A 120,938-nucleotide genomic window follows, 5' to 3' on the forward strand; every position below is an offset into this window, starting at 1 on the left:
GAATGAGGGAGACACCCCAAGACTGAGGGACACCCCATCCCCCCCGTGAAACAGGTAGCCTCGGCAACGAAGGAGAATACCAGGAACACCCACACCCAAGGGAAACTGCCCCCCTTCCCGAATAAAGTACCTCTCCCATGGCAAAGCCGGACCACTCCATGAAACAGGGATCCCCGGGAATGAAGGACACTCCTCCCACAAAAGAGGGACCCACAATTAACAATGAGCATGAATTCAATACTATTTGCACTACATATGCAGCAAGAGCTTTCTGCATGGGCCCCTTTGGTCTGGGAGGAATCTTCATCTGTATTGAATTTTGGCAGTCACACGGCCCATTGCAGTGCAGAGCGCCTGCAAGCGAACAACTGCCCTTCCACCCAGGAAAAAAAGCCCTGACCCTCCGTCTCTCGTGTGCAGTTGGTGCGTCACTCTTGGCACCATAATGCCATTTTTCTTAGCCTAGAATGCTCTAAAAAATAAGTAATAGTATATTTAAATGATAAATAAAATACAACCCTGTTGGTAGATGATGATAATAAAACACGGGGCTGGGGAGGGACTGCCTTCTCCTTCTCCTCCTCCTTCTCCTTCTCACAGCAGGTTTGTGTGTGGACAAGGAGACTCCAACCTGAGATCTCTAGTTCCAGCACAGCCAAAGTCTTCTGGTGAGGGGAATTAAGCATTTATTTAAATTAATCTGAATATTTATTTCATGTTTAAATGAATAAATATATTATTATATGACAGCAGAGTCTCCAGCAAAATGAAAGACCCTGCATGGTGGCTGAGGAACCAGAAACCCACAGGAAATCCACACCTCCAGAAACCCACTCCTGTCCCAGAGCAGAAACCAGGAACCCACAGGAAACCCACACTTCCAGAAACCCATCTCTGGTCCAGAGGCTGAGGAGGAAAGTCCTTCCTCATGTACAGAACAGAGAAACACCTGCCACAATCACACCTCACTGACAGTCTCCAGAGCCCTGAAAATCCCAAGGAATTATTGCAGCCAAGGTTAACAGGCAGAAAGGAGGAAGAGGAGGGATCTGCCCCCAGCCAATACTGCCGAACCACAGGCAGTTGTTCTCTTCTCAGTGCCTCAGTTTTCCTATCTCTGAAATGGGGCTAATCCCAAGTAAATCTGTTTATGGGAGGTGTGTCTGCAAGGAAACATTAAATTGGGAAGCATGAGACCATCAGCCTCTGGGACTTCCCACATTCACCTTTATTTTTACCCTAATTAATGTCTCAGATTTGGTCTTGGCTGCCTGCCCTGTTTCCTCGTGTTTTGCTCCTGTGTTCAGCATCCTCCTGCGATGTGTTGCCATGGAAAAAATAAGCCATGACATCACCTCCACAAGTAAAGCTGCAAAACCCCAAAGTTCACCTGTGGGGCTGGGAGGGGCTCCCACCTCTGAGCAGGAAACTTAATTAGATGGGAAAGCATCAGATGACAATATTTGATAATTATGGGGTTTACTTTTAAGGTAAAAACAAACCACAGACAGGTGTGTAAAGAGCAATAGTGAAGTGTCTGGCCCTGCTTGGGACAAGATTTCTCAGCACAGAAGGAAATAACAATTCAGATGAAAGTTTCAGGCTGTGGGAACAAAGGGGCTCCATGTCTCCAGTAAAAGGGAGAGGGAATATTGAGACAAGGAAATAACCCTCAGCTTGGGAACTTCTAGCTGGTGCCTGTGGGCTTGGCCATTTTACTGGCCCTGCTGCATGTAACAAAACACAAATTCAGACCCTCATCAAAGGCTGCTCCTTCAAACAAGGTTCAAGGAAGGGAAGAGCAGCCCAGTGAGGAAATCCCACAGGCTCCTCCCACACTTTTTTCCTTTCTACTTTCCCTTTTACTCCCCTTTATTCCAGGAGCTTTAAAGAACAGGTTTGATACTAGGTCTAAGCCAGATCCTGCCCTACAGTAAGAGACAGGACAGAAGTGACTTGTCCAGCTTCTGCCACTTCTACACCTCTGTGACTCATCCTACAACTTCATTTTCATCTACACCTCTGTTCCAGAGACAGAGCTGCTGTTCCCTCCCAAATGTCACAGCGTCTGTGTGATTTCCTTCAGCCTCACCTCCCAAAGGCACTCCATTCCACGGGAAACAGAAGCCCCAGCCCCACACCAAAGAGGGGGGCAGAGCCTACATCAGACAGCATGGCAGAGTCTGACCCCAAAAACCCCACACCACATGGGGGACTGAGCCCCACATCGTGCAAGGCACAGTCTGACCCTCAGACCTTTCCAAGACACATGGGGAAAGAGCCCACACCAGACAGCAGAGCCTGACCCACCCCCACACTGTATTGGGATCCCAGCCCCACATCACACATCCCAGCCTCCCACCACACAGGGGTCACAGGCCCCACAAGATAGCATGGCACAGCCTGACCTCCCAGCCCTAGACCATACAAGGGTCCAAGCCCCAGCACTAGATCATACCGGGATCACAGCCCCAGCCCCACCCCACACTGCCCAGACCCTTCAAGCCCACTGCCCCCGCCACACCCGGAACGCGCCGCCCCCGGAACGCGGGTGCGCGGCCGCGGTTGCCCTGGCGCGGGCGGTGCCGCGCGCGCGCAGGCGCCGCTCCCGCCCGGCGCCATCGCGGCTGAGCGGCCACCCCGGGCCGGCCATGGCCACCGACTCATGGGCCCTGGCCGTGGACGAGCAGGAGGCGGCGGCAGAGTCGGTAAGTGCCCGCCGAGGGCTGCAGGAGCTCGGGATGATCAGGCCCAGATCAGCGGCGCGGAGCTCCCGGGGCCGCGGGGCCGCCTTCTCACAAGAAAACAGCGATCGCAGAAAACCCTTTTTTCGCCCCATTTTCTGCCGCGGGGGCAGGGAGGACCTCGTGCCGTCACGGGGATGTCCCTGGGCTTGGGCTCTTCCTTTAGAAGCAAAAAAAAAAAAATCCCCCTTTTTATTTTTTTTTTTCATTTCTTTTCCTTCATCTGTTTTTCGCGTATCCAAAGGGCAAAGACGTCCCTGCCCTCCCCCTCCCCCTCTATCCATATACAGCACCGATTCAGGCACCCACTGAGCCTCAGTTATGTCTTCCAGCATCCAAAAAAAAAAAAATCCCTTTTTCCTCTTATTTTCTTAGGATCTACAGTTGTTCTAACCATACTGTGTTTTCTGTTTTCCCCCTCACCCTCCATCCAGACACAGCACCGTTTCAGGCAGCCACCCAGCCTCAGCTCTTGTTTTCCAGCTTCCAAAAAAATCCCTTTTTGTCTCCCTTTTTTTTTTATGATAAGATGGTGTTTTCCTGAGCCTCCAAGTGCTGTATTGGGCATGGAGAGCGTTCACTGAGCCCCTGGATGTGGGGAGCACCCTCGGCGGGCTGCTCTCCCTGGCATATCGCAAAGTGGTGAAACAAACTCATCCTGGCAGACCTTGTGCCACCCGGGAGTGTGCTTGAATCCTGTCTCCGTCTTGGGATGTTGATTTTTTTTCTCCCATTTTCCATCAGCAGAGCTATTGGTGGAGACTGAAGATTCTGGAGAGAAAACACCTCCTTCTTTGTATTGTCATTACAGATTAGAAAACCTTGTATTTCTGTTAAAACTTTTGCTTAGAAATAGTTGTATTTGCCTTAAAACTCTTGAAATCAAGTTAATCTCATACTTTCATCCCTTCCCATCGAGCAGGGTTTGGGCTGGGGCTTGTGCAATACTTAATAAATCCAAAGCTCAGGTTTTCCCTTCTGGAATTAGAATGTAGGAAGCCTTTGAATTTCTCTGATTTTGTGTTTTTCCTCATTTCTAGCTGAGCACTTTACACCTGAAGGATGAAAAAACCAAACCAGATGCCAATGGTGAGTTCCAGCTGCTCAAGTAGGCTTGAAATGGAACATTTTCCCGTGGGGTTCCAAGCGCTGCTGCCAAAGTAAATTCCTGATAAATAATGAAATTCCAGAAGAGGGGAAGACAAAGCTGAGGTTAGACAGCAGCAAAGACTAAATATTTTGCTGTCTTCAGGGAGCTCTGTGAGCAGAATCTGTTGGTGTGGTTGATAAACTCCACTTTGAGCTTGAACTTGGGTTTTCTCTGCACAGCAATGGAGCAGGGCAGTTGTCATCAGGAAAAGGAGCTGTTTTGTAGCTTTTCCCACAATATTCCCAAGCTCCATGGGTGTGGGCTGTCTCTGAGGCCTGACCTCATGTGTGCCCCCCAAAACTGTTTTAATTTAGGTGCCGTTGTCAAGGCTGACGACAACGTGGAGAAGACAGAGGATGAGGAGAAGGGTAAGTGCCTCCTTGAAAAATGCTTTGTCAAGGAAATTAATATAATTATTAATTATAGTTATATTAATCTAATATATACTTAAAGTAAGTCTGCCTTATGTCCCAGGACGGCTGATCTTGTATCCTGCCCCCAAGGACTTAATTGTAAGGCATGTCCTTCCTCCATAATACTTTCAAAGCCATTGTGTTCTGTAATAACTTGGGAGACTCCTGGATTAGTGTGGAGAGAAATAAGGGTGTAGCAGTATCCTCAAGGCAGGACTGGATACAGGAGCAGTTGGATGACCTGGAGCTGGGATTGCTGTAGCAACCAGCATGCTGCATTTATGCAGTGGCTGTTCAGAGGTGGGTAATGGCTCGGAATCTCAGAAGGTGGTTTTAGGAAACAGATTTAGTAGCAAAACCCCAAAGTGCAGTGGTTTAACCTCATTTTGGTCTCACTTATCCTCAGCCCTTGCAGTGTTTCAGTCCTGGAGTCTTTTAAAGTACCATTTATCCTCAAACTTCCCTTAGAAATAAAAATAAAGCCCTAAAAGGTATCTGCCCATGTGTCACAGTGAGGCTTGAAGGGGCCCTTTACCCTGTCCCAGATAGAAACTAAGCTAAAATGTCTTAGATAAGCAGAGTTCTGGATCTGTTAAAGTCCTCTCTAAAACAGTGCTCTCTTGCTTCATCTTCCTGGATGTTAAATGTGAATCCCTGGGATCTCATGATGTCTCATCCAGGAAGTTAGGGCTCTTTAAGCCATTACCCTCTAATGAAGAATTTTGTCCCTTTTAACTGGCTCGGCATTTCAGTGGGAGCAACACCTGGAACAGGCTGGGATTGATGGATCTATGTTTTCTACCTCCTTTCCCAGAGGACAGAGCTGCCCAGTCCTTGCTGAACAAGCTGATCCGCAGTAACCTGGTTGACACCACAAATCAGGTGGAGGTGCTGCAGAGGGACCCCACATCACCCCTCTACTCCGTCAAGTCTTTCGAGGAGCTGCGCCTGTAAGTGCCTGCTGGGATGAGCCAGAGCCTTCTCCGCGTGGAGCTGTTGAATCCTGGGACCAGAAATATTAAACAGGCTCCCTTCTGGCTGTATTTTTCAGTCAATTTTAGGAAGCCTCAAACTTAGGGAGAGCAGCTATGACTCAGTTTTGTGAGACTGACAGCAGATGTGAGTTTGGAGCCCATCAGGTAGCTGGAACCTCTCCTTGTGTCCTGAAAAATTCCCTGGTTGCACAGGAGATACCACTTAAATGTGCATGGATCTGTGTTTCAGGTTACTGCCAATTTGTCATTAATAAATGAGCATATCATTTGTATTTAAATGCAAGGAGAGTTGTTTTATCTGGGTGCCTTGTGAAGGTGTCCAGCTGAAACAAGCAGTGAATAGCACAAAGAGAAAAGCTTTTCTCTCCCAGCAATACTGGGTTTATGTACTGGAGAGACCAGTAACATTAGTATTTTCTGACGCTTCCCATTGAAAACCTTTAGCAGTGCAGCTTTCAAGTGATATCTGTATTTAAGGCATGTATATAAAATAATGTGCTAAAGAGTCTGTCCCATTAGATTGTTGTGGTTACTCTGATCTCAGGTTTGTTGCTCTACAAGTTCCACAGAGAAATGGGAACTGAGGAGCCTTCTCCCAGTGAAATGTCAGGATGCTGTTTTGCTTTGTTAATGTTAGTGGTTGAATGTGGACAAAAAAAAAAGGCTGACGTCCTGCAGTGCCTGTTAGACTAATTCCTGTATTTCAAAAGGCAAACAATCCCAGAGAGTTAATGACGGGGGCAGCCAGACTAATTGAGTCTTCATTTTGTTATGACTCGGTGTATCCTTGGCAACTGGTGCGGAATTGGGCTTTGTCTGTCCTTGCTTGGAGCAGCACAAGGTTACATTTTCAAAGAGCTTTTGTTCCAGCCATCGGTGGAAAGTAATACAGCATTTTTGCAAAAGCATGTTGTGCTGAGTAGGAAGTTATTGTAGTGGGAAATGTGGGCAGGAAACCTGTAACCTGCTTTGAAAGGAGAGCACTGGCAGCATCCAGGAAGCACTTGGGGATCGTCAGCTGAGACTTTCCAGCACCATAACCTGGACTGAGGTTGTTCAGGGATCTCCTTGTCTACACAAGTGTCTGATGAGAGTAGAAAGGTCCCTTGAGAAAAAGCAATAGGTGAGAATTTGTTGACCAGCAGTGTCACCACACAGTTTTGGGTGTGAGGGCTGAGTTGTACCCATGGATCACAAGGTGTAGTCACAGCAAACTAATTATCAGTCGTTTCCCTCAGCCAGCATCGCTCTGATGTTCCACCGTCAGTTGTATTACCGAATCCACATGACCTAAAGTCCTTGCAATGATCTCATGATGTTTCTCTTCATCCAGTTCCTCACGTACTGAGGTCACTTTGTCCTGTGTTTGAGTCGTCAAGGAGTGATAATTTTGGCACCAAGATTAGGCATGGCTGAGGAAATGGGATTGGCCTGAAGGACAGGATTAATGCTTTCTGCTCTGGGATTCCTGGATAGTCTGAAAAGCTGCTTTGGAACAAGCAGTTCTGGCCTTAGACACAGGGTTTGCCCTGGAGCTGTGACAGGCAGGCTGAGTGGTAGATCCAGGGGTTCTTGCAAAACTTCCTTTCCAGATTTCCTGTGGTCACTTGTAACTTCCAGATGCTGATCATAGTTGCTTCACTGGTGGGACTGTAGCAGGGACAGCCCTAGGTCATCTTGTCGGGCTTTTTTCTCACCTTTTTCAACACAAATGAAAACCAAATGTACTTTAAAGGTCACGATATAAAAATTCCTATTTTCAGGAAACCACAGCTCCTGCAAGGAGTCTATGCCATGGGCTTCAACAGACCATCTAAGATCCAAGAGAATGCCCTGCCCATGATGCTTGCTGAACCGTACGTGCACATTCTTCCCGCTGTCTTCCAGTATGGAAGGATTTGAAAGGCTTAGCGTGCTTTTCCTGGACTTTGGATGGGAGGTGGTGATGGGGAAGCTGTCAGGATATGGACTAAGGGTTCCCATGCCACATGTGGTCATGAACTATGTGACACCAGCCCTGGATTTGTCATTTTCCTAGGGCCGGTACCAAACGCTCAGTGCTGTGGTGTTTGGCTGTGGTCAATCCCATTTTCCTCATCATTGGGGAGAAATAATGTGAAATAGCTCAGAAATCCTGGGTGGGTGGGAATAGCTGAGGTTCTGCACTGCCTGCGTGGCTGGTTTTCCTTTCTACAGCCCTGAGCTGGAACATGTAAGGTACTGAGACACTGGGGGAGACATGAAATGGAAAAGTACTGACAGATAATCACAGTTCTCCTTGCAAATCTCCATAATCGAGAGATGTTGACAGAGACAGTTGGGCAGGAAGTAATTTCTACCCCATGGAGTGTAGCTGGCCAAATTAGCTGCCAGTCCAGAGCAAGGGGAAGCCTAACAGGTACCAAAATGCCACACACTGTGTTTTCTGTCTCGCCCAACCCTGGGATTGTGTTGTTTGTGGGGTTCACCCTCTGAGCCTGTGTCTGCTGTGCCCTGCAGCCCTCAGAACCTGATCGCACAATCGCAGTCCGGTACTGGCAAGACAGCTGCCTTTGTCCTGGCCATGCTTAGCCGTGTTGAACCCGGAAACAAGTATCCCCAGGTGAAGTTTCTAGGATGTGGCTGTTCCATGATGGATATCCTGTGGATGGGGCGTTCCGTGGTGGTGCAATGCCATCTAGTGAAGAGCCTGAAATGTAAATTCATGGCTTGATGGAGCCATTATCTTGTTTCTTCTGTAAACTGCTTAACGGGGATGGACATTTGGGGATCTGTTAAAATGCCTTTAGTGCAAAAGGCGTGGATTTTGCTCAAAACTTATTCCTTTCAGTCCTTCCCGTGCATCACACAGGATGCCATTGGTCTCTGAGGAGTTAAATCATTCTGGGAGGAATTAAATCAGAGAAGTATTGCAGGCTCAAGGGAAAGTGGATTTGGGATGGAAAGAAAATATCTGACAACAGAGCCTGGAAAGGGACTTTTTTAACCCAGTTTCCTTATGGGATAGTCGAGAAACTGTTCAGCTACTTGCATGTTTTCTTGAGAAGAACTTCAGCAAAGATTTTAAAAAGCAAGTGTGACAGTGTTGCCCTGGATGTTGATGATCTCAAACTTGTTATCCTGTCCCTGCAGTGTTTGTGCCTTTCCCCAACATACGAGCTGGCACTTCAAACAGGAAAAGTGATTGAACAGATGGGAAACTTTTATCCAGAGCTGAAACTTGCGTATGCTGTCCGAGGCAACAAATGTGAGTAGGGGGAAGTGCCACCAGCAGGAATGAGAAAATAATGTTTCTTAGGTGCACCAGGAGATGAAATAGGCTGGATCAGAGAGGGGCAGAGCATTTCCCTATGTGCACAGCCATCCTACAACAGCCTTCCTTTCTGTCTTGGCAGTGGAGAGAGGGCAGAAGATCTCGGAGCAGATTGTAATTGGCACACCCGGCACCGTGCTGGACTGGTGTTCCAAACTGAAATTCATAGATCCCAAGAAGATCAAAGTGTTTGTCTTGGATGAGGCCGATGTGATGATCGCGACCCAGGGCCACCAGGACCAGAGCATCCGCATTCAGAGGTAGGGACTTGGACCATAGGGACAGCAGGGCTGGAGTCTTGACTGGTGTCTTCACTGATGATGCAAAAAGATTAAAATTATAGATTTAACACTAATTCATATTAGAGGCATAATGTCAGGGGATGACAAGCAGTTCCATTTCCTTATAGAATAAAAAGATTGTCCCTGGAGCAGGGCTTATTCCTTTTAAGAAGGCAAGTCTGGGTGCCTCTGGTCTGTGAGGGAGTGATCAGGGGTGGGTAAGATTAGTGTTAGTCTTTCCAGCCTCTGAAATACCTGGTTCCAAGGTTATGGTTCTGCTTTCCCTGCAGCATTAATCCCATCAGGATATCAGGAGATGATGGTGGTATGTGGGAACTCTGCCCATTTTCCTCTCTTGCAGAATGCTCCCTAGGGACTGCCAGATGCTGCTGTTTTCAGCCACCTTTGAGGATTCTGTGTGGAAGTTTGCTCAAAAAGTTGTTCCTGACCCAAACATTATCAAACTGAAGCGCGAGGAGGAGACCCTGGATACCATCAAGCAGTATTATGTCCTGTGCAACAACAGAGATGAGAAGTTCAGAGCTCTCTGCAATATCTATGGTGCGATCACCATCGCCCAGGCCATGATCTTCTGCCATGTGAGTGCTTCCAGGGAATGTTAGTCCCAGTGACCCCTGCCCAAACCATTCTACGATTCTGTAGTGGTTGCTCGTGTCAAAAAACTGGCCAGACATGGTTTTCAGAAAGAAACCGAGAACATAAATTGCCCTTTTCGCATCTCTGGCTTCCTCTAAGAGTGAAATCTTGAGAGCCAGGTTAGCACTGGCTGGTTTGTTTCCCTGGGATTGTCCATCCAGGAGACCACACTGGTCACTTTTACTCCTGAATAGTCATTTTATTTCCCGAAGTCCTCTGAAACAGAGTAACACACAGTTTTCCAAACCAAAGTATACTTGGAATTACTGCAGGGAAAAAACCAGTGAGGTTGGAAAATGGGTGAAAATCAGGAAGAATGAGGGATGGGGAATTTTTTTGCTTCTGTGGCTGATACAGAGCTGTCCCCTCATGTAATTGGGGATACATCTCTGGAGTCCCCCTGTGGATCATACTGAGACTTTGTTTTCTTTTTTTGGAAGCCACCATAACAACTTTTAGGGAAGAACCCGTGCTGACAGCACAGAACAGCCAGGTAAAATGAGCTCAGGGTAAAACTGGAGTCTGCTATAGCAGTTTGCTTTTAGGCTGTCTCAGGACATAATTGGAGCTCAAAAAACTGCATCATAACTGGATTTAATTCAAGGCTGCGTAGAGCCTTCGTGGGATTTCACAACTACATTGAGCTCTAACTCTGCCATTTGCCAAGCTGAGTAGTTGTGTTTTTGTGACCATTTACGTGAGTTTTCAGTGTACATGTGTCATACCAGTCTCCAGCAGATTGAAATTCAAGGAGGAGAGGACAAAGAAAAGGTGTCCTTTTCTTAATCAAGGGCTCCTGTAGGGGCAGAGGCCCATTTTCCCCATTGTGATACAGTTAGTAACAGGGAGGGAGTGGGCACAGCACTTAATAGCCGTTTCCTTTTGAGACACAAACACAGCTGCTGAGCTTCCAGTGTCCCCCAGAGAGGTTTATTCCTGCTTTCCAGCATTAAAACTCCCTCTCAACTTTGGGCTGTGTGTTCCAGACTCGGAAGACAGCGGGGTGGCTGGCAGCAGAGCTGTCCAGGGAAGGCCATCAGGTGGCCTTGCTTAGCGGGGAGATGATGGTGGAGCAAAGAGCTGCTGTGATCGAGCGCTTCCGAGAGGGCAAGGAGAAGGTGCTGGTGACCACAAACGTCTGTGCCAGAGGTAGGACATGGTAGAGCGGGACCAGGGCAGGCTGGAAGGCAGTGCTTCCTAACACAACACACCCCTGGCCAGCTCGCAGGGAGAATTTCCCTCCTCAGATATTCCAGTCGGGACAAATTAGTGTCCTTACAGTAAAGATACCTGTGGGCAAACACAGGATTCCTTGTTGGCTTCCTGCAGCTTGAGATGGAAAAGTCCATCCTGTGAGAATTTCCTGCTTCTGGCACCAAGCCTGGCTTGTGCTGCTGACCCTCAGGGTTTGCAATAAACATGCTGAAGTATAGAAAGCTGAAAAATAGTGAAATCCAGTTCACTATTCCAGTAGGAATTTGTGTTGCAATTTGACATCCTAGAATAGTTAAGACAGGATAGTCTTTGGAAAAAAAACAAGTAGTCCTTGGAGCTTCACAGAGGAGCAGAGAATTTCCAAAATATTTAAGTGCTGGTTAAAGCATCTCCAGTTGCTTTTCCTTTGGCTGTTTCAGTGGGATTTTCTGCACTAACTAGATGGTTTTTTTATTTCCAAGTACCCTGTGAGGATATTGCGGAAAAGCTCCATTACAGAGATTGAGGAGGCTGTTCCCGCTCTAAAAGGATTTAAATGTAGTTGTATAACATGATTTCTTTTTGTCAGGGATCGATGTAGAACAGGTCTCTGTTGTTATCAATTTTGACCTTCCTGTGGATAAAGATGGGAATCCAGATAACGAGACCTACCTGCACCGGATCGGCCGCACCGGTCGCTTTGGCAAGCGAGGACTGGCCATTAACATGGTGGACAGCAAGCACAGCATGAACATTCTCAACAGAATCCAGGAACATTTCAGTACGTACCCCCAGGCTTTCTCCTCTCTCTAAAATCGTGGGATTCCTGCAGAATTCTCAGTAGCTGGATGCTGAGCAGATCTAATGGGCGTTTGTTGAGCCTTAAACTGGTGGCAGAGGAGCACAGCAGGTGTTTGGTGTAGTGTCACTTGGGGTTGTGGCCTGCTGCCTGTGACATAAGTCAAGTGGTGTTTGCACATTCCAGAGGTGGGTAACACTGGAGTACCCAGATGGGCCTCTGATAAAAGGAAAAAGTTTTAATTTATACTTTTAAAACCCAACTGAACATTCCCTGATAAACTAAAACTCCTCAAGTCCAGCTAAGGAGAGCAGCGTTCCCTTCTCTGTGATGTGTTATGAAATCTAACTTATTTCTCATCTTTCCTAGACAAAAAGATAAACAAATTGGATACTGATGACTTGGATGAAATTGAGAAAATAAATAACTGAAATAGCTGCTGGAACTGGTGTGTGCCCTGCTGTGGAAGCTCTCCCACTACAATTGGATCAGCGTTTGGATTGGCACAGCCTCTCGGCTCGTCCCGAAAAGGACTCTTCAAGATATGAGTACACAAAAATTACCTCATTTTCAAAATTGCAGTTGGACTTCAAATTGTGCAACTATGGGGAGGAAGAGGAAATGTTTACAGAAGCTTTTAACATTTCTTAGTTTAGCCTTAAAATGAGATGATCTTTGGAATTCTGAGAAATACACTTGCCAAAAGAGGGGCAATATGGAATTATCTAAAATTTAAAAAGGAAAAAAGAAACATTATTGCCTTTAATTGGAATAATGTGCAGCATTAACCTGATCAGTTTAAATTCAACAGCTGAATATATAATTGATATAAGTAAAGAAAAAACAAAAATCCAAACAAGGCAGCTGGTTTTTGGCTAAATACTCAACTTATACAAACTAGGATGTCATTCTCTTGGCACTCCCCTGAGCTCTTTAAGTCTCATTTCTGGCTTCCTGATGGATTTGCCCTGCTTTTCCTTACGTATATTGTCCTGAGGATGTTTCCAGTAGCTCCTACTTGCAAACACAGGTGCCGTGTTGCTTTTGCTGGGCAGTATTTTCTTTTCCCTTGTCCTGGATTTGTTGGAATGGCCGCTCCCTGTGACAAGGGGTGGTGGTGACATGTTTAACATGGCTAAGGTGTGGGTGGGTGGGGTGGGAGGGGCAATATGAAGGGAACTGTACTAATTAATTGTCTGCTTAAAATCCTCTCTGTGAATTAAATTCCCCCATGTGATTCAGTTCCCTATGCTGTGAAACTCAGCATGGATAATGTACACAGCTGCTGGGCTTCACCCATCAGTTATATAGGAATAAAAGAAACAAAAGATCACGATAGCCTGTATTGACCAAGAAACTTACCTTTAGAACACCAAGTTTACCTGTTACAGTACCAGAGTTTTGAGTTAAATTGCTCAGCCAAATTGCAGGTGGGAAGTGCTCCATAGTGCAAAATAGGTCATTGGTCCCTGCCTTGGGGTGTTCTATGGATGAGGTAGGAGTCACAATTCCTGGAGAAGAAAGGATTTACACCTCCTGTGTGTTGGGACCATTCTCATGTGCACAGCTGGAAGCCTGTGGGCTGTTGCCCAGCCCAGTTTCCAGGAGAAGGAGGCTCCTGAACTAGAATTTAGGGTGCACAGCTCACGGCCCTGCTACTCAGTGTGGGAATCATGTCAAAACAAATGTATAAATTGTAAATTTAAACTATGACTTGTTTTCTTTGCAATTCTGGCCACCATATTCTGTTCAAAGACAGGAACATGGATCCTTTTACCAAGTAAAAAAAGGCTCATTTAAAATGTACCTAAAATTTTAGGAAATTGTGCACCCTTTTATCAATTTGTATAAAAGCTTTAGTGAAGAAAAAAAAAACGCTTAAAATTAAACTTTTTGTATTCTGGGGTGTATCTATTTTTATTCTGTTGGAATCCTATTTAAAGTGGCAGGTGAGTGAGTGCTTGCCTGTCGAGTGGAAGACTTGATTTTATCACCTACTTTCCCAGTACAGCTGAATGACCTGGTGACAGCAGAGTATTGGGCTGAATTGTCATGGAAGCTGCTGCTGGTCCTGTGTGCTGTTTCTAATGTACTTTTAATTGGAATAAAGAACACATACTGAATGATCCCTTTGCTGATTTCTTGCTTGAATGCTCTGTTGGTGTTTAAAAGCCTCGGGTAAGGACATTCCCAGGAGTCATGGTAAGTTTTCTATTTATGACCACCTCATTCTGTGACAGACTGAATTTCAATGCTGAAATCCTTAAAAGATTCCCACAAGGAACTTTGTTAAGTGATGTCAGACAATAAATGAGGTCAGATAAGTATTGTTATTCCTCCCAGTGCTTCTTGTGCTGGACTTTTTGCTTCTAAAACCTCCCCAGAAGAGTTTTGAAGGGAAGAGAAGGAGGACTGAGGAAGAAAATAGTTGTTTTCCCTGCACTGTGCTTGCCTAGGTAAAGACTTCATGTGGGTTTTGGACAAAGAAATCATTAAAATGCTCATCTTTGGAGATGCTGTAATCTGGGTGAGGTGGTTAGAACCAAACTCATCCAGCTTTATCTTAGATATGCAGGAGGAACATCCTCCAGCATGAGAAGTCCACTGTGATCCAGGTTATTATGTTATCTTACTCTTCTGTTCTTGCTTAGAGCATCAGCCCCTGCACTTTCACATCTCTGTGGTGGTCCCTGTGTCTGATAACAGCTTGTCACTGATCCAAAGTGCTTCCTCCCTCACTGCTGTGTTGTATCCAACACAGGATGGAGATCCAAACTCCAGGAAGGCCAGTGCAAGGTGGTGTGTAGGGCAGCTGACTGTCCAATGGCTGATCTGGGCAATCCCTGATCTATCTGCCATCAAATTAAGGGCATTTCTTAAGAGGAGATGTGACGGATAAACCTCCAGCTCACATAAATCATTTGAAGTTCAAGTTTCAGCCTGAAAGGTTTTATTGGCTGTACTATCACAGGATGGAAACACTCTGAAATGGTGAAGTAACACAGTACACAGCAGTCAGAACAAGGGATTTAGCCACCTAATGCTGAAGGGAATATAGAAAATCATTCCTTTTCCTGAACTACTTTGCTCCCCGCTATGGTTTAGTTGAAGGCATCTGTGTGTTTCAATATCTGGGATTGCTGCTGTGCAATTCCATCACCCACAGCAGCAGGTAACTGTTTCATCAGGTACTGGTTCTATAAAGCCATGGACCCTGAACGCTTATTTAACATCAGATACTACACTTGTGATCAGCACCAGCATCAGCTTTCTGCTCCTGTTGTGTTTCTGCTCCTGAGCTGGGCTGGTTTGGCAGTTACACTGAGGTTTGAAATAATAAACTGGGTTTGCCTCAAACCATTTAAAGTCGCTCATCTCTGTAGTAAGTGATCCATTTTTGAATTATTTGAATTTCCATTAGATACTAGAAGATATTTTTTTTAGCACAAGCACATTGTAGTTACCTAAACCTGCCAAACAGCCTTTTAATAATGGTTTAGTAAAAGATGGTGTGAGCCAATTCCTCAGTCACATCCCATTAATACATTTTTATTTTAAAATTCCCAAAACAACACTTTGCTTCTTGGACTAACTCACTTCAGTGTTAAGGTGTTAAATGGAGTTATTTGTAACATCCCTTCTTAATTATTCATCTGTTCTTACCTACAGACCACACAAGCTGAATGAGAGAAGATTTTTTAAGAATGTTCTTAAAAAAGTGATTTAGTCACAGTAAAGAGCTGGACTGAGGTTACCCAGAAAGAGCTGAGCCCTCACAGGTATTTTACAATCAGTCTTGCAATTTAATACTTCCTAATAACCCATTAATGTGTTAATACTCTTATTTCCAGATGGTTTAGGGGTTTAAGCTCCTTTTCAGTCTCTGGATGTTTAGGATGATGATCAGCTACTGAGTCCTGCAGGTAAAACAGTTCTGTTTCTACCTTCCCAAATAGGTGCATCCAGATCCACTCTGGGAAGTAGTACCTTCCAAAAACAGAGAAAAGGACAAGAGGAGAGGTCTTGGAAACTTGAGTTTTCAAAAAAGAACATCAGCAACTTCAACAAACCAAAAAGGCTGAAGGTTGGTGGCACTCAGGAAGCAATTTGTGATGGCACAGGTGAAACAAGCTGCTCTTTATGATGCAGGTTTATACACCTGAAATACTATTTCTCAACATCCATAACTGCTTCATGGGAATTTGTGAAAGATGGCAAGAGTAGGCCCAGGAAACATCGGACTCAGTTTTTTTTGGAAGAAGCAACACATCCCACTCAGCAGAACGACCCATCTCCGTGTGCCTAAAGATCTGCTGCATCGTGCTGCTTGTCCTGTCGAATGCACAGCACAGACTTGTGGAGGATCCCACATTCGTGGAGGGACTTTGTAAGGTCAGAGAAGCTCCTCCGGGGCACTTCCATCGTTTCAATGCTGCAGTGTTGGTAGTTGGCCAACAATTTCTGTCCTGCCATGGCAAGGACTGTCAGGAGACTGTCAGAGGGTTTGAAGTGGTGCTCAAACCTCTGGCCAGAGGGAGACCGGACCGCGAGCAGCATGTGGGGCTCTTCTAAGCTTAGAGGGGACATGGAAGGGCTCTCCTGCCTCATTTTCCTTCCCCGCTTCTCAGGGGGACAGTGCATGTGGGAGCTCTCCTCAGCGGGAACATCGCTTCCTGACAATGTACTGCCAGATCCCTGTTCTCCAGACAGAGTTTTGCTGAATTTCAGAGTGTTCTTCTGCCCCTCACTCACTTCCAGCCGGTCGGTCTGTTGAGCCAGCGCTTCCATGGCATTGCTCCCTACGCCCTTCCAGCCGATGGAGGGGAGCACCCGGTACTTGTTCAGGGAAGAGGAGGTCTTCAGAGGCACTTGCTGCAGGAGCTCCGGGATTTCCTCAGGAGACACCTGAGTGGGTGGGAACGCCAGTTTTGTGAGTGGTGCTCTCTGGCTGCTCGCTAATCCCCGAGGAGAGGCTGCCGGTGGGGAAGAAGGCACTTGGCATGGACAGGCTTCCACGTCCTGAGGGTGGCTGAAGCTTGGCCTTCTGCGTCCCTTGGCAGATTTGGGCCTGGTGACGTGCATGGTGACAGTGTTGGCCCACAGGAGAGTGGCTGTGCTCGGAGGGAAGCAGAGCTGAGCTAGTGCTGCGTCCAGGAAAGCCACTGTGGCCATTGCACCTGCAGGCTGCGAGCAGAGGGAAAAGTTACAGGAACTGGCCAGGAAGCTTCTAGAGGGTTTAATCTCCCTATGGCTCCCACACTGTGCTGTGTGTCAGCTAAAAAGAGAATAAATGTAGTGGGTCACTGTGTGGGCAGTCCTGCGGTGCAGTAAGGGCAGTGGGAGACGTGTTATTTATAGGGGCTAGATTTGTCAGGAGTTGTGTAAACTTGACCCAGAGCATCAGGAAGTTGTGCCCTTCCCCACTGAAAGTAAGTTTTTTGATGGAAAGGACAATTTTTTTGTTTAATTCTGAAGCTGGAAACTCAGTGCAAATGGGAGATGAGTAAACTTCAAAGCACAGCCCTGGCCTTTTCTCTGTTCCTGCAGTGGCAGACTGAGTTCCCATTGTGGATTTTGGGGTAAGATTGACTACACTTTGCTTTTTAAACATCTCTGAAGATCCTTGAGGTTGAAAACCCCTGATTCAATACAGAGAAACTCATTCTAACCCTTCTGTGACCAAAAGCTGCTTAACAGAATGATTTACCCAAGGGAATGGCTGGAGCTGTGTCAGGGGAGGGTTAGCTTGGATCTCAGGAAAAGGTTCTTCCTCCAGAGGGTGGTTGTGCACTGAACAGGCTCCCCAGGGCAGTGGGCACAGCCCCAAGGCTGCCAGAGCTCCAGCAGCGTTTGTACCACACTCTCAGGGACATGGAGGGATTGTTGGAGTGTCCTGTGCAGGGCCAGGGGTTGGACTGGATGGTCCTTGTGGGTCCCTTCCAGCTCAGGATATTCTGTGACTGTGATGCAACCTCCACTAAAGATAAAGCCATGTTCTGCTGCATGTTCCCCAAGTTAAGCTGCACTCAGAGCGCTTGGCTGTACCAGGACAGGCCTTGTGACAGCCCAGCCAGCCGGGTCGCAACTTCACAACAACCCTTTGAGAAGTGCCACAGGGTCATACACCCCCCTTCCATTCCTGTGGTTTGCATGGCAGCATTTATCAAGGGAAAAAGAAAATCAACTTGGATTGCTTGGCATTCTCCAGAAATGACAGTGGGACTCAGCTGCTGTTTGTCACCCCAGCACAGGGCAGGGTCTGTGCAAACCTCACAATGTTCAACAAAGCCAAGTGCAAAATCTTACAGCTGGGTCAGGGCAATCCCAAGGCACACTTGGGTGGAGAAGGGATGGAGAGCAGCCCTGCAGGGAAGGACCTGGGGGTGCTGGGGGATGAAAAGCTGAATATGCTCTGTCCATGTGTGCTCACAGTCCAGAAACCCTCTGTGCCCTGGGCTGATCCCCCAGTGTGGGCAGCAAGGGAGGGGGGGATTCTGCCCCTCTGCCTCCTCAGGTGAGACCCCCCTGCAGAGCTGCCTCCAGCCCTGGGGGCCCAGCACAGGAAGGACGTGGAGCTGCTGGAGCCAGTCCAGAGGAGGCACCAAGAGGATCAGAGGGATGGAGCAGCTCTGATATGGGGGAAGGCTGAGAGAATTGGGATTGTTCAGCCTGGAGAAGAAAAGGCTTCAGGGTGACCTGATTGTGGCCTTTCATTAGCTGAAGGAGCTGACAAGAAACACAGAGAGAGTATTTACAAGGTCCTGGAGTGACAGGACAAGGGGAAATGGCTTCCCGCTGCCAGAGGGCAGGGTTAGATGGGTTATTGGGAAGAAATTCTTCCCTGTGAGGGTGGTGAGACCCTGGCACAGCTTGCCGAGAGAAGCTGTGGCTGCTCCATCCCTGGAAGTGTCCAAGGCCAGGTTGGACAGAGCTTGGAGTAACTTGGGCTAGTGGAAGGTGTCCCTGCCCATGGTAGGGGGTAGGACTGGAGGAGCTTTAAGGTCCCTTCCAACCCAAAGCATCTGGGGATTCTATTCTAAATCAAATAGAGGGAACAGCCCTGGTGGTGCTTTGCCAGCAGTGTGTTATTTACCACTCGATTTCTCCTCCAGCTCCGTGAAATGGAAACGCTCAGCAAGACAGAGTCCTAGCACACCCTTGCCCAGCCCCAGCGGACAGACCTGTCCCTCCTTAGCCTCCAGCAGAGCCAGACAGGGACACCCACCCGGGTGACTCATCCCAGTTTCCCAGGAGCTTGTGGGAGGGAGGGGAGTGTGTGCCTTCCCCTTAGTGCTCCTAACAAATAAACTCCAAGGCAACAAGGCACTGAGGAAGGACTCCCAAGCCCAGGGGAGCACTTACAGATATCACCAGTAACACTGCCAGTTCCAAGAACTAAAACCTCAAACAACTAACCTGTGAGAAACCATAGTGGGACCCTCCTGTGAGGGCCTGTACCACTGCAGCACAGTATATGTCAAAGATTTACCAAGGGGAGACACTTAAAATACAGTGCCTGGGGAGGAGTTGGGATGGGAACCTGCAGCCGGGTGCCCCCAAAATAGTGACACCAGGGCCTGGGAGGGTGACAACTCCAAATCCCAGCCCTACATCACAGAACAACAGAATGGGTGAGGCTGGAAGGGACCACAGTGGCTCATCTAGTCCCATCTCCCTGCTCCAGCAGGGTCATCCCAGAGCACATGGCACTGGATTGTGTCCAGACGGTTCTGGAAGTCTCCAGTGAGGGAGACTCCAAACCCTCTCTGGGCAACCTGTGCCATGCAAAAACGTTCTTCCTCATGTTCAGGTGGAACTTCCTGGGCATCAGTTCCTGCCCGTTCTGTCTTGTCCTGGTGAGGGCTGGCCCAGCCCAGCCCAGCCCAGCCCCACAGCAGAGCCCTCGGTGCCACAGCCAGGCCTGGGCCACACAGCTGGGCTTAAGGCTGAGCCCAGCACCAGGAGTAGGCCTGAGCCCACAGCCCGGTTCCACTGCCGGCCCCCACGGCAAGAGAGCAGACAGACCCGGGCACTATAACGCGGCTCCACCGCCCCCCAGCCAACCCCGATCCCTCACCCTGATCCCAATCCCGGCCCCGAACCCCGAACTCGGTCCCTTTATCCCGGTCTCTTTATCCTAGTCCCAATCCCGGTCCCGTTATCCCGATCCCGTCTCTCACCTGTTCCGACCCGCCCGCGCCCGCCGGCCGACGCCGTTGCCATGGAGACCGCGCCACTTCCTGTCACGCGCAAGGCCCCGCCCACCGCAACGCGCCGATCCCAGCACCGCCCCCCGGGAATAGAATAGGGATGGGACAGGGATGGGAACAGGAATGGGACAGGGATAGGACAGGGATGGGACAGGGATCGGATGGGGTGGGACAGGGATGAGAACAGGGATGGGGAAAGGGATTGGATGGGGTGGGACAGGGATGAGGACAAGGATGGGGAAAGGGATTGGATGGGGTGAGATGGGGATGGGATAGGAATGGGGTAGGGTAAGTAACTTTTTTTGCCGAAGACTTTGTTACCCAGGAGTCAGTTATTTCGCTTTAGGAAAAGGTTCCCTTGCCACTTCTCAAAACAGTGCTGTTCTCTCCCCCCACGCTGCATTCCAGAAGCTTGCTCTCCGACATGTGAGGAGAGAGCAGATGCCGTAGGCCTTGGCATTCCAGCAGGGAGAGAGGGGGGAGTGGAGATAATAAAAACTCGAAGGGGAAAACAGGAGGTGCCTTTTTCCCCTGGGGGCCCAATGCACCGCATCGTAAAAAAAGGAATCCTTTTCTTTTAAACCTTCCACTGCCTTGGCGTTCTTGGGAAGAATACCTGTGTATGTTTTACCTTACAGATGGGATACAGATGGGATAGGGATGAGAACAGGAATGGGAACAGGGACGGGACAGGGATGGGATAGGAATGGGGATAGGGATGGGGACAGGGATGGGATAGGGATGGAAACAAGGATGGGAAAGTGATGGGATAGAGCTGAGGACAGGGATGGGATAGGGATGGAATAGGGGTGAGAACAGGGATGGGAGAGGGATGGGGACAGGGGTGGAACAGAGATGGAACCATGGCTTGGGATAGCTGGGATTCCCTGGATTCAGGGATGGGACAGCCAGAATGCCCCAGGGCAGACCCAGGGGACATCACCAGGCTCAGGGACAGCCATGACACGCTGGTGCAGATGGCAGGGACATACCTGTGCAAACTGTGCAGGGATGTGTTGAGGCTTCAGGCCTCATCAGTGGCACAGGAACAGCCTCACCACCTTGAGAAGGTTCCGCAGGCCTCATCCTGTGGGACACAAGGCAGGATGAGCAGGGTGGGTGACAGCTGGGTCCCTCCCAAACAGCTGCTCCACACCCGTAGGTGAGTATGGCACCAAGGTTGTCCCTCTACCTCACATAGGAGGTCTCATTCCCCCATCCCACCCTAGTCAAAACCACAATGTTGCCACCCCACTTAAATACTCAAATCTTCGGGGTTTAACTCTAAAATTTTAAAAATGAAGTGTTACAGCCTGTCCTGAGCAAAGGCAGTGGGGGGGGGGGGGGGGGAGGAGAGGTGGAGCACAAGACAGAGTTTAACCCCCTGTGACATTATTCAGTGACCGCAGAATAAACCCAGACAAATAAACCCCAAAATTTATTATGAAAACACCATTAAAAAATTAGACTTTACACACAAGATCTTCCTGGGACCTAAAACTGTGCTTTTGGGGAGTTTTAAGCTTTCTTTATCCTGGGAGGGAGGGGGAGTCGTCCTGATTCCCCTGGCTACAAATGATCCCTGAGTCAGTTTCCCTTCTGGGAACACCCCACATAACACTGATATTTCCCTCTCTCCCCATTAATCCCTTTTTAAACCCTTTTTAAACCCACTCCCAGTTAACCACCTTCTTCTCCCACCAACAGATGGCCATCAATGGCACCAAAGAAACAAGCAATAAATATCCATCATAAACTTGGGTTCTCCACCCTGTGAGGGGGGAAGATCAAGGCAAACCCAAGCACTAAAAAGAAACAAAATAAGTAAAGAAATAGTTTCCTATCAGCTCATCTCAGCCCAGGATATTTGGCAATATTGCTGGGAAAACTGGAGCATTGCAGATCAAAGCACCCAGCACATTTACACTTCAGTAAGGCCCTGAACAAACAGATGTGTGGGTGATACCCAACTCTCTTTGTTCCCTAAGAAGGCTGAAAAGTTCCACGGATCCAAGGGGATGATAACTTCTATGGGTGGTTTTTTAAGCCCTTGAGTCTGTGGGTTAATTAAACAGAGGGTTTAGCTTCATTTGGTCACTCTCCTGAGACCCCCTGCAGAGAGAGAGGGCTTAAAATGAGGGATTTGGTTAAAACCATGTGTGGATCCCAAATCCACAGGATTCCTGCTCTCAATTAGGCCCTCAGATTATGCTTTTCATGCAGGTTTATCCAAACTCTACAGCAAAAACTCAGGTCTTTCCCCCAAAACCGAGGACTTGCAATGCTAAAACACAAATAGCACAGCCAATGAACACCACCTGGGGAATCCTTCTGTAATGGAAGCGTTTGTGGAGGAGGTGGGAAAGGGATCAATTAATTACTAGAGAGTGCCTTGGTTTTAGAAGTGAGGTAAGGAAAGCAGGGGTTTGGCTGTCGGATTGTCACTGTGGCATTTTGGGATGGTTTCTTGTGCAGATGCCGAGTAAGGAGGTGGGTGAGGTGTTGCTCCCCATTCTTAATGGGCTTGGACAGGTTTTTATTCCACTTGCAGCAGAAAATTAAGGGTTAGAGGGAAGCAAAGCCCCAAGACAGACATCTCTGCCCCCTTGGAGAACAGTCAGGAGGTGACGTCCCTTCCAGCGACAGCTTTGGTGGCTTCTCAAGAAATTCCACAGAGTTTTTTCTTCTTGACTCCAGACCCCTAAGTCATTTCCTTACAATTCTCAACCCCGAATTCCCCTCCCCAGGTTAATCCCTGAGGGTGGAGCCCTGCATATCACCAGATACCTGTATTTGTGTCTGTGTTTGCACTTGGCCCCACGGTTTCAGGGGAAAACCAGCAGCTTTTGTTCCTTATCTCCTCTGGTTTTCTGCCTCCCCCCTCTCTCTGTATCATGTTTGAGTTATGGTTATTAAATAAACTGTATACCCCAAGCATTCCAAGTCAGGTTTCCATGGCTTTTCCAGCCTTTGCTGCTCGTGATTTAATTTCTCAGACCCCTTGCCCACACACTCTGGGCAGACAGGAAAACCACAGAGGGCAGGACAGGAAAACTGCAGACCCAGGAATTGCACTTGTGGTGTTGGCTGTCTTCCCTTCGCCTCCCCTTGTGATTCAGTGAGGCTGGATTTGGATGCAGCCATGGATCTGAGGGGACAATTGCAAGGAAGGAGCCAAGAGAAACCACCTCTGAAGCTTCAAGGTGTGAATTGGCAAAACTTCACTTGAGACAACACTGAGCCCAAAGTGCCATCTCTGCAGCTGGAACAAGGATTCAGCAACCTCTAAGGTGCCAGCCCCGATGTAAATCACTTTTATCCCATCACTCCAGCCACTAGATCCCACAGATTTTAAAACCATGGCGAAGGCCTTGACTGGCTTCATGCAGGTATGGAGATGGCCTCACACCCAGTGATGAGCAGATGGAGGGAATGTTGGTGCTCACCGCTTGGGGCAACTAATGATTTTTGGGAAAGAGAAGGATGGGAACATGCTCCCTGCTCCGGGTGAGCCCAGCTTGGGATGACAGCGCAGATAGAGGAGGGGGTGGGCCTGGCCAGCTATAAAAACCAAACCCTCTGAGCCAGTGGCATCAGAGCTGCAGGTCCAGGAGGGGTAAGGAGAGTGGGAATTTATTGCCCTATTACTCATCTGGCAGCTCAGGGGGTGGTGGGGGGAGGCTGTGAATAGAGAGCTGCCTCATCAGCCCCAGGCAGGATCAGCCACCATGTCCGTGACAAGGGCTGCATCCCAAATCCAGGCTAAAGGCCCCATGAGGAGTCATAGGGACATGGTGATGCCTTCACAAGGCTGTGAATCCATAGTGACACGAATGTCACCACGAGGCATTGCCAACCAACCGGTTCCATGCCCTTGGTGTGGGCACTGGGGGAGTTCCTGTCCTGCCCCTGGTTCATCGCCCATCTTTGCTGTTCCCTCTCCAGAGCAGCCCCAGGATGAGGAATCTCCTTCTTGCTGTGCTCCTGGCTTGTGGTAAGTGCCCCGCTGTCCCCAGGACACACCGGGATCCACCTGCCAACCTCAAGATTTGGGAACAATTCAGGTTTTTGTTTAAATTTTGTGGTTTCACTCCAACACTTCGTGTAGCACTGCAGGAGTCATGGAGGGCTTTGTGACAGGGAGGCTTTGGGATGCCCAGATCCATATTTATTTTATGGCGCCCTGGAGATTGCTGGAACATTTCCTGCCTGTGCCAAGCCCATGGCTGATCCTGGTGATGGGGGATTGTTGTTTGCAGCATGGCTTGCGGGTTTGCCTGACCAGAGAGCAATACCTTCTGCCCGACTGAATCAAGGGGGTGCAGAAGCCAGACATTTTCCCTGTTTAGGTGGTGAGGCCCTGGCACAGGTTGCCCAGAGAAGCTGTGGCTGCCTCATCCCTGGAAGTGTTCAAGGCCAGGCTGGATGAGGCTTGGAGCAACCTGGTCTAGTGGAAGGTGTCCCTGCCCATGGCAGGGGGTGGAATGAGATGGGCTTTAAGGTCCCTTCACTCCCAAACCATTCTGGAATTCTATGATTCTATAATCCTTGGGGGGTGTTAGGGCTCCTCATGGTTCAAATTCCTGAATGTGTGTTTCTAGCAATGCCAGACTTATTTAATTCCCTGCCTGGCGTGAGGTGTCGGGAACACCACCAGCTTCCCCACGCTGCACCGGCACAAGCCCCATCCCTCTGCCTCTCCACAGGGCTGCTCCCAGCTGGCACCAGCATCCTGGAGCTGGAGCGGATGATCAGGTCGACCACAGGGAAGAGTGCCCTGCTCTCCTACAGCTGGTACGGGTGTTTCTGCGGCATCGGGGGCAGAGGGACCCCCGTGGATCCCACCGACCGGTGAGTATCTGGAACAGCATCACCACTCACCACCCCCAGTGAAGGGCAGTCCCTAAAAAGCCCCTCCCTTGCAGCTCCTGTGCTCTGGGGAGTTCGCCCCATTCCCCAGCCATGTCTTGCTGCTGCCTGACCATCCCCTCCTCCTGGTCACCTTAAATTTGAGGCTGGACCTTCCTTTACCCTCCAGGTGTGGTGAGGGAGGGTTGGGGGGCCGCAGTTTGACGTGGTGTCCCCACAGGTGCTGCCAAGCCCACGACTGCTGCTACAGGAGGGTGAGGGAGGGCAAGTGCAGCCCCTTGATCACCCCGTACACCTTCGCCACTGATGACGGACACATCACCTGCAGTGAGTATAGAACAGGGGTTCCATGGAGGTGGGGGACCAGCACTGCTCCCCATGACACCCCATCCCCGGAGCAGGGCACTCGGGAGGGCAACCCCTGGGGTGAAACCAGCCTGATTCCTGTCCAAGTTTGATAATTAAATGGGCATTGCAAGGAATGCAACAGGTCAGAGAGAGCAAGCACTGGGACACATTGTTTCATCCACTTCCCTCAGGAAGCTCCAGGCACTGGAGGCATCCTGAGGGGACCCCACCAGAAAAGCCACTACAGGACACTGTATTTCCACCCCTCAGGTAACAAGCAGAGCTGGTGTGAGAGGGAGACTTGCCTGTGTGACAAGGCAGTGGCCTTGTGCTTCGCAAGCACTCTGCCTTCGTACAGTCATTCCTACCGCTTCTACTTCAAGCTGAAATGCCAAGGAGACAAGCTCCAGTGCTGAGGAAGGGGAATATGCACACAGAGCTCCAGATTTTGTCTGGTTTCCCCCACTGCTGTGGCAAGAAAAGCCTGGGGTGGGGGCTGAGCAGAAGCAGAGCCCATGAGGCTCCCTGCGAGGTGCTCAGCGTGAGGAAGGGCACACGTCTTGAATGGAGACCCCCCAGTTCTCAGAAAGACCCACCAACGTCCTCTTTTTTGTCCCTTCCTCCTCCCTTGATTTCACTTCCCAGCAAAGATAATAAAGACCTACAATAAAAGGAATGCAAACTGATTCTGTGGTGTTTTTCTGTAAGGGCCACTGAGACTGAGGCACTACAATGGTGGCTGCCGAGTTTGGGGAGCACTTTTGCATCCCACACCTCAGCCACACCCTCTGCCCAACATCCCAATACTTCCATGGTCCCAATAGGGCTGTAATTCACAGGCCTACCCCAACGTGGAGCAACTTAGGATAGTGGAAGGTGTCCCTGCCCATGGAACGAGATAAGCTTTAAGGTCCCTTCCAACCCAAACCATTATGGGATTCTACGAAAATTAAGGCTAAAGAATAGCCATCCACAGAGGAGGGAAGATTTCAAAACCATGACCAGATAAATTAGGTGGATGCTAATTTAGGAGGGCAGTTGGTGACTGAATAGTTTCTGCAGAAGAGCTGTAATGAGAGTGTGGGAAGATCATCCAGAATAAAATAAGGGAAGTTGCATTTGCTCACCACAAAACATTCATTTTGATTCATTTTTTTCTCACAGTGAGGGAGGGTTTAATCATCCAGTGTCTGCCTGACCTCATGTCTCCAGGAACTGCACATTTAGAGATACTTTCAGTTTGCCCACAGACTTTCCCCAAACAACTGACAACTTACCCTGAACCAGTTTTGCAGAGAGTCAGTTCCCAAACTGAAAACCCCCTTGAAAATCCCAAACCTGCTTCATTCCTGCCTTGGCTGAACCAGGGTTGTTCTTTCCCAGCTCCGTGGTGCTGGGAAAGACAAAGTAAAAGATCTTCAGGCATTTCTGACCAGGATTAGGGCGTGTTAGCTTCCTCCTCAGGCTGGAAGTGACGATGCTTTGCCACCTCATCCCACCCAGCACCAGCCCCCGTGTGTGAGGTACAGAGCTGGGGCACTGGGGGGATTTCTGACACTCCTGTGAAGGGGAAGGATGGTACCTTCTCCTTTGCAGAAAAGCCCAATCAGCAACATTTGAGTCAAAGGAGCCCCAAACAGATGGGAGCAAACCCTATATAAAGCAAGCCCAGCTGGCTGCAGGGCATTGCAAGGCAGCAGCAGCTTTCCCAAGGTAAGTGGGGATGGAGGAATGCTTTCTCTCCCTTTTCTACTTTAACCAGAAGTAAGATGGGAGCAAAATCCATGCTGTGAAAGCAGGAGCAAAGGAGATGCTACCTGAGATGCCGGCCTGGAGGAAGAGCAGTGGGTGCAGCCCTCGAGGGCTGATAATTCCTCCAACTTTTCTCCCTTTCTCTTCATTTTGCTTTTTTCCAACACTGCACCATCCGATCCCCATGACTTTCCCTCCCCAGTGCTTTGTGCTGAAGCAATGGGTGCATCTTCACTGCCCTCATTTTCTCTAGTCCATAGAGAGGGGGAGAATCTCTGTTCCCAGATGAGGAGAGAAAGAAAGAAGGGTAGCAGGGAATGGTTTGGTTTTGGTATAACAGGGAATGGTTTGGTTTCCTCTCCCAGGGCTGTCAGAAGGATGAATTGTCTCCTGGGCCTCTCTGTGCTGTTTGCTTGGCGTAAGTGTCCTCAGTCCCACCAGTCCCACGGCTCCCTGGGCAGTTACATCTGTGGAAATTAGAACCAGGCTGGTGATTTCTTCACCTTTTCCCATCGCCACCCCTCCCAAATATGCAACAACTCTCCTGCACCAAGCTGGGAACAAATTCCCTCTCCACTGTCTTATAATTTCTAAGACATCACCACCCTGGTGCCAGTTCAGGGGCTGGAGGGATGGAGATGCTGCGAGGGGGTTGGGAATCATCATGAACCCCCTGATTTTCCCTCCCCAGGCTTGTCCCCAGCCCACGGGAGCCTCTTGCAGCTGCACAACATGATCACGGAGGCGACAGGGAAAAACGCTTTGCTGCACTATGCCTTCTACGGCTGCTACTGCGGCCTGGGGGGCAAGGGGCAGCCCAAGGACGCCTCAGACAGGTGAGAACCCACCTAACCCCCCCCTGTCTGAACACATCCTTGAATATTTTCAAATGTGAGGAGTGAGGGAGGGAAAAGCCCAATCCCTAAAGTTTTGATCTCCCCTGCAGGTGCTGCCAGCTACACGATACCTGCTACCTCGGCCTCCTGAGCCATGACTGTGACGCCAAGAAGCAGAGCTACCACTACAAGGGGCACCACGGCAGCCCCTCCTGCAGTGAGTAGGACCCGGGAAAAGGGGGTGTTAGCCCATCGTAAAGCCAGGTCTGACCCTGGGCTCTCCTCTTCCCACAGGAAAGGACTCCTGGTGTGCTCAGCTCTCCTGTGAGTGTGACCGCAGCCTGGCACTGTGCCTGAAGAGAAACGTCAGGAGCTACAGGAAACGCTACCAGTTCTATCCCAATTACCTGTGCAGGTGATAGGAGTCGAAATTTGGAGCTCCCTGCATTCCTGCCTGTACTGCTGTAAATTTAAGTAACGTGAAAATAAACAACGTCCTCTGAGAGCTGCTGCTGGGTAGGGAGAGAAATCCCTGTAAATAATCAACATCTTCCCAAAACTTTCCAAGAACTCGGTCTCTGCGTCACTCCGGGTTGCAGCCCACAGGGCGAGGGGGGTTGGCCGGTGAGGGAAGGGGCGTAGCACTTGGTGTTTTTCGGACAGAGTAATTTCGGCGCTTTCAGTTCAGAGCCCGCAGGCCAGATACGGAGGGCAGGCTTTCCTCGGGAGGACGGACTGACAGCGAGGGAGATCCCCCGGTGAGCAAGTCCCCCCTCCCTACCCCCCTGCCATGGAAACAAAAATAGGGGGGGATGTCGGGAGGACATCGGGAACGCTGCCTTCTGCTGGGAGGGAAGAAAAGTGTAGGAAAAGGGTCATTGTTCCCAGATAAAAATGCAGTTGGGACGTTGGACCACGGGGGAGAAGTGTCAAAAGCGGTGGGACAGGAGGTGGGGAATGTTGGAATGGTGGGACAGGTGGTGGGACATGCTTAGGTGGTGGGATAGGGGGTGGGAACTGCTGGGGTAGTGGACATGAGGACTATGCTTCAGTGGTGGGACAGGAGGTTGGGGATGCTCAGGTGGTGGAACAGCCTCAGAAACCACTTGCTGTCAGCCAAGAGGCAGCAAAACAGAGGTGAGGAGCCCCAGCTGCTTTCTTCATTCCAAATTTTAGGGTGATTTGACCCAATTTCAGAGAGGAAGGTATGCATGGCAGCACCAGCCAAGCTGCCTGGCTGAGCCTGTCCTCTGTTTTTCCTCCCAGGCCCAGGTGAGAGGAAAATGAAGGTCCTGCTGGTGCTGACAATGCTGTTTGCCTGCAGTAAGTGCATCCCCGACCCACACAGACAGGAGCCAGGCCCCATCCCTGTGCCAATGTGCATCCCCAAACTCCTGTGCACTCCTCAAGGGGACTCCCTCCTCTCCTCCCTCGTTCCCCAGGCCTCATTTCTGCATATAACTTACAAAAAAAATCACTTTTTCTGGCCACTCCAGGTGTGTTCACAGCTCATGGGAAGCACCCACGTACCTTCATACCGGGACTCGAGGGAAGCACTGTAGGAAATCTGACTGCCCACGGATGCTACTCGGGATGGGGCACCTCAAGGGCTTCATTGGACCGGTACAGGCAACGCTGCCCCAGAGGGCTAGCACTGACCTCAGAGGGCTAATGCTGGCCCTGGGGTAACCCCAGGGCTGTGCACAACCCCCTCAGCCCACCCCGAAGCTTTGCAAAGCGCAGACCAAGTACTGGGCAGCAGCAGGAAGGGAACAGGTTTTTGGGAAGCAGGGAAAGCTCAGTGCTCACCCCTAATTCCAGCCCCGCAGTCAGTAGGGTGGTGCCAGCGACAACTGCCTGGTTCATGGGATAGCACCAGTGGAGAGGGATGGTCCTGAAGCCAGGATGCTGGGCAGGGCTTGCACAGGGAAGAAGAGGCATGGGAACGGGCTGGAAAGAGCAGTTGCTGGGCAATTCAGAGCAGAGGATGCAAAGCTGGTGGCTCTTCCTGCCCAGCTCGCAGAGCCTATGTCAGGTAGGTCAGAAGCAGCCAGTGCCACATTCCTTCTCCCTGCAGGTGCTGCCGGCTCCGTGCCTGTTGCTATGCCAAGCTGGCGGCTCGGCGGTGCCCCGTGGGACCCTTCCAGCCCCTCTCAGCACCCCAGGCAGGAATCTCCACCTGCAGTGAGTCCTCACCCCCTTGCCTTGGGATACCCCTTTCCAGACCATCTCCCTCTCTTGCGGTGTCCTTTTTTGGGCAGCCCCCGGGAGATACGCCCAAATGAAGGTCTCAGATGTACTGTGCGGTCCCTGCAGGGTCGGGGACGTGGTGCCAGAGAAGTGCCTGCAGGTGCGAGCGGGCGGCCCTGCTGTGCCGGATGCGCGGCCAGAGGCTGCTCCGGCGCCGCATCAAGTGCCGGGGACGAGCCGGGAGGTGTTGAAGCAAAAAATTCCCTTTGCAAAACCACCTCCGGGCTGATCCACGAAGGGACGGGGTCGGCAGCGCTTCCCAGCCCTGGCGAGTCTCCTCCTCGGGGCTTTTTGGCTTTGGCACGAGGACAACAACCCTCCGGTGAAGTTGCGTCAGTGTCCACTGGATCTGAGGAGGGGGAGCAGCGCTGACGCGATGTTTCAGCACAGCAAAAAAAGGGAGGAGTGGACACCTGCCCCTCGTCCCTGTGAGGGGCACAGGGAACCAGCGGGAGTGTCTCCCCTTGGCTCCGGCTCCCCCACAGCCTGTCTGCTCTCTCCGCTTCTTGCTTCACCTTCTGTTGCTCCAAATAAAAACAGAGAGCCCAAGGCAGCAGTTCTCAGTGTGCCATGACTCAGCTGAGCCCAGAGACCACCCCTCGCCTCTCAGACAGGTTTCCTGTTGAAATACCTGGAAAAAATTACACCTGAGAGGTGACACAATTCCCACCGAAGTGCAGCCGCACCTCTGAACTGCCCCACTTAGCCCCGAGCCTTCAGACTCTGAAAATGTCCAGTTTTTTTCTGAGATGGAGAAGTGGAAGTGGGTGGAAGGGCTTGGCGTTCAATGATCCTTGTGAGTCCCTTCCAACTCAGGATATTCTAAGATTCCCTGAACACCCTGTGCCGGGGTGGCCGGGAGCTTGCCTGACACCAGCGATGAGCAAAACAGACTTCTCACCAGAAAAGAATGTTTTGGCCCGATTCTGCAACAACTCTGAGCGCATCCCTTAGGAAAAAACCTCCCCACTGCGCATGTTTTGTGCCCTGCAGGGTTGACCCCAGGAGGTCTCGGTGCTCCAAACCCCCTTGGGGCTCTGCAATGAAATAAAGCCACAGAAACAGCAACAAAACACAATTTCCCCAGGGGCTGATGTCCAGCTGGAATTCCCTCCCTGGCTTGCCCCAAAGCTGAAGTCAATGGGGCCAGGCAATATCCCTTACATCAGTGATGCTTCCCACCAGCTGTCACCCAGGAATCAGGCCCCTCCACCCTCCTTTTCCTCCTCCAGCACCACGTAATCCTGGGGAGATGAGGAAGGAGTGGGCGGCCCTTCACCCAGCAGCTGCTGTTTGCAAGGCACAAATCAAGGATCAAATCCTCACCTACAGGACATCCCAGACAGATTTCAGGCCAAGATAAACTCTCCCTTTGTAAACTCTGGGTGAATTTTAACTATCCATGTATTTTCCTGCTTGGAGGTCTGGCTGTACAAATCCATTCATACGGAGCTCCAAGTGCTGATGTGTGGGGTCAGACACATGGCAATAAATTGGGTTGGAAAAGTTGTGGGTTTGTACTGTGAAACAAAATCCACATCCTTCCAGGAGGCATTTGACCCTGTTGGGGCTTATTTCCCATTTGGAGAAGGGATACTGCAAACCTGGCACAGGTAGAGGGGCTGGGGTGAAGAGGCTTTCACGTGGGGCTCAGCCAGTTTGATAAGAAAATACCTTATTTCTCAGTGATAAAACTGGTTGTAGACTCGGAAAATCCTGAATTATGGCAACCCCTGGTTCAGGTCATTAACTCAATGGTGTCCAAGGGGTCTGCTTAAATTAGCCCGGAGAGCTGATGAGACAAACATCTCATGCCAGAAGGGGGAACAGATGGTGCTGAGCCGAGTTCCCTTTTCTCACCACCTCTCTGATTCCCACACAAGTCCCTGTTCCCTGCCTCAGTTTCCCTACCAGCCACGGGGGGATTTCCTCCCCTGCCTCAGTTGCCTGCCCATGCTGGGGTTCTCCAAAAAGCAGCACAGAGCACTGGGCACCTGCAATATCTGACAGAAGTCTGCTAAATGATTGTTCAGCATCATCTATTTAATTAGAGATTCTCTCAGAGCAAACGACAACCAGCCTCTCTCTTTCCCCCTTCCCTTAAACTTGCATTTTTTCCCCTTATGCTGCCACTTGCCTTCTTTTGCTTCTAAACAAAGGTGAGCCAGACACCTCATGCCATGGGCTCATCTTTTTGAGAGCAAAACACAGTGCCCAGCATACACAGGGAGAGGGACAGAGCACCCCCATGTGCAAGGGGCATTTGGGACCTCAGAAGTCCCCACTACCAAAAACCCCCACCGTATGTGGCTCAGCCCTATCTCCAGCCACAGCCATTCTGGAGGACCACAGGATCTTCCTTTGCTCCCACTGTTGCATCTCACCCACTCTGGTAAGTCAGAAGTGGAGGATGCTTTGCACTGGCTGCCTTTTTTCCCTGCCCAGTTAAGTCAGGATGGAAACACTAAGACATAGAATGGTGTTTTCTAGCCAAGACATCAAAAAACTAATATAGGCATCCAGGAAGAAAGTGAATCATGGGATCACAGAATGGTTTGAATTGGAAGGGACTTTAAAGCTCATCTCATTCCACCCCCTGCCATGGGCAGGGACATCTTCCACTAAGTGGTTCCTGTTCTCCCTCAGGTTCTCCCATTTTGCTCGGGGAGGCACTGAGATGCTGAGATACCCAGAGCCATGCATGGAGCTGACCCCAGTCTACCCTACTCATGCCAGTCCACCAAACCCTCCCCTGCCAAGGGCTCCAGCAGTATAAGGCACCCCACAGCTAGGACCTCCAGCAGTGCCAAGGGACTTGCACACGTAGCAAGAGCAATATGGTGAAGATTGTCAATATTTGCCCTCCAAAGGAGGGGCCTTGCCAAAGGTACACAGTGACTATAAAAGGTGTGACCGGCAGCACGTCAGGTTCACCAAACCCTGGAGCTGCCACTACCAGACATGAAGCTCTTCTTACTTTTCCTCTTCTGTGAGTAACCCCCTGCCAGCTCCCATCCTCCAGGAAAGTCTGGTGCTCACGGGTTCTGTCCATGGAGATGGGAAGGGTGAAAATGCTCATTTTTGCTGTGGAAGGGTAGGATGGGAGGTTGCTTTTTCCAGTGCTCCTAAACAACTTCTCCAGCTGTAGGACTGGCCCTCGCCAGCTGCAACGTGCTCCAGTTTGGAGCAATGATTAAGCACAAGACCGGGAAATCTCTGCTGTCTTACAATGGTTACGGCTGTTATTGCGGCTTGGGGGGGATCCAAAAAGCCCCTGGATGCCACCGACAGGTAAGCTGGGACCTGGTAAAGGCAGAGCAGGTGTCCCAGCCCTCCCCACCTCCCTGAGTACAGCGAGGGGAATCTTGCCCTGCTTCTGGGAGCAGAGAGCAATGAGAAAATTGTTGCTCGTCTTTAAAACCTCTCTAAAAGCATTTTAGCAGCAGTGGCCAATGGGAACAATGCGCGTCGTTGAAGTTCAACCAATGTAGGGTTGTCCCAACTGTCCCCCATCCTGACTTGACCACGGCTTCTGTGCTCTCAGGTGCTGCCATGCCCACAATTGCTGCTATAAGAAGTTGGCTTCCTCACACTGCAGTCCCAAAGCGGTCACCTACAAATACTTCCTCCGGGGAAGCCGAATAACCTGCGGTAAGAGCCAGTGCACGGGCAAAGCTCCAAGTGGAAAGGCACATACCATCCATACTTGTATTCCGAGGTGTCCTTTAGACCATCCTGGCCTGGCAACCACTCAGAGCAAAGGAGGGGGAAATACAGGGAAAGTGCCAGGAACAGGGCAAATAAATATTTGCTGGATTATGGTGAAGTTTAGAGCTTGGACACCTCCCTAAGGAGAGGCCTTGTCCTTCCCTAGAGGCCAAATACTGAGGGTCTGAGGTGACCTTCCCATCCTGGACAGGGACCTGGCACAGCCACCTCGATTTCCCCAAAGCCAACACATTATTTCACAGACCAAAACAAAGCATATCCCTATGATCCAAGCAACTATCCGCACACACCCCAGGGATAAAGTGAATTAAAGGGTCCCTCCAGGGCTAGGTAGCTCCACACACCAGAGGTGAGAGTACCTGAGACACCCCAAATTTAACCCAGGGGGCTGTGTATGCAGTAGGGATGGTCCAAAAAACACCCTGTGACTCTCCCACCCTTTGCCTGCCTCCTTGCCCCCCAAATTTTCTTCCAGGAACCGGGAACCAGTGCCAAACAGCGACCTGTGCATGCGACAAGAAGGCAGCTGAGTGTTTCCAGAGGGCAGCTGGGACCTACCACAATTCTTACAAGAATTATCCCAACTTTAAGTGCAAGGGCCGAGCACCCTCCTGCTAAACACACCAGGGTCAAAACCCGACAGAGTCCATGGAAATGGTGGGGGTTCTGCGTTCCCTGCAGCCACGCGGGACACGGCAGAGCCCTGCGGCACCAAAAAGGTGTCCAGCACCTTTCCCTGGAGTCAGCGCACCCGGAAAACCTGCTCCCCATGATTAAACAACTCATAAAAATGGAAACCCTGCAAATAAAGATATATTTTCAAAGGAAATTTGTAAAGCATCTCCAGGGTTGTGTTTTGGGAATCAATGATGGAAGGCTAGGAAGCAGCATGGAGCCTCAGAACTGTTTTTCTGAAGTCAATATTTATGCCTGCACAACGTTTTGCATCTTTTTCTTAAAAAAAATGACCAGAAGTGACATTTTAGCAGCCAACTAGTAAATCTTAAGAGCTACAGAGAAAAAAAAAAAAAAAAAGACCACAGAAAGAGTGAGTGGCTGCTGCACCCTAAACCAGGCTCCAACCCCAGCTTCCCTCTGAGACCTTGGCCTCAATCCAGCCCCACCCTGTTCCTAACGACCATTTAAGCAATTAACATCACTGCAGGAAAGGGGGAGTTCAGTGGTGGGGCCTCAGGGGTTTAGTGTGACCTTTTCTTGCACCCCATCTCCAGCAAGTCCAGACAGGTCTCCTCAGGTTGCCACTCCCTGCAGCTACCTCATCCCTCACCAGAACTGCACATGATCCCAAATAAGCCCTAATTATCTCTAACAAGCCAGGGCTGGCTGTCCCACAGCCCCGAGCCTTGATGGAGGTACCTCTAGCTTTAAGGCTGCCTCTGGAGATGTGTTCTGCTTAAAATAACGGAGTTTTAAGGGTAATTTCTTTGAGTTTCACCTCAGCGCCAGGAGGCTCCTGCCTGACTCCAGCGTTTCATCACAAGCAACACCCCCACCCCACCCTCACATTCCCACAGTACATGTGGTATCTTTATAACTCCAAACCACTCATTTCTACTCATTTCCTATAGCCACTAAAGGATTTTGAGAGAAGAGCTGGGACAGAGCCAATGCTGCCCTCTAAGGTTCCTGCAACCAGACAGCACCAAGGAAAGTCCCCACAGCTCAACACCAGCACAAATCATCTCTCTTGTATCCAACACTGGAGTATGGCATGCTTTTCATGCACAGTTTCCCTCCTGTTCTGCAGTTCCTGAAGCTGTGCAGATGTGGATACCACGAATGTCATGGCAAAGCTGTGAGATAACCAACAGGAAGCTCCCAAGAAGGAAAAAAGGATGGGAGACATGGAGCAGCACAGGCAGAAAACCCTCCCATACATAGAAACACTTATGGAGGTCATCCAAAACCTGGCTAAATGCTTAAAACTTCCAGTTCAACTGAACTCCTGATCTGCAGGTTTGGGAAAAATAAGCCAAGGGAAGATTATGTAGGTAGATAGGATGCAGGGAAAGTGGCTGTGCTACATCATCCTGCTGTGTAGTCGCCCTTGAGAGCCTGATGGTGACCCCACTGCTGATCCAGCAGCAACCAAAACACCCTCAGAGATGTCAGCCAGCAGCTAATAACAAAGAGTCATCCTCCTCAGATCTCAAGGGAATATCCAGTGCTTACTGTCCATTCTTGGACCACGCATTACAAAGCTCCACCAACAAGTAAACACGAGCTATGAATCATGATGTGCCTCTGCTCTTGTTTCTTGCCTCCCCTTCCTCCTGCAAGGAAAAGCCTGTTTACAAGGCAAATTCTCTACATAAAAGTGAGTTCCATGAGGAATGTTGCATAAAGATTCCCTAGAAAAAAAATAACAGATTGGGAAGGTGGAAACTTCAACAGGAAAATTTAAAACAGATAAAATAAGTTTTAACATCTTTTGATACACAATGGTTGTGCAGGCACAAAGCTATCCTGGCAGAAATAGGGAAATTGGCAGAAAAGGGAATTTGACTGCTCTATCATGATTTAAGAGCCCAGCACACTAAGAGTTTGTTTTAATCGTATTACACTTGGAAATGAAAGCATTTTCAGCTCCAGATTTGGTTCCAGGTATTGGTGGCCATGAGTTGCTCACCAGCCTCTCTCTCTGCTTTTTGTGCTGCTGGTGCAGAACTGCCCTTTCATCCTGGACACAATGGGGTGAGGTTTGAGTTCCCTCCACACCTACAGAAGCTCAGCCTTCAGGACAACTCCCTTCACAGCTCTCAGGCTCCAAGATCCTTTTATCAGCTCTAGCTCAGGAGGATAAAAAAGCAATTCGTTAAGATCAAACCTCTTATTCCAAGTGTACAACTGCAAATTCTTTCTTATTTTTTCAAACCTGTAGAACCCAAATACAGCTGGGCAGGACACAGGTGATACACGTACCTGAACTGCCTTGCTACACCCACTGTCACAACTGATCACACACTGAAGTGATTTGCACTTCCTCCCCACTAAGCTGTGAGTTGCCTCTCTTTCCACTACTGTAAAACTTACTGTCTTGGAGAAAAGGAATTCCTAAACCAGGAATTCTTACAGGAGACCCTTCTTTTTATTCTTCAACTAACAGCAGCAGAGCACACGAAGTACCAGCTCTTGGCAGTTCAGTAAAAAAAGGCATTTATATTTTCATGCTGATTTATAAACTTCAAAGCACACATAGATTTTTTTTCAAAAGCAACGTTCCTTACTTTTAAAAAATCCCCTTCACCTCTGCCCTGGCTGATGAGGTGTCTCCTGCTGTTGTGTAAGTGCACGTGTGCTTTCTTCAAGCTTAGTGCTTGTCACAAATCCAAAAACCTGAGTAACGCTGAAACACTGGGAGCCATAAATCCAGAGCTGAATCCCACAGTCCTTTCACCTTGGTCCAAATCCTCAGTCCTACAGTGGAAATTATCACTGGAGTCAAGCTGTACATCCTACTTGGTGACCTCACCAAAATGGAATTTAAGATGGAAAAATTCTACCCTGGAAAAAGGTTGATTTATGAAGTGAAACAGGCAGGTTTCCCAGGGAGTACTGGTGCTTGGAAGCTTGTTCCCAGGACTCTTGTTCCTTTAGCTACACTAATGTAATTTGGAGACTAACACCTATCAAGTTCCTGGCTTGGACTAAAGCTCTGGAGTAGCCCAAAAGCTCCAAAATATGACAAAGGGGATGAGATTCCAGATGTCCAAGTAACAACACTCACCAGAAATCTCCTGCCTGCTCCTGTCACATTTTACAGCCTCATCAACCATCACCGGATCAGATGAGTTGGCTCTGCAGTCTCATGACTCCACTGGTATTATTATTTTGGGTGGGTTTATGTCTCTCTACAGCTCTCAGCTAGCAAAGGAGCTGGTCCCAAACTTCAGCAAGCATGGATGCAGCAATCCCATTCTCCCTTTACGTATTAATCGCTTCTGAACGAGGGCCAACAGTTTTAGTGAGATTAAAACTTGTCACTGCATTCCTGCCTGGCAAAGAAAAGAGGAATGTCATGTTTGAGACAGTCCTGGCTGACACATTTTGCTCTGGAAAGGATTCTGAGACTTCATTCACTTCATTTAAATTTAAATAGAAAAAAAACCACCAAAGTTGTTCCTGAGTTGAGATTTGTTAAGCTTTCCCTGACAGAAAGGTAAAATAAAGCTCCTCCAAGCATAATCAAGTAAAAAAAAAAAATCCAGGCACATCAAGAGATGTCAAAGCAAATGTGACATTGCTATGTGAAAAAAAGGTTCTCACCTTCATCTAACTCCAAAATTATAAACCCAAGTCTCTACTTTTTAAGTTCAAACAACTCTTCTCACACACAGGTTGACGTGGAATCACTGAGTAACTGTCCTCCCCGCAACCAAAGGAACAGGAATTTCTCTTGTCCTTGAAAACCTCTGCAGAAACTGATTTTAGGGTAACAAAGGGTGCCTGGAAATTTGCTCAGGGGGAGTTTTGTCTTCATCAGTTTTATTTGCTTTTCTCCCCAGAGTACTCAGCACACAGTCATATGTTTAGGGCTGCCATGGTCTTCACCAAGGTGATGTGGTTGGTGGGGTCTGTCTCTGTCCTGTCATCTGCACAGTTGTTCTTCATGGCCAAGACCTTCTGCCGGTGCCTCTCCTCCTGCCGCTTCTTCTTCTCCAGCCTCTGCTGCTCCTTCTTCTGTTTTTTAGCTACCTGAAAGGGAAGGGTGAAAACACAAAGTTCAAACCACACTTCTTCTGCTAACACACTGGAAAGGAGACGAGCAGATATCAAGGCAGCACCCAGAGAACATTCCTAACTATTTATGAGGACTTTATTTCAGGCTGTTTTGGGAAGAGTGCCATAAGTCACTAGGAAATGTTTGTTATCAGAGAAGTCACAGCTGCAGCAATGATAAAATGCAGTGAGCAGAAACTCTTTTTGATTGGAAGAAAAGAGTTGCTGAGTAAGCCATCCCCTAATTCTTAAAGGGTGCTCACATCAAACCCCCCTCACACACCTGTGGGTTCCTGCTGGCTTGGTTCTCTCCACTGGATCCAGCCTGTCCTTTGTTGTTTCCTGTTTCACTTTGATGCAAGCTCTGATTTCCAAAGATTCTTGAACCGCTTCCATTCTCCTCCCACAATGTTTTGCTGCAGGATTTCTGATCCCTGCTCTGGGGTTTCTGCTGCTCCTCGGTACCTACCAACAACAGGTTTTCCTCAGACACTCTACCCAGGAGCTGTCGCGCTGTCAGCCAACTCCTTCTTCCTGAATTTCTGGAGCAGTGGGTTTTTTTGGAAGCTGGATTGAGCCTGCCCTCACTAACAACCTTCCTGAGCACAGAAGGCTGAAGTGGGAGCACACAACAGCAAACCCCATCTGTCCTGCTGCTGTCCCCAGGGAACATGGACATCACATTCACCTGAAGCCTCAGGTGACAAACTCTGAGAACTCACTTGTTCCTTCTCCTTCCTTCACTTGTAAGATCGCAAATATTGCAGATTCTATGTTGTAATCCTCCGCTTCCAGGACGTGGCTTACTAAATCCATGTCCTGTCCACAAGAGAAGGAGAACACTGAAGGAGTTCAAATCTCTGACACACATTCACTTAACAACCACCTGCAGCACAGAGAGGGGGCTCCTGCTTTTATGATTGTTCAATTAATGCTTCATTTCTGAAAAAGGTGAGGGGGGAACCCTTAAATTCCTGAAGATATCAAGAAAAAGGAATATGCTCTTTCAGCATAACTGTTTCACTCTTGGCCCTTTCTGTTCTAAGCATTTGCACAGTAACAACAGCCAAGAGTCACAGATTATCCAGTTATGTGGGATATTCGACATCCTCAAATTATTTCAAATCTTACGGGATTTGTTTCCAAGTGAATTTTCTGACAGATTGCAAGACAAGCTTTCCAGAATTATTAGGTATCCACACAGAGTAGGTATTTCATCTGCATTTAAGGGTTGACTCTAGGATGAAATCTATCCTAGTTTAGGGCTGTGGTACTGAAATTGTTCAAGGTGAGCATTTTTTAGAATTTTTCCCAGGACTACTTTCAAGTATCAAGGACATTTGAACATTAAGCACAAAAAGGCTCCTCAGTACTTACTGAACACCCTGCTGCATTGCACACTTTTTGTACAGCATTTTCCATTTCCGCTTCAGTCTCATCCTCAGAGTCACCCTTCTGTGGCTTCACTTCCTCTGTCTTATTTGCATTGTTTTTGCAAAGCATCTGAAGAAAAGCAAAGCCCAGCAGATAACACAGCATGCAATCAAAAAAAAAAATCTAATAAATGTAATTATTATTGAGCACTTTTCTCAGAAACATTGTGCGTCAAAGCATTTTGGAAATATCGTAACTTCCATCATCACTGGAGGTTTCGCCTCTCTCCTGCACTACTCTCATGTACTGCACCACCATGAATGCCAATAAACAAGCTTATAAATGGACTAATTTTAATACGATACAATCATATACCTGTGTGCAGAGACCCTCAAGCATAGCACAAGATCAAAAAGTGACATATGAAGAGGACAACTGCATCCAGATGTTGCATTTCCAGCTCTTTCCTCCCTTCCTTTTGTTTTCCCACTTGAGGTGCATGAATATGTAATTTAGATGTGGTTGCTTCCAGACAGCCCACACCACAGCATCAGGTTTGGGATTGATTTCCAGGCCAGAAGTTGGAATCCCTCGCAGCCTTTCTCAGGAGAGCTGGTGGCAGGAGCTACAACGAACTCAGGGCTTTGCTAACCCAGCATGACACGGGGACTACACTCTTCCCCTCAATCCCAAGACAAATGAGAAAGGAAATCAACTGCCAACATTCATCAGCTTTATTTATCACCCACAGCTGGCTCAGGTAATTCTGTGACAACCAACCTCCATCTGAAGATATGCCGGAGCTTCTGAGTCATCGTTGATCCTCCTCACGCTGTCATAGTGCTCCCCGTAACGATAAGCAATGTGCAGCTCCCTCACATTGCTCTTGTCTGTGCCCCGGATCTACACAAAAGAAATAAACTAAAAATGAGGATTTGGAATCAACCTCAGCATCAGATTTGTCCAAGTATTAATTTTCTTGGGCAGGAAGTGAGTACGTCACTACCGAAGTTTTATAAACAGGAAGAGTTGACCTAAAAATTCAGCTGTGCCTCCAGTAACAACAGAGCTTCGGCCTCAAGGAGAAGGTTTGAAAGCCAGATACTTAACGTTGGTCAGTTGTATAACAAACAAAACGTGGGATGAAAATATTTCTGTGGAAAGCTCAGAACTATTTCCTAAACTTTCCACAGCAGCTATCAGTTTTACGACCATCTTCCCACATCCAACTTCAGCAATGCTCCTAGGGAATGTACAGTATCATTTTCCCCCTGAAACATGAGGAAAGAGAGTTCATTCAAGTGATGACCACAGTGGAAACAGTTACCCAGAATAAGTTTTGATCTGCAGCTGGGACAAGATGCTTTTTAACAGGATTCCAAGTGGCTGTGTTTTGGTTTTAAAAGAAAGCCAATCCATAAAAATGTATTAACTCTACTCAGGAACACTGTTAACAATCAAATGTCCCTTTGCTTTGTCAGCACCAAGTACAGCAGTTTCCACAGAAAACTCCTGCTCTGATATTATCTGCACTGACAGCAAGAATAATTCCTACCCTGATCATCAAACTGTTAGCTAAGAGCTACCCAGCATTCCAGCTCCTGCCAGGAATGCAGAAAATCCCACTGCACTTGCAAACCTCCTTGGCTTGACGTTGTCAGCCCGAGTTCACAGGCCTGACAGCTCTCCTGGAGCAGACGTCAGTAAGCAAAGGACAAGAACTGCTTTGCTTTAGGGCTACAGAGTTTCTCAACCCTTTTACGTCTACGAATCGCCTTATCTCCACTCCCAGACCATGCACCAAGTCACACCTTTCAACCCTTTCAAGTCGCCAAGTCTGTGGTTTGTGCCGCACTCGTAACTTCAGGTTTCCCAACAATAATTCTCCATTCATCTATTTCACACTTACCTTTAGATTCCAACTCAACACTTGGTTCTATTAACTCCTGCTTTTTATCCTATTAGGTTATTCAACATGTTGGAATTCAGTAAGCTTTCTTTTCCTCTGTCAGTGCTTGAATAGGTATCTAACAAATCCCAAAGCTCTTGAAAGATTATTCTGAAAATTAGCCAACTTAGCTCTCATTAGAGAAGCTCTCTCCACTCTGGAGCAAGTCCAGAGGAGGCCACCAAGATAATCAGAAGGATGGAGCAGCTCTCCCATGAGGAGAGGCTGAGAGAGTTGGGATTGTTCAGCCTGGAGAAGAGAAGACTCCAGGGTGACCTAATTGTGGCCTCCCAGTACCTGAAGGAGCCAACAAATAAGATGGAGAGACTTTGGACGAGGCCTGAAGTGTCAGGACAAGGGAGAATGGCTTCGAACTGCCAGAGGGCAGGGTTAGATGGGATATTGGGAAGGAATTCCTCCCTTTGAGGGTGGTGAGGCCCTGGCACAGGTTGCCCAGAGAAGCTGTGGCTGCCCCAGCCCTGGAAGTGTCCAAGGCCCAGATGGACAGGGCTTGGAGCAGCCTGGGCTAGTGGAAGGTGTCTTTGCCCATGGCAGGGGGTTTAAGGTCCCTTCCAACCCAAAGCATTCTGTGGTTCTATGAATATGCTGGACCGTAAGTAAATGCTGCAGCTCTAAATCATGCCCAGCTAACTACAGCTACTGCTCGGTTTTGACAGATCAGGAAGTTTTCACACTGTTTATATTCATCAGCGAAAAATGAGGCCAAAATGTAGAAATGTTTTTTCTCACCTGCCACAGTGGAGCACAGAGCTGATGAATAACCACATTGATTTGATTGTTCCTTGCAAAGGCCACAATAGCATCGTTGCCAGCAAAGGTCCCAGGCTTGGCCAAATTGGTAACTAAAGGAAAAAAACATTTAGAAGAGTTAGAAACCTAGTTTCTGACACTTCCAAAAGCACTGGAGGGATAACAAGTAGTGAAATTTCAACACGAGCACAAGAAATTCTGGAAAGGAAATCCCACCTGTGAAACAGTGAGTGTTCAAGACTTTGGCAGCAACAGAAGTTAATGCACTTAAATGACCACAGAAATCTCTAAAAAAGAGCAGCACACCCTTAGACTAAGCAAGGCCCCTGTCTCTGTTAGCTCAGAAGGAAGAGTGCCAATTACTAAGTGACCAAACCACTTCCATGCATCACCTGCATAGTACCTGGCACATCCTCAAAGCTGGTGGGACAAAGGCTGTATTCACCTCTGCTTTGGATCTTCCCCTGGATTCCCAGTATGAAACATTAAGTGCCAAGGAGAATGAAACCCAAAGAAATCAGTCACTTACCAAAACAGCCAAATACCCACGAGCATTCAAGGAGAACTAGACAATTTTTCTGAAGTTCCTTTTACAAACACTAAATTTTTTTTACTCCTTCCTTTTTTCGCCTCTCATTCCTTCTCCAAGTTTCTCCTAAATTTAAACAATTTCCAAGACAAATTTAATGCAAGTTTAACAGCTCATCTTTCTACAGCATTGACAGAGACAGAAATGCAAAGAATTTGTAAAAACCATAGAGGAGCCCTGACATAGTTCTGGGATGAGGAACTGGTGAGTAAGAAGGTGCTCCAAGGAGATGGAATCCCACTACACAATAAGCCCTCCCATGCGTGCCCTGTGGAGCCCATACCGTGTTTCTCAAAGGGCACATCATCCTCCACAAATGGCTCAAAGTCCTCCCTCTGCTTCACCATGTAATCCACCGTTTCCTGCCGATGCCTCAGGTGGTTCCTGGAGTGCCCCTCAAGCTGGTCACCCAGGGCCCGAAACAAGCAGTTGCTGTCAAAAGAGAAACCACAAGTTGGCATGTCTGAGGCACAGCATTAAACAAACACCCGGTGCAAAAGGAATATGGTTTTAAAGGGAAAAGAGAGCTATGCCCAGTTTGTTTATCAAGGATATGAATATGAAACAGCACCTATTCTCTGTACTTGAATGGCTTCTGCTACTGCAATGGCTGGTAAGAATATAAGATGAGTGATCACGTCATCAGAGGTGGTAAAAGTGCTAGGTGGGTGGGTGGGCCAAACTGTCTTAAACTGACACTGGGACAAGTGACATAATGCAACAAAGGGCAAACCAACGACCTGCTGAGCCATTTCTCAGCAGAAACATCTGATGCTCCTTTCACCCAATCACTCATGGACCGTCCTATGCTCTGCACAGCTGGTCCGTGGAGCCCTTAGCTCTCCTGGGGAACAGGGCTGGGACTGGCAGGGCCCTCAGGTTCTACAGAAACATGGAGCAGAGCAGAGCCCCCTGATCCTTGTAGGGTTCAGTGGGGAAGTTCTCAACCCTGCAGAGCACTGGCCCCCCCCATCCCCGCCGCAAATCAGGCGAAGGCGGCCCTCAGCGCCCGGGAGGACGCAGACTCCCCACCACTGGGGGGACGAAGCCCCAGCCCCCGGGGGTCACACGGTTCCCTCCACCCGAGAGGTGAAAGCCCTCGGCCCCCGAGAACACAGACCCCCCACAACCGGGGTGGAGGAAGCCCTCTGCCTCCGGGGGCTGGAGCCCCAGGGAATCGCCGGCCCCGGGGGTGCCGGGGAGACCTGTCGCGGCGCTCACCCGTCGCCCGGCACCTCCCGCAGCTTGAGGCCGAGGGCCCGGAGCTGCCCGGCGAGGCCGCCGCCGCCGCCGCCGCCGCCGCCGCCGCCCGGTGCAGGGCCCGGGGCCGATCCGGCGAGGGGGCTGCGGGGCCGCCGGCCCTTCCTGGCCCCGGCGGGCCGGGCCTTGGCCGCCTGTTTGCGGGACATCCCCGGCGGGGCGCCGGGAGCGGGCACGTGACCGCGACACCGGGGGAGGTCACGTGGTGGCGACATCGGGAGAGTCGCGTGACCACGGCACGCGGAGCAGGGCACGTGACCGCCCATCCCGGGGGATTCCTGCAGAAGGAGGAAGAGCAGAGGAGGGGGCCCTGGAGGGAAACTGGAGCTGGGAATCACAGGGTGGGAATTGCGAAGGGAAGGAGGGTGCAGCCAAGCCTCGGGAGCAGTGCATCCGCGGGGAAAGGCCGGGGAGGGCTGCGAGAAGCAGCACCGCAGATGACTAACACTGTGCCCAAGGCTGCCAGATTCCAGCTAATTAGCTTCTACTGCTAATTGCACTAATGCCTCTCCCTGCTGCCCAGCAGAGCTCCCGCCCCTCGCCCAGACGTCCCGCCGTGACCACACGGGTGGGCGCCTTCTGCCCCCGTTATAAGCCAGGACGAGCCGCTCCGGACTGTGTCTGTTCAACCTCAAATCACCGCTCCGAAGCGAACTCAGAGGAGATTAAGGGGGTGAGAGGATGGATTACCCACGAGATGGCACCAGGAGAACACGGCTGAGAGCAGCAGCAGGTCGGGAGAGCTAAGACTGCAACTATTAATTAGATGTGATAAAGCTCATAAACTGAACCTTCACGTCTTGTTTCCTCAGGCGCTGAGGGAAACTCCTCAGAGGGGGCTGGAGAAGGGGCACAGCAAGAACACTGGTGACTTGTCCAGAGTAGGGCTCTTGGGGAAGATTCCCTGCCATCCTTGACACCACAGCTCTTCCACTCGTCCCACAGCAACTGGTTTAAGAAGTCACCCACCACCAGCACCCATCAAGGCTCTGCCCCATGATTCTAGTCTTCCTTGCCCTGCTTTTCTCTGCCAGTATCACAACAGAAGGGGCCTGATATTGCCCAAGTCTAGAGGAGCCCACCAAGGTGGTCAGAGGAGCACTTCTCTCATGAGAAAAACTGGGAGAATTGGGATTGTTCAGCCTGGAGAAGAGTAGGCTCCGGGGTTTCCTAATTGTGGCCTTCCAGGACCTGAAGGAGCTGACAAGAAAGATCGAGAGAGACTGTTTACAAGGGCCTGGAGTGACGGGACAAGGGGGAATGGCTTCAGATTGACAGAGAGTAGGTTTAGGTTGGATATTAGGATCAAATTCTTCACTGTGAGGGTGGTGAGGGGGATGGAATTCCCAGAGAAGCTGTGGCTGCCCCATCCCTGGAAGTGTCCAAGGCCAGGTTGGTTGGGGCTTGGAGCAACCCGGGCCAGTGGAAGGTGTCCCTGCCCAAGGCACGGGGTGGAATGGGATGAGTTTTAAGGTCCCTTCAAATCCAAACTATCCTGGGATTCTGTGATTCTATGAATTTCTGTCTAATTCCAAGCTCAGAAGGCACATCCAAATGGCTTTGTGATAAACACTAAGAAAACAGTCCTGGGGATACAAGAAGAGGCTTCACATCATGATGATTTTAAAGTTGTATATTATTTTTAAGTCCCTTTTCTCCAGAGTCACAACAACCTGACCCACAACTCAGCACAGGGAGAAGCTCACAGCAGTTATCACCAGTACCTTCTGGGATGTTTGGCCTATGGGCACGTGAGGATTTTACTCAGGAATAACACAACTGCTCTTTTATATCTATTTCCTGCCATAAACAATTCTGTACAAAGCATTTCATAGAAACACATTTTCTTATGCAAACACACTGAAAGCAGGAAAACAGGATGAGTACATAAACTGACTGCAAATGATTAATGAGGCAGTAATTAGCCTGAGGAGCATGAAAGGGTTGTGGGCAATTCAGATAAGCACAAGGCACATGCCAGCCAGGGAGCATCACTCGTGACAGCGGGGATAAAGCGGAGCCAGAATCAGGGCCTGGCTGAAAACTTTGCCAGTGCAGGACAAGAAGAAACTATTTTTTCAGCACATCAGACAAAAGGCACAGACAAGTCACCCCCACCCATTAATAGGACACAGAGCAAACAGACATGGAGCATGGATTCATCCCACCTAGTTTTAAAATTTCTAATTTAGGAGCATAGGTGTCCCTCTTGCTGTCTGTTCGAGCTTCCAACCTCATGGTTTCATATTGTTTTAATAATTAAGAATCAGGAAATTTTAAGACATTTTCCTCTTCGGACATGGGAACTGACAGAGTAAATCTGAAGCTTCTAAAGCACTGTAATAATGGCAGGTCTGTCTTCCACTTTCCCAGATCTTTTTAACAGCACGGAATGTGAAATGCAATAGAAAATTATCCTATTTTTAAACATAAGTCTTGCAGTTCACCAGCCCACTTGCAGATGTTACTGCACTTTGAGTCCCACTTCTGCAGCTGAAAGATCTCCAGGCTCCTAAAATCTGGGGTCACCCAAAAGTCCATCAAGCACCACTACAGGTCATGTCAGCAGAAACACAAGCAGGAGTGCTCAGGCACTTTGACGAAGTTTGCTTACGACAGAGCTTCTATTTCTCAGCTAATAAGAACAAGCGCTTCTCACCTCATCCCCCCACCAGCAAGTTCAGGAGATTAGAGCTGTCCTGAACTCCTTGCCCTCCTCAACTGCAGTTGTTTCATTTCTTTCTGTTGCTCCTCTGTGGGAGAGAGGGGCTGGGACATGGTGGCACAGACAGTTTGAGCATTCAGGTGCACTTGAGGCTACTAGAGTGGTACTCCATGTCTTCTGCTGGTAAGACTGACCTAGTCCATCTTTTTGGGATTAGAGATCCTTCTTTTCCTTCCTTATTTCCTTTGCTCCATTCTGCCACAGGATTCTTGCCGAGAAAACACTTGGATTTTACCCCTCAAATAAAAAGGCAGAAAGAAATTAGAGACGGAGGGATTTTGTTCAGGCATTTTTTTCATACAAGAAAAAAATTGGTCAGACAAGATGAATATTCACAAAACCACTCAGGAAGGGCACTCCTGAGTGCATGAGGTTGTCCTGTGAACGCCACGAGAAAGAAGATGGTCCCACCAAGACACTAACCTTGCTTTTAATTTCCAGATCTCTCTCATGTATCTCTGAGATCTTCTGTGGGCCTCGGACATGCTTCAGTTTGCACTGGAAGCCCTCTGATGACTGAAACCAACTAGGATAAGAGACATTATAATGTTTTGATAATTATTGGACATTCATCACTCACATTAATAATCTCAATCTCATTCCTCTCTTGGTGCTGTAGGGTAGTCAGTATTGCTAAACCAAGAGCAAATTTCCTATCCAGAGCACTCAAAATTGGTGATACTTATGCTCTAATCAAAGCACTGCATTCAGCATACCGACGTCAGTAGTAGATAATTCCCCTAAATCTGTAACTGTCCAGCAAAGCACTGTTTAGAGACCAAGGAAAATGCTTTCAACAAAGAAAGTTCTAATTTCTAATTTAATAATAACTGTAGTGCCTGGCTGTCACAGCTATGCTATGGAGTCTGCTTCCGGACAGGAATTGCCCAGTGATGTTATCAGTCATTGTAAACTGTCTTGGCTGGGAAGTTAATCATTAACTCAGGTCCCCATCTCATAAAAACATCATATTGTAAGAGCACGACTCACTTAAGGCTGTCACTAATCAATCCTGCATACAGCAGGAATACAGCAACACATAAAAGGAGCCAGAGACTAGCGAAATCCTTTAGCCAGGGGAAGACAAGCTGCAGGGAGGTGTATCTCCATGGAGAAATCCACTGACAAGCCAAACAAGGAAGACGGATGTCTGGCTCTGCGAGTACTGCAGGCTGAGGAGGACGGTCCTGCGCCCGCGGCAGGAGGTGCTGCAGAAATGAGCAGGGCAGGACCCCTAACACAGAATACAAATCAAGGGAAGAGACAGGGATTTACTGAAGAGTGTATTAAAGAAATGGAGAGGCCTTCAGGCACAGAGCAAGACAGTCATGCTGCCTTCAAAGCAGCAATTTTGGAAAGAGACTGTCCACACTCAAAGCCTCTTGTTGTGCTAACGAACACAGACTGTCCCAAAACTTGCACATTGGAAATGAACCACCAGTGTTCAACCACATCCGTGGACTTGGATTGCCTGATCTGCTTCAACAAGTACAACATCTACAGAGTCCCAAAGCTCCTGGACTGCCAGCATGCCTTCTGTGCTGTCTGCCTCAAGCTTATTCTCAGGAAAGTGGAGAATACCTGGATCATCACCTGCCCTCTGTGCAGAAAACCCACTTTTGTGTCAGAAGGGCTCATCCGCACACTCCAGAATAAAGAAGACATCTTGGAGCACTTGGAAAACCTCGAGTCAGACCCAGAGGTGCACATCCCTGCCATGGGGCTGGACAGCAAGAGCTGGATTCAGAGCAGCCAAGACATTTTAAACATAGAGGAGAATGTTCCAGCAGACACCAGCCTGGCTGTGCAGAGACTTGTACTGCTCCTGCTGCTCGGGGTGATCCTCGCCATCCTCATCCTCCCCTTTATGTACTTGGGAAGGGTCAAATGGGTGATTTGTCTCCTGCTTACTCTGGGGTTGGTCATGTCCATGGTGCTTTGCTGCACTCCTAAATTCCACTGGAGGTGCAAGAGGGACTCGCCCACCTCCTGTGACAAGGAGACCCACGTCGTTACTGTTGCCTGAAACAATTAATTAACGAGGGTGTCCCGGAAGTAACAGACTGGCCCTGCCTGCAGAGCTGCAGGTTGGGCATGCCAGTGAATTATGGACTTAAAGAGTAAATTCAGCAGCTTGCTAGGCTGGCTCAATGCCAAGGCACAGTCTTGTTAAATCTCATTACTGGAAACAAAACTCAACTATTTATATGTTGATATTTATGTGTTTTCAACAGGATTTTTATCCCAGGCTAAAAATCCTGTTGGTTTGCTTTTGCCACTTTGTTCTTGTTCGTGTCCTCTCCTGATTAGCCCTGCAGGATGTTATCTGGAACACCTGGGAGGTAATGTCCTGGAACAGCCTATGGTTGTGTTTTCCTGCTCTCTGAACACAAGTACACCTTTTCTCGGGACAGAGTGGGGAAATAAGGCTGCTAAATCAGGGAGTGGTTTTTTGGAAGAGAGTAGCTTTAACCCAGATTACCACTTTAATCCCTATCACTGCCCAAGGGTTGCTGGCAGGCATGGGAAAGGGACTGGGAAAAGAGGATGTCAGTTGATGCCATCTGAAGTTATGCCCAAAATCGTGAGAGGAGGAGGCAAAACCAACACTCCTAACCTTGATCTGTGGCTTGCAAAGGGCAAAAAACCTTGCAATCTTCCCAATTCCCCACAGAAATAGTTCCTCTCACCTGAATTCCTTTATCTGGATCCCTGCACCACCTCTCTTCTTGCCCCCTCTTACATGAAATACCACGTTGCCCTTGGAGATGCTCACAGAGATAAACAGAAATCCATCAATTGCTGTGTCATACCACATGTGATGTTTTTATATGGATTGTCTCCATTAAATTTAAATAATATTAATTGCTAATTGATTTCTGTGTTTCAATTCCTCACTGACAATTAATGTCAAAACAATTCCCATTTTCCTCATTGACAGGAATTGCAGGTGAGAAAGCGTAGTAGGGAGTCTGCACAGCTGAGGTGGTGAGTAAAGCAAAGCAATAATGTGTCAGTTTGTTGCTTTATTTAAAAAAAATGTTTAGTTGCTAAGAAAATACCCTGAAACCCAACTAAAATTAAACTGGGAAAAAAATAGGAGATTTCTCTAGTTAAGCTGCATTTTTTAAAGTGCCATGGATCTCAGCAGACCTTGGATCAGGTAAATATTTGTGTTTGATAAGAATGGAAACTGATGTCCTGCAGTTGCTCGGTATATAAATAGACATAGTGTCTCACAGCAGATAAAACAGATTAGACTAAGAGGGTAGGACCTCTTGTCCTCCTAGTGTCTTGGAAAACACAAGTCTGTTTTCTACCTAAGAACATGAACCTCCGGGGGAAATAAATCTTTTGGGTTTTCTCATCTATTTGGACAGCAACAGGCTTATTGCAGAGCACATATGACATTTTTTAGTAACCAACCAGAAAAAAGCTTTTCCATTGGGAAAAGGCAGGTAGTTTTAAACCCACATACCATATTATTCTAAGTAGAAAGACTGGATCAGATATTTAGCTACACTGAAAATAATTTCAGAAACCGTGGGCAAGTCTTTCAGCCCAGACTGTCCTCAAGATGACAAACTGCACTAGAACTATTAAATAATATAAATTAAAAATAAAATAATTTTAAAAAGGGGGAATTTTGCCTAAGAGGGGAGGAGGCCAAGCAAGATATCAAACAACACCAACCCCAGAAGGGTTTAAACATCACATCCAGGATCAGTTTGCCACCATCAGTCAAAAAACATAATGAATATTTTATCAGCAGTGTCCCTTGTCCTCTGTATCACTCACAAAGGATCCCGCCAACCTATGTGTGTCAGCAGCATGTGGGTGTGAAGAAATGAAACCAGAGAATGAACATGATCAGTAAAATCTGTTTCTTATGTTTCACTCTGCCCTTCTGAAAGGGTGTGTTCAGTTTTATTACACTAATTTCTACAGAGCCAAAAGAAAAGTCAAACAGGAAAGGGCTTCCCTCAAGGCAGTGTACAGCAGTGGGAAGGCAGCATGGATGCTCTGTGATTTCCAGGGAGAGGCTGGCCCTCTGAAAGAATTCCTATGGATCCACACAGTTAGAGATCAACACCTTCCAAGCCTTTTTTCAGCAGTTCAACTGCAATGTTTATGGAGAAAAGGCCAATGGAATTATATTCCTATTCCAAAACGTAAACTATTTGCTTGTACTCAGGTTTAAGTCATGGTGGTCTTTTTGTCAAGGAAGGTTCAGCTCCAAGTTCCCTTGCCCTCCTTACCTTACCTAGCTGGCTCCAAATTTCAGATAGTTACTAGGTAACATAATCTAGCCTGAAAGAATCATAATGAGAAATGGGCCCAGGCAGCATCCCCTCAGCCCCCGCCACACCCCAGTCCCTCACCATCACCTCAGCCCCCTCTATGTCCTCATCCCTGTCCATCCCCTCGGCCCCCTGCATCCCCTCATCCCCCTGCATCCCCTCGGCCCCCTGCACCCTTCATCCCCCTGCATCCCCTCGGCCCCCTCCATCCCCTTATCCCAGCGCAGTTCCCTCTACACTACGCACCCCTTTACGCCGATGGCGCAGAGGCGGCGGGAAGGGCGGGCCGGGCCGGGCCGGGCCGGGCAGGAAGGGGCGGGCGGCGGCATCGGCCGGAACGCGGTGGCGGCTTCTCGGTGCTCGGTTCTCGGGCCGGCGGCAGGTCGGGGCCGGGCCGGGGAGGTGAAGAGGGGCCGGGTACAGCCGGGACAGCGCCGCGGGCTGAGGGGGCGAGCGGGCGGGACCTTCCCCTCAGGCCGCCCTACTCTGTGCGCTGCTTTCCCCTCCTCAGCCGTGGCCTGAAGTGCTGCTTGCTTTCTAAAAATGTGCCCGCGTTCTCTCAACAGAAGTTTCAGACACAAGGACTGGCAGCTGTGGATGTGTCTGCCCTCACAGCTTTCCCAGCTGAGGTGGTTCCCTCACACTTCTTCCTCTGCTGTTCCCTCTCTGCAGCTTTGCCCACTTCGGTGTGAGGACATTGCTTCTCCGTCGCTGCTGTGCAAACTTCTGGATTAACCGAATTAAACACGCTTAGTTCTGCAACTACTTAAGCTTTTGGCTTTTCCAAGTCCCCCATCACCTCTGCCCCTGATCTTTGTGGCCATCCATATCGCATTCGTGTCATTGCATTGAGACAGGACTGAATTAACTGTATTCCGTGTTCATACCTCAGATCTATGGATTAAAAGCAGAGGCCATGGTGCTCCCACTGTGTCAGCTCTGGAGCTCTGTGCTAGTCCCCAAAAAACCTCATCTGCCGAAATGTTTCCACAGTCACAGCATTGTGTGCGATGTGTAACCACAGTTGGGCTGTGCTGTCCCCCAGCGTACCTCATATAGGACTTTTTGGACAGCCCCGTCTGAATAATTATCTACAAGTACCTCTCTGAAGTTAATGAGATGCCTCATTAACTTTTGAGGGTGTTGGAGGTGATCATGCCAGTGCTTTGGTCACTGTTGTAGTTTAGGACGAACACAATGCCACCATCTCTCTGTTTCTTCTTCCAGCAGTAGAAAACACGTGTATTGTACAGCTTTAGATCCCCAAAGGAATTATCTTTCTGCTTTCCAAACAGGATTGTATGAGCTGCTGTATAAAATATGGTTTTTTCTCAAGAAGACAAAGGGTTTTGTGTGAAAAGTGAATGCTGGAAGTGATAACAAAATTCTCTTTCAAGTGACAGTTCAGATTATGGCAATGCTGTTGATTGCTAAATTCCATTGTTCGAGGCAGGGATGTGAATTCCAGTGCCATGAGCCGTAAATAACTTTTGGGATATGTTTCTACCTCTCAATTGCCTTATCTTGGACTAGTGGCAAAACTTCTTGGCCCACATTTTCATTAGTAAATCGCATGTTGCCCTTCTTTTTACGCTGCATGTCTGAAAATCCAAGCCCATTTTTTTCCTAGGTAATTATGAGGAAATAGATACCTGTGTTGAGAGAAACACATTGAGGGTACTGATCTGAGCATCTTCAGAGCAATGTCTTCCAGAAGCTTTCTCTGGGTATTTTAGATGCTCATTACTGATTTATTTGTTACATGTCAGAAGCCACTGTTGCCATTACTGCTCCATGTTTTATGTTATTATTGGGAAATTAGGTTAAACAGTTGTACTGCTCATGGATCCTTTTAAACTGCTTCATTTCTTGTATGAGCCTGAGTTAAGAAGTCAATAAATGTCTTAGGGAAGAGGATTTTATTTTCAATGCTCTTTCCCATAACGTGTCCAGAGGTGAGCAGACATGCCAAGTAGTTTTAAAATTACTGGGATTTTAGCAGTGAATTATTCCTGGGAAAATTGGTCTGAAAGTTTGGATGTTTTAGGAAGATCAGAGCCTAGTGAGAGATGAATTTCCGGGGTCCAATAGAGGAGCGTTTGGAGCTCCTGTGCTAATAGAACAATCTTGGGATAAGCAAGTCCTGGAAAGCTGAAGGTATGTTCACAGCTGGGGTTCAGTGAGTGTCCACACTGGTGTGTGGTGTGGTTGGTACTGGAGTGGGTGTGGCAGGCCGGGATTGATCCCAGGCCTCTGCTTTCCCCAGGGAAGTATAACCTGGCCCTTCCTTTCTCTGGTTGATTTGGAAATAGCAGTTAGTTTATTCCTGTGAATTTTGTGCTAGAATGTGATGTTTTCATGGAAACACATGGAAATGCCCTAGCCCCATGTGCTGGAGCCAGAGGCAGCACCAGGAGTGTGTGTTGGGCTGAGCTCTCCCAGGGAAAGAGGTGTGAGTTACAATAACCATCGGCCCTTCAGTGATGAGTTTTTCTTGCATTTACACAGCAGCAGTTAAACTGTGCAAGCCTTGAGAAATACAAATCACCTCCAATAAATTTCTGAGCTGGAGTGCAGGACAGACACCTTTCCTGGAGGACCATGACAGATGGCACGCAGATAATAAAATCTCTTTAAAAAGAGCTGCTCCTGTTGCATTTCTGACTTTTAGGACTCTAAATCTATCCATAAATGGTGTCTGCATCCTCTGAGAGTAGGCTGTAGTATCGTAGGCTCCTCATTCCTATTTAGTCAGGATGTGGAAGAAAGGAAGCATTTAAATATGAAGTATATAATGAAATAGGTGATATGGTCCCCTTACAAACCAATTGAAATCAGTAAAAATTTCAAGTGATGGAAGTGATCTTTGGAGCAGGTTGTTACCCAGGTTGAGTTGTGAAATGAGCTGTTGTCACCTTTGTCTGAGGTAAGTCATCTCAGCTGCTGGTACCATTAGAGGAACACTGGAAGCCCTTCAGTTGGAAATGTGCACATCTACACTCTAAAACAATAATATTTTGGCCCAGCTCAAGGTCCGTGTGGTGCAGGGACCTTATTTTTAGGGGAAAAGCAGTGACAGGTTGAATAGAGGAGAGAATGTTACAAGCAAAGCACAGCAATGTCCATGGGACACATTAAAGGCCTTCTCAGGGGCTGCAGTTGAACTCAACTTTCCTAATGCCGTCAGCAAAACAAACAGAGGAACAATTTGGGCTGAGATGAGAGAGGCAAATTATTTCCCAGGCAGCTGTACTGGTCCCTGCACCAGATGCAGAGCTTTTACTTTCATGTTATTTTTGTACTAAATGTGTGAATTGTATGCCTGAATGGAGCCCAGTCTCTTTGCATCTTGAAGGGAACTTCTCCTTTTGCTGTGTGAAGTATTGGCAGCTCATTTTGTGCGAAACTTTTGAGAACTGGTGAACAGAAAGTGTCCTCTTGTCTTCTTTGGTCACAGCAGTGTGTTGGGGGGCGGAGGGGATATACAAGATGGACCTGGACAAACTTGATTTAATACTGACAGCAAGTGTGACAGTGAAAAAAAACAAAGGCAATTGTCTTTTTGCTCTCTGGTTTCCAACTGTTCGTTGTTGGATTTTTTCTACAGCTGTTTCCTCTTTGACCTTGCAGGTGAAAATGGCTGCAGAAGAGAAGTGGAAAGGTTGGATTTCAAAACAGCGTAAGGAGGCTGAGCAGGCAGGGGAGAAAGAGCCATGTGTGCTCCTGGGTCAGCAGCTGGGAGAGCTGGGAAGATTTGCCTATGCAGCACTTTGTGGTGTATCTCTTGCCTGGCTGTTCCCTGAAAACGAGCAAAGGTACTGCATGCGGGAGCAAGGAGTGGGCAGGGGAGGTGGATTTTGGGTGGCAGCTCAAACAGAGCTGGTATCAGACTCTGTGGGGAGTCTTCTAAAGTTTGGGGAGTGGAAGATCTTTTCTCTCTTACTTCTGTTAAGACTTTTATAATTCAGCACACATCGCATCCTTTAACATCAAAGCATGTACTGAAGTAAGGTCTGGCCCCATTCAGATTGTTTCCTTGTTTGTTTAGCAATTCACCTTCTGCTGACTCCTTCTGATGCTTTGATTTTTGTGTGAACAGTAGCAGACCAAAGTTTGAAACCAGGGACTGCTCAAAGCTTCCAAAAATACCCAGTTGTAGAGCCCTGAAATACCCAGTTGTGAAGCCTTAGCTGCTCCTGTTGCTTTTACAGCTCCTTCAGGACAGAATTTATTGAGGGCTTTGTGAAATGGCTGGACCTGCCCGACGCTGTCCTACCTGCCATGACAGCCTTTGCTGGTGGCTTAGGAGGTGAGGGCACAGAATCTTTCACTGAGATTTTGCTGAAGGACCCCATCTTGGAAGAAAATCCAGCTGTCATTACCCAGGTACGTCTATGTGTTCTCCTTGCTCTTGTTTGCTTTGCAAAAGAGATTTATCATAGGTGTCTGTTTGCAGCTGAAGTGCTGTTTGTGCAGACAGGGGAGTAAAATCAGTATTTCTGATAGGCATCTGTTTCTGAGTGGCTGTAGGGGGGGACTGTCAGTCTCTCTATCCATAAAGAGCTCATGGAAGTATTAAACACAAGGCAAGGTCACTCTCTGCTCATTAATGTTTTGTGTCTTTGATGGTTTCACTCTACAGAGCAGAGAACTGACAAACTTTTTGACTATTATTGCAGTGGTTTTGATTCATATGTGCTTTCTACAGGTTTTAGTGGCACACTGAACATGATAAACCTGATTTTTACTTGTTTAAAAGCCCTTTCACCATACCTTGGAGAATGCAAAAAACATTCTCCAAGGAGCACAATTTCCAGAGGAAGCTTTGACCAGAAGGAATTATTGTGACTTTATTTTTTCTCACTGAGAGAGTCAGACTGGGACTGCTCCATAATGTTCTGCTGTAAAAGCTAATGTAAAGATAAAAGAGGTGAAGCATTTGGGCAGCGTTCACTTGCTGGGGAAGATCTCTCCTGATCCAGCCTCACGTTGTGCTGTGCAGGGTGAGGAGGGCACAAGGCTGCTGCTGGTGCCACACAGGACATGGACACTGTCACCTGGCACCCTGTGCTGTGTCACCCTGTGCCAGACACCCTGCGTGCTGTGTGCTCTGGTATTGATTGGATAATGGTTATCACACACTCTCCATGAGCAACGGCCTGACAGAACCACGGATGTGAGAAGAGGGCTGAGTGAGGGAAGATATGATTGCAGTGAACTTTCTTGGTCACCATGACCAGCTACCACTACCTTGGCATCTTTCCTGTTTCCTAGTCAGTCCATGAAATGCCTCAGAGTGTTGGAAATTATATAACTTTCCTAATTATTTTTTCTAATTAATGGTTTTAATTAACTTCTTAATTAACTTTTAATTACTCATAAGCAGTGTAATTTCCAACTTTAGCCAGCACATAGCTTAGGGTTTTTTTTCACAGCTCGTGTTGTTAGAGTGAGATTGGAAAAATCACCAAAACTTTAAGTTATGCTAAACTGCTAAAGTTATGCTCAGTGAACAAAGCCTGAGGAGCTGAAAACTGGACACCTGGAATCCAAAATTTATGGCCCTCCAAGTAACCAGAAGATAAAGAAGAGACTAACAAAAACAATTTATCATGTGCTGGGAACTCCCCATCTGGGAAAAGATAATAAAAAGACTGAAAGTGTGGACTAATTGGCATGAGAAGTGAGAAATCAATAACCAATAGAAGACCAAATACTAGTTAATGAGGAGAATTATGTAATTGAGAACCAGTTAACATTAATTTCTTTGCTAAAAATGTATAAATAAGTGAGAAGTTTTCAAAGTTGTGTGCATGTAGGTGGAGCTATCCCCTATGCACCCTGAAATAAAGTAATGCCTACTTTCTAATACTAAAAAAAATAAGAGTTTGATTTATCCCAATGCTTTCCATGACAAGAAGATCTGCTCCAAACATCCAAATGCTCCAGTGCCCGAAGTCCTATAACAGTATGAGTACAGCAACAGATCCTAAGCTTAGTTAATAACTTAGGACAGATCTTCTGAAATAACAGCACCTGTTTTGATGTTGTTTGCTCAAAATCAATACACCTACAGTTGTTCTTTCTGCCTTTGTGTGTTTCCCTTATTCTCTCTGCTTCGGGATGGATTCCCTAGATGCAGACAAGTTTTCCTTCATGGCTGCTGAGTTTGTTAAAGGTGAAATTTAGCTTTTGCTTGCTCACAGCTTATGTTGCATAAGGGCTCCATGTGCTTTTACAAAAGTGGCTCTGGGTCAGCAGGAGCGAAAACTGGGGATACCATCTGGATTCAAGCGGAACACAGAAACCATAGATAACAGTTCTTTGATCAGCTGAAAGAAAAGATGAGGAACAAATATCAGTCTAATGCCCCAACATCAATACCTTACACAGTAATCTACATGGACAAGAGGATTGACTTTTATCTGAGGAAAAACAGACTTAAAGACTTAAGTAGAGCAAGGCAGCAAAAGTGTGTTTTTGTAAAAACACACTGGTGTGTGAGAAACATTGGTAAAAAGCTGAGATCAGCTTTTTCCTTCTGACCTGAAAATACGCAAGCCATGGGACAAAGCTTTATGAATTATTGATCTGTTCCTTTATGGTGCTTGTGTTTGTTTGTATTCAGCTGCTGCTGATGCAATATTTACTGTTTATTTATTAAGTATCTGCTTTAATTGCTTGGCATGATCGGTGGCTTGGCCCTGTTGGCATTAATGCTGCATTTTTGAAGGCCCTTCATCTCTAAGGAGCTGAAGGGATGATCCTGAAGTCAGGAGATAGAGGTGAGCTCACCCTTGATTCAATGAATATCTGAGGACTATGGATTGTTATTTTTGTCTTCATTGCAGATGACTAACACAGGCAGATGTTGGTAACAATCCTTAAAGGACGGTAGACATAACAGGCTGTGGTATGGGAAGGCAATGCAATAAGGGAGGTGAAAAAGCATTGATAGGTGTTAAAACACTGAACATTCTTGTTATGAATGGGTTTTTTTGCTCTGAACATACTTAGAATGCCCATTTTCTGTGGTTTTCCAGACACATCCACTGTGATGTGGATCCGGTGCTCTCTGTTGTTGAGGAAATGGGTTTTGAACTTGCAGCAACTCAGAAGAAGCTGACAAGGACTGAATAAAGGGTGCTTCCCTTTCTTTGAGAGGCTTCTCAATCGTGTGGGTGTTGTCTTGTGCATGGAGTTTGCGGGGAGATTCAAAACACCAACTTCAAAATAAGACTGAATTATAATAACTGCTGCTTAGAGGAGGAAAACAAACTACTTGTGAACTAATCTAATCAATTCTGGTTGGATTCCAGCTACCTACGTGTGCAGTACGTGCAAAGCCTAAAGTGGAGAATTTGAGAAGCCAATTGGCACAGATGCCATAAAAACAGTAGTTCCAGTTTGTCACCTGATTACCAGGGCGCACTCCTGATCTTTTGAAATGCACGTGTGTATATGCTTAGGCCAGATTTATTTGAGTTTGTTTGATATGAAGTGCCACAGATGATACTGGAACCTGAGTCACAGCCACAGCTCTCTGTGCCTCAATCAGGGGGAGTTTATTGCCTACAAATCCCACCAACTGTCCTGGGGAACAGTCCAGTTTGTCCCTCTACTTGATTAAGGATAGTTTGTTCTCCATTCTACATTTCTCATGTGTAGAACTTTCAGATTAGAGATGGTTTTATGATGTAAATTGTATTTAGGATCTTAGGGGATTAATAATCATAAACTCTTTGGCAGCCTCCTACATCTTTGGCTGATTTTTTTTGCATTCCCAGAGGGCTGAAGGATTCCCTGTAAAATTCAGCTGTGCTGTATTTGTGTGTAGGAGAGGGAAGCAGCTACACTGAGCTAGTGCTTAGTGTAGTCACATAAAGACCTTAAAATTTTTCCAGTGGCAATAAAAGAAGAGAACACAGTAGTAAAAACACTTCCCTCTTTTTCATGGATTTATCCACAGAAACTATGCATTGAATTGATTTTTTCTGTATTTTTATGCTGAAGAGCCAACACAGAAGTCAAATCCCTCCATCTTGACAGAGGGCCATAAATTTTGAGTTTCCTATGTGGGCACTTAATCCAAAAGAACTTTATGCTGGTTCAGCCTTACAGCCTAGAGCTATGAATTCTCAGAATGCCGAAGAAAAAAGGGGCCAATGGTCCATTAGAGGAACATTCAAACCCGTTACTCATGTTGAAAATGTGAGTATATTTGAGTGTATAGGGAGCAGAAGGCATTGGGGAGGGAGGATTAGAGCCCTGTTTCTCCAAACTTGGAAGTCTGGTGTAAGATCAGGATAATTAATAACAAAAGTATGGAATGTTTCAGCTATACCAAGCATTGTCTACTTCTGTCCAGCTCTTTGTACTGGCCTTTGGAGAATTTTATACTGGTTTTGCTCTGTGTTGCCTCACTGAATTGTAACTTTCTGGCTTCCCATGTTTATGAACTGAGATGCTTCAGTAATTAAATCAGTCCGATGGGTTTTCATGCCTCTGTTTTGATCCCTCCAGGCCTTCATCATCAGTTTTAACTTGAATATTTTTTTTTATTTATTTTTAGGACCTTTTATCTTTCTCTCTTCGAGATGGTAAGTTTAACTTAGCATTTGTTCTTTGTAAAGATAATATAGATGAGTTTATATCTGACACTTTAAAAAGCTCAAAAAGCTCATGGTGCCACCCTATTTCATCTCAGCTTCCTCTCTGACAAAAGCAGCACACTCCTTCCCTGCATCCCCCTCAAAAACAACTATTAGGAATGGTTAATAATACCCATTGAAAAGTGAACAACTATTCACCTCCTTACCTTCACATGCAAACAGATGTAAAGTAATGGTGGAGTGAGGTGGGTTTTCTCCAGTGGTTCCAGGGAAGCAGGTGACCTCTTCCTTTAGGAAGGCAGTAAAGCTGCTATGAAAATCTCAGCCTAACAAATTTTCTGCTTGTTGCCTAAAATGAAAAAAAAAAAAAAAAAATCAGGGTATAAATTCCAGAGTGTCCTGTGAAACCCATTATAAATAAATGGGATTTTACTCATATATTATATTACACATAAAACAATTTTCTGGTTTGCAGTCCATAACATGGATTGGTCTGATAAAATTAATGAAATAAAGACTGCCCACTGAACAAAATGTTCATTTCTAAAAGAAGCCTGGTTTCTATCACTGCTTGCATTTTTTAAATCTCTGTGTTTTAACATGTTCTCACAAGAAAAAACTGATCAGCCTGTTGCACTGTAGAACAGTGAAATAGAACAAAACAGGTTTTGTTCTTTCTTGCTTTATTTTTAATGGAAAATTGACAAATCAGTTATTGCAAAACTTCTTATTTTGCTAAGCTGGAATTTAATAGAAATATATCTCCAAGTCTCACTGACTTAGTGCCTCTGAAGGAGCTCAGTAGTGTTTTAGCAGGCAGGAAACAAGAAAGGGACTTGTTAAAACACCTGCTTGGACTTGCAGGACGTGGCAAATATCGTGAAGGAATGAAGATAAATCCAATCCTTATTTCTCAACTAAGCATAAATCTAACGAGTGGTGTCATTAAAGGCTACTGAATGAGTTTGGTATCTTGGTAATGATGATAATAAATAAACAAACTTAATAGATTGCCCAATGCCATATTTGATCTACGTGCAGTGGGTATCACAAACATCCTTTGTAGTTGGGTCTTGTGTTTTTCATCCCAGAGTGCACCAAGAACCCTTTACAAAAGCCAAACATCAGGAAGCAGCAGGTGCTGCTGAGAGAAGCACATTAAAATAGTAAGAATTGGCACAAATAATATAAAATCTATTACATTTAACATGTCTTTTCCTGAAGAACACCTGCCTACAAGCCCAGAAGTAATAAGTTCTGCTCTCTGGTGTTGTCTGAGTTCAATGTCCACTCCTCCATTTGCAACAGGGAGTAAAAAAGCAAGCAATTGTCAGTAGTGCTGCTGGGGGAGCTGGTGTGTAGTTTTACACTCCAGAGTAAGTTGTCAACAAGATGAATTGAATATGAAGCTTTTACATGGAGGTGCATTTTTACAAAATGCTACCTCTTGCGTTGGTGCAGTCAGGGTGTGCTGTGTCCAGTTACCCATATGGATATGTTTGATATTTCCAGTTAGCACTGGTTGTGCTGCAGCATTTCTCTGTTGAGAAGATGCACCTTTTCCAGAGCCAAAAGGCCTCTGTCACAGAGGATGGAGACAGAAGGATTTGAGATCCTTTTCCTGCCATAGAGGCATTACCTGATGTGGTGTCTCTATTCTCAGGGAAGAAGGATTTTCCATTTATTGCTCTCTTCTCAGGTTTCAATACATGGAAAAAGAAAAGCACCTGGGAGAAAAAGCCAAGCTTGTCTGTGACATGTTCCTCCAGCCCAGCTGAGTGCTCTGCTCACTGTTTAATCTGGTGTGATCAGACTGACTGATTTCCTGGGCTTCCCTCTGTTCAAGGGTACTACGATGCTCGAGCCAGGGTATTGATATGCCACATCAGCCTGCTGCTGAGAATCCCCTTGGAGGAGCTGGAAGTCCTGGAGGAATCTCTGCTTGAGAGCCTGAAGGAACAAAAAGAGGAAGAGTCAGAGTAAGAACATTTGGGTTGACTGTGGGATCAAAAAATGCTGCCAGTGCTCAAAAGCTTAGCAGTAATTACTTGTGCCTAAGTCCAGTGTCTGATTATTCCCCCTATGGCTCTTACTGTAATCATTTATGGCTTGATTAGGGTTACAGCCCCCTCACAGCACTGAGAAGCAGGAAAGCTCACCATTCTTAAAATCAGCTGAGATCCAGCCTTGCGAGGTGGTAGAAGCTGCTCCATACTGAACTGACTCCTTTCCTTGTTCCAGTTGCCTTTCAGACATGGTAGATTTTGCTTAAATCCATCACAAAGATCTTGTGTCTCTTATCTCTTGCCCAATATCCTGCAGAGAGGACTGCCCCTTGCAGAATGAAGTTCCTATAAATATCAGGATTAGACCCTCAGCTGCTCATTTGCTGTGGATCTGTCCATTTCTGTGCCCGTTTAAGACACAACTGGATAACTCCTACTGAAGGGAGATTTCTGAGGACAACAGTCTGTATCTTCAGATATGTACGGACCCAAATCCTAATTCTGTGTTATTGATATAAGATTAATTCTCTTAATCACCGCTTCTTAGATATGACACAGCCGAAAAGTTGATATATGTAAGAAATGTAGTATCTTTATATTCTGCTTATCAGGCAGGAATTGTGTGACAGTTTAGCAATATCTAAGGCAGTAAAAATGTCCATAGTGGACTTTCCAGGGAAATATTCCTATCTGTCAACTCAGCAAAAGGGTTATGAGGTTAACCTGAGTGCTAATGAAGGCTTTAATCGACACCCGTGACATGGTCCACCTCAGATGTTACCGTAGGGTCCAGCATGTGATGGGTATCTTTTATGTATAGCTGTATTTAAATAAAGCTTAACTTTATAGCACAGTGTAAAAAGGGAAAGTCAAAATAATCTCAAGGATCATGGACTGCTAAATACTTGGCATGCAGGAGCAAGGGTTAGGATATTAGTGGGGGCTGTTTTGCTGTGGCTTGTGAAAATAGACTCAGTCCTGGGCCTTTAAGCTGTGTCTCATAATGGGGAGAGAATTATGTTCCATATGAACAGTGTGGCTTTCAAACTCTGCCACCAGCCCAGTGGGGTTCCTGTGTGTCTGCTGTGGAGAAAGCCATGGATTTCAATCTTGTTCTTTGCCCAAATCACAGCCATGGAAGTAAATATTAGATGAGAGGAAAAAGAAAAATCTTTATAGTAAGAGGAGTCCAAGACTGTGGTGTGAACACGTTCGTTACTGCAGTGCTAAACCAGGGCTGAGATTTGTGGGGAATAGATGACCCTTTGTTTGGTTTAAAATCAGAAGTCAATGGGGAAAGGAAGCAGAATAGAAACCAGTCACCACCATGACCTCACAGATTTTTGGGGCTGGGAATACCAATCTGCGCTTGGGATGCTTCAGTTTTGACCATCCACTGGAACAGAAACAACCAAATAGGGGTTTGGCAGCCCCTGCATAGGGGTTTTTACTGGTATTTGTTTATGGGAGAGTTTGCTCCTGCCTTTGCTGCTGTGGATGTGTTGGATTGAGGCCTGGAACTTGCAAGATTAAATATACAACCCTCTACAGAACAATGCTCCAACCACTTAAATCCATGTAACTTGCACCAAACACATTCTGACCTGCAGGTATGAACCTTTCTTTTGTACGCAGTTCTGTAAGAAGCTGGAAAACATCAGATCAGTTGCTTGTTAACGTGTACTCCTGCCACTTTTCCTTATTGCAAGATGACCATTAAACAACCTCTCAGAACATAATTTGTGGTTCAGTCAAGAAGCTGCACATCTGAGCTCACTGAGGGTAGAGAAGTACCAGAAGTGGCAGTTAATTACCACAGTGGATAAAAGCAGTCTGGTAATCCAGTGATAATGCTGATGGAGAAGCCATTAGGAAGCAGCTGTCAGACACATTTCTGGCAGCTCCAGAAGGGAAGCAGTGACAGGTAAAACTTCTCCTGACAGTAGTTTCATTTACTGAATCACCAGGCAGGATTTAGCTGCCGCTGTCTCTCTTCCCACATAACTCAAACTACTCATTATTATAACTGAATCCAGGATAGACATATTCCAGGTCTCTGACGATCATTATTTTCAGCCCGAGACACAGCAGAGTGACTGTAAAAGCTGATGAACCCCATGTAGAACAGAAATTGCTGGGTATTGCCAGCTTAGGTGTGGACAGTGCAACTGCAGCACTCGTGTAAACAACTCCAGGAGCAGTTTTATCCAAAGCCAGGCATTCAGATTGGTGACTGAGGCTCAGAGTAGGGCATTTGACAGGATGAGAGGAAATGGCCTCAAGCTGTGCCAGGGGAGGTTCAGGTTGGACATCAGAGGAATTTCTTCCTGGAAAGGGTGGTCAGGCATTGGAAAGGGCTGCCCAGGGAGGTGGAGGAGTCCCCACCTCTGGAGGTATCCCAGGAACAACTGGATGTGGCACTCAGTGCTCTGGGCTGGGTGACAAGGTGGGGATGGGGCACAGGGTGGACTCGATGGACAGGGAGGGCTTTTCCAAACTAAATGATTCTGCAATTCTCTGAAGGCCAAACAACATTTTGTCCACCATGGTCATACAGAAATTGCTGGAGAGGTTGTGCTCTGCAGACACTGCGTTTGCAGCTGTGAAAGGTAACACGCAATGGTTTTTTTTGAGGATATCTGTGGAGACAAAGTCTCCGTGCCATGGAAATCCGTGGGAGTTCTGCCAGCGACTCCAGTGACTCAGGGATTTCACCCACTGAGCTCCATTCCCCTCCTGCTGTGTTTCACAAAGCCACATATTGTTTGGGACTCATGTAAAATTGTCTTTATCAAAATAACAGTGTGCTTACGGGGTTCCAGGAAGGATTAGGCAATTATATGGATAATGAATATCCACAATTAGGCTGGGATTAACAGGGAAAATATCCAATTTTGGAAGCAAGATAAATTTTCACGTTTCAAGGCCTGGATTAACCACTAGAAGGAACCTTCCTCTGCAAACAACTTATTCCAGTATCCTCTGTTTCTCCCGCTTTCCTCTGAAGTTGAAACATTTCTCATAAGAGAGAAAGCAAAGACAGTGGAGAGAAGTCAAAAGTAGTGGCTGATAAGTGATATTTGTTCCTTTTAGGTTTATTTACCTCCTTCTTATAGGCTCATTAAAATATAGCTTAAATACACACAGACAAATGAACTAATCACTGTGTTTAATTCCTATTATATTATTATATTGCCATGTGCAATTAGAAAGCAGCTTGATATAAACACTGTTGTTGGAAAATAGTTTAATTGCATCTCTGTTAGCACAAATTACCTCTATTCCCTTTTGTTTCAAACACTTTTCCCTGTTTCTCCTTAGCTTTCCTGTGGTTTTTTAGGACATGTAGGCAGCGTATAGTTAATGAAATGCTTTTGACTTTTTGTTTCTTTTTTTTTTACAAGCTTCAGCCCTATTAGGAAGGGTTTTCCAAGTAAGTAACATCTGTTGGCTTTTGTCAGCAATTAAATTGTTTCAGTTTAAACCTGTGGTCCATTTAATCAATTCAATTTAAATTTCTAAATCCATGCTCATAAATCTCAGTGTGTTGTCACACTCCCCACACCTGCATGTTCCTTTTTACTGTTCCCAGGAGGGAAATCACACTGAGGAGAATAAAAGCAGATTCTGATGCAAAATTATCCATCAGGCTTTTCCCTCAGTTTTTGTGCTTCTAATCTCTCCACAGAACCACAGAAGTCTCAAGAAAAAAGAAGGAAAGAAGGAAAAAGCTGAAGAGGTACCTGCTGATCGGTCTGGCAACCGTTGGTGGTGGAACAGTGATAGGTGAGGCTGCCCTTCGTGTTCTGGGGACACAGCACAAGGGACAGGGCAGGTCTGAATCCAAGAAAAGTATTTTCAGCCACTTGAAAATAAAACTGAAAGAATTAGCTGGAAAAATTATTCCAGTGTAGCTTCACTGGCTGGGGGAAATATTAAACTGAGGTGGTCACCCTTAAAAATGTTTTCTCCTCTTTTGCTCTCCTGTTATAAGAGGATCAGATCTTCAACTCCCAAATCAAAAGTGATTAGATCAGTGTTTCCCGAGAAAATAGGGCGCAGCTTACCCCGGGGTACCACACAGTCTTCTTTTGCCTTTGAAGTTGTTCTTCATTTTTACTTAAGTCAAAGAATTTGGGCAGAGATTCAGGGCCTGGGGAGAGTCTCACAAAGCCCCTTTATTGGGGATGCAAAAAGCCCATTGTTTGTGCTCTTCCAGTAGCATTAGCAGCACCCACCTAGCACAGGGAACTGCTTGCCTGGGCTTTGTACGGGATAATAGTTTGGTGACATCCCTTGTTTCCTCCTCAGGTTTGACAGGGGGTCTGGCTGCCCCTCTGGTTGCTGCAGGAGCTGCCACAATCATTGGGAGTGCTGGAGCAGCTGCTTTGGGATCGACTGCTGGGATTGCTGTCATGGCATCCCTTTTTGGAGCAGCAGGAGCTGGTCTTACTGGTAAGAGTGACCACATAGTTCTTAGCCACTAAGGCACAGGATCATGTCTGATAATGCACAGTTAATGACTTCACTGAGCTCTGCAGAGCAAGGGAAGTGATTTCAGGTGTTGTCTTAACTGGGAAATTTTTATTTCGGTGCTGATTAAGGTACTGTGTGGCTCCTGGTGAGCAAATAGGGAAAGAATATTTTGTGTGTGGTTAATGAAAGAAATTAAGGCTTGTTGCTTTGGGTTAGAAAGATGCTACCATGGACACCAGCAGCTGTTACAGCAGAAAAACCCTCCTGCTGGATTCCTTCAGATCACACAAGCTCAGAAGGATCATGTTGGCTCCTTACCGAGCTTGAAGTAATGCACAAACTGGCTGGGGGTTTTGGAAAGGAAAAATACCCTCTCCAAATTACCCAGTTAATTTCTTAGGAACTTCTGCTGTTAGCAGAGTGTGCCCTCGCTGTGCCGTTTCTGAGCCGTGTGTTTCTGCCTGGCTGTGTGTAGGATACAAGATGAAAAAACGTGTGGGAGCCATAGAAGAGTTTGAATTCCTCCCACTTACTGAAGGGAAGCAACTTCATATCACCATAGCAATTACTGGATGGCTGTGTGCTGGCAAATATGGTAAGAACATGGTGAGGAAACTGAGAGGAACCTGGAAAGATGGGACTGTGTCCCAGTCCAGGCTATGTTTGTGCCCACAAAGCACCATGTCTACCCCACATTTCCATGACCTGGTAACTAAACCACATCAATTTTCACTGTAAGACTTTGTAAACCAATCTGCAATCCCAGGGAAACGGAGGAAAGAGAGAGGGCAGGGAGTTGGTAGTGATAGGATTGTTTCTGTTAATAACTGTTGCATGGTTTGCTAGGAAAGGTCTGTCTGGGAGAAGATTTCCAGCACTAGGACCAAGCGTCTCTGAGACCCTATGTTTATCCTTCAGCAATTAACAGAAAATAGTGTGGTTTTTGTCTCTGTATCAGGCAACTAACGAGGTTTATTGGCAAGAAAGTTTTGCCAAGTAAATCCTGTTAAGCACAGCACTCAAAGGTGACTTCCAGGCAGCGACCTTGAAAGGTCTGTAGTGTTTTATTTTCCAGTATAGCTTGTCATAAAAAATATGTCACCTGTCTGCCAATGTGTTCAGCAACCTGACCGAACAGCTGCCAATTTATTGAGAAGCATCATAATTAAACTGGGTATCATTAATGCAGCAGGATGTCTCTGCCCTGTCACTTGTCAGGGTGCAGCTTTGCTGTCATAGGGAGGTTATTTTCACTAACAGTGCTGTGTTTTGGCTTCTCTCGTTGTCTGCTTGCCAGGGGTCCAAATCCTCAGGGCTGGAGGGCTCCCAGGCACTGTTAGAGAGGCAAGTGTGTACCTCCAGGAACCTTTTCGTATCTGTTTGCCCTTAAAAGGGAGTTACGGATGACACACATTCTCCTTCCATAACTAGCAATCTGCTAGAATGTTTTAAAGGGCAAAACTAAACTGTCATCCTTTTTCCTCTTTGCAGCAGTGTCTGTCTATGAACATAGTCCTTTAAACAGAGGGACTGAGGACAGGAATTTTATGGAATTTTCCACCTTGTGATTTTGGAGCTGCAAGTAGCTGCCCATCTGCGCGTTTCCAAATCTCACAGCCCATTGTGGGGCTCTTGTTCCACTTCGATCAGCAGCTGCCTCAACCTACCCTGTATCATTTGGGGAAGGAACAGTGTGGGAAGGGTTTTAGCTAAGTAAGATGATAGTTCTGCTCTGCCCTTCAGTGTTGATCTGCCATTAACAACATTGCCAGAATATTCCAATGTCCTGCGGGTTTTGTTCTGATTCTCTGCTGGGCTCCTCTTGCCAGGAGTCAGCTGTTCTTGTGTTCGATCTAAACATGAATTCCATCTTTGCAACCTTTCCCAGGGAGCTTCACAGCACCATGGAGCAGCATGTTGCAGTCGAGTGAGCAGTACTGCCTGGCCTGGGAATCCAAGTACTTGATGGAGCTTGGCAATGCCTTGGATTCCCTGCTGAATGGTTTTGTGAACATGATGGCTCAAGAAGCCCTAAAATTCACTGTCTTGTCAGGTAAGAACTTAAATCATACCAGATCTGCTTGAGTGGCTCTTGTGCAGTTCCCCTGTGAGAGGAGCTTTTCTAAAGAAGGAATATTTTGGAGGAGGCAGTGTTGGCACCACCCTGCAGGAGTGACCTGAGAACCTCCTGTACCACACCTGTAATTTAGCTGTGCTTTCCTGGATTGCTGAGCCACCACATCAGTGACTCATTTTGTTGAAATTACAGCTGGAAACACCTTCCTTCACGTGAGACTGTTCACTTCTCTACGTTATTAGACCACTTTACTGCTGTACATAAGCCTCCCCAACACGCAGGTTGCACTCACTCACAGCGTCTGTATCAGAACATCAGATTCTTCCTTATCTTCAGTCCAGCAAAGCATTTCTCAGCTCAGCTCTTGAAAAGAAGAACTGGAAATGAGAAAAGCTCCTAGGCTCAACTTTTAACTTCAGTGAACTCTCTTGCTTTTGATGTTTTCTAAGAAACCTCTGTGTGTTGCAGGGATTGTGACGGCCTTGACGTGGCCAACTTCGCTCCTGACTGTTGCCAGTGTCATTGACAACCCCTGGGGAGTGTGTCTGCACCGGTCTGCTGAAGTAGGCAAGCACCTTGCACATATCATGCTCAGTCGACAGCAGGTAATTGTCCAGAAATTACCCAGGAATAAGGGTTGGAAGGGAATTGGCCCATGGAGGTGAAGTTTCATAGTCACACTAGTTAACTGTCAAGTGGTATTGTTCCAGGGAGACAAAAATTAATAAAAAACTTAAAGAGTGCTGCAGGACGGTATCTGGTATTGGGGAAAAGAGGAAGTCCTAAGTGAATCAGAGAAATCCTGCTGAGATTTGTTCCATTTAACCTAAAGCTTTTCTAAATGAGGAAGAAGAGATCCAAGTCGTAAATGACTAGTGGCTTGACCGAGTCACAACACAGCTATGCCCACTCCCCTGGTGGAATTTGGAGAGTAGGAAGTAAGGATAGGTGAAAAGTAGAGGAGAACACAGAGTGTTAAAAATATTCATTGATCATTAAGAGGCAGCAGCAAAGCAACCTGAGAGAAAAGTGTGTGGCAGCCAATGCCCTGTAAGCTTTGCTTCAGAGATGTGGAACGGGGTGGTATCTGAAAGAAGTGACAGAAGCTATTAAATCACCCTGAAAAGGCTTGAAAAGAGACATTTCTGCTCCCCAAAAACCTGCCATCATTTTCCAGGCTAGCACTGGTTTTTGCTGGCTGTATGTTCATCTCACACTGATCCATACTGATGTAGAGGAACCGGAAGGGAGCTGTGGCACCAGAGCTGTGTGTCACAACAATGTGGAATAGCAGAGTAGAAACAAACTTGATTCCTCATAAAAATCCTATCCCAGGAAAGCCAATAAACTTTATTTTGCCCTTTGTCTTGCTCAGGGGCATTTGTTACTGCATGTTAAGCATTTGCTGTTGTGAAAACACACATTCCAGCGAGCTGGAGAGTATAAAACTAGTTAGTGTGATGTGTAAGGTGTCCATTGCACACCTGCTCCCTGGATATCACAACGACCATTTCTCATTTATGTTAAGATTAGGCTCCCTTTGATCTTACAGAAAATCTTATTAGGCTATTCAAAATAAAAGCTTAAAGCTTAAAACTCACATCATTTTTTATAACTATCACATGGTGCTGCTGTCACTCAGTCTGAAATCTGGAAGTGGTCGATATTTTTTGTATTACAGCTGCTTCTTCTGTTTATTAAAACATTTTTAGGAAAATTCTGCTCCTTGAGTTAGGTTTTCATTTGGAAATTTCAAACCAATGACAGCATCTGATTTGGTTCTGCTTGAAAGAGCTGCTTTGTTGTAAGTTCTAATCATTAGATTCTTTCAATTGATTTTCTGAAGATCAAATCATACAAAATACTCAGATATGCAAAATCCTCCATATTGAACTGGACATAATCCCTTTGAAACCAACCAAATTGCTCAGATGTTTCAAAGATGATGGACAAGTCGGTGCTCTGTGTCTCAGGTTCTCAGGGACCCCAAGACCAGTCTCTCCAGATCTAGAGCAGAATTTGATGGATTTCTCTCCTTTTTTCTTTCTCAGGGGAAGAGACCTGTCACACTGATTGGCTTCAGTCTGGGTGCAAGAGTCATTTACTTCTGCCTGCAGGAAATGGCTCAAGAGAAAGGTAAAATTCACCTTATAACCTTTTTCTCCTTTATTTTTCTTACTGCTGATAGAGAAGTTTTTCTTCCAAGAGGAAGAGTTTTTCTGGAAGAGAGCTTGGCTCTTTTAGGAAAGGACAAAAATCTTTAAAAAATGGTTTTGAAATGCCTTTGGAGCCAAATTCTGTTGTCATTTCCCCCAGTTCAGCGGATTAAATCCTCTGCCTTCATTTGAGGTGCTCCAGTGGGTCAGTCTGGCCTGATAAACAACAACTGGACATTTGGATCAGCCTGGAGCTGCCCACATACTGCTGTGGTCTCGGCAGAGGATGCTTTGCCTTTCTTGGGATCTCTCTGCAGCTCTTTATCTGATTCTCTGAGTCCTCCCTTCCATTTAAGTCACTGAAATGCCTCTGTCATCTGCTATTTTCATGGTAATTTTTCCACAAAGTCAAGTATAAAACCATCTGTCAATTTATTACCCATTGTGGTTCTGTTTATTAATAGATTCTATTTTTAATTTAGAGAAAAAGAGAGTAAAATCATTATGATCAGTTGATGGAAATTGTATCTTGGGCTTGAGTCAGCAGTGAGTGTGTGCCTGTCTTCCCCCCACGCAGCAATTTAACTCATTAACCATTTATCCTCACAGATAATTACTAGTAAATAAGGAGCTTTATAAAGGAAAATGTGCAGTGAAGTCTAAAAAGTGGGAACAGAGTCAGGTGAGGATGGAGAGGTCAGCACTGACAGCTTTGTACCAGAACTTCACTTCTGGTTTAGGATGGAAGTCCTCAGATACAGGAATTCTATTCTCAAAATAAATCTAATCAAATCCAGAATGATCCTAATGGAGTTACACCGGAGCCAGCACCCAGATCCTAATCTGGCCCTAGATCTACACTTTTTGTGTCCTGAGAATGCCAGAGGCTGGGATATTTTCAGGTTTTTATTTAAGTCTGGAATATAATAGCCTGTTGCTAAGTAATCCATGGGAGGAAATCCTTAGGGGTTGGAAGGTTGGCTGCCACTCCAAAGAAGTCGGAGCATCATAGTGATGTATCAGAGCAGCTCCCACCCTACTCTGATTTTTCAGTTCCGTAATTGAATTCTGAAATCTGAGCTGTTTGTGAGATGAAAAGCAGCATGTTAAGTACAGATTGCCAAGGCCTTCCTCAAGACACATTCCAGAGAAGCCACAGAAGGAATGGAGCTGGGACCTGGGACAGCTGAGACTGATTTGGGTTTGGCCTTGGATGTCTCACACAAACACACGGCCTCATCACGCAGGGCTTTGCATCCAGATGGCAGTGGCATTTCTGAGGACAAATAACTAATGATGGATTAGCCAGTGAAACACCATGGCAGGAACTCAAATTCTGTTCAAATGCTTCTCTGCAAAGCAGTGGAATAACCTTTGGGATACTTCATCACAGGTGACTTTGGGAGCCAGAGCTCAGCAGGTTTCCAAAAAATGACATTGTAGCAGAAGATAGAGTAAATGAGCCATGAGAGACACGTTACTGTGTGGGAAGACCCCTGCCCTGATTTCTTTGTCATGATTCCCATGTATTTCAATAATTAACAATTAGCAAACTAATGCAAACTGATAATGGCTGTTACCACCAGACCCTGAAGCTTGAAACCCAACCGTGTGTGACAGGGATGAGGTGTCACACACTGGGGATTTATCTGGTACTGATCACAGCTCCTGTGACCACTATCCCGCTGGGCTGTGATCCCTGCTGTGGTCAGGTGTCGGGAATGCTGCTGACAGACTCTGCCCTGGAACACTGACCTGGCTCTGCATCTGTAACAGGTTGAATTCCAGCCCTGATCTCCTTTCAGTCAGGACTAACACAGTGAAGTGCTTTCCCTTTCCCAGTGAGTTGTATCCCTATGGCACAGCAAAGCCCGCCAGGCCTCTGGTTCAGCTTCTTCCTTCCACACTTTTTCTGGAAAAATCACCTTAATCAGGATTTAATTTTGGCCCATCATTCTTGCTCTGCTCCCACCTTTTTGGACTTTATTGTACATTTTTCTATATAAAGCTCCATATTAAATAGTGACTCTCTATAATGCTAAATGGTTAATGAATTAGGGGTTTTTCCCTGCTTATGCAGACTTTATTCTTCTTCATCATCTAAAAGATTTGCAAACTGTGAAATACATTTAATTTATCTCGAGCCTCAGCAACTTTGCAGGCCAGTGATCTGTTCCCAGGTTTCTGTCCTCTTCTGTCAATATTCAAATAAAATGAGTATTTTTCAGCGAAACCTAAACATTTTTTGTTCTGAGCAAGAAATAAGCTGTACAAAGGACTGGAGAAACAAAAGCTTCCAATACCTTCCCCAAATAATCCTGATGAATTAGCTGTTTGTTTATTCAGTTGGCTCACTGTGTGGCCGTAGAATTTAGTACCTTGTTAGGAACAAGCTTCCCGTTAGGAAGGCTCTGGGTTTCCTTTTGATTGCCCATGATTACGGGAACAGGACTTTATTGCTCACACAGATTACACTAACAAAATTGAATTGCTCTTTGCTCTTTTCCATCGGTGCAAAATTTCCTTTGCAATAAGGACTAATTCCAGGAGAGCTCGTTTGGATTTTGCTGTCAGGCACTAGGATTTACACTGTGCAGAAGGAGCAGGCGCTGTAGGGAGCTCCAGTCCTTTACTGCTCTCAGGGAAAGGAAACCAAGTGATTTTCGTTTTAAAAGTCCAGCCAGGCAGTGCCTCTCTCTCAAACATTTGGTTTAGCTCAGGTCTTCTAGGGCCTGGCCTCCCACAAGTGCAGAGTATGAATTTGGAATATTATGCCCATGAGTCTTCCATTTAGCTGCTGTGACATCAGGAGCTTCATTTCTCTTCACAAAGATTTATGAAAGGCACTGATATATTGTCCAGGAGTTTAGGAAAGTAGCAGAGCTGCCCAATATTTCTCATTCCATCATTATTTCTTCTGGAATTGCCTGGCTGCTGCTCTCTGATAAGTGAGGAAGATTTATTATGCTTAAAAGTCAACACTGCTGTTCACCAAATCCTGCCCTGGGCATTCAGGTTACAGCACAAGGAAATTGAAACAGTTTACTAAATCATCACTTGTATTGGCAAAGGCCTCCATTTTTGCTACTTCCTAATCAATATTAAGAATTTGGAATTTTCTCTTACATGTGCATGTCATGTTTTTCATGGACTCAGCTCTAAGGACTGGTTGTGGGAAGGGTTTATCATCCTTCATGTATGATAACATGATCACTCTGTGGGATGTCACCTGTTTCAAAGCTCTGTGCAAACTCAGATCAGTGGGTCTGCAAAAAGAACTTTCCCGAGGTTTCCAAACTTTTCCAGATGTTTGCTGCTTGAGCAGCATCTCTTCTCCCTCCTGCCATCAGCCTGGTCCTTTTCACTGCCTCAGGATCTCTATTTTTCACATTTACTGACTCCTGCTGAACTTCAGACATTTAGCATTTGTGCAAAGTTTTATTTATGATCCTCCTTTCCGTTGTTTCTGTCCTTCAAATTGAAACTACAGAAAGGACGATTTTTCTGGACTTCACATCTGAACACACCCTTCCTTCATGTAAAAATATTTTCTGATCTACCTTTTAAATCTGAGCTGTTCTGCTTTCACTTCACAGACTCCCAGGGGATCATTGAAGACGTCATTTTACTGGGAGCTCCAGTGGAAGGAGAAGCCAAGCACTGGAAAGCTCTCACCAAAGTGGTGTCGGGCAGGATCATAAATGGTTACTGCAGGTGTGCTCAGTCCCCACTTCATTATCCTTGAAATGGTTTTACGTATTTATCCCTTTTAAACACTTCGTAAGTGAATAATTGTTGAGCTGGTGAGGATGTTGACTCAGGAGCTGCAGAGCCTTGTCTCTCTGGAAGTCTCTCCCTCAGATCAATTGCAGGTAAGAGGCTTCAGGAGGCACTTGAAGGCTGATTGTGACACTGGAAGCCCGAGGTGCTCCACAGGTAGGTCCTGTTCCTACAGGGACAGTGTTTTATCACTGGCAGCCTAAAGCTGGGTCAGTGTGTTTGTGTGCATCATCTGATGTATTCTAAAATCCCTTTAAGTCTCAGCTTTAGGTAAAGGACCATAAATAAGGCTGTTAAATTCACTGGCTTAAAGAATGGGAATTAAAATCTATAAAAGCTTTAAGGTACAATATACTTAGGGCTGCTTATGAGGAACAAGACGTGAAAATCACAATGGAAGGGAAGGAGCTCAAGCAAATTGAAGGTTTTTATGTCTACAGTAGGTTTCTGGTCAGGATAGTCCACATGAATAAGGTGGTTTACTTACAAAAGAAGACTAGCTGGAATAGTTGTAGAAAATTTAGTTAGGATGTGAAAGAATACCAAGATAGACTTGAAAAAAATATCAGCCTTTTAAAACCACACAGGCAACTAACTGCTGTGCAGAGTTGTGGGAACTGTTGGGTAGGAAGAGGGAGGTTCAGACGCCCCAGACAGCTGAAGCAATCTCAGAAAAGCTATTAAAAATTCAAGCAACAGCTTGATGACTAATGACTAATAACCTAATGATTGTATATTGGAAGACAGGAACACTGCTTCCCAGCACAACCAGATAAGGGAAAATTAAAACAAAGGAATGAAGCAGGGAAGACTAAGAGCATGGGGAAATAAACTGAGAAAGAACCAGGCAAGAAGATTAGCAAAGAACATATACCTGCAAGTGAAGACCATTTATAAAGCCATGAGCCTTCAGGTCAAGGAGAGGTGAAAATGCTGTTGGTGTTTTCCATGCACACATCCATATGGATGCCTACACACATACCTGTGAGGTGAGAAACTATTGTGTTACTGTGCTTCTAACAGGGTATGTTAACTCACAAAGAAGAATTAAATAAATTAATTTAAAGTATTCAAGATCAAAACAACAAATTTTCAATCCTATGTGTCAGTTAGGCTGAAAATGATTGCCTTTGTCCTTTTTGCATCTCAGGAGGTTTTAGGGATGTTGGATGTGCACAGCACTTACAGTATTTCTTCATGTGCATCAGGAAAAAGCAATTGCTGCCTCCCTGGGAGTGCTCTGAGTTCCTCCAAGAAGCCATAAATGATAGAAATTGTTGCAAATAACTGAGCTTACCCAGCAAACATTGTTCTTCTCTACATCCTACAAAAATCGATTTCACTGCAAAAAGCTCAGTGTATTCATTTCCTATAACACACACAAAAAAGGAATAAAACAGTATGTGTGTGTCTAACCCTGTGTGTGGTAATTTGGTAAGTCGAGGTCTTGGGTGTTGAGTGAAAAGTGATGTAGAAATTGTAGCTTGTTGCTCACACCTAGGAAGAAGCAGGTAAGGAGACTGTCAGGAAATATTCCACTATGCAGGTTCTCTACCTTTCCCTCAGATGCTGAATTTGGGGTTATTCAGGAAGCATGAGGGGCAGCTAGAGGAGGGAGCTGAGAGAGATGGGGTATTTCTGTGAGGATTGAGGTATGAAATAAATATTATACAAATAGTTCTTGGTAAGACCTCAGCTGATTCTGATTTCTGTGGTCTCTCCCTTATACAAAGGGTGGCCTTGTTCTGTCACTTCAGGAGTAACTCTGTTTAGGTCAGATGAATTACACTGAATACAACTCCTGCAAGATCAGATTTGAGCCCAGTTTGTCGAGTTTCAGTCCAGTGTAACTTGTCTCCTTGGGCTTTGAAGTCCATAGGGACAGGGCAAGTGAAAACCAGCTGTCAGAGCTGTCCCCTCTGATTTCACAGTGGGGCTACAAATTCCTAGTGGGAAACCTCACCCAAATTAGTTGGACTCACTAAGCTTTTGAAAGAACCCAGGGCTTCATTGCATTGCTTGGACAACAGGATTTATTCCCTCTCTTCTCTGCTTCTAGAGGGGATTGGCTGCTGAGCTTTGTGTACAGAACCTCCTCTGTCCAGCTCAACGTCGCAGGACTCCAGCCAGTTGACCTGGATGACAGGAGGATGGTAAACATGGACCTTTCCTCTGTAGTAAGTAGTTCCTATATTCTGCTTTTTTCTCCATTATGCTTTGCTTGCAGCACTGTAACCCCACACTCACTACTTAGGGGAAACTGGGTACTTGAAGAGAGCCCCTCCAGGTAAATTGTCCCTCTTCCTTCCCTGTCTTTGGGGAAACTGATCTCAGACTTCACTCTGGATTTTTTTGGCCCAGCCAGTGTTCAGCATTGAGCAAAAAAATGAGAATTTGCCTCTCCTTTTGGATATATTTGGGGTTTTTTGGTTCTGACATATCTCATAGTGGATACAGAAAATGCCATTATTCTCCAAGAAGGACCTTTCTGTCATAGGATCATAAAATGGTTTGGGTTGAAGGGACCTTAAATATCATCTCATTCCAACCCCTGTGAGTCTGGATCAAGGGGAAATGGGATCGGCAGCTGGAAAACGTGGAACTCAAAACATGTGACTGCATGCAGCCCACAATCTTATCTTGGTGGAGCCTCCAACACTGTTCAGGTTCATTCAGGGCCGTGTCCATGGGCCTTGTACCTTGGTCCCCAGGGCCACACCGACTAGAATAGGAACCGGTTTGGAATTACAGAAGCTCCATGATGGCAATGGTTGGTTTGCCAGGTCCTGCAGCCTGTTTGGAGTGTGGGTCTCCAGGAAACAGGAAGAGACTCATGGGTATATCTGGCAAGCATTCAGCTTCCTCAGAGCTATCCGGTGTCATTAATGATAAGCCACTGTTATAACATCTGGCAATATATCCAGCAATATTCAACTCAATTACCTTAAGCAAACTCATCATCACATTGTTGTCTCATGAGTGAGCTCTTCCATGGAAAACCATGCAGAACTCAGCTTGTGCATCCATATCCACAGAAATCTTGGGCATGTCATCATGTCTTTCCTTATCTTAATTGTTTTAATTAATTTTTCACTCTCTGCAAACTGGGAGATGCTTGGTACAAAGCTCAGGATACTTCTATGGTTGTTGTTCTGCCATGACTTTTCCCAATGTCCCCACAAGCTGGCAGGGACTGTCAGTGTTACTCTGGAGCCAAAGGCACTTTGAAGAGCTTTCAGAATTTTTGTAGCACCATCCTCCTGAGCCTATAAATACCCAACTGCTCCCAGCTCATTTCATTCATTATAACTGAGCTCTGCACAGCCCTTGCCAGCAAACACAGGGTTTGGTACTGAACAGAGAGAACAGACACTTCACAGAACAAAATATGGGCTTCCCATATTTTGGAAGGGGTATAGTGGAGGCTTTTAAACATGGTCCAGCACTTGTATCTTTGCATCTCACTGAGTTGTCAGCATTTCCACACACCCTCACATCCAGTTTCTCACCATCCCCAGAGCTGCCATTAGTCGCTTTGTATCTGACATCTGTTGCTGGCTTGAAAATGGCCAAAGATGCCAAGTGGTGGCACTGGGGTGACGTTTCCTGTCAGTCAGTCTGTGTTACTCTCCTCTTTTTGAGTTCTCTTCAAACACCCTCCTTCTATTGACCTTCTGCTTCCTGAACTGTGAAGCCCCCGGGGTCCTGCACATTTTATCCTGCAGCAGCCTCCCCATTTCCCTCAGAGGAGCAGGATTTACATTTCAACTGAATGAATAATGTTTACAGAGCTGCTCTCTGCTCATCTCCTAGGGCTGTGCATCTGCCTGGTGCCAGCAGACAATCCCAGTGCTGCTCTCCTTCAGAAGGAGCTGACACCTCCACTTCCTTCATCTCACTGCAAAGCTTTGGGGGAGAAATGTATATTAAGTAGGTGTCATTCTCTCGATCTGTTTTCCAGACCATGGAGCTTTATAGGAAGAAATACAGTGCATTCTGTTGAACATTTTAGAAGTAAAAGGAGGAAGAATGGGAAGGAAATTTCCAGGGACAGTATTTTTTTTAAATGTTAAGAAAGCAAAGATGGATTTTGCTGCAATTACAGTGCAGTAGCATAACAGAAAAATACGTACTGATATTTAGAGATGTATAGAGAAGTTTTCTTTCTGGGGACCAGCTCCATCTCTGCAGATGCCCTTGCTGGAGGTTCCCGTGAGTCTCCTGCCAGAAGAACAAGGTGTGATAAAAAACTGTAACTGATGCAAAGGTGTTCAGCGTGGAAGTATTACACAGGCAGCCTCAGTATTTTTGGTATCTCCCAGTCCATCCATGATGAAAACTGGACTGGATCCAAACAGCTTGGTTGTGGTAGCACCAGAATCCTCTGAGTGGAGGACTAAGAGCCCTCAGTATAACCAGGAGCTCACCTCCAAGGCCTCTATCTCATGTCTCTCTTGATTAATGCGTTTTTTATCTAACTGTCAGTTAAAAAAACAGAGAGAAAAACTCCTCCCACTCATCAAATGGTTATAAAATCCTTCCTCATGGTTACAATGGGGCTGATTTATTCAGTGGGTTTGTTTGACAGCACCTGTTAGAGACCAAGGAAGTGGTGGAGCTACAGTGGATTATCCTGATTGCTGTTTGTTCCCAGGGGAGTTTGTACAGTGCAGGCTGAATTAACGTTTGAATATTGCAGAACTGCTCTGAGGCAGAGCACAGGGAGCATTTTCAGGCAGGCTCACAGGTTAGGAATTGGTGTTTTAGTTTCTCTGGGCAGTTTCATGGCATCAGAAAACAGGGATTAACTTGCAAATTTAGGGGTAGGGGTGGTTGGAAATCTAGTGGAGAGCAGGGATGGATCACAGTCTGCCAGCACTGCCAAAGCCACCACTAACCCATGTCTCCAAGTGCCACATCCACACGGCTTTTAACTCCCTCCGGGGATGGGGACTCCACCACCACCCTGGGCAGCCTGTTCCATTGTCTGACCACCCTGTTCATGAAGAATTTTTTCCTAATATCCAACCTAAACCTCCCCTGGCATAGCTTGAGGCTGTTTCCACTCATCCTGTGACTTGTTACCCTCACCTAGCTCCACCCTCTTTTCAGTTCTCCGGAGAGGGACCAGTATTCCTGTTATGAGGGAGGACAAACAGATTCAAGGCATTCTAGCCCTCAGCCAGGCAGGTACATCAATACCATAAGAAGATGAATTTTGTGGAATACAACTGCTTTGGCACTTCTGTGAGTCAGACTTTTCCCCCAGACACGTTAACCTGTGTTTTTTCCCATTGTATTCCCAAGACTTGCAGCAAAGAATTAATTGTCATTACAAAATACGGATTAATTAAGAACCCTGGGGAGTTCAAAAGGCAAAAGGTTGCCAAGGTCTCATTCCTTCTCTTTTTTTCACTTGTTCCAAATGAGCAGTGCCACCTCCCATGGTGACAGGCAAAAACAGGATCAGAGGAGCAGGAGCTTGGAGCAGAACTCAGCTTCAAGCAGCAACCTGGGGGAGCTGGGAGAGCCTCTCTCACACTGGGGGGAAATCCAGGGCTTTATGGAAATTAGTCTATTTGTCTGTTGGTCTGTGGGGTCACAGGGATGGCTGCCCCATCCCTGGAAGTGTTCAAGACCAGTTTGGACAGGGCTTGGAGCAACCTGGGCTAGTGAAAGGTGTCTCTGCCCATGGCAGGGGTGGAACGATCTGGTCTCTTCCAACCCAAACTATTGTAGGACTCTGGGATTCTGTAAATGCCTTCTGTCATGCAGGATGTGCCCAGCTTCTGAACTAAGGCTTAGGCTGACATGTGGGAATATCTGTGGCCGGAGGAGCCTGCCAGCTTGGCCGGGGTGACTGGATTTTGAGTGATAATGTGGCACAACTTGGGAGCCCTGCAACCCATCAGCCTGTGCCACCATCTGGACCATGCTCTGCGTGGGTTTGGAGGCAGCATCCAGAACTGAGGAGTTTTTGGAAAGCACCAGTGGCATTTGAGCTTCTTCCCTTCTGTACCAGTAACTCCCCAAAACTGTCTGGCAGTTCAGTTCAGAGGTAGGGTTGGACTCCAGTGCTCTTCCGGGACAACATATTCACTGTAGCTTTGGGAAAGGGAGAGTAAACAATAACCCAAGTTGCTGAGCTGGCTCTGCAGTTTGATTCCATTCTGTGTGTACACACAGTGTCTGACACCCAGAGGAGGAAAGGGCTGCTGAAAGGTGAGCTGTGATTATCAGTTGAGCTCCAGAACCTGCAGCTCACTCCAGGAACTCTTTCACCACTCCCAAAATACCATTTGCTGTGAAAACAGACAGTATTTGCTAACAGGGAATCCCTGAAGGATGCCCTCCAAGGTCGTTACTGCTCCTGCTGTAATAACAACTCTGCAGAGATGTTTTAACTTGATGGAATCTTTTCCTGCATGAGAAAGTTGCTCTTTGTACGTGATGGGCTCAAAACAAATCCAAGGGGTGAAATTCTCAAGGGTATGAGTGACCTGTGCTTCCTCCACCACACTGCCTGCCTCCTCAGTGATTCCCTGTGAATCCATAGGGTGTTGGTGACGGGCAGCAGGAGGAAGGCACAGGGAGCAGAGAGGCTGAGGGACACTGAGCTCAGCTCGGGCAGTTCCACAGCCCTGCAGAGCAAACAGGGATTTGGAGCCAAATGTACTCCTTGTGTTGCTGCTCAGGATGGGTGGTGGAGCTTTTATTGAAGGACTCTGGGCATGACCTCAGGATACTTGGCTCTGGAGGGAGCAGTGAAGTCTTATCTCTGCCATATGGAGTGATGTCAGTGTTGTGATGGAGCAGGAGCTGTGCCTGTGCCCACGTGAGGCCATGGCAAAGCCAGGACCATATAGAATGTCTCCTTTCTCCCGGCCCTTTCTCTGCCCTCCCCTTGCCAGGCTCCAGCACACATTGTGTTCCTATAGCTCAAACCAGAGAGAAACTGGGATTCCTCCTCTGTACACAACAAAACCACTTCTCTGTGAATTTAACAGTCGCAGCTGATTGTGCTCAGTGACTTTTTGACAATTTTGGGTGGATTTGAACTTGAAAACCTTTCCAAACACGCTGAGCTGATGGCTCCTTTCTGCTGGCTGGTGGATCCCCCTGAGCAAAGCCATCAGTTGTCCTCCAGAGATCTCCCAGCAGCAGCAGTGCCAGAGACAGCTGGCTCATGTTTTCCAATGAGTCATAGCAACCATAAAGTCAGATAGAGCAGGGAAAAGTCACCTAAACACACCAATAAACCCACCCCACTGCTTTCATTTCCTTAAAACAAGCAGAAATCTATTTGCTCTGGTGCTGAGCACACTCTTCCATTCATCCTGAAATTCCTCCTGGACTTTGTTCTGATAAATACTCAAACAACCTCTTTATTTCCCTTTAAAGTTTTTATTGACTATGTTGTAGATGTTCCCCTCCCATCTCCTGCACAGCCTACCCAGTGGAGGAATTCATCCTTTGATAGCAGATGGAAACAGGCTTTGGAGATCTGGAATTGCTGGATTTTCCCACCAGGATGGCAAGTAGCAAGGCAGTTTGTTTACTATTCTTTTGCTGATGGCTCAGTGCTCAATGTCACACTGCAGCAGAGTCCTCCCTCCTCTTACACTTCTCAGGGCTCGTGCTGGTCCAGCTTTAGGGAATCCTTTCCTGGGCTGTCCTGGAGACAGGAGTGAATTTCCTTGGAAGAGATTTAGAGATTAGAGGTTTAGCAGAGCTGCAGGAAGGGACGGATTTTCAGGAGGTCTCAGCTTCTCTTTTAGCTGCATGAGCTCTTCAGAATGGCTCATACCCTGCATCCCTCGGTGATCATGGTGCTCAAGGAAGAGGAATTCCCTGTTGTTTTAGTGGAAGCTGCTGGATACTGAGGAGATACGAAAATCTAGTCCTTAAGGTAGCAGAGGAAATTTGTTCCCTCTGACTAATGGCTCAGTAACACCAGGATGAGAAATCCCCAAGCACTGACCAGGGCAGGCAGATGGTGGTGACAGGAGAGGTTCTGAATGCAATAAACCAAAGGCCTTCAGCCCCGACTCCCAGCAAGTCCAGCTCCTTCCTGTCTATCCCCACCTTGCTCCTTTGGCACCAACCACCCTGACTGAGCAGCAAAAGATTTGTATTTTTCCAGAGGAAATGTCCACAGCCCACAGCCAGTTCCTCAGTCCTTCCATGGTTATTTTAGTTAACTAATCAGTTCCAAACACACAGAGCATGTTGAGCCATCTGGAGGGATTCAAGTCACATATTGTATGTCTGATGTGCAGATTAAATCCTTCAGTTTGCTCCAAGCCCTAAGTGCAGCCAAATGTTTCCCCCTCCAAAGCCACTTCATGCAAACTCCTTGGAGGTTTGGATTTTTGGGAGGAAAGATTGGCTTTAGTTTTGGGAGAGCTGTGCTGGGAACCCTGGTGCTGGCACAGCAATGAATCCCAGAATCCCAGAACGGTTTGTGTTGGAAGGCACCAGTTCAAACCCCCTGCCATGGTTAGGGACGCCTTCCACTAGCCCAGGTTGCTCCAAGCCCCATCCAACCTGGCCATGGACACTTCCAGGGATGGGGCAGCTGAAGGATTGCTCTGGAACCAGGCAGGAGCTGAGCAGAGGGTCCATGGCTGGTGTCTTTGCAGAGCTCTGTGAAGAGCTCTTACCATCATCATCCCTTTCTGGGGCACTCATCTAGCTGGCTGGGAAGCACGAAACCTGGGACCGGGGTGTTGCATATTCCTTGATGTGGAAATTCCCTAATTACTAGCAAGGTTTGGGTAAATAAGAGGCTGAGCCAGCTCTCTGGCTGGGTCAGGGAGGTTTAAACTGCTGGAAATTGAATTTACCAAAGATGCTGCAGTATCTCAGGATGCTGTTGGTGCATCAAGTGCTTGGTTTGTGCAGGACACCTGGAATGGGGAAGGAATTTCTTCCTCTCCAACCATGTGGCCTTTAGTATAAACAACAGTCACCTTCGGAGGAGGTTTTCTGTTCTCTTGCTCCCTGACTGGAAGGATACATTCCAACATTCATCTCAGAAGGCTTTATCTTATCGTGGAATTCATCTTACAATAAAAACATCTGGGTTTTTTGCTCATGCTGTTGACTTTTAATTGGTTTATGGACCCATAACTCTTGGGCTCCTGGTTTTATATTGTGTGGGATGGATCGGTGCAGCCTCCAGCCAAGAACCTTAATGCACTTGGTAGCTGTGTGAGGTTTAATGACTGTATCTTAATTTAAATAAGATAATCTTGGCTTTTACAAGGGAGCTGAGGCACCTGGAGGAATGTCATTTAGCACAGAACAGGGAGCTAAACTAAGAGAAATCATCTCCTACCTGGGTGTCTCTCCCTGTGGCAGAGCTGCTCCTCTTACCCTCATGGCACACAGGATTTGGGGGTTGTAACTCAGCCAGGTCCAGGCTTTTAAACGTCTCAGAAGAAAAATAATCCGGCAGCAGCGTGTGCCCCAAAGGCTGCTTGCCAGTTCAGGCAGTTCCATACACAACTGCATTTATCCAATGGTGGAATCACCAACCCTGGAAGTGTTCAAAAACCGTGTGGATGTGGCACTTGGGGATGTAGTTTAGTGGTGGCCTTGGCAGTGCTGGACTTGATGATCATAAATATCTTTTCCAACCTTAATGATTCCGTGATTCTTTGGTTTTCCAGCCTCATTCTTTCCTCCTCAGAGCCAAACCCAAGTTTCATGGCAGGGGTGGCTGTTGGGATGAAGGACTTGGCTGAGCTGGGTCCCCACGGGTTCCCCACTCACAGGATTCTTGTTCCCTGCAGGTAAACGGCCACCTGGACTACATGAAGCAGATGGACACGATCCTAAAAGCTGTGGGCATTAAAACCAAGGAATACCAGCCAGTAGAGAAGGGCAGTGGCAGTCTTTTCCCCCCTCTAGCCAAGAAATCTCTGCGGGAATCAGGCAGCAAGGCTCGGGGAGAGGAAAACACCAGGAAAGAGGAGGATGAGGCTGGGGGTGAGGCTCTCCCAGCCAGCTGTGCTCACCGAGGGGATTCCTCCAGCTCTCTCCTGGGAGAACCCTCTCTGCCCTGCCTGAACTGCTCCCACAGCAGGGACAGCAAGGACCAGGCAGCAGAAGAAGGAGCAAATTAGAGCAGAGCTGCTTAGCCAGCACTAAAACCGCTGTCACAGCACCAGCTGTGACACTGGGATTCCCCAGGGATAGGGCCGGCGGAGCTGGAGCTGCAGTTTCCAGCCCCTCAAGTGAGCCTGGAGGGTGGCACTGGTTTGGCACTAGATCAAAGCATTCAGAGCAGCTGCCAACGGCGGCTCCCACGGACGAAAGAGGGGTGGTTCCTGCCTGTATCTGCACTGCTCCTCAGGAATCCGGGACAGATCCCCGTCCAAATCCTTGCAGGAAGCAGCTGTTCCCCCTCAGCACTGTGTCCCTATAACTGAAAAGCAAATGGCTCTGAGGGGATTTTAATCATATCACAGAGGGGGGCTCATCACTAGGAAATTAAAAGCGTTTTTTCCACTGGAGATTGGTTTGGTTTGTGGATTTCAGGTGTGTTGAGGGCTCTGCCTGCCCCACTTTGGGCAGATCAGTGTCCACACTTCAGCTATGCTGGCTGGGGAGGAGAAAGGCTCGGGCTGCCAGGGCACTTTCCAATCTCCAAGACTGTTTTCCTGTCTCCAGGTTGATGGCAATGAGTGTTGGAGGGGCCCGTTCCTGTTAGAAACACATTTGGGACCCTGGGTGACAGCAGCGGGAAAACTGATGGCTTATGAAACTTCCAGGCTCTCCAAGCCCAGCAACCCACTGACACTTTCCTTTTGAGTCACACACACATCTCCAGCCTTAAAAGCCCCCTTTATTTTTAATTGGCTTAAAATAAAACCCATACTTGGCATAGGATAAACATGAATCTGTTTCATTTCTACCTCCTTCCATAAAAGTGAATTGGTTCCACTCTCTTCTCCCCAGTCTCAGAGCAGAGGAAAGGACACAGCTTTACATCCCCTGCTAGCAGAGCTCCCAATTCGTGTGGGACTGATCCACATCTTCCATAAAAGCTCGTTTTCTGTCCTGTTTTTCTGCTAAGCCCAGGAAAATGCATCTGGCAGGAGCGTGACAAGTGGATGCCTCTGCTCTGAGAACACCTCTGGGGTTTTCTACTTTGCCACAAGTGTGATGGTACAAACACCTCCCACCCCTGATCTGGGAGGTCTCATTGACTCAGAAGGGGAAGGAGTGCAATTGCACCTTCCAATTTCGGTTCACAGAGGGTCTTCCTCCTGCCTCCCTGATCCAGCACCCCCTCTCCTTCCTTCCCCAGGCTCCCTGCAAACCTTACCTGCAGATTATTTCTCACGGAGTCAAAGACATGGCTGGTTTTGGGGATGATGCCGTAACACAGCAAAGCACAACGGTTTGGGTTCAGTGCCTGGTGTTTCCTCTCCCCAAATCCAACATCCAGGGGGGCTCAGACCTTCTCAGCTCCTTTCTGGAGCAGTGATGGGAGACATCTCTTGAGACAGGCTGTTTGCCCGGTCAGTGTTGATGCTGCTGGCTGCAGGGAAAGAATGGGATTTCTCCACTCATCCAAGGCTTTGTCCACAAGCAAACACCTAATTATCACAGTCTTGATGAGACAGTAATGAACTATTGCTTTTGAACATTTGGCTTGAAGATATCTCTCTCTCTCTCTCTGTCCATCTCCCAAGGCTAATTTAGTACCTAACAGATTTCCAGACTCCATCGTGCATTTTCCTGCTCCTTTTTAACAGGAATTGTAGTCAAAGTGTGGCTTTATATAAAGCTGTTTTGTGGGAAGATGCACATATTGATCTCTATGCTTGACACCAGCCCCAGGCTCTCTGTCCCCCCATCCAGGGGAAAATGTATTGAACAGTTTGAGGTTTGAACCTGATGAACCCTCAGTGTGTCCCAGTCACTCATCCCTGACTGCTGGGCCAGTGCCAGCTCCCAGGAGGTACAAAGTACCAAGTAAATGTCAAGTTGGCCATAAAAACTCTTGTTTAGTTCTGGAACATCCATGGGCAACGTGGAAAGAAAACTAGTGAGATTTGCTTGGAGCGTGGCTGTTTCTTCCAGCATTCCATATCCAGGGGATGCTCTGTGTCTGTTTGGATACTGGTGAGTTCCAGGAGCACAGTCAAACCCATTAATGGGAGCTCAGAATTAGGCAGAAGGCTTGGAGGGGAGGGGTTCAGGGAGGGCACAGCAGCCAACTGTCAGCCCAGCTCTGCAGCCCAAAGGCACTTGAGGAAGAATTTACTAAAATCATTTGTTTTATTGATTATTTTAAGAGCCCACTTGCCACATTACTCACTGTTCTCTCTGCTTATGGCTATGGTGGGGGTGGGCTGGGTGGAGGCGGCCTGGAATTGTCATTTAAAAGACAGTATTTCTTTAGATTCCTATTTGAAAGGGGGGGAGGGTGTATTTTCTAATTGCATCATCTAAAAATTAACGGATTGTCAGAGAGAAGTGTGGTGGTCCTGTGCCAAGAATGGGAAGCTGTAGGATGGAGCTGTAAGAGGCACTGATCCCATTGCTACTGTCACACAACCCACAAAGCCATGACGAGTCGCATCCCCACACCCTCACAGAACATCCAAAAATCAGTGTTGGACATTCTGCACCCAGTTGAACCCCCATAGTGCAGCTCTCCATGATTAAACACGATGGTTTCACTGGGCTGTAACTCACTGCTTAACAGGAAACCGAGACAGACATGCTCCAAGTCAGGAGAGGAAACGCAGCTCCAAGAAGACGTGATGTTCCATGGGCTGAAGCAGCTCCAAACCTCTTATCCATGAGTCATGGGATGTGTTTCCATCACTCCTCTCAGTGCAGTAGGTGAAATGGAGGTGATCCATGTGTGAAAACTGAAAACCAAGCCTTGGTTTAAGTTTAGGGGGACAGATGATCTGGAATCCAAGGTTCAAACTAACCAGAGATGGAAAGAATCTTAGAATCACAGAATCACAAAATATGCTGAGTTGGAAGGGACCCACAAGGATCATCGAATCCTGGCCCCCTCGGGATACCCCAAGAATCCCACCACGTGCCTGAGAGTGTTGTCCAAAGGCCACAAGAAGGGTGAGGGACTGGTGCCAGTGAGCAAAGGAGGGATGGAAGAGAGAGAAACAAGGCAGTGACACGTGGCTGAACCTACCCACAGCAGTGCCCCTCCACAAGCTGCGCGATGCACTGGAAGAGGGAATTGGAGCAGCAGCACGTGGGCTGTTTGTGTGGGGCTGAGGCATCCTTCCCAGCACATGGAGCTCTGTGACCCCACTCAGGCCACGGGGGTGCCGAGCTGCCCAACCTGCGGCTCCGCGTCCGGGGGCTCTGCGTCCCACAGGCTGATAGAGGGGGCGTGGGAGGTCAGGGGGGCTGGCAGCAGGTTGGGATCATTCCCCAGCGCCCCAGAGTCAACTGAGTCAGTCTCAGCCTGCAAGGTGAGGATGTTCTTGAGGGACGTGGCGGCACGGGCTCCGCTGTTGGAGTTCCTCATGGAGAAGGATATGGCGCTGGGCCGGGGCTCCCCCGAGCGCCGGCAGCAAGGCAGGAATTTGCCCATGGCTCTCTTGAAGTCCCTCATGAAGAGTGGGTAGATGATGGGGTTCATGGTGCTGTTGCAGTATCCCAGCCAGGTGAGCACGTCGAAGAATCCGGCTGGGACACAGCCACAGACAGCCTGGGGGGGCACAGCAGGGATTAGCAGTGTCTCCCACCTCAGCCCCTATCCAGAGCAGTTTCCCAGGCACACCAACATTCCCCTTTCAAAGGAAACCTCCAAATCCCTTTTGAAGGGTTTTTCCTTGCTGTTGCTCCCTGGGGAAGTTGCCTCTTTGCTCCCAGAGGTGTTCCAGCGAGACCTTCAGATTGAACCCAGCTGGATCTCGAGTGAAAAGCTTTTGAAAACCCAACACAAAACCCCCACAGGTTCTTACCTGCGTCACATTGGTAATGAAGAAGGGGAGCCAGGCCACGAAGAACATGCCCAGGAGAATGCCCAGGGTCAGACTGGCCTTCAGTGCCTTCTTGCTGTGCTTGTTGGTGAACCTCCTGCTCTCACTGCCGGCCATAGGCTGGCTTGGGACACAGGGAATCTGTAGCAGGAGACAGGGAATGGTGATGAGCCTCCCCAGACTGGAGCTGCCAGCACCAGTGCCAGCCTCTGCCGAAGAAAAGTGAGGTTAGGTGCTCCAAATCCTGAAAAAACCCTGCCATTAATTCCCTTCTCCAAGAGACAGGAGCAGGGCATGCACCACAGGCCCTGAACTGCAAATTAGGGAGAGGAAACAATAGAAACCCTCAACATTACCTTATTTTTTTTACTGTAAAATAGGAGGTTCTCACTAGGCTGTTCTTTATAGAAAAACCCAGCTCATGTTTTGGTGAAGACAAAGCCCTAAAGAGGCAGCTCCAGCTGCTGATTACAGCAACAAACTAACTACATTTATAAAAGTAGGATGTGAAACATTTCAGCCTACAAACACCATAACTCAGCCCTCCATCCCCCCCGCAATCTAAAATGAACTGATTATCTCAACCCTCCACTGTAATCAAACGATGCTCCTTTGCCACTCAGCTTCCTGCCCAAAAAGAGAGTCAAAATCTGGTTAAAAGATGGAATTTGAGGGTTCCCTGGCTGACACCTTGTTTTCAGCAAATTTGGGGCTCCAAGAAACCTTTTGGGTCACTTGCCCTGGCTGAAAGGCAGGCGGCGGATGCTGGTTTTCCACAACATGACAAAGCCCCTGAGCATCCCCTGATCCCCTGAGTGTGTTTGTGGACTCCAAAAACCTGATATCCAGGGAGAAAATAAACACTTTATGATATTGTCTGTTTATTCTTTGATTGTCCTTTTCCTTTTGACCGTTTGGTGCGTCATGTGGGAGAGCTGGGCAGAGTCCTGTCTCTGCTCTTAGAGTGAACAAACTAAATCAAGGTATTTAAAGACAATTAAGTTTGCCTTTTCCCTGTAGGATATGTGGTCAATAAAGCCTATTACAGGGAATTAGAGCTGAAGAAATACAAACAAGTGCAGCCACGTTTTGGTTATAAAACCCACACATGAAACCAGTGATTGCACAAGGAGGGGTTTGGCAGTTCCCGTTAACCAGGTAACAAAAATAGAAGCTTCTGTTCAAAATAAGATGCTCTCCAGAATTTGGCATTTGCTATTAGTTGAAACCCTTCTCCCCCATATGTCTCACACCCACCACAGCCAAGATTTACAAGTGGAAAATCAGATATAAGATTAAAACCCTCAGGGATGATGCCAGCCAAGAGGGGGGCTAAAGTGCCTTTATTTTGCATCACTGAGCATTTTTGCCTGAATCTTATAATTTCTCTGCTTCTGCTCATGCTGTTTGTGTGCTCCAGAGCAGCCCTCCATTGGTGGGACAGACACAGGGCACTTCAGAGGGCGTCAGCAAGGTGGATGTTGCCCAAAATCTCCCTCCCTGTGGTCTAGTTGCCAAAGCCAGCTCTGGTTCTAAGGCTGTCCAGAAGGCAGAAACATCCCAGGCACCCAAACTGTGCAAAAAACAAGGTCTGCAAAAAACAAGGTCCCTGCGGACACCTTACCTGTGGCATGGTGTCATCAGTAGTGGTGGTGGTGGCCACGTTGGAGGTGAGGGAAGCCACCTGCACCGCCTGCTTGCGGGCAGCCAGGAGGATGCGGCAGTAGGTGAAGGAGATGGCAGCAGATGGGAGGAAGAAGGTGAGGCAAGAGGCGACCAGGGCGTACGGCAAACTGACCACCAGCCGGCACTGGTCTTCGTCCCCCCACGAGGTGACGTTCAGGGAGAGCTCCTCGAACTCCAGCTCGTGCCATCCCATCTTGATGGGCAGGAAGGAGGCCAGTGCAGCCACGGTCCAGGTGGCCAGGATGAGCCAGAGGGCCCTGCAGGAGGTCATGCGCAGCTTGTACTTGAGCGGGGAGATGATGAGCAGGTACCGGTCCAGGCTGATGATGCAGAGGTTGAGGATTGAGGCACTGCAGCACATGACGTCGAAGGAGGCCCAGAGGGAGCAGAAGTCCCCCCGCAGCACCCAGCGCCCATAGAGCTGGTTGAGCATGGCTGGGGGCATCACCACCAGCCCCACCATAAGGTCCGACATGAACAGGGACACCAGGAAGTAGTTGGAGGTGTTGCGGAGGGAGCGCTGAGTGACGATGAGGAGGATGAGGAGGAAGTTCCCCGCCGTGGTCAGCAGGATGATGAAGCACAGGAAAGCGGCCACCCAGCTACTCCCCACGAGCAGCGAGTGCTCCCCCAGCATGCTGGAATTGGGGGCCCCCAGGTCGCCCTCCATGGGAGCTTTGGGGTTGGGGGGACCTTCTCTGGCGTGACCTGTGCTACGTGATCATCGCCAGAGCTGGATCCAGGGGAAGAACGACCACCTATCTGCTCTGTGTCTGTCCTCCTCTCTCCTCTCCTTTCCTCCTCCTCCTCTCCCTCTCCTCCTCGTTGTCTCCCTCTCTTCCCCTGCTCTCTCTCTTCACTGGCACTCAGGGCAGAGTGACATTCCCAGGAGCCGATCAGCAGAAGCAAGGTTCCCTCCCCGTTACTCACAGCCAGGCAGTGCCTCGTCCCTGCAAATGCCCCTGCTCTGGGATGTCCCTGGATGCTGCTGCTGGATGCTGGGGATGTGCTGGATGGCAGGATACTCGAGATGCCAGGGATGGCAGGATGTTATGGATTCTCTGATGCTCTGGATGCACTGGATGCACTGGATCCCAGAGCCCCTGGGATGCTCTGGATACTCCAGATGCTCTGCACTCAGGATACTTCAGATGCTGGGGATGCTCTGGATCCCAGGATACTCCAGATGCCAGGGATGCTCCGTACCCAGGATACCCTGGATGTTGGGGATGATCTGGACTCCAGGACGCCCCAGATACTGGGGATGCTCCAGTCCCCCGAGGTTCAGCTCTTACCCCCCCAGCTGGGCTTGGCTCCCTGCAGAGCTCTCTCTCCGGGGCCTCCCGAGGTCCTCCGTGCCCGGGTGCTGCTGGTGCTGCAGCCAGAGCCGGCGAGGGGAGGCAGAGCAGCTTGAGGCGAGGACCGGGATGCTCCCAGCCCAGCTCGCTCGGCAGGAGGAAGATCCGGAGTGTGGGAAGGGTTCTCTCCCGCGGCAGAGGTGCGTCCAGCCTGCAGGGTGTGTGTGTGAGTGTGTGTGTGTGCAGGTGCCAGACAGACTTCCACCTGCTGCTCTGCAATGCACAGGAAAGGATGCAGAAATGCTGATTCCAAGGAGGTGGGGCTGGAGAGGGAGAGGAGGAGATGAAATGAAACGCTAATTAAAACAGGGATCTGGGCTAAACTACACAAAGTGCCAGCCCGAGAGTTCTCTTTTTTGCCTTAAAGAAACAGCCCTGTTCTCTGCTTTCCCTGCCATCCCTGCCATTCCTGCCATCCTGCCATCTGTGCCAGCACTGGAGCCCCCATGTTCACCTGGCAGCTAGGCCAGCAGGTCAGTGGCCAAGCCCAAGTGCCAGGCTCCATCCTCTGCTTGATCAGCAGCTCCTAGTGCCAGGCTCCATCCTCCACATTGGGTAATAAAAAGCAAAATTTTGCAAAACCAAATAAAAAAAAAAAAAAATCAACAAAACCTGCACATGAGGCCTCAGGAAGCAAGTAGAGGCATCACAAAACTGGATGACATTCCCACAATCTGCAGCCAGGAACAGAGGGGCAGAGCCAAGGGGAAAGGCTGCACTGGTGCTGGGACAGCCAGAGGGCTGGCCCCTCTGCTTCAGGGTTTTTTGGGCTGACCTTGGGTAGCCTAGATCCTTGTCTGAGGGACAATCCTGCATGCATCCACGGCAACTTGCCCTTTGGCAAGTGGAAGGTAACATGTGAGAGGACCCAGTGGGTCCTGCTGGTGGCTCCAGATCAGGAAACACCCCTGAGTCTCCAAGTGCCATCAGCATCCTGTGCTACCACCTCCACACATCAGAGCCAACACCTCGGGGTGCTGTGAAGGGATTGATTGGGATTTTTTAATTACCCAGCTGCCCAAAGGTGGGTTTTTCCCAACAAATATCTGTGATTTCTGTTGAGGGTTGACCAGAGCTGAGGGCACTGGCTCCAGCACAAACCAGAGCCGTATGTGTGTCTCTGCTGGGCCCCTGGCACCCACCCCTGTGCTCACAGGGCCAGGCACTGCCAGCTGCTGCCCTCCCCAAGACTCCACCAAAGCTTTCCTTAACATGCTTCCTTTGGGAAGTTGTGCTGCAGATGTGTGGGGAGTGCCAGCTGTGCATCACACACACCCCCTCACCCCATCCCACTGCACCCCAGTGCTGTCTGTGCTGCCCTGTCACCCACTCAAGGACAGAAATCAGTCTCTTTAGCAAGTCCTACTTTTCTAATCACCTTTTCAACAACGTTGTCATATTTTTCCCAGTGGCTGAACAAGCATTTCAGGCCTGGAAACCACCTCTGAGCAAAGGATGGGGGAGATGCAAGGCAGGGTTCACCCTGCACAGAGACAAAGCCCATACACACCCCGTGCCAAAGTGCTCTCTGAGAAACAGTTGCTGTCACTGGTATCAAGAAAAGCTCTGCCCTCCTTCTGCTTGCCCAGGGCGCCCTCCTTGGATGCTCCCAGCCAAACCTCCCCAGCCACCTCTGCATCCCTGTGTCCTGGCAGGGATCCCAGGGCAGAGCAGCACACGCAACACTCTGATCACAGCAGGAGGTTTCTTTGGAAAAGCATTTGCACCAGGAAACCCTCACTTCCTCAGCCCATCTGTTGCTGGGAGAAGAGAGAAACCCCACCCTCAGCCCACCCTGCAGCAGCATCCCCAGGCAGGATAAGTGAAGGCAGCAGGACAGATTTATCCCAGCTGGATCCATGCTGGTGCTCAGTGAGGAAGTGATGCCAGAGGGCAAGTCCAGGCTTCCTTCTCAGCCTGGCTGCACCCCAGCTTTAGGAGCATCTCAGTTTGCCTCCAGAGCTTTTGCTTCTGAGAAGGGGATTGGAATCACAGAATGGTTTGGGCTGGAAGGGACCTTAAACCCCATCCCATTCCATGGGCAGGTACACCTTTCACTATATCAGGTTGTTCCAAGTCCTGTCCAACCTGGCCTTGGACACTCCCAGGGATGGGGCAACCACAGCTTCTCAGGGCAACCTGTGCCTAACCTTTCAGGAGTGTTTCCTCCTCAAGTGGGAGGTTTTCTGCTCCTGGTTTGGATGTGCTTGCTGGGGAAGTGAATCTGAACTCATTGAAGCAAAATGGATTTTTAAAAACCTGCCTTGAAATGAGGTCCAAATCCTACCATTATCCCTGCAAAAGCTTCTCCACGCCAGCGGCTCTCCTGGCCTGTCTGTGCTTTCTCCCTGTGCTACATTTCTAGACACATCTGCAGGGATCATGGCTTCCACTGGCTCCGCTCTCCAGTACCACTAGCAGGGAAAGCAAAACCAGACACCCAAGTGTCAACATGGCAAAACACAAAGGGCTGGTGAGACAGAGAGAGTCAAACTGGGATGCTGAGAGACATCAGTGAGGACATCCAGGCAGTCCAGGGATTAATGCAGCAGCCTCATTCCGTCCTTTAACTGGGATGGTCCCTAAGTTTGATTTTGGGCAGAGCCTGGCTAACTACCTTGAAAAGATTTGTGTTTTCATCTGCACAACAGTCCATCACTGCCTACCTTTGCTGAAGCTCAGCTTGTGTTGAAAGGAGGTGGAGACATCCCATTTCAAACACCTCAGACTGCAGCTCCCAGAGTTTACAGGAACAGCCCCCTGCTAAATCCAGCCTGTTTCCACTGTACACTAGTAAAAGGCCACATGATCGTGCTCAGTGACCGCCACGGGTTTCTCCACCTCTTCCTGGCTCTTCCTTGGGAAGACACTTCACAGCATGAAAACATTATGTTAACAGACAGGACACCTCCAGCCCTGCCAGGTCCTTCCTGTTTAGCCTGTCACTGTAGCATTTGCCGCCTTAATGCAAACCCTCTCCCACTTCCCAAAGTTCAGAGAGCTGCTTTCCAAACCTGTGCAGAGCCCCCAGAGCCTCAACAAGAGGGGCAGGAAGAGCTGGACTCAAAGGAGGGAGGAAATAAGAGCGGCACTCAAAGAGAGGCAATAAGAGCTGGCTGCTGGCACAGCACAGCCTCTGGCCCCTCTGGGAGATGATGAGACCTTCCCCAAGGTCAGACTCAGACCAGGGAGCATCACTGATTGTATCTGAGGGCACATCCACACTGGCCTGGCATCAGTGGGACCAGAGGTTTGCGAGGGTGCTCAGGGAATGCTTGATCCAAACCCCTTTGGGAAAGAGCCCACTGGTTTCAGCCAAGGCACCCAGCCCTTCCTCACCCACAGAGGGATGTCCAGCCCATGTCCAAGTTCTCCTTCATCTGCTCCAGAAGAGCTCCCCCAGGCCCTGAACATCTGGATGAAACACGCTGGATCAAGACTGTCACCTAGTGGCAACAGAGCTGGTGAAGGTTGTGTGATCCCACAGATCCCACGCACTTCCCACACAAGTGGGATCTGACAGCCTGAAAACCTCCCGGCTGCAGCGACACCGCGCCTGGGCCACAGCTGACGTGCAGTTCCCCGTGCCCACATGCACAACACATGCTGAAGATTTGGGGTCAGTTTTCCTTTCAGCAGCTCTCCCTCCTCCTCCCAAATGGAATGCAGCAGAAAGCTGCAGGAGCCACGGTTCTGCCTGGCCTGGCCCCTCCTGTCTGTCCTGGCTGGTGTCCTGGTGTCAGCACTGCCAAAAACCAGACAGGCATCAGAGCACTGAGCAGTGGAAGTCAGAACTAATTTATTTAAGAAAAAAAACAAAACCAAAACAAAACTCATCAAAAGGGGGGGGAGGCATCAATTACAAGCTCTGGAAGCTCTTGTCAGGACAGCGCCAAAGAATCAGCATTATACAACAGAGAGAGAGGGGCAGCAGGAGGGGCACAGGGCCCACCCTGAGCCTCCCCAGCCCTGCCAGCACAGGGACATCCTGGCCCTTGGGCCCCCTTCTCCCTCCATCACCATTAGAAGTGCAGCAGGGAGAGGGGGTACAGGGCTGGCTCCTACCCAAACTCCCCCTGGCTCTTGGCTTTCCCCTGCAGCCATGAAATGTGAAGCCTCAGCACTCATGGCATGATCCAGGTCCCTCATCATCCCCAAGGAGCCATGTGGTGGCCCTGGGGACAGCAAGGTAAGCGCTGTCACCACCACAGTACCCAGTCACCTCCCACACACAGCCCCAGAGGCACATCCTGGGGGGCAAAACACTCCCCAAGAGCTGCCCGATACAAAGTGTTAGGGTTAGATTAGTCCAGATCCAGCAGGTGCCAGGAGGAACAGCGTGTCCACGCTGAGCCTACATGGCAGGGAGGGAGAGAGGAGGAAGAAGGGATGCTGCTGGTCCCACCACCCCAGGAGAGACGTGCATCTCCTGTGGGACTGTGGAGAGGCTGCATCCCTTCTTCCTCCACCCTAGGCAGGAGGCATTAGAAGAGAAAACCCCAGAAGGGCTCCACACAGTTTTGGAACCTGTGGACAGCCCTGGGAGCCCCACTCAGCTCCTGCTCTCAGCCAAACTGCCCCATCCATGCTCCCGCTCCTCTCAATATATTATTACTATGATGTGCAAGTAGTTTTGCATCAGAAAAGACAGCCCTCGTGTCCCACTCAGCAGCTCCAGCCCTGCCTGTGCCTTGAAACATTCTTCCAGCGCCGGGGTGTCGGGGAGCAAAGCGTGAGGGCAGCAATTAGACAGGAAAGACTCCACCCCACCCCCCCCTCCCCAAACCCTCTCCCTCTCACACCCCCCTGCCAGGACAGTCCGCACAGGCTGGGTCACTCCTCGCCCTCTTCCTCGTGGTGGTGGTGGCTGGAGGCAGGAGGTTCCTCCACGTCCTGCTGGTGGTGGGTGTAGTGGTGGGGGCCAGGACCCTCGGCAGGCATATTCTCCTCAGCGTTCAGGTAGACGTTGAACAGGGCTCCTTCGTGGCTTGGCTCCTTCCCACACGCCTGGCAGCTGCAGTGCAGGATCTTCTCCACCAGCTTGTCCACCCTGGGGATCTCCTCATTTCCTGGACAGTCCAGTGTCACCTGGGCAGCAGGACAAGGACACAGTGAGTGTGGAGGCTCCCGTCCTGAGGAGGGAGGTCTGACCTGCCCCGTGCCCTGAAGATTTGGGGTGTTTTAAGCCAGAAGTGATGGGTTTCTATCCATAGAAACCAAACCTCCCTGTCAGTCTTCAAGGTGAGAGTTGTCTGGGAACATCTCACAAGGTCACAAGCTCCAGAGACCCAAGGAAAATCACAGAACCATGAAGGTTGGAAGAGACCCTCAAGATCAACGAGTCCTACCGTTAACCCAGCACTACCATAATCACGCCTAAATCACAGAATCATAGAATCACAGAATTATTTAGGTTGGAAGAGACCTCCAAGATCATCAAGTCCAGTCTATGACTGATCTCCACCTTGTCAACTAGACCAGAGCACTCAGTGCCACAGTGTCCTAGTTACAGGGGCTGGGACCAGTTTATCACTATGTGGGTATAACCAAAACTGTGTATTCTACCCCCTCTCTGTCATTTCTGATGGACTGTTAATAAAGGGACTGTTTGCAGCAGCTGCTCAGGGCCCACCTGACACCTCAGGCTACAAGCTGGGTGTTAAAGAAACTCTGGCAGGGGAGTGTTCTTTTGTTTGCACACCAATGACTCAGCTGTGATAACTTCCCTCCAGAAAGGCATTAACACCTTCACACCCAGCCTGAGGGGTCATCTCTGCTAATGGGCCACCTTGGACTGGCATAACAGGCAGCTGCAACACCCAGACCATCAAAGATTCCAAAAATATCTCAGGACTCACAAAGATAAATCACCCATTGTAAAACTCCCTGCCTTGGGGGAGGCACTGGGCATTTCCACCTGAACCTGAGCACATATAATCTTGGGGTTTTGGGACTTCTGGTGTCACTCATTGGATCCAGAGGAGGACCAGAACTTCAACAGGACTGTGACTGTCACTCTTGTCAAAACTATGATCATCACTTCAACAGGACTGCAATCATCATCTGGACCAACAGGTTTCCTTTCCTTTTACTTTGCCCCCAGGGGACCACGTGGTGCTCAGCACAGGGGTGGACGAACACCAAACACCCTTCTGTTCCTGTCCCAGGGTGCAGGGTTATACATCTGTCTTTGTGGGTTAAAATACAGTTTTAAGATACGGTTTTCCCTGTTTCACTGCATTTATTGTAATTTTTTTTAGTAAATTGTAACTCTGACTTGTAATGTCTCAAGTTGGTTTAATTTCTTCCGTCGGTTTACTTTTAAACTAGCACACTGTCCTAGTTAGAGCAGCCAGGACCAGTTCATCACTGTGTGGGTGTAACCCAAACTGTGTATTCTACACCCTCTATGTCATTTCCCAGGAACTGTTAACAATAGACCATTTGCAGCAGCTGCCCAGAGCACACCTGACCCCTCAGGCCATAAGCTGGGTGTTAAGAAGCCTGTGAGACAGGAGGATGTTCCTATCCTCACACCAGTGACTCAGGTGTGATAACTCCTCTCCGGGGAGTCATCAGCACCTCCACACCCAGCCTGAGGGGTCATGTCTGCTAAAGGGCCACCAAGGATTCCAAAAATATCTCACGACTCACAATCACCCACTGTGGAACTCCCCGCCCTGGGGGAGGTACTGGGAATTCCCACTGGAACCTGAGTATATATACTCTTGGTGTCTTGGGACTTCTGGGCTCACTCATGGGATCCAGAGGAGGACCAGAACCTCGACCAGACTGCAACCACCACTCTCGACCGGACTGCGACCACCACTCTCACCAACAGGTTTTCCTCTCTTTTTACTTTGGACTCAGGGGGACCACGTGGGGCTCAGCACGGGGGCCAACGAACACTATTCTGTTTGTGTCCCAGGGTGCTGGGGTATATGTCTGGGTTTTGTGGGTTAAAACCAATTGTTTGTCCGTATAATAGTATTTATCATATTATTGTTATTAAATTGTAACTCTGACTTATAATCTCTTTTGAGTTGGGTTCATTTCTCCTGCTGGTTTACCTTTAAAACAGCACACACACACATCCAGTCATTTCTTGAATGCTTCCAGAGACAATGACTCCACAGCCTCCCCAAGGAACGTATTCCAATGTCTGACCACTCTCTCTAATTTTTTTCTATTACCTAATCTGAACCTTCCCTGGTGCAACTTAGGGCCATTTCCTCTCATCTTTTCACTTGAGATGTGGCAGAAGAGACCAACCCCCACCTCACTCCAACCTCCTTTCATCCCCAGCTCCAGCTAGACAACACTCCCAGGCACCACTGGCACAGGAGTATCGGTGTGATGGCAAAGGCCACTCACAAGACACGATGCTGAACAGCTCAGATAGTTTAGACTAAAGCCTCTGATCAAATGGGAGCTGAAAGCAAAGCAGAGAGCTGAGCCCAGCTCCCTGGGGCCTAAGCTTCCCTTGGAAGAAGGTTTATGGCTCTGCCAGGGTCAATGGTAGCAGGAAACTGTGAGGTCTGAGGGTGACTGACCATGGGAGGCGCTTCTGGACATCAAACAGGGCAAAAACTCCCAAGTGGGAACAGGCAAAGGGAGCGGTGGAGAGAACAGACACGTGGGATGAGCACAGGGATGAATAATGCAGGGAATGACAGGGGATGGCTCTGCAAACAGAGGGAGGAAGGCATCATTCAGCACAGCAGTCACATTGCTTCCACTCAGGCATCTCAAGACAGGGCACGGTCACCTGGGAGACACCCTGGAAGGAAACTACAAGTGGGAAAACCTCAGGGAAGGAGAACAACTTGCTGTAAAGTGGTGGCAGAGCAGAGTTCCTGAGTGAAGCCCCCTGGAGCAGGCAGGGATACTCACGATTTCCCACATGGACTGGGCTGGCATGCAGGAGTCGCAGTGAACCAGGGACTCTGTGGACTGGGGGAAGGTGTTGGGGACACTGTAGCTGAAACACTGTCCCAGACAGGCCCTGCAAAGACAACAGGAGGGATGGGGACTCAAGGGACGTGCCTGCTCTTCTCAGCAAAGGCAGAAGGAGATCTGGCCTTCCACTGGGACAGGTGGAGGCAGGAGTGTGCAAGTGACAGTCCCCAAAGCCACTCCTGTGCCACTAGCTGCCTCCAGCCCTGTGCTGAGGTGGATCTGTACCTGTTCTGGATGGATTTGGACTCGCAGCCACTGTGCCCCACGATCTGGGTGATGTTCTTGGCCTCACACCAGGCGCTCTTGTCCGGGAAGAGGGCGAGCTTGTTGATGGGCGGGGGAGCGGCCAGGAGCGCTGGGAAGAGGGCACCCACCACGAACCATAACATCATGGCCAGCTCTGCCAAAATCCTACACCTGCACACAGAGAGCAAAGCATTAGCAGGAAAGAAAACAGGCAAATCAGCTGAGTTCTCCAACCCCATGGAAGTTCTTGGTTGAGACAAGCACAGGTACATCCTCCCTGCTGTGGTCAGGATGGCTCCCCAAAACACTGCCTGGGGAGTGGGACGTGCTGCTCTGCCTCTTCCCCTTTCAAAACAGCTCTGGGGCAGGGAGATACCTGCGTTACCTCTCCCAGTCTCTGTGCCAGGAGCAACAGCAGCTTTTCATTTCCCACCCAAAGCTGGGCTGGGAGAAGTTTTCAAACGAAAACATCACCACCACAGGCCAAGCCAGGCTGGAGAAGTCCTGGACCACAGAAATGTTATTATTTGAGGAAGGAACAAGCTTCCCCACTTCCTTTTCTCCCACCTTAAAAGCCAAAGCTGGTCTTGCTGCAAGCCTTCCTGGGAAAAAGGGAAGGAAAACCCCTCTCATCCTGGAATTGTGCAGCAGGTGTCGCTGCAAGGCAGTAGCACACAGGGACATGTGGAAACCTCAATCCAGGGGCTGGAAACCCGCAGGAAAGACCAACACAACATTTATTTTTATAGAGCCACTCAAATTCTGCAAAGGGTTATTCCAAAGATGAGAATTTGGGCAGTGGACAAGGGGGGGGGGGGGGGGGGGGGGCGGGCCTTGAATAACAAGCATAAACCTAACTCGCAAAGGCAGTCAGCTTGGAGGTCACTTCCCACTTCCAGAGAAATCCCACCCGGGGTTTCCTTGCTCTGCTTTCTGGCCAAGGTGCCTGAATTAACACTCCCAATCGCTGGGGAAAGGCAGATGGAAAAGCATCATAGAAACAGGGAAATTTTTTCCTGTGTGGGGTTTCACCAGTCATGGTGAAAGGCAGACATTTATACTTCCTAAAATATTTGTTAGAACCATGTTATTTGTTATTTCCTTCTATTTATTTATCCAGACAATGATCCAAAGCCCACATTGGAAAGACTCCTGTTGATCCCCATGGCTCCTGGATCCAGCTCTCCTTTGCTGCAAAGGAGAGGAAAAATGCCTTCTTCCTCAGACACTGGTGTCAGAGGCAGCTGGGGACTCCCAACTGGGTGTTCCCAGGCCACTCCATCTGTCTCCACAGTCCTCTCCCACATCCCCTGGGCTGGAAGGCCACTAGGATTATCTACATGACTAAGACACCTTCCTAGGCACCGCCCGCAGCTCCAGCTCAGGGATTTTAATGATTTTAATGGGGTTTTGCCCTACTATCCCTCCACTGAGCCCAACTTCCTGGATCTGAATCAAGAGAGAGACAAGATTCTTCCTGTTCTCCATCCCATGGCACCTAGAAAAGAGCATTCTCACTCACAGGATCTCTGGAGGAATCAAGTGGGGTCTCTGCTAACTTTCCTTATTTCCTGGTGATACAAGAACCACAACTGTGTAATGCAGCAACACTTGTACAGCCCTACTTCCTAATCCCCCAGCACTTGTGGGATGGGAATCCCACAGTCCCCAGTGGGAATAGCTGCTCCAAGTGGGGTTTGCAGGTGTTGGCTGGAGATAAGCAGAGGGTTTTAACCCCTGCACTTGCCCTGCCACTAATGAGAGCTGTGGGGTTAAATACTTTTGTCCTGAAGATGACTCTTAGGACTTCTGCTTCCTGAATTTTTTTCCATTTCACTGGGGGAATTCTGTGATTTCTGTAAGAAGAACCAGGCTCAGCGCGCACACACACAAAACACTTGGTTTGCTTGGTTTTCCGAAACAGCATGGCTCATTCCTCAAATGCCAGCAGCTCTGTGGTAAGGAATCCCACTCCCAAAGTCCGAGATCAGAGCTGGGATGCGACCCAAACAGCAAACACCTCCATCCCGAGGAACAGCTGAAATTCCTCTGGAGTCAGTGCACAAGTTCACTTCCACATGCCCCATGAGAGAGCAATTTCCTTATTTCCAAAGAAAGGTGGTGGGTGGTTTTCTGTCCAGGTTTCTGTGCATCTCTACCCAGCTGCAAAGAGACAAACATTCCTGTCTGTGCTGAGTCCTGCTTCCCTGGAAGCTTTTATTGTTCCTGGAGGGAGGTGTTCAATTGCCAGAGGCACGAAGGATCCTCTCGGAGCATCTGGGTTCCTGTGAGGAAGATGAGTGAGGTTGTGCTCTGCTAAAGCACAGGACCTGGCCTGGATTCAGTAAAGCACTTAAAACATATGCTTAAGCCTTCTCCTTTCCCTTTTCCTGGGATGTGTTTGTAACCAGGGCCCCCAGCGACAACGGCCACTGGTCTGGTTTGCAGGGGGTGGTCGGAGAGTGGGGCAACTGAGAGCCTCCACAGCAGGGGAACTGGGTATCCCTACGGACCTGGAGCAATTCCAACTTTCCCCCGTTCCTCAGGGCACCCTGGTGCCGAGCGGTGCTACCCCCCAGTGACCTGAAGCCTTGAACACGCCACATCCACACCACACGCTGCTCTCCTGCTCACAAGAATGCCCTGGAACCCGCAGGGCCACATTTCTAGTAAGTAACAAGGTTTATGCCGGTGCCTAGGAAAACATCTGATGCAGCTGAGTTTGGGAGGGAGCTGGGGTTGGAAGCAGCCCTGGCGCGTCCGCTGGAATAGCTCAAAGCAGTCATGCGAACAGTGCTGCCACGAAAACCATTCATCTGACAGCAGCCACAGTGCCCGAGACAAAAGCGCCGTGTTCCTTCTCCCCCCGGCTGGGAAGGGAAGGGAAAAAGGAAGACAGGGTACCCGAGCAGGTTTGCAGACTCCCGATTAAATAAAGGCACTGAGCACATTCCTCCGTGACAAGCTAAATTACACGTTGCAGCCCCGAAAGGAACAAGTGTGTTCCGTGGCTGACCCGGCAGCAGCAGCCACTTCCCCCCACACAGGGCCTTCTTTTTCTTTCCCACACCGGGGCACACTTTTTCCCCTGTTAGTCAAAGCTCTTCAAGCAGAAAGTTCAGCTCAGTTCCGGCAGAGTTCCCTCTGCAGGGAGCTTCCTCCCCATCCCTTCGGCCGTGTTTGGGAAATGAAATGACTCAGCCCCGAGCCTGGCACATCCCAGGCTCCCAGACAAACAACTTCTCAGCGCAGGCACAGCTGCAGTCTTGTGGGGAGCAGCTCTAGAGCCCTTTTCCAGGCTATCCCCAGGTCCGAGGGGCTGAGGGGCAAAGTGTCCATGACTGGTGGGTCTCAGGGAACCACCTCAAAACCACTGCGAGGCCCAGGAGTTCTGCTGACAGCTCAGCCTCCCGTGATCCCAGTTTGGAGATCTGCTGGTACCACCTCAGATGTTCTGTGCCACCCAGAAGAGCTCTTTCCTCCCGTTCCAACAGTCCCGGGACTCTCAGGAGTCCCTCGAGCAGCGCCTGGAAGCAGCTGGGAAAACCTACATTGTTACGCTGGCCAGAGGACAATCACTGGAATTACCTCGGAGGCCGCGTTCCCACCATCCAGCCCACAGCTGTTCCCAGCCATTTGGAAACCAAGCACTTCTGGAGGAAAATAAAACAGATCTAATCAGTTTTACCCTCTTTTTCCAGTGTGAAGTTTACACCATAACACAAGACAAGCTTGCAGGTGGACATGGGGAATGTTTCATGAGTAGTTTAATGTGTTTATAGGTATTTTTCTTATCCAGGATCTTACAATTCTGCCAAATACATAAAACCACATACGCAGGTAGATTGTGCTCATGGCCACACACACAGTATCCTGGTTCTGAGAAACAAGAACCCCCTAAGTTTTACAAACATTGCTCAGCCAAGGCTCACAGCCTGCGGATAAAGCACAGAAACAGTGTCAGCTCCATGCTGGAGCTCAGGAAAATGGGACACAAGGACAGGAAATGGCCTCACCTCAGTGCCTGACTCAGTGATCCAAGACCTTGCGTGAGACACACGAGATCTCAGCAGAGACAGACGAGGTGAAGGCTTCAGCTCCTGGTCTGGATTAGAGCTGGGACCTCCACTGTCCTCTCCTGCCTCCCCGGACACACAGCTGCCCTTCCTGACGGAGCCAGCTTCCCACCCAGCTGGGCTCTCTCTGCACCACACCAAGAGCAACCCCAGGTTGGTGTTAGACAGGAATCACAGCAATCCTGGATCCTGCCTTTTTTGTGTTCAACTGGATATTCGTGCCATTTTGCTGAGAAAAGCTGCTGCACAGCCTTGCTGCGAGAAGAGGAGGCCCCAGACACTCTGTGAGACACTCTGTGCCTCAGTTTCCCTCACTGCAAGAACAGAGACAGGGAAGCACCGAGTGAAGTGATGGGTGCAGGGAGAGCGGAAAAGCACAGGGAGGTCTTTGGAGTGCCAGATCTCCTTTGAGGGAAGCAGGAGGGAAGGGCTGGCTGCCAGCAGCCCTTGCCCCACACGATGCCATGAACCTCGATGGGAAGATGCTCAGTCAAGGGCTCAGGAGAGGTGGGAATCAGGTTGGAACATCGTGTGGGGCAGTCACACAAGGACAATTTGCTGCTGGGAAAGGGGGGGGGGGTCACTGCCTGGAGAGGAGGAAGCTCTCCCAGGACATGGGTGGGATCACTCCTGTGTGTGGAGGCAGCCAGGAGAGATCTTGATAGCCACTAAAACACTAAAAGGTAAATGATTATTTAGGCACCTAAAAGGAAGTGAAGCCACAGTGTCTGCTTTGGTGGCAACTGGAAAGAGACATCCCAGAAAGATCCAGGGCATGGCTCTCCTCAGACAGGATTAGGTCTATAACTTCTGAATACCACCAGGGATTGCCTCTTAGGAAACTCAACTCAAATAATATTTGCTTACATGGAATAAAAAATTATTATACGCCAGCATTATTAGCAGGAAAAGCTTAAATCTCAACTGCAAAAAAATGAAAAGTCAGTGTGTACTGAAACAATCTATCAAAACAACAGATGTTATTCAATACTTGTCCTTATTTAATACTTCCTCCTTTTTTGAAATTTGCATTTAGCTAAGACTTGACATTTTTGGGGACTCTACTGTAGTGAGTGCAACAGTCAAAAAAATCTAATGGATGTCATGACAACATGGGCAAGGGAGAGGGAAGAGAACTCTCCACTGAGAATGTCTGGAGGTAATTCTTCAGGACAGCAAGACACAAGAGAGCTCAGCTGAACACAGAAGTCTCTCCTGAGCTCAGAGTTTCAGTCTTGTTTCACTGAGCTGCAAAATCTGGGAAGAAATTACAAAAAAATAAACAAGGAACTAGCACAGGAAGACATTTGATATTTAACAACCACAAGAATCCATCCTAAGAACTTTTTGATAGTGGAGCAAAAGCTGTGTCATTTCTCACCATGGACCTGGCTGTCTCTGCTCCTTTCAGGAGCAGATATCAGAGCTTCCCTTTCTGTAACATATTAATTTCCACTCAAGCACAGTTGGGCAAGTCACAGAAATAAAGCAGCAATAGAGAAAAGCAGTGCAGCATTTTTAAAACACTCTGCCCTCCCCACTTTGGCCAGAAAGTCAAAAAATTTTGGTACATTGGGAGTTTCAATCTAGCTTCTTGACCATGCACTGAGCACTTTGGAAATACATTTTTTTGCAGCTGGGAAAAAAAAAAAAATCCAAGCTGCTTTACCTACAAAAGTCATTGGAAATCTACCTCTGGATTTACATAGGCTTAGAATGGGGTCCTGAAGGAGCTCTGCTGGAAAAGGGACACACTAATGGCCTGTGGAAGAGGCAAGAGTCATATAAACAGTTTGTGGTAATTCATTTCAATTGCTCAATTTCTTCAGCATTAAGAACAATCACGGCCAGGAAAATGCATCAACCTGAAGCACAGGAATATATCCTGGCCCCACACTGCCCTCCACTCCCTCGCCAAGCACATGAGGCTCTGCAGCCCCTAAAAGCAGCAGAACGAGCAGGATGGGAGCAAAGATCAGCTGTGACCTGGAAAAAAAGCTGGGGGCCAGCCCAGTTTTGGGGAGCAGCAGGACTGGGGTGCCTCAGCAAACTGGGGAGAAGGAGAGGGTCCAGGCCCTGCCTGAGCCCCCGCGCAGGGAAGAACCCGCCTGGCACGCACTGTGGCTGGAACATTCCCAGCGGGGGGTCGGATCCGGGTGCATCTCAGCTAATATGAGAACCAGGCACTTCCAAACACAGCTGTGAGCAGTGTTCCAGCCGGAGGCCACGCTCGCATGTCTGGACCTGAGTGAGGCTCGGCTCCCTCCTGAGTTTTCCCTGGAGCTGGTGTTTCCCACACAGCCATCTCACACACCCACTGGCACAGAGCAGGGAGGGTCAGCCTGGAGCTGAGGGCACCCACTGCACTCTGGCCCTGCAGGAGGACAACTAGTGTCCAAATTCAGACTGTGGATCCAACCCCTTCGAAAATCCCATGGATAACAGTGACTGCTGCTCTCTCCAATGCTGTCCCCGAGCCCCGTGAGCAGCAATTTCCCACTCAGCATGGAAAGGGAATATCTTTTCCTCCACCCCCACAGTACCACTATCAGCAGCCTGGCCACTATCCCTGACCTCCCCAAAGCACCAGGCTTGCCCCAGAGCATGGTCACACCATTTTCCAGAGCCACAGCCTCTCCCCTCCTTGTTTGGACACAGCTTTCATGGAGCCAGCAATAAAACCCGCAGGATCCCACGAGTCGCTCACTTTTATCCATGTTTGATTTGCAGGCACCAGCGGTTTCCCTGGGGAGAGCTTCTCCCAGCAGGCCCAGTTCTGCTTTCACTTAGAGTGAGGTAAACTGGGACTGGCTCCTCCAAATGACTCCACTGGTGCAAATGAGATCAGAATCTGGCACCACTCGTCTTACTCAAAACAAGCCTAACTGGAACCAGATAAAACCAGTTCCAGTACATAGTGGCCACCAGGATGATGATTTTTCAATTCCTGCAGGCAGAGGGGAGCTGTCTCAGATGCCAACCACACTGGCTTTTGCCTTGCTCGGTCATTCATTACCAAACTTGCATAAAAACCCAGCGCAGTAGGGTTGCGCCTGAAGGCTCAGGTTCCCAGCTGCTGGAGCAAGAAGGGGAAAGAGAGAAGGAGAAAGGGGTTTGCTTGTGGATAGAGCTGTGGATCTTTCAGGATCCTCCCTGCTGTTTCCTTCCCCCTTTAGCAGCCATTTAGGCCATATCTTGGTCACAACAGCAGAAATCCAGTGACCTGAGTGCTGTTTTGCCCTTTTACTCTCTGCTTTACACTGCACCAGCCTCCTCAGTTTTGATGATATAAACCCAAAGTCCCTGTTATTTACCGACTGCACTGACCAAAATATCTCCAACACCAAGGCATAAAAACACATGGAAGTGCAGAGCCAGAGATGTTTGGAGGTAACAAAACAGTTCACAGCTCAGGTGGTATTTTCAGTTGCTACCAGGGCTGACCCAGCACTCAACATTTAGACAGTTTCTCCTGAAACTGCAGGATTGGGCCCAGTAACTACAAGGAAATCACACCATGGCCCAAACACTGCCCCTCTTTTTGCCCCTCTGGACGAGTTGCCTGAGCTCTGTGTTGGAGAAAAAGGAGATTTAAACATCTGAGAGTGACCCAAGCAAGGGCTCGATCCTGACTCCATTTCCAAAGCTCAGCTCCAAAGGACTGTGATCTTGGCTGGGATGGGGCTATTGGCCCAGCCCAGCTCCATAATTGATGGGAATGGGTGCTGGGTTGCTCCATTCCCGTCATCAGTGCTAATTTATACCCGGGAAAGCCCTGGCACCCAGTGCCCCACATCCCTCCCTCCCTAAACAGCACTGCACAAGAAACAAAGGTCTGGGGAACAGCAAGCACAGCTTCTTCCAGGGCTAACAGGAGGCATGGAGAACAGACCACCCCTCATTCCCACTCTGAAACCCCCCCTAGAAGGACAGTTTTATCAGCTGTTTGGGTTTTTAGGAGTCTGATATGAGTGGGTGTGAAGTTTCTTTGCCCTCAGCCCTGCTGGACCCCCCCGGCACTCTGCCCCTTGCTTTTTCACAAGGGATCTCTGAGCTTGGGCGACTCCAGGTGAGGGTTGTTTTTTCCAGCAGACTGCAAAACAAAAAGAGCAGGAGCAACGCCCAAGGACAGAGCAAGAACCCAGTTCTGCCCACCCTGCAGCCACTGCCGCTCTGGTACGGGAGCTGGCAGAGGTAATGCCAATGCTTCGATGGGAATAGCATGGAGTTTGGGCAGGAATAACTGCCCAGGAGTTTTCTCTGCCCGTGGTGTGTGTTGGCATCGCTGAGGGCAGATCAGGCTGGTACAACCACGGGAAACCTGCCTGAGGAGCAAAGTTACTCCACCACGGGCAGGTTTTCAAGACTGCTTGAAAAGTATTTTGGCTCAGGGCCCAATCCTGCATCTCCAGAGCACCCAAAAATTCCCTCCAGCTCGACTCTTCTCCTCACTCCAGAAAGACAACCGGGCACTCAGGAAGACTATGCTCATTTGCCCTTTTTGCGAGACCACAAACTCCCTAAGCTGGAATTCGGCGCGGAGAGGTCACGCCAAGAGCCCGGATTCTTCTCAGGGCTGTTTGCAAACACTTGGGATTTTTATACTGAAGGCAAATTCCATTTCCCATCCTGCGGTTTGCAAATTTGAGGCGAGCTGCCTTTTACGAGATGGGAGACTGCCTTCAAAAAAGCAAAAGTACCCGTTCTGTACAGCTGGTTTTTGGCTGGTTGGACATTGCAAAGAGGACATGGAGTTCTTCGGCTAAAAATACAAGGGAAAATCTGGTTCTCTCCATATCTCCAGGATCTTTCCCGCTTGTTTCAGTCGGGTGCAGATTTTTCCAAAAAAAACCCTGCATGGCAAAGCTGTGGTGTTCCAACTCCACAAACACTTCCTACAGGCTGAATTTTGAATTTGATGGGGTTCATCCAGTATGTAAAACTTAGATTGTGGAGCAGGGCAGAAATTTCTGGTGTCCTCATAAGAGCAATATTAGTAGGGAATAAGGAATTGTCCAGATCAACCTTAATGCAGCCTGAAAGCTAGCTAAAGCATGTTCTGTTCCCAAAATATCTCCCAGGAAAAAAAAGAGAGGTCCTCACCGAGCACAAAACACAGATATTACTGTACAGAACAAAACAATTTCTGCAAATACTTAGACAAACTGAAATACGTTAGGGCTCAAGAAACAGGTAAGGATATATTGTATATGCCATTGTATATTCTAGTAAATGCCCAAACTATTTGTAGGATACAAGGATGTAAGTTCATCCCCAGGATGAACTTTTCAAGGAACAAAAGTTTACTGCCTTGCCATCGGGAAACGTTCTTTCCTTTACGATCGCTGAAGTACCCCACGTCCGCTGGTGGTGTGGGTTAATCGATACTGAGCGTTCCCGTTCTTCCCCGTGCACTTTTGTTCGAAACCCGAAAGCGATGGGAAGGAGGGAAGGACTGTACCACAGATGTGCGCCCGACACAGCTCCCGGCTCCCCAGCTCTCAGCCTTATGTTTAATTGGAGCTAAAGCGGCGGTGGAAATAGTTTAACGATTGCAGAGCAGATCCCCCCAAGTCCGCCTCATCTGCAACCGATTTCTGCCCGTGGCTACATCCTCATCCTCCCGGCCATCAATCACCGGCAGGGTGGGGGAAGACGAGAAGGGAGAGGAAAAGAGGCGAATAATCTGGTGCGAGGCGGGGGCGGGGGGGGAAGCAGAAGGTTCGGGACGGGGGTGGAGGGGACACAAAGCCAAGGGCTACTCACCACCCAGGCGACGGCGGGGACATCCCATGGGGTCCGGGGCCCGGCGGTGCCCAGCGGCTGCCGCATCCCCGGCGCGGCGGGGCGGCCACGGAGGGAGGCGCGGGGCGGGCGGGAGCTGCCGCGTCCTTCCCTCCCTCCCTTCCCTCCCTTCCCCCGGTGCCGGGCTCCGGGCGGTGCCGCCGGCCCCGCCGCTCGCGATTGCACAATCGGGGTGGGAAGGGAGAGGAGGGGAAAGGAGGGAGCGACGGCGGGAGGAGGGACGGAGGGAGCGGCAGTGGCAGCGCCCGCCCCGCCGGGGATCCGCCGAAGACCGGGCACGGAGACCCCCGAGCAGCCCCCGCGGCCGCCCGGCTGAGAGCCGGAGCCCTAACACGGAGCTCACCCACCGACCTGGGCCGTGAAACCCCCGGAAAGGGCTAAAACTAACGGGGAGAGCACGGTGGGTGGCGACGCCCGGCCGCAAAAACGAGGGGTCTTTGGAGAACTGTGTCCGAAGGGAATGTCCCAGCGCTTACTCCTGAAGTGACATAAACAGTCTGGATCGGGCTCGCCGAACGCTGACAATTCTTATTTAAACACAATTCTTGATAGAGAGTGCTTGGGGCAGAGTCCTGGCCAAACTGAAGACTTTGAGAAAGTTCTCCAGCACCAGAGACAAAGGTTTTCTCTTTTGCTTTTCCTTTCTTTTCCCTTCCCTTTCTTTTCCCTTCCTCTTTCTCGTCTTTTTCTCTGCTTTCTCTTTCTTCTTTCCCTCTTTCCCCTTCCCATTAAAAAACTTAACAGCCAGACCCCATCCCAGTGAACCCCATTCATGGCTACCTTTCTGGTGGGATAATTGCTGGGGACCAAAGGGCTCTGTTTCTGTATAGTCACAATTAATCTAACAGAGGCCCCCCATTAAACACTACCCAAATCAAAAGATACCTGCCAGGCTTGGCTGGGCTTTGCTGGCTCCTGTTGGTGTGAGGATTTGCATAGAGATCAGAGAAGCAGGAAGGGGAGGTGGGTAAGAAGAACCAGCTGTGCTGAGAGAAGCGTTGGTAATGCCCTGGCAGTAGTCCCTGGGGAGAGGTTTAGGGGCTGGGTGTTCACTGAAGGAGGCTGGAGGCTGCCAGTGAAGCAATGATTTCCTGCTGCTTAGTTCCTTCCAGCTCCAGGATAATAGGATTTGTAAATAAAATGGCAACAAGCTGCTTCCAGCATCACTTTCTTACCCTGCAAGATGCAACATATCCAGTCCCCAAAATGTATGTACTGCTCAGCTCCAAAAGAGCCAACAACAGAGGAGCAGCTTCTAGCCATGACCACACATCCCATCAGGAGCCCAAAATCTGTTTTCCCAGCATCTTCACCCACTGCTAAACCTGGGCCTTTGACTAATCTCTACCTGCTCCTCATGGCCAGCACGACCAGCAGTGAGCTCCTGCTCAGGAGGCTACTTTGTTCTAAATAATATGCGTGAAATAAGAGCCATCAGAGACTTTGAAGCAAGTTCTCACGAGGAAAAATAAGATGTAGATGCGACCAGCTGCAAAGCAACAGACCATGGGCATGAATGTGAAACTCAGCCAAGTGTATCAGGTCCATCCATTGGTTCAGTATTTGCATGATTTTTGTGGGATCCTCAGCATTGGGGTGTGATCACTCTTCAAGGAGCCGTGAGCCAGCGTGCAGTTCATTCACTGCTTCCTACTATTCATTCCTGTTCCAGTTCTGTAAACAGCATAAAAGGGAAGCAGCAGTCTGTGAACTTGGGGGTGGGGAGGCAGGAGGAGCAGGGTTTAGGTTTTCTGGTGTCAGAAGGCACAGGCAGAGGTGCTGCAGGACAGAGCGGGTTGGCTGGAAGATGAAAGGAGCTGCTGAGAGGCCTTCAAAGCCCTGGGCCAACACTTTTCCCCTTCCTCCCTGGCAACGTGATATCAGAGATGACCTGATGCCTGCAGATGTCATTTGGACAGACTCAGGCACAGGCTAAAGGCAGACACTCTGCAGCTGGGAGAGGATGGAAGGGAGAGCAGGGAGGCAACACCAGCAGGAAGGGAGCTGACCTCAGCAGTCACTGCCAGGGGCAGTGGCTTCAGCAGCATTTTTAGGCTCTTGCTCCACACATGACCCCCTTGTTTTCCAGCTTCCACTCTCCACAGGCTCAGGGGAGCTTCCTGCCTGCCTGCCTGCCCCTAAAACACCTATGCCAAACCACACCAGTGTTTTCACGCCACATGGTATGACACGTAGTACAATACAACTCCTCACTCTCACCTTCAATGACAGCCCATTTCATCAGCTGCTGTTTTTCACCACTGGGTACACAGAGCCTTGCCCTAAACATCCGCATACCCACCCATGTCTTCCCTCTCAGCCCTTTCCCTTGCTGCTGGATCACCAAGGCTTCATGCACTGAGACAGAGCAAAAACTCACTCTCCTGTCTCCAGGACGTCCCTCCCTCACCCACTGTTGCTGTTTTGGGCCTGCTGACAAACGCCCACAGTGCCAGGGGCTCCCCACTTGTCAGGACAGGACCTAGAACTGTGGGCGTGAGAAGTAAAAGGGTGTATTTGTAAGTTAAAAATAAAACTATTTCTTTTATTTGTGTCAATGCAGATTCCAAGGCTCCCTGCCCATAGCTGGATGCTAGAAAACTCACAGGGGGAGAGGAAAAAAGTGAGAGAGAGTGTCCGTGTCCACAAAGTGCTGCAGGGAGCAAAGAGGAGGGAATGGCCCCTCACGTATCCCACAGCTGGGCCTGAGATCCATCTCTTCCCCAACTTGTGCTGTGTTCATTACCCCTGAGACAAATCACGTAGGGTCCAAGGAAGTGCTTGCATGACCCCTGAGGGAGTTGGGAGCCCAATGTCTGGGTCTGCCATGGCCCACCCTGCCCATCTCAGATCAATTCCCTTCACCTCTTCACATCTCATCTGCCAACAGGTACAAAATTGCATTGCAGCTCCCTGAAACAAAGACGGCTCTTTATCAGCTTCCTTCTGAAGGAGTTTGGATCAAGACTGACCACAGCCACATTGGATGGGACCCTGATCCAGTGAGTGGCATCCCTGCCCATGGCAGGAGTTAGAACGAGATGACCTTTAAGGTCCCTTCCAAACCAGTCTGTGATTCCAGTCTATGATTCTCTCACCTGCTGGAGTTGAACTCCTACTTTTTGGTTCCTAAATAAGCCCTGTGACATCTCCAAGATATCAGGACCTAAAACTGCTGTGTGTAAGGGCACACATGTCCCGGGTGAAGGGAGCAATGCTCATGCCAGGAGGCAGAGGCAAAGATTTTACTACTAAAAAAGCTGCGGAGTGATTTCCCATCTCCATCCCAGGTAGATGAAGGGAGGGACAGCGGTGGCACGTAGGGTGTGAGGAGCACATCCTGCATGCAACTCTCACATCTGTGCAGCTCCAGCACCCCTGGCCAAGGGTGAATCAGTCCTTGCAGACACCATTTGTGCTTTTTGAAGATTGATCCAGCACGTGGGTACAACAGCCCTTCACTGCTCCTTCAGACCACCGGGTCAATCCACCCTGAGCACTCCTCTAGCTTAATAACACGCAGGGAGGTAAGGAGAAGTGAGAGAAGAAGGTTCAGACATGGGAGGAATTTAGACCAGCAACCTTCATCAGGCTTTTGGATACCAGATTTGAGCTCTGTGCTGAATCCCTTTGCACAGGCAAAGTGGAAAGGCGTGAGTCCTAGTGGGAATTTGGCTAGTTGGCTTGGACTGCAAAGTCCAGCTTGCCTGGTCTAGGGACAGACCTGGCTGGCAGGGACTGTGCTCGGTAGTAAAGGAAAAGGATTTATCAGAGAGCTCATTAGAAAACATCTGGGCTCAGCAAATGACCTGGAATGCGACTCGGCAGCGGGGCGCTCCTCTTTTCCCGAGTCCCGGGAATGCAGCTCCCGCAGGGTACGACTCAAGCCAGCTGTTTCCTCTAATCCCATCAGCCTTCCCTTCCACAGGGGTTCGAAGGAGAAAGTCCCCTTCCCCCCCCCCCCTTGGTGACTGGGATTAGTGGTTTCTCTGTAGTGCCGTGCCAATGCAATGCATTTTAGGGCCCTGGGGCACAGTAAAAACGTACCCCTCCCATCCCCGAGCAAGTCCAAGTGTGTTTAATCGTTTTATTTTCCACCTTGCCCAGTTGTTTCCTGCTCCCAGGCACTCCCAGGCCCCTCCGTCCCTCCCTCCCTTGCTTCCCCAGCAACTCAGGTCATGCACAATCCTTCTCCAGTTCATGTCTGCAGGGGCAGTTTCGAGCAGGGAGGGCTGGGAAGAACCTGTTGGGCTCCATTTGCAGGTGCCCTCTTCCCTATGAGTTCAAACAGCTTTTTTTACTTTCTACTTCAAAAATAACCAGTTTCCTCCAACTCCATTACAACCAGCTAAATCCCTTCTGATAACTGTCTTATTTTCTGCTGCACAACTTCCCCCTGCTGCAATCACTCATTATTTTTCTTGCAGCACTGCCTGAGGGCCCCAGCCAAGCTCAGGCCTCGTCACAATAGGTGCTTGTATGTGTTTAAAGACAGTTCTGGCACTGAAGCTCCTACAAACTGACAACCAGCAGGACAAACTTAGAACATCCACATGTGTGCAGGGAACATTTTGCACATCACTGAAAGGAAACCAGCACCCGCCTGCAACGGGGTGACTCACGGAGCAATGTAGCACTGCTCTTGCATGGAAAGAGCCTCATGCACAAACCCTCTGGCCTTAAAGAAAAGCACCCAATATCAAAAGTCTGAAAGGGCAAATTTTTGAAGGTCCTGCTATAGCAAGAATCAGCATTTTTTAAAATCAGGATAACAAAGAATATCTATATCTATATATATATATATATGTATTTTTTATCAGATTAAACTTCTCTGCTCCCAGTACCCCCACCTTCCAGAAGACAAATGCAGATATAATTCTTAAAGTGATAATGTGATTTTCATAGTTTAGAGAGTGTGGTTCCTAAAATCGGAAGTGTGGGCCCCTGAGAAATCTGCTTTCATTGCCTTTCTTCCTCCTGCCTTGGAGCAGGACTGTGATTTTTGAGATTACTATTGCAGCTGATGAGGAATGGAACGAAACTGGCCAGGAGTTCCCAGCTTGTCACTGCTTTCCTGAACATGCTGAGACATCTGTGTTAGACCAACTTTTCATCGTTGAGGTTTTAATTTCGGTAGCAGAGGCTGCAGTGGCTGCTCCAATGTGCAACAAGAGTTAAATGTGAAGCCTCAGTGAAAGACTTGTGTGCTCATCCGGTGCTTGGAGGAGTCACAGTGACCTTCCCTCCATCTGCCAGCCCACCTCTATTTATACCTAATATGGATATAAAATCCATGACTTTGCAGATAGCAAACTAGAGCCTCCCACAAACATTGTCGCCTGCGAGGATGCTCCCAGCAATTTAAAGGAATTATTTCTCATGCCTTAAAAGACCCCAGCGAACTCACTTTCCCTTGGTCTGATGTGGTACAAAGAGCAGGACTATGTGACAATTCCAGTGCACCTCAAGTCCTATCCCATTCCCACAGCTCCAGCCCCAGGCTTCCATCCACTATCCAAACATGCATTCATTGACATATGAAATACACCATCTCTCGACAGATTCTCTACGAAACCGTCATCTTCAGGGAGAATTAAACAAAAAATGGGCCCTGTGCCGGGAAAAAGGAGGAGGGGAAGCGCTCGCCATCAGCCATCCCTCAAACAAACCCCAAGGAAAACAAGCTAAAAGGGAGGAGCTGAAGAACAAAGCAGCAATGATCAGCACAGAAATAGGTTGTCTTCCATCCGAGATCCACACCAAGGACATCTTCAGGGAGTGTCTAGTGAGGTGGGTCCTTGAGCTAAAAACATTCTGCCTTCAGTTCAAACCAGATTAAGCCATGGGACAAAGACTCTGCAGGAAACCTTTGTGGCCTTACAAACTGCAGAGAATTTATGGCCAACAAGCGCAGTCGGATCATTTGATCTGAATCCATGTGTGGTACAGGTCATTTGATTTCACCCAGTCTCTCCCAGGTGGAGCTCAGTAACTTCCATTTAAGACACCGAGAGCTGAAAAATCCTCCCATTCCTCTCCTAGCTCATCCCAGTCTCTGTCTGTAGCTGTCTCACTGCTCATCTGCACAAATCAAGGTCCAGCCTCCAGTTCCTGCTTCTCGTTGTGCCTCTCCCTGATAGCAGCAATCCCTTCAGTTCAGCAAAATCCCCATGGGCTTCCATAACCTCCAAGTTCATGCCTTCTCCAGGTATGACCAGTGTTTGTTGCATCTGGATGCTGAACTTCGCATTTGACTACCAAAATCTATGTTGCTCCACTTTCCTTTTCATTTACGTAGAATTTCACCAAATAGCAGTTGTTTGCCACCATTTTTATATTTACTTCCAGACAACTAATTAAAATTAAAATATAAACATTATGCTGAGTCCTGAGGGAGACACAGCATTCATAGACCCAAGCACCAGTGTTTACAAATCAGACACAGGGCCATCAGGACATGAAATTATTTTCTTCTCCTGTGGTCTCAAACTTTGAACACAGGAAGAGGCTGCTCAAGAGAGAGATGACACAACCCACAGCACTCACTTTCAGCCTGAGCCTCTTTTCCCCTCACTCCATTGGTAACTACAGCCCTTTCCCCTTATTTCTGTGCTCTGGTACGTTGTCCTGGAGAGAAGTGTAGGAGTTTGGCAACCAATCATAACTGGACCCCTAAATCATAGAATCTTAGAATAGAATCTTAGAATGGCCAGGGTTGGAAGGAAGGAACCTTCAAAATCATCCAGTTCCCAACCCCTGCCATGGGCAGGAACACCCTCCAGTACCCATCCAACCTGGCCTTGGACACTTCCAGGGATGGGCCAGCCACAGCTGCTCTGGGCAACCTGTGCCTGGGCCTCCCCACCCTCACAGGGAAGAATTTCTTCCTAATATTGAACCTAAACCTACTCTCTGTCAGTTTGAAGCCATTCCCCCTTTTCCTGGCACTCCAGGCCCTTGTAAATAGTCCCTCTCCATCTTTCTCATAGCTCCCTTCAGATACTGGAAGGGGCAATTAGGTCACCCCAGAGCCTTCTCTTCTCTAGGCTGAACAATCCCAATTCTCTCAGCCTTTCCTCACAGCAGACGTGCTCCAACCCTCTAATCAGTTTGGTGGCCTCCTTCAACCCAAATCCTCAGGGAGTAGTAATGGCTTTGGGTTAAGCTGTTTATCACTACTAACAACTTCAAGTGCAACATCGAGAAGGAGGAAGAATATCCTCTAAAACCTCTAAAAAGAAACACACTCTTTCATATGATTTACGAACTGAATTTGAACTGATCAGGGGCATGACCTTTTCCAGGAAGGGGCATCCACTCTTAACCCAGAGCTGGAGGCTTTACAAGCGCTACCAATAAAGACTAGAGATGAAGAGTGATTTATTAGTCACCAACAACTTTCTCAGCATCTTTACAAGCTCCAGGAGGTGGGTATCCAGCACCATGAGGAACATCCAGCCCCAACAGCCTGCGGTGCTGTACAGCAAAGTGCTGACAGCCAGAAGTCACAAGAGAACAGCGATCTTACAGCTGAATTTCCATAAACTATGTTCCCATTTAGTTTCAATCTCAGTTAAGCATTTCTCTGTGGGTGGGCTATAGGCTGGACTCTTGGAACAGTACAGACACAGCTGCCTACAGGGGCTGGCGTGCCAAAATCTGCACCAGTCCCATTTCCAAAGGCAGGAATGGGGTGGGAGACAAGGAGAAAGTTTTTTTCTTGCTGTGGGATCTGGGTGGTGGTGGTGGAAAGTAACAAAACTCAGCCATTCAGCAGTTCAGATTGCTGCTGAAAAATGGGGTTTTCCCAGCAGGTCACGGATCAGGGGTTCCCCAGCTCCACCATGAGCTTCCCCCTTCCAGCTACAGCATCAGCTCATGGTAGGTCACTACGACAACCTTTAGTCCACTTGTGCGCACAGTATTTGCATTTGCAAACCAGAACCTTTGTGCTTTGTTCTGCATTGCTCCAAAAACTCAGAGGGAACCCAGTACAAATATCCGGGAAACCAATTTCTTCTCCTTTGGAGAACCATCCATGTGAACTCTCTGGAAGAGCTGAGTTACACCATCACTGCTGTGCTTCCACTACTGGAGAGAGACTATTTAGAAGAGCATGTAGTGACAGGAAAAGGGGGAATGCATTCAAACTGACAGAGATTGGATAGACTGGATATTAGGGATAAATTCTGCCCTGTGAGGGTGGTGAGGCCCTGGCACAGGTTGCCCAGAGAACCTGTGGCTGCCCCATCCCTGGAAGTGTCCAAGGCCAGGTTGGACGGGGCTTGGAGCAAACTGGGCTAGTGGAAGGTGTCCCTGCCCGTGGCAGGGGGTGGCACTGGATGAGCTTTAAGGTCCTTTCCAACCCAAACTGGTCTGGGATTCCACAGTACTGGAATGCTGCTGCCCCCTTGATACTTTCCCTCTTCCTTGATCTGTTACCTAAATTCACATTTAAAGTAGATTTACTACGGAGATATAAAGAATTGGGAATACGTTTCAATGTTTTCTCTCCTTATCAGATTCAGATTTACAACAAAGTCAATATTGAAAATCCCAGTGGTTTACACCTATTAGTGATTCCAGAAGCAATCACCCCCTGGACATTAAAATGGAATTCCTAAATTAACAGAGATTAGCCCCTGAGAATTTGGGGCAATTTGAGGATAGCAAAGGGTGGCAGAACATACTCTTCCGGGCAGGTGGGCAGCCTTCCCTCGAGACTCCCTCACCTGCCAAGTGAAAAGCCAGTCAGAAATGAAGGGCTGATGGAGTCAATGGCTCCAGACTTCAAATCTGAGTCCCGGCTCCACGCCACATTCCCTCCCCGAGTTATCCCTGACCTTGCCTACAGCTTCTCCCATCTTTAAAATGGGAATTACAAACCCTCCCACCTCCCTCCAGCCCATCTGTTTAGTTTGTAAGTTCTCCAGGGCAGAGGCTGGTTTTTATTTGTGTGTACAGCACCACATACAGCCGGGTCCTGCTCTTGGCCCCAGCTCCAGGCAGGACTGGAACACAAAGCAATGACGGTATCTTGATCAAACATGAGCAACTCGGATAAACAAGAGAAAAGCAGCTTGATATTTTTTTCCCTGCTGTCTCTGCTTTCCGTGACTTGTTTATTCATCTCAAAGCCTCAGCAGACATCTAATCAAGCTGTTAAAGAGGCAGATTTGTGGTCAGTCGAGCACTTGGGGAGTTGTTAAATGTTCAAAACCAGTTCTCGTCAGCAAACAGCTTTTTTTTTCCTTACTCACTGCATACTCACCATTTTCCTATTAAAATCGTGATACAACTTCTCTACTAAAAGGTCTCATTAAGTTTGGGTAGGGACACCTGCCTTTCTTAGGCCTATCTTGTTTGCACTTTCTGGGACCAATCCAAATCACGCCACAGACGACGCAATGATTTCAGCAGGCTTAAGAAAGAAGGAAAAATGTGATAGTTTCCAGATGAGTGTATTATACTAAATTTAACATGCCTTTTGGTACTTAGAATTTCCACTTTGCCCCCCTTCCATTTATGTAATTAGAAATCAAGCAGCAGGAAACTGTTCCTATTCCAACCTCAGTTGGGAATGGTATGGTCTCATTCCCACAGAGGGAAACAGGAGACTTGTCCTCACAAGATATTTTGCACAGCTTACATGGACAGGTTCAAAAATAGGCTTGGAATAATATATCTCTAATTAAATAAAGCAAAACAAATACAGACCCTTTATGTGGTAGTTATATGTGCACATACATATATATATACATACATCAACACAGACGACAACAAGCAAGGCAGCTATGAAAAAAACCAAAAAATTAAGTTTTACCCCATTTAAGAAGCAATGACAAATTAAATTTCCACTTCTAAAATTGTGCAATTTTTCCACGCTCACTCTTGTTGACCTCACATTGATGAGTAAGAACATTTATTCTGATTATTCTCACTCTGGCAATAAAGGACGTGTAAAGGAATCAGTATCTACAATTGATTTCTCTGAGTTCCAGGGCCAGAAGAACCTCTTTGTCACAGGCCACAGGAGGTCAAAGTAAGAATTAACTCTGGGAAGTCCTGTTTGAGCTGAAGCAGAGCATGTGAGGGCAGGACAACTCGTTACCAGGGACACTAAATAAAAACTGAACTCATTATCACAGCCCAAATGACACAGCACGAGCTGAAGCTTTTCCTGCATGTTGACAGTCATTATATTAGGTTGCCACTGCTTTTGGTTCTCCTGGTTCTTGCCCAGGCTGCTGCTCTTCTCTCCAGTGGATCCCACTGGCTTCCCAGATTGCAGCACACACACAGAGAACTCCATAAAAGCCCTTTCCAAACCACAGAGGAGCTATGGCTCCAAAGTACATAGTTCAAATTAAAAATTGGGGCTGGATAAAATGATTCAAAAGCAGCAAGAAAGAAAAGATATCCTGTTTTCAATGGGCTGTTTTGCCCTGACTGATGAATGCAGTCCAGCAAGGGAGGAGGTGGAAAACCAAGGACATGCTGGAGCAATGGTCCTGGATGGTATCATGCTCTGACAGTCCTAATGCTGCTCTGGCACTGCAGTGATTCTATTTCACAAGTCCTTTGCTCCGGGCGAGCTCCTCAGTGTCTGTTGACTCTGGGCACAGCTCAGCATGTTTCTCCAGTTTGCGGGATCCACACAGCAGCGCTCAGGAGAGGTGGGAATGCAGGACTTGCTGCAGCACCCAGAGCAAAACTTAGTAAGATAAGGAGTTCCTCAAGCCCTCTCAACTGCCCCTCAGTTCATCCCCGTCCTTTTTTGCCGTGGTTTAAAAAACAAATATTGCACAACATGTTTTCCTTTGTGTACTCGTCACTTTTCCATCTATCAGCACTCACTGTGAAGCAGAACAGGCTTTCAATAAAGCCAAGTTCCATATCAGTCTATCCCATTCCCTTTCTATCTTGGGAGACATGCATTTATTCCATGTGCTATATGAACATGCAGCAAGTGTGGGACAAAGAAATGAGGTCCTGGAGAGCCATTTTCATAGCTAGAAAACTGTGCTCAGTAAAGAAGCAGCAAAGACAATCTCTTGAGTCAGGAGAACACCAGACAACATGCCAACAAGTCATCATGAGGACTGGGGTAAATGTAAAATAGAAGTGAAGCACTTGGACCAGTGACTTGTGAAGGTAATAAAGAGCTTTAAATACTTGTGACCCACTCCCAGACAGTGAAACCTCTCTATTCTCCCACTGAAGGGGGGGGGGAAAACAATCAGCCTCACAGGTAAGCTGAGAGCCAGACAGCATTAGCAGCTGCTTAATTCACCCACTATCTCAGGAAGTTTCAAACCTGGGTTGCTCCATGACCCAAAGCTACGAGAGACAGCACCGGCTTCCTGCATCAAACAGTTTGGATTTATAGCTTTGGATTCCACCTCTTCTGAGACGACAAAACTCCAATTTTAAAGGGCAACTGTACAAACAGGACATAGGAGTATTTATAT

General features: G+C 48.1%; 11 protein-coding genes across 18 annotated transcripts; 7 read left to right on the top strand and 4 right to left on the bottom strand.

Annotated features, from left to right (window-relative positions):
- The first annotated feature begins 2,593 nt into the window (after positions 1-2,593).
- Positions 2,594-12,384, top strand: LOC113994576 (ATP-dependent RNA helicase DDX19B). Its single transcript, XM_027733786.2, has 12 exons — positions 2,594-2,708; positions 3,785-3,833; positions 4,209-4,262; positions 5,122-5,257; positions 7,066-7,158; positions 7,802-7,904; positions 8,435-8,549; positions 8,698-8,875; positions 9,258-9,495; positions 10,540-10,702; positions 11,337-11,528; positions 11,916-12,384. Exons 1-12 carry the CDS (start codon positions 2,652-2,654, stop codon positions 11,975-11,977), a joined length of 1,440 nt encoding a protein of 479 aa, XP_027589587.1. The 5' UTR covers positions 2,594-2,651; the 3' UTR covers positions 11,978-12,384.
- A 2,089-nt stretch (positions 12,385-14,473) lies between these two features.
- Positions 14,474-37,368, bottom strand: UBXN10 (UBX domain protein 10). Of its 2 annotated transcripts, XM_039387360.1 has the most exons (4): positions 37,289-37,368; positions 26,791-27,192; positions 20,749-20,843; positions 14,474-16,730 (listed from the first exon to the last, which is right to left on the bottom strand). In XM_039387360.1, exon 4 carries the CDS (start codon positions 16,716-16,718, stop codon positions 15,849-15,851), a length of 870 nt encoding a protein of 289 aa, XP_039243294.1. In that variant the 5' UTR covers positions 16,719-16,730; positions 20,749-20,843; positions 26,791-27,192; positions 37,289-37,368; the 3' UTR covers positions 14,474-15,848. The 2 variants fall into 2 exon arrangements, with proteins under 2 accessions (XP_039243294.1, XP_027589597.2); XM_027733796.2 differs by lacking the exons at positions 20,749-20,843; positions 26,791-27,192; positions 37,289-37,368 and adding an exon at positions 19,727-19,743.
- Positions 20,475-25,645, top strand: LOC113994583 (phospholipase A2, membrane associated-like). Of its 5 annotated transcripts, none has more exons than XM_039387362.1 (6): positions 20,475-20,918; positions 22,724-23,046; positions 23,702-23,750; positions 24,463-24,607; positions 24,846-24,952; positions 25,244-25,645. In XM_039387362.1, the coding sequence occupies exons 3-6, from the start codon at positions 23,714-23,716 to the stop codon at positions 25,387-25,389; spliced, it is 435 nt and encodes a 144-aa protein (XP_039243296.1). In that variant the 5' UTR covers positions 20,475-20,918; positions 22,724-23,046; positions 23,702-23,713; the 3' UTR covers positions 25,390-25,645. The 5 variants fall into 5 exon arrangements, with proteins under 5 accessions (XP_039243296.1, XP_027589604.1, XP_027589603.1 ...); XM_027733803.2 differs by having other exon boundaries at positions 22,876-23,046; XM_027733802.2 differs by lacking the exon at positions 22,724-23,046.
- On the top strand, positions 26,796-27,980 carry LOC113994581 (phospholipase A2 group V-like). The gene is made up of 4 exons (XM_039387367.1): positions 26,796-26,817; positions 27,417-27,561; positions 27,672-27,778; positions 27,856-27,980. Exons 1-4 carry the CDS (start codon positions 26,796-26,798, stop codon positions 27,978-27,980), a joined length of 399 nt encoding a protein of 132 aa, XP_039243301.1.
- Positions 28,235-30,364, top strand: LOC113994584 (basic phospholipase A2 9-like). The gene is made up of 5 exons (XM_027733805.2): positions 28,235-28,319; positions 28,828-28,884; positions 29,058-29,184; positions 29,639-29,745; positions 29,878-30,364. Exons 2-5 carry the CDS (start codon positions 28,845-28,847, stop codon positions 30,000-30,002), a joined length of 399 nt encoding a protein of 132 aa, XP_027589606.1. The 5' UTR covers positions 28,235-28,319; positions 28,828-28,844; the 3' UTR covers positions 30,003-30,364.
- LOC113994585 (acidic phospholipase A2 PLA-1) lies at positions 32,773-34,158 on the top strand. Its single transcript, XM_027733806.2, is given in 5 exon segments — positions 32,773-32,800; positions 32,954-33,063; positions 33,065-33,102; positions 33,356-33,462; positions 34,016-34,158. Coding segments are annotated over 5 exon segments (426 nt in total).
- OTUD3 (OTU deubiquitinase 3) lies at positions 36,701-44,399 on the bottom strand. The gene is made up of 8 exons (XM_039387359.1): positions 44,184-44,399; positions 43,246-43,394; positions 42,353-42,465; positions 40,435-40,557; positions 39,658-39,783; positions 39,003-39,099; positions 38,564-38,745; positions 36,701-38,256 (listed from the first exon to the last, which is right to left on the bottom strand). The coding sequence occupies exons 1-8, from the start codon at positions 44,369-44,371 to the stop codon at positions 38,083-38,085; spliced, it is 1,152 nt and encodes a 383-aa protein (XP_039243293.1). The 5' UTR covers positions 44,372-44,399; the 3' UTR covers positions 36,701-38,082.
- Positions 44,400-47,123: 2,724 nt separating this feature from the next.
- RNF186 (ring finger protein 186) lies at positions 47,124-49,754 on the top strand. The gene has a single exon (XM_027733792.2). The coding sequence runs from the start codon at positions 48,056-48,058 to the stop codon at positions 48,971-48,973; it is 918 nt and encodes a 305-aa protein (XP_027589593.1). The 5' UTR covers positions 47,124-48,055; the 3' UTR covers positions 48,974-49,754.
- Positions 49,755-51,397: 1,643 nt separating this feature from the next.
- Positions 51,398-85,246, top strand: TMCO4 (transmembrane and coiled-coil domains 4). Its single transcript, XM_039387366.1, is given in 16 exon segments — positions 51,398-51,527; positions 51,530-51,630; positions 51,817-51,877; positions 54,879-55,063; positions 55,460-55,634; positions 59,821-59,848; positions 61,707-61,839; positions 65,555-65,652; positions 66,178-66,321; positions 66,818-66,937; positions 68,231-68,395; positions 68,888-69,024; positions 70,471-70,555; positions 74,172-74,289; positions 76,415-76,532; positions 84,153-85,246. Coding segments are annotated over 16 exon segments (2,022 nt in total). The 5' UTR covers positions 51,398-51,506; the 3' UTR covers positions 84,486-85,246.
- On the bottom strand, positions 75,155-91,754 carry HTR6 (5-hydroxytryptamine receptor 6). Of its 3 annotated transcripts, XM_039387364.1 has the most exons (4): positions 89,962-91,754; positions 88,320-88,478; positions 78,489-78,576; positions 75,155-75,337 (listed from the first exon to the last, which is right to left on the bottom strand). In XM_039387364.1, exons 1-4 carry the CDS (start codon positions 90,691-90,693, stop codon positions 75,270-75,272), a joined length of 1,047 nt encoding a protein of 348 aa, XP_039243298.1. In that variant the 5' UTR covers positions 90,694-91,754; the 3' UTR covers positions 75,155-75,269. The 3 variants fall into 3 exon arrangements, with proteins under 3 accessions (XP_039243298.1, XP_039243299.1, XP_027589588.1); XM_039387365.1 differs by lacking the exons at positions 75,155-75,337; positions 78,489-78,576 and adding an exon at positions 81,740-82,051 and having other exon boundaries at positions 89,962-91,753; XM_027733787.2 differs by lacking the exons at positions 75,155-75,337; positions 78,489-78,576 and adding an exon at positions 86,631-88,063 and having other exon boundaries at positions 89,962-91,751.
- Positions 91,755-96,166: 4,412 nt separating this feature from the next.
- On the bottom strand, positions 96,167-109,618 carry NBL1 (NBL1, DAN family BMP antagonist). Its single transcript, XM_027733813.2, has 4 exons — positions 109,429-109,618; positions 99,566-99,757; positions 99,275-99,386; positions 96,167-96,469 (listed from the first exon to the last, which is right to left on the bottom strand). Exons 1-4 carry the CDS (start codon positions 109,449-109,451, stop codon positions 96,215-96,217), a joined length of 582 nt encoding a protein of 193 aa, XP_027589614.1. The 5' UTR covers positions 109,452-109,618; the 3' UTR covers positions 96,167-96,214.
- Positions 109,619-120,938: the final 11,320 nt, after the last annotated feature.

Source organism: Pipra filicauda, unplaced genomic scaffold (assembly GCF_003945595.2).
Source record: "Pipra filicauda isolate LSUMZ 115617 unplaced genomic scaffold, ASM394559v2 scaffold557_size342763_pilon, whole genome shotgun sequence".
Classification (NCBI taxonomy): Eukaryota; Metazoa; Chordata; class Aves; order Passeriformes; family Pipridae; genus Pipra; species Pipra filicauda.

What these genes read in the sequence shown, in the direction of transcription:
- LOC113994576 (XM_027733786.2), top strand. Translation starts at nt 2,652, where the DNA reads ATGGCCACCGACTCATGGGCCCTGGCCGTGGACGAGCAGGAGGCGGCG. An exon ending in AGGAGGCGGCGGCAGAGTCG is followed by an intron (nt 2,709 to 3,784) that starts GTAAGTGCCCGC and finishes CCTCATTTCTAG; the next exon opens with CTGAGCACTTTACACCTGAA. An exon ending in CCGGAAACAAGTATCCCCAG is followed by an intron (nt 7,905 to 8,434) that starts GTGAAGTTTCTA and finishes CTGTCCCTGCAG; the next exon opens with TGTTTGTGCCTTTCCCCAAC.
- UBXN10 (XM_039387360.1), bottom strand. Translation starts at nt 16,718, where the DNA reads ATGGCCACAGTGGCTTTCCTGGACGCAGCACTAGCTCAGCTCTGCTTC.
- LOC113994583 (XM_027733801.2), top strand. An exon ending in CCCGTGGATCCCACCGACCG is followed by an intron (nt 24,608 to 24,845) that starts GTGAGTATCTGG and finishes GTGTCCCCACAG; the next exon opens with GTGCTGCCAAGCCCACGACT. An exon ending in TGACGGACACATCACCTGCA is followed by an intron (nt 24,953 to 25,243) that starts GTGAGTATAGAA and finishes TCCACCCCTCAG; the next exon opens with GTAACAAGCAGAGCTGGTGT.
- LOC113994581 (XM_039387367.1), top strand. Translation starts at nt 26,796, where the DNA reads ATGCCGGCCTGGAGGAAGAGCA. An exon ending in GCCGGCCTGGAGGAAGAGCA is followed by an intron (nt 26,818 to 27,416) that starts GTGGGTGCAGCC and finishes TTCCCTCCCCAG; the next exon opens with GCTTGTCCCCAGCCCACGGG. An exon ending in CCCAAGGACGCCTCAGACAG is followed by an intron (nt 27,562 to 27,671) that starts GTGAGAACCCAC and finishes TCTCCCCTGCAG; the next exon opens with GTGCTGCCAGCTACACGATA.
- LOC113994584 (XM_027733805.2), top strand. Translation starts at nt 28,845, where the DNA reads ATGAAGGTCCTGCTGGTGCTGACAATGCTGTTTGCCTGCA. An exon ending in GACAATGCTGTTTGCCTGCA is followed by an intron (nt 28,885 to 29,057) that starts GTAAGTGCATCC and finishes TGGCCACTCCAG; the next exon opens with GTGTGTTCACAGCTCATGGG. An exon ending in GGCAGGAATCTCCACCTGCA is followed by an intron (nt 29,746 to 29,877) that starts GTGAGTCCTCAC and finishes CGGTCCCTGCAG; the next exon opens with GGTCGGGGACGTGGTGCCAG.
- OTUD3 (XM_039387359.1), bottom strand. Translation starts at nt 44,371, where the DNA reads ATGTCCCGCAAACAGGCGGCCAAGGCCCGGCCCGCCGGGGCCAGGAAG. An exon ending in CGGGAGGTGCCGGGCGACGG is followed by an intron (nt 43,395 to 44,183) that starts GTGAGCGCCGCG and finishes CTCTTTTGACAG; the next exon opens with CAACTGCTTGTTTCGGGCCC. An exon ending in GAAGGAAGGAGAAGGAACAA is followed by an intron (nt 38,746 to 39,002) that starts GTGAGTTCTCAG and finishes TGTTGTTGGTAG; the next exon opens with GTACCGAGGAGCAGCAGAAA.
- RNF186 (XM_027733792.2), top strand. Translation starts at nt 48,056, where the DNA reads ATGGAGAAATCCACTGACAAGCCAAACAAGGAAGACGGATGTCTGGCT.
- HTR6 (XM_027733787.2), bottom strand. Translation starts at nt 90,693, where the DNA reads ATGGAGGGCGACCTGGGGGCCCCCAATTCCAGCATGCTGGGGGAGCAC. An exon ending in CTGATGACACCATGCCACAG is followed by an intron (nt 88,479 to 89,961) that starts GTAAGGTGTCCG and finishes CTCCTGCTACAG; the next exon opens with ATTCCCTGTGTCCCAAGCCA. An exon ending in TCATTACCAATGTGACGCAG is followed by an intron (nt 88,064 to 88,319) that starts GTAAGAACCTGT and finishes GTGCCCCCCCAG; the next exon opens with GCTGTCTGTGGCTGTGTCCC.
- NBL1 (XM_027733813.2), bottom strand. Translation starts at nt 109,451, where the DNA reads ATGTCCCCGCCGTCGCCTGGGTG. An exon ending in TCCCCGCCGTCGCCTGGGTG is followed by an intron (nt 99,758 to 109,428) that starts GTGAGTAGCCCT and finishes CTCTGTGTGCAG; the next exon opens with GTGTAGGATTTTGGCAGAGC. An exon ending in TCCAAATCCATCCAGAACAG is followed by an intron (nt 99,387 to 99,565) that starts GTACAGATCCAC and finishes TTGTCTTTGCAG; the next exon opens with GGCCTGTCTGGGACAGTGTT.